The sequence below is a fragment of the Callionymus lyra genome, chromosome 13 (genome assembly GCF_982586985.1).
Source record: "Callionymus lyra chromosome 13, fCalLyr1.hap1.1, whole genome shotgun sequence".
NCBI classification, from domain to species: domain Eukaryota; kingdom Metazoa; phylum Chordata; class Actinopteri; order Syngnathiformes; family Callionymidae; genus Callionymus; species Callionymus lyra.
In genome coordinates this window covers 25,417,556-25,561,734 of record NC_141830.1, presented here as the reverse complement: position 1 = coordinate 25,561,734, position 144,179 = coordinate 25,417,556, and the positions used below count along the sequence as shown (strand labels likewise).

General features: G+C 37.2%; 1 protein-coding gene across 3 annotated transcripts; it reads left to right on the top strand.

Moving 5' to 3' along the window:
- Positions 1 to 78,343: 78,343 nt before the first annotated feature.
- Positions 78,344 to 141,638, top strand: LOC148067916 (nuclear factor of activated T-cells, cytoplasmic 1-like). 3 transcript variants are annotated; one of them, XM_087805887.1, is made up of 10 exons: positions 78,344 to 78,674; positions 82,578 to 83,685; positions 85,252 to 85,411; positions 95,645 to 95,847; positions 99,953 to 100,125; positions 100,709 to 100,849; positions 111,984 to 112,039; positions 114,452 to 114,584; positions 121,479 to 122,006; positions 140,268 to 141,638. In XM_087805887.1, exons 1-10 carry the CDS (start codon positions 78,569 to 78,571, stop codon positions 140,321 to 140,323), a joined length of 2,664 nt encoding a protein of 887 aa, XP_087662013.1. In that variant the 5' UTR covers positions 78,344 to 78,568; the 3' UTR covers positions 140,324 to 141,638. The 3 variants fall into 3 exon arrangements, with proteins under 3 accessions (XP_087662013.1, XP_087662011.1, XP_087662012.1); XM_087805885.1 differs by having other exon boundaries at positions 121,353 to 122,006; XM_087805886.1 differs by lacking the exon at positions 78,344 to 78,674 and adding an exon at positions 80,055 to 80,122 and having other exon boundaries at positions 121,353 to 122,006.
- Positions 141,639 to 144,179: the final 2,541 nt, after the last annotated feature.

Here is a 144,179-nt window from a genome sequence, read left to right as displayed (position 1 = left end):
TGAGAATCGCAGATTACTACTATAGTGACTTTAGGAGTATAACTAAAAGTATTGCGGAGTAATACTACAAGAATTCCGAAGTTATACTAAGAAACCTCGCAGAGTAATACTAAGTGAATTCCCATTTCAATCCAAGATGGACGTTACAGATGAGTAGTATGGAGGTATTTCGATGTTTTTAAGTGTCTTTTTGGAAGAAGATGAAGACGAAGACAACTGGGCTACAGTCGCAACATTAAAATGAACAAACATTTTTTTCTAGAACTCTTGAAAGAACAGATTACTCTGAAAATAATCCAACATTAGTCGACATGAAGGTGAGTAGAAAATTCAAACATATATGAGATTAAAATTAGATTAATTCTACTTCAAAACCTGTATTTAATCAGATTAAATGTTAGAATGGCCTGAAGCACTAAGAATAGTAAACAATATTTGATAAAGTGTGTGTGACTTCCTGAATGTTTGACGACCCGACGATCACAAAGAAGCTGAAAAGACGTCTCCAGGATCTCAAAGCAGCTTTTTTGCAGTGACAACATTGTTTAGACACGCAGGATCACGGAGGCCGAGCGAGCTCGTCTGCAGTTGTATCTTCGAACATGTTCTCTTATGCAAAAAGCCGGATCGAGACGCTGTGTGTGGTCCGCTCGGGTTCGAGGTCTGCCGAGCGGATGGTCCAGTCAGTCGCGTTGTTGTCTTTTTGACTTCATTTTTCAACATCGCCTCGCGTTGCTTATAATAAAACCAGATTATGAAAACACTCTCTGGAAGTCCTGAAGTGCACCGAGCGACTCACACGTCCAACGGGGGGAGATATGACAAAAAAAAGTGCTCGCGGACACACAAACGGTAACCGTGGCGACGATTAACTTCGACGTTAAGCTCTTAATTTATACGTTGTTATGTCGTACCTGCCGTGGAAATGTGGGCAATGAATCGTTTTAACATTCTCTCTCGGTTAGAAAAGGATAGGACGAATGGCTATTTAGGTCAATATAAGAGTTTTTATTGCCGTGATAATCTTTTGTTAGTCCTCAAGCACCTGCTGAGTCATTAAAACATCCTGTTTAATCTTTCCTCATGTGACCACCAACCCTCCCCCCCCGCCGCCGTCCTCGGAGACAAATCTCACCGTCGTCGCCGCTAATCACGTCCAGTCTTTCATAAACAAAGTGTAAAAACGAGGCCTCGACTGATTCGGTAGCGCTCGGCGGATGTTCCTTGCTAGTCCGGATTACGAGCGTCGGTTCAAAGCCGTCGCCCTCTTAATAACTCGTGATATTACAGCTGCTGACAATTAAGCGACTCTTTCCCGCCGGTCGCCGGCAAGTCCCTGCGCAAATAAACCATGTCACCCGGGGAGGTTCGGGGGCGCAGCGAGCGCCGAAACAACATCTGGTAATAGAAAACTTCTCGTTCACGCTTCCACGTAATCAGCGACGATCGGCGAGGACGAAGTGGCTGGAGGGAGGAAAAGCTTCAGGAGGATGAAAAGAAATGACTTGAAAACACAAACAGTTCTTGTAGATCATAGGAAGTCAAAGTAAACACTGTTGTGTTACACTGATATCAAATCATAACCGTTTAGAAAAATCAATAACCGTGAAAAAAAATGTTTTCTCTCCTCGTCCTCTCTCTCTCTTTAAGTCATGTGATGCAGGACTCGTTTTGAGACTTTGACAGTGATAACTAATAAGTATTGCGGAGTAATACTACGAAAATCACAAGGTAATAGTAGGAGAATCGCAGATGAATACAACGAAAATCAAAGAGTAATACTATGAGAATGGCAGAGTAACAAGAATTGTGGGGTAATAATACGAGGATCGCGGAGTAATACTACGTTGACTCACTGGGTAATGAAACGAGAATTGTGGGGTATACTACAAGAGTTGTGAAGTTATATTTCGTTGACTCAAGAAGTAATATTTCGAGAATCGCAGAGTAGTACTACGGTGACTCGAGGAGTAATACTTAGAGAATCGTGGAGTAATACTCAGGTAACTCATAGAGTAATACTGAAAGAATGGTAACGTTATACTACGGTGACACACGGAGTAATACTACGAGAATCGCGGAGTAATACTACGCGAATCACGGACTAATACTACGGTGACTCATGGAGTAATACTACAAGAATCGCACAACGATAATATGAGAATTACAGAGTAATACTATGGTGACTAAAGGAGTAATACAACAAGTATTGGGGAGTAATACTACGAAAATCACAAGGTAATAGTAGGAGAATCGCAGATTAATACAACGAAAATCAAGGAGTAATACTACGAGAATCGCAGAGTAATACTCAGTGACTCGTTGAGTAATACAACAAGAATTGGGGGGTAATAATACGAGGATCGCGGAGTAATACTACGTTGACTCACTGGGTAATACAACGAGAATTGTGGGGTAATACTACAAGAGTCGTTAAGTTATACTATGGTGACTCAAGAAGTAATATTGCGAGAATCACAGAGAAGTACTACGGTGACTCATAGAGTAATACTGAGAGAATGGCGACGTTATACTACGGTGACTCACGGAGTAATACTACGAGAATCGCGGAGTAATACTACGAGAATCACGGACTAATACTACGGTGACTCATGGAGTAATACTACAAGAATCGCACAACGATAATATGAGAATTACAGAGTAATACTATGGTGACTAAAGGAGTAATACAACAAGTATTGGGGAGTAATACTACGAAAATCACAAGGTAATAGTAGGAGAATCGCAGATTAATACAACGAATATCAAGGAGTAATACTACGAGAATCGCAGAGTAATACTCAGTGACTCGTTGAGTAATACAACAATAATTGGGGGGTAATAATACGAGGATCGCGGAGTAATACTACGTTGACTCACTGGGTAATACAACGAGAATTGTCGTGAAGTTATACTACGGTGACACAAGAAGTAATATTGCAAGAATCGCAGAGTAGTACTACGGTGACTCGAGGAGTAATACTGAGAGAATCGTGGAGTAATACTCCGGTATCTCATAGAGTAATACTGAGAGAATGGCGACGTTATACTACAGTGACTCACGGAGTAATACTACGAGAATCGCGGAGTAATACTACGAGAATCACAGACTAATACTTTGGTGACTCATGGAGTAATACTACAAGAATCACAAATTAATACTACGAGAATAGCAGATAAATACAACTAAAATCAAGGAGTTTCCTACGAGAATCGCTAAATTATTAAAGACTCAGAAAAAAAGTGATAAGACAATGAGGTAAAGTGGTAAAAACCCACTGAGTAAAAAAGTGACTAATATGTATTTGCTCAGCCATTCTATGCAATGCACAAGGGGAGTCAAACTCAATCCAGAAGTAACTAAAATCTTTGAACAGTGTGAGTCGTTGGCAGAAAAACATATATTTACCGAAAAGATACAATTTCTATGTCTTCCTTTTCCTTCAGCAACACTTACTTACATACTTTTTATTGGAAGTCACTTCAATAACTCTGTTCCTTATCTTAACTTAAACACTGGCATCATAATAAGTCGTCAATTCCACATTAACAGTACAGTATCTACTTATATTTCACTTTTACGTTTTACCAGTCGGTTTTTGATGTTTTCTTTTTTTAAAAAGACGTGTATGGAAAAGCCCAATCATCCTTCCAATAGACAATGTTTTGGTTAGAACAGATAAAGAGTGATTGGACAGTAGTGAGAACATCCATGATGTACGGTCCGGAGAGAGAGAAACTCTGAAACTAAGCCAAAGAACAAAGTTGCTCGGGTTGTCATTGGGATCTTAGGAACAACTATATTGAGTGTAGACTGAACGTGAAAGTAAAGAGAATTTACTCGATTAAAGTATTGTAACATAATGATGACGCAGAAATCAATTTATGACGCATGAAACCAAGATGAGAAAACAAGGAATGTATCCATCAAAAGTAAAGATTGTTACTGAACTAGTTTAAGAAGCAACAAGAGTTTCTAACCATGTGTTCCACGTCGACCGTGTTTGTTGCCTTTAACTCTGACGTCATAATAGTTCACCTCCTATACAAACCTCTCCCGCCGGCTGACGAACAATCAATCCGCTCAGGTACATAGTTGAATAACCTTGACTTTCAAGATAAAGTTGCACCTCCACGACTAAAGGTCAGGAGCAGATGTTAATTAACCGAGAGGGAAATGGACTAATGGGGTCTTTTTTCCAGTGGCATTTAACAAGACGTCTTATTCCACGGAAGCACATTGTTAATCCCGTGTACAGTTTCAGTCGGACAAGAGATCCTTGTGCTTCAAACTGGACAATAATAATAATAAACATTACAAATGTAAATGTTTAAATCTTGATTTAAACGTTTCATATAAAAAAAAAAGAAGAAAATAGTAATAATTCAAAGTTAAAATATTTTGATCAGCTTAACAAATGAACAGGTGATCCTTAACCACCTGTTGTTTATTAAATGTGATAAAACAATTATCCCCAATAGCTAGTTTTATAGCTACTAGTTGCCTCAGAACTAGTTGGTAAAAAAAACAAAAAAATAACATTTTGGAAACGCAAATAAGTGGAACAAATGGATTGATGTAATAGCAGGTGAAGTGGTTGATACTTTAAATCAAATATAGTTTATATAATTCCATTCTTCTTCAAGTGTAATGAATAATATAACTTTTGTTGACGAAGGACAACCTCTTCAAGGGAAATGAGACAGTTACAGGTAATGTGGTCGACAGATACAGAGTGAAGTTATGAAGAATGTGTGATTTGATCATAAATTATCTTTTAACCACATAAACCAGGAAGCTTCATTAAGTAGTGATGTGTCGATGAAGCTTCATGAAACAGTGTCATTATCTTCAGAGTCCACTAGATGGTAGTGATGTGTTGATGAATCTTCATGAAACAGTGTCATTATCTTCAGAGTCCACTAGATGGTAGTGATGCGTTGATGAAGCTTCATGAAACAGTGTCATTATCTTCAGAGTCCACTAGATGGTAGTGATGCATTGATGAAGCTTCATGAAACAGTGTCATTATCTTCTGAGTCCACTAGATGGTAGTGATGTGTTGATGAAGCTTCATGAAACAGTGTCATTATCTTCAGAGTCCACTAGATGGTAGTGATGTGTTGATGAATCTTCATGAAACAGTGTCATTATCTTCAGAGTCCACTAGATGGTAGTGATGCGTTGATGAAGCTTCATGAAACAGTGTCATTATCTTCAGAGTCCACTAGATGGTAGTGATGCATTGATGAAGCTTCATGAAACAGTGTCATTATCTTCAGAGTCCACTAGATGGTAGTGATGTGTTGATGAAGCTTCATGAAACAGTGTCATTATCTTCAGAGTCCACTAGATGGTAGTGATGTGTTGATGAAGTTTCATGAAACAGTGTCATTATCTTCAGAGTCCACTAGTTCGCGTCTCTGCAATATTTTCCTTTGTTTTGAACAACTGTTCTAATAAGACATCATGGTGCCACCTGTGTTGATAAGCCTCACGATACATGATTCAGTTGTTTGATACTGTATCATGATACATCAACAGTTGTTTGATACTGTATCATGATACACCATCAGTTTTTTGATACAGTATCATGTTACAGCATCAGTTGTTTGATACTGTATCATGATACAGCATCAGTTGTTTGATACTGTATCATGATACAGCATCAGTTGTTTGATACTGTATCATGTTACAGCATCAGTTGATTGATACTGTATCATGATACACCATCAGTTTTTTGATACTGTATCATGTTACAGCATCAGTTGATTGATTGCAGTGTCTAAGTTTTGACAGACCACTTGATGTCACTTTCAGTTTGACTTTACTTTGTCATCAAAGTTTGATGTCAGGTTTCATCGAGTTAGTAGATCACAGACAAATTTCTGAACAATTATAAAAGTATTTAACGAGAATTATTTTGAAAATATTTTAAACATGTAAAGTGCTAAGTTAGTTCCTTTAGAATATTGTATTGTCCTTTAAAATGCTTTCGTGAACTTAAACGAGTGCTAGCGTAATTTTTCGACGATGGCGACAGATTCTGAAAAATGATGATGGAGTTGCTAATACCCAAAAGAAAGTACAAAAAGTTGGAGGACTTGATACTCTTAAAAGGCTGAAACTTGATTAATATTTGAGCTACAGATCTTTAGTTTAAGACCTTCCTTGGAATGATATGATAAAAATAATCATATTTTGTATTCTGGTCAATAAATTTCGCTATTAATAGGGGAGTAGTTAGCACGCAACTATTTTGGGCCTTTTTGGACTTTTCCATGAATAAGGCCAAAAATAAATCTCTGTAGGTTTATTATTTATAGGTCAAAGTATTTCAGCTGCAAATACTTTTGATCATCACAATAGTTTGCGTTATAATCCTGGACTCATACGACGTGAACATTTGTTCAGATTTAGGCTTTTTTTGGCTGTATTTCATCTTTTGTTAACTATAGAAGTCAATGATTTCTCCTGTTGACGTCACACATAATAACCAAACCCATATTTTTTGTCAGTATAGAAGGCGCGTCCGAAAGAAAGTGTTTTTTTTTTTTTTAATTAACAAATTCCAAATAATCTTATATTTACATTTAAACCAACCAACGTAATATAAAATCAAGTAAAATAAAAGCACTTCACCTTTAATTTAAGCTTAACCCTTTTTGTTTACAAATACACACAAGTACACAAAACAATTAAGATGCCTGTATAAAAAAAATGGTCAAAGTCGGCTCTTATAAGGACACGGAACATAAAACTATGGCCAGTGGCGTCGAACCTGCATCCAGTTATCTGCATGACTTGAGTGTATCTTTAACTGTTAATGTTCCGTACCTACACCCATAATTGACTTCAAACAGCGAGTGCCACTTCATGTGGTTTTGTTTGTGCCCGAGTGGACGTGACTGTCGCACGTATGTGTAAGCGATCGCCCTCGCAGTGGAGTTCACACGGCATGTGCGCAGCCTTTTGAGAAACCGCCGTGGCATGCTGGGCAAACGTCCACGACAGGATGCTGGACGACACCTGCGACGCTGGCAGCTTTACAAAGTATCGACTCTAGTTTTTTTTATCCGTGTTTTGACTCCTCACGGGTTCGTAATGAGGCTCTCAGTTCCGCTCTTTGACTCGCGACACAGAAATACTCACCCCCCCGCCCCCACTCGCCCTCCCTGCAACCCGACGTCAATGTTCTATTCATCCTTCTGCTGAACCCTCTACATGCGTGACCCTTGTATCACCATCTGGACCACATTGGGGACGGCCACTGTCATCTGCTAATAATTATTGTCACCTGCACATTTTTGCGGGGAAATAAACACTTGATGATTTTCGAGGCCACGGCACCAAATTGTCAGACTAATCATCTCGGTGCCGGTCGAGGGAACATACCCACGACATTATTGGCAATAATATTAGACCACTGTCCTGTCCAGGGTGTCCCCTGCTTCTCGCCCTATGATACTGGGATAGGCTCGCGACCACGACCCCGGGATAAAGCGGTAAACAAATGAATTAATAAATGAATGTATTTGTTATGTTAATCATGGACATTCCAATTTTTTATATTTTAATTCTGATTTTTCCATTTAAATATTGGATTTTTGACAGGTAGAGTGGATCATTCTTGGACCGTCAGGAAAAATGGAAAGTAAAAGCACATTTTTGCAGGGAAATAAAAAACAGTTGATGATTCGAGGCCGCGGCGACCATCTCGGTGCCGGTCGAGGGAACAAACTCACGACATTAATGGCAACTTTATTATCACGACATTAACTTTGTTATTGTTAAGAGCAGGTAGGACATAGGTACTGTGTCTCATATTTTAGATTCATTGACTTGATGAATGTTGCCCTTGATCCTGTTTGTTATCACGACCCTGGTCGTCATGAGCTCGGAGGGTTTCCCCACTTGTATGTTTACGCATCGGAATGACTAACCTTTACTTATCCAGGAAATCCAGATACAGTACTCCGGTGATAAATACTTCCTCTCGAGTATTTAAAATTGGATCAGGAAGCTACGAGGACAGCAGGACTTAAATCAAAACCAATCAAATGCAAGAGGCCTTTAAGAAAACATTCAAGTTTGGGATCCTTCACGCACTGTGGTGGGTACAAAAAAAAAAAAGGGAAAGAAGAAGAAAAACCTCAGCAGTAAAGAGTCGCAATCATAATGATTTAGTGCCGGTCTTATTTCCGCTTCAGTACAGTGTAAATCCTAGCAGAGCTGGAATATAGTCGTGTCCCCTGCGGTGGTTTATTCTCAGCTGCTCCCGTCTCTTAAATCTGCTCGTGACACTGACAATTATTTGACCCTCGTGAGGAAGTTTGGGAAAAATAACCGGCGAAAACACAACGGTTTCGGGAGTTTAGCAGCAACGACGATTACCTTTTAAATGCATGAGCAGATATTCCTGCGGCTCTTGTCGGTGACTCACCACGTCACATTTAGATCTGATGCTTGTATCTTTGTGGTAAACATTTAGAATACTTTTCTTTTATCTTGGATATAAAACACTTCATCTTATGGGATGGTGTTTTTTAGGCAAGAGAGGTTTACACTTCTTTTAACTTCATTGTGTAGTAAATTTTAATTGCAATCAATTACATTTTATTTGTGGAGAAAATTTCACACAGTGGGATGAAACCAAAAGTGTTTCTCAAATCTAAAACCAACATAAACACTTTTACACATTACAGGAACTATAGTGAGTACTATTTGGATTTTTGTCAAGGTCAGAGCATAGTGGACCGTAAATCAGACGAAATAGAAAGTAACAAATTGTATATGAAATATTAGATCACTGTTTTTGTTTTTTTTACTTCATGGAACAATCCAATTTTTATACATAAATTCAGATTTTTCGGTTAAAAGATTTAAAATATTGGATTTTTGACGGATAATGTGGATCATTCTGGGACTGTCAGGCAAATGGAAAGTAAAAATGTCTTATTAAAAAATAAGATCGCTGTATTTGTGACTAAACTTCTTCGACAATCCAATTTTTTATGTTTAAATTCAGATTTTTCCATTAACAGTTTTAAAATATTGGATTTTTGACGAGTAGAGTGGATGATTCTTGAACTATCAGGCAAATGTAAAGTAAAAGTTGTTAATTAACAAATAAGATCACTGTATTTGTTCCTTTGCTTAATGGACATTACAACTTTTTACATTTAAATTCAGATCTTTCCATTAAATGATTTAAAATATTGGATTTTTGTCAGGTAGAGTGGATCATTGAAAGTAAATGGAAAGTAAAAAAATGTGATTGATGTTTGAATTTGAACCAAAAAATAAAACCTCATATGATCTTCAGTGTTAAAGATAAGAACACTGCTGCTGGAGTCACTGTATCCTCTCATCCTCAGTCATGGCCAGTATTTCAGATAAGATAAGAACACTGTATTTGATACGTTACTTCATGGACAATCCAATTTTTTACATTTGAATTCAGATTTTTCCAATAAAAGTTATAAAATATTGGATTTTTGACGGGTAGAGTTTCTTGAAACGTCAGGTGAAATGGAAATTTAAAAAAAAAAATTACATTTAAATTTGAAGCAAAGAAAAAGCTCATATGATCATTCAGTGTATAAGTTAAGAACACTTTATTTGATACTTCACTTCATGGACAATCCATTTTTGAATATATATGTAAATATTCTATCAACGGTTTGTATTTGTTTTGCACATTTCCAGCTCATAATCCGACATAAGATGATTAAAAAGTGAAAATATATATATATTTTAAAGTCTGACTGATACTGAAATTCTTCTCTTCGTGGACGATTAGAGGTTCTCAAGCGTCCTCTGATTGGAGTTCCTAAACTGTCCCCAGTGTCCCGAGAGCAGCTGATAATTGTGAGTGGGATAGATGTGTATATCAAATAGTTTACAAAATGAAGCCAGCTGTGTTTCCCCTTCATACTGTGGCTTCCTGACACGCACCATTAAACCTTATTAGCTACTTCCTTTAACCGAGATCCTCCTCACCCCATCTTCCAGCCCTCATATTAACGTTTCTCTCCGTTCCCCGGGACTGGAAATGATTTGCTTTATTGTAGACTGTCAAGCTCTCGTCGCAGAATTCTGACGGAGCATAATTAGCACTTGAGAACATAATCATGGGCGGGAGCTCGTGTGATTGTGGTCGTTGATGTACAAATTTCAGCAGATTGTTGATCATTTTCTTCCTTTTTTTTTTCCCACCCCCCCCCGACACCCCCTGGTTCCCCTGCTTACGCGGCTCATCTCTGGTTTCCATGACAGTCTGGGTACCTTCTCCCAAAGGCCCTCTCTGCGACGCAAGCCATTAGCTTTGAAACGACTCATAAAGAATCAATTGAAAATGATCACAATAGGAAGTGAATATTGAAAGGGTTGCGCGGCTCGGGAGCAGATGTCGGCGTACACCAGGCACGCCAGCGACATCATCGCTCCATGCACACATTACCCCGGCAAATGGGGGACAATAATTGCAATGATGTTTATATATGGCAATTACTTCTTTTTTTTTTTTTTTTAAAGAAAGAGACGCAGGAGCCCAAACTGGGTTAGAAAAAACAGGAAAAAAAAGGGACGTGTTGATAGTGGAAGTGTTTACTTTACAGCAGGTCGTAAATCCAGGCACCGGAGAAAAGTGGAATAAATATTATTTACAAGCGGGTTCCATACGCGACTTACACTTGATAAGTCCAGCTATTGAGATGATGGATTCACAGCGGGACTGGAGTGTTGATGCAACTCAAAGTTGTTTCGAGTCGTTACGGTACCTGGGTGGTCCCGATGGAAAGAAAATGAGAAAAATTGAGTGCGAGGTGTTGTCGTTGTTGTCAGTTTTAGTCGCATATAAACTTGACTAGAAAATATCCTGAACTCAATCACCATTTCTTACTTTTTAAAAAGATAGTTTTTTAGTTTAAAGGATGTACAAAAGCTATAAGGATCTGTTGATACGACCCAAATCACGATACAGGGTCAACGATACGATATATTTTGATAGTGTAGTAACAACGATAGATTTGTAGTATTGTCGAGTACTTGACTCTGGTGTTGTGATAGTGTACTAACAAGGATATATGTTTAGTATTGTCAAGTACTTGACCCTAGGGTTGTGATAGTGTAGTAACAAGTATATATGTGTGGTACTGTCAAGTACTTGACTCTGGTGTTGTGATAGTATAGTAACAAGGATATATGTGTAGTATTGTTGAGTACTTGACTCTGGTGTTGTGATAGTGTTGTAACAAGGATATATGTGTAGTATTAACAATATTTGACTCTGGTGTTGTGATAGTGTAGTAACAAGGATATATGGGTAGTATTGTCGAGTACTTGACTCTGGTCTTGTTATAGTGTAGTAACAAGTATTTATGTGTAGTATTGTTGAGTACTTGACTCTGGGGTTTTGATAGTGTAGTAACAAGGATATATGGGTAGTATTGTCCAGTACTTGACTCTGGTGTTGTGATAGTGTAGTAACAAGTATATATGTGTACTATTGTCCAGTACTTGACCCTGGTGTTGTAGAATTTACAGACCACATGACTCTTGACAAAGTCGTAACTGCTTTGATGTTAAAAAAGTGGACTCTTGTGGACTCTGAAGATAATGACACTGTTTCATGAAGCTTTATCAACACATCACTACCATCTAGTGGACTCTGAAGATTATGACACTGTTTCATGAAGCTTCATCAATACATCACTACCATCTAGTGGACTCTGAATATAATGACACTGTTTCATGAAGCTTCATCAACACATCACTATCATCTAGTGGACTCTGAATATAATGACACTGTTTCATGAAGCTTCATCAACACATCACTATCATCTAGTGGACTCTAAAGATAATGACACTGTTTCATGAAGCTTCATCAACACATCACTACCATCTAGTGGACTCTGAAGATAATGACACTGTTTCATGAAGCTTCATCAACACATCACTACCATCTAGTGGACTCTGAAGATAATGACAATGTTTCATGAAGCTTCATCAACACATCACTACCATCTAGTAGACTCTGAAGATAATGACACTGTTTCATGAAGCTTCATCAACACATCACTACCATCTAGTGGACTCTAAAGATAATGACACTGTTTCATGAAGCTTCATCAACACATCACTACCATCTAGTGGACTCTGAAGATAATGACACTGTTTCATGAAGCTTCATCAACACATCACTATCATCTAGTGGACTCTAAAGATAATGACACTGTTTCATGAAGCTTCATCAACACATCACTACCATCTAGTGGACTCTGAAGATAATGACACTGTTTCATGAAGCTTCATCAACACATCACTACCATCTAGTGGACTCTGAAGATAATGACACTGTTTCATGAAGCTTCATCAACACATCACGAAGCTACCGAATGAAACGTGGCAACTGAGGGAGTTGAGTTGATGAGGGTGAGGTCACTGGAACTAGTTGAGATTCCGGGACTGAAGGTGAAACATCGACCAGATTCCCAAACAACTTCTTCATTCTTCGCAGGCTCTACTCTGCGTATCAAGCTGGACGGTCGATCTTATCTCCACGGTGCATCAGGCGGACAAACTTTTTCCACCATTTAAGCCTCGATCACTTATCAAAAACCTGATTCCCATTCATCCTCAAAAGAGGAACAAATGAAGCGGTTCCTCCGCGATGCATCTTGCTGCTCTGCCGCGACAGGCAGACGAATGTGCGACTCCACCATATTGAGAGTCGCAAATAGATATTTTTTCGCTCCTTCCTCAACTCGCCCTTGAAGCCCAAGTGTGATTTGTAAATGAGATAGGCGAGTATTACGGACCCTTGGTATTTCTCTTGGCGTCTGGTGATCAATTAAAGCACGACTATAATAAATGTATACATTTTGGAGGGAGATTCCTCGACCGGTGACAAATGATTTTACCCTTGAGCTATTGACATTGTCTGGGAAGAAGCTGCGTCCGTCCCTGTTGTGTATTCTGTCTGAGGGTCCTGTGCTCGGGGAGTCGAGCGGACGACGCATATTCATCATTAACATGTGAGCGTGGACACACACTCTCACTGTGGCACACACACACACACACACACACACACACACACACACACCCCCACACACACACACACACACGCACACACACACACACGCACACACACGCATACGCACACACCCCCACACTATCATCATCATTCAGATTCTTGTAGAGTTGAATGAAATCGTTCTTACTTATGATGTAGCGAAGTTTTAGAACGAATGTCGGTGACATTTGAAAGTAATATAGAAAAAATATACATTTTTAAATGAATGGTACGATTTAAAAGCATCATAAATGTGACAATGTCTTGTGACTAAGATGGTAAAAATATAATTACTTTGTATGGAAGTATATCAGTGACATCAGAATATTGAACAGTCGAAATGAACATTTCAACGTTGAATTCATTCTTAAAAATAAAATATATATATTTATTTTGAATTCAATTCAATAATTTGAACATTGGATGGTTTAGTTCGTTTTTATTTAATAACTGAATTAAAAAAATCGAATATTTTCAAAATGGATTACATAATTTTTCACACATTCAGGGTTTTTTTTTGTTTTTTTTTCAATAATTCAGAAATTAATTTTCTTGATTCAATATTTTTTAAATCATAGCTTTTAAAATTCAATTACAAAAAAATCGAAACCTTTCAAATGTAATATTAAAAATTCAAAGCATTTAAATTCCTTTTTTTTTTTAAATGAAAGCTTTTTAAATTCAATAGTCAAGAATTTGGAGCCTTTTAAATTTAATATAAAAATGTTTTTTTTAGGATTCAATGTTGAAAATTTTGATGTCACTAGTCGACGTCTTTGAGAAGTAATTGATCGTAACTTGGGATAACTATTGATTTATAGCTTGACATAACTGTCTTCTTTTATAATGAAGAATCATTTTCATAATTTTATAATGGTTTTTATTTTCAATGTTTCTAAAGTTCTATAAACCTTTACTCTATTTTTCTATTTTGCATCTTAAATTGTCATTTTAAATGATTTGAAAAATGATGACTGGGTTATTTTTTATTAACAATGAATAGATATGGTACATAATAACAAAAATAAATAAATGAATAACAAACAAGTATTTAAAAGTACCGAGTATGATTGTGATATTGTCAAACCCAGCTGATTTAATGCTTTTAATTTGAAAGCCCGAAGTATTTTCTCTTATTTTGAATGGCGTAAAATAAGCAAGAAATATTCACGTAAGTGCGGTAATGACTGGAGGAACCTGAACTACGGATGTATTGAAGACTGTACGTGAGTACTGTTGTGTTAAAATACGATGACTCGATTTGTTGTGTATAGTGTTCACGTAATAGATAGACTCTCTTTACGTTGCTTCTGATTGGTTGATATTGTGTGAGTCCACATTCGTTTTCGGGCTTCTGGGTCACCTTGACCCGGACATAATATGAGGGTTAAAATAATGCAATTGTAAGCCTTATGATGCAGAATGAACTTTCATTTTACTAACACGGGTTACAAAATAAGTATCATATTACACGGTTTCGGTCCAATCAGTCCTGTGGCATGCTGTCCAGGGTGTCCACTGCCTCTCGCCCTATAGGAGATAGGCTCCAGTCTCCCTGAGACCCACACAAGGGATAACGCAGTAGAAAATGAATGAATGAAAGAAAAAAAATCATTGTAATGTGATCAGGCAGGAAGTGCCCGGACCCTCCCCTCCTTTTGATGTTTTTGATACAATTTCCAAAAAAGGGATCTGTCGCGAAAATTGGAAAATATATCTTTTAATCCCCTCTTTGATTGTATTCATTGCTTTGATATGCTGCCTAGTTCATATGATTGATTGGTCCAGGCCTCGTAATAGAAGTCATTAGGATCTAATATTACCAATCTGCGAGGCCTTGAAAGATCCATCAATAGGTGAGATATTTTCTCGCCCGATAGGGGGGCGGGTGGGGGGGCGGCAACACATTTAACATATTTCAATAACGTAATTTTCACGTGGCGCAGGTCAGGCGGCGAGCACAAAGGGCAACAGTGCTGCGAGTGTGTGAGTGGAATCAGGGCGTATGCTAAGCAAATCAATACAACATTAAAGGCAGCATGCAGAGAGCAGAACCATTTGGTACCTGTCTGCCAAAGGGCGACGGCGGCGCCGCTCGCAGACGAGAGACGGATTGGAGTTGCTGGGCTCCAGGAATGCTCGGGCACCGACGTAATTGGAAGATAGTTGCCTTATGACTGCAAATTGGAGGTTTTTTGTGCTTCATCAATAGACGTTTTGACGAGTTCATCTCTGAGCGTCTCACTCAGCAGAGTCTCGATAATCACACAAGATCTCTCGCAGCGCCGGCGGCCATGTTGTCGCACCAGAAATGTGCTTTAATTAGGCCTGATTTGGACGACGGCGGTTTGTTTCCGGTTGAGAGTGAACTTAAGTCACCATAGAGACAAAGATTTGAGTCCTGCTGCGCGTTAAACAAAAGTAATGACGTGTGTGATTGACAGGTACGTTCACGTAGAGTATTGTACTCATATATATCAGAATATTATATGGTGGAAATTATGGTTTCAAATTATAACACTTCTGATTTCTATGTTAAAAGGATACATTTGTGATTGTTGTTTTGTTGTTTTTTTATTTAATTTTGAAAACTTGATTATTTTTAATTTACAAATATAATTTGTTAATCTGATTACAATAACTCAAACATTAATGTTAGAAATTCAATATTTTTCAATACATAGTATTTTAAATTCAATATCAAATGTTGGTATAATAGCACTTGACCGCTTCATAGAACTTCGATCCAATCATGACGTCAAAACATGAACTAAAAATGAAGTTAAAAGACTACAAATTAAAACATGTTGAATTTAGACCTTTTTTTTTATTCTTAGAATTACAATATCACATTTAATGTCTTGAAAAAATAAACTTGTCTTTTAAAATATTCGATTTTTCTCAATTACTTAAAAAGAAGAAAAATAAATTAAACATTTCAATAAACAAATTATTAAATTGAAACATCCAATGCATAAAACAATAACGAAATCAAGATTTTAAATGTGAAATATTAAATTAAACCATTCATATATATATATATATATATATATATATATATATATATATATATATATATATATATATATATATATATATATATATATATATATATATATATATATATATAACAATAAGCAAACCAAGACACTGCACAAAGACGCAACAGCATTAGAGACAAACATGGACACTTCAACCAAAATTATATCAAATTAAATCAACAATATTAAGTGCAAACCAACTATTTAATAGAACTAGTTGTGAATGAAACTATCAATATAACTATAATTTTTTTTCTAACTTTTGAAGTAACATTTGATTTGTATTTATTAAGTTATTTTATGGTTTATATTTCAATAGTGTGTGTATGAAAGACAATCATTCCATGTTCTATTTTAAAATTTACTCAAATATTCACAGCGTTTATTCATTTTTGTGCTGCAATTAAACCTCTGGCCACTAGTTGGCAGCTTCAGTTTAGCTTCAACAACTGTTCAAATTAAAATAAAAGTAGTTGAAAAGCAAGAAAATCCATTTTGAATTGAATTGATTTTTTTTTTAAACACAAACGCAAGATTACCACCTGTCACTTAAATGAGAGATAAAAACAACAACTACAAACAAAAATAACCATTATAATAAAAACAGAAACAAAAAAAGTTTACTGGTTGTAAATGTTGAATTTTTAAATCAGGACCTCAAAGTATTTCAACTACGGACATCAGCCTTTAAAAAATACTACAATATGTTAATATGTGTTTAAAAGTATCAAAACTGTGAACTGTAGTATTTTGAAGGAGATAAAGTCTGTTTGAATGTCACACAACGTCATCATTTTTATCAAGGACATAAACACTTTCTCTTGTCTTAAAGTGCCACGTGAGATTATGACCCAATGGATTATTTCAATAATTTACTCCTTTATTTTTTTTTTAAACCATTTTTTCATTCACTACATCATTGAAATAATCTTAATAACATTATGTGCACTTTTCAAAATGTTCAATGAAAATGTCTTTTCTTAGAAACGTTAAACTAAAATCTGGGCAACTAAAATCAAAGTAGATTCATATTGATACAGTGACGTATATTCTCAATTAATCTTTGTGTTATTTTCTTTGAACTTTGCTCTTTTTATTTGCTCTTTGTCATCCCTTGAACTTTGTTCTTTTATTTGCGCTTTGTCATCCCTTGAACTTTGTTATTTTTATTTGCTTGTTGTCATCCCTTGAACTTTGTTCTTTTTACTTGCTCTTTGTCATCCCTTGACTTTGTTCTTTTTATTTTCTTTTTGTCATCCCTTGACTTTGTTCTTTCTATTTGAAATAGTCATCTCATGATCTTTGTTCTATATATTTGAAATAGTCATCCCTTGACCTTTGTTCTTTATATTTGCACTTTGTCCACCTCTCTAACTTTGTTCTTTTGATTTGCGCTTTGTCATCCCTTGACTTTGTTCTTTTTATTTGAAATAGACATCCCTTGATCTTTGTTCTTTATATTTGCACTTTGTCAACCCCTCTAACTTTGTTCTTTTGATTTGCACTTTGTCATCCCTTGATCTTAGTTCTTTTGATTTGCACTTTGTCAGCCCTTGAACTTTGTTCTTTTTATTTGAAATAGTCATCTCTTTCAAACCCATGGAGTTTCACTTAATAATTGCAGCATTTGTCGATCGTTTTTTCTCCACAGTCTCTTACACGAAAAACCTCCTCATCTTTTTGTCTGCCTCCTGTAAACATTCGACTGGACAAACACAACAACAGGAAGCGTATGACAGTGAAGACGTGCTTGGCGTCGGGTTTGATGTGTCATCACATTTGGCTTCGTGGATGGATCTGCTCTTGTTTTTGTTTTGGATTCGTGTAAACTTCATCGCGAGAGACGTACACAGATAAGACCATGTTTGGATTCTGCTGCTTGTTTAGTCATCGCGCTGTTATTGCTGTTATCATGAGATAGAAATATCATATTGTGGGAGCGTTTCTTAAACAGACAGTTCACCCGAAATGTTCTACTCGCCCTCATGTTGAATTAATGTTGGATTATTTTAATCTTTTCTTTTTAGAATTATAGACCAACATTTTTTTTCATTTTAATGTAGCGACTGGAGCTCAGTTGTCTTCGTCTTCACCTTCATCCAAAAAGACACTTAAAAACATACAAATACCTCAGTTTGCCGAGACATTTGTGAATAAATGGCGAGATGAGAGAGACGGCTTGTATCGTGCCAGACGTATTGTCACTTTTAATAATGAAGGTGAATTGAAAACCACGTTTTCTTTTACACCAACATCTCGGGAAGACTATTATTTGAGTATTTCCGGGTCTTATTGGTGAAGGGAAATGTTGTATTTATTTTGTCTGAGGGCGATGAATGAGTCTGAGTCGGATTCACCTTCACCTTGAAAATGAATAAATATATTGTGTCAGTTTTTGGAGAAGTTTCTAATGAATAATACGATAAAGTTTACTTTTTATGACTTACTAAATAAGAGAGAAGTTGAAAATATATATTTTTTTATTATTATATATTAATTATATGTAATATTTAATTTTAATTTTTATATATATATATAAAATTGAGAATTTGTAATCTTTTCTTAGAAAAGTTTTAATGTAGCGACTGGAGTTTAGTTGTCTTCGTCTTTATCTTCGTACAAAAAGACACAGATGATCCTGAAAGAAACTGGCAGCCAGTGAAGAGTTTTAAGGATCGGAGAAATGTGAGTTCACCTACTAGAGCGAGTTAGAATTCTCGTTGCAGAGTTTTGTATTAACTGCAGATAAGACACTTAAAAACATACAAATACCTCCATATACTGCTCGTCTGTAACGTCACTCTTGTGTTGAAGCCTCGACAAGTTCAGAAAAAAACTTAAATAAGTCTATATTTTAAGAGTGTTTTCAGCAGAAGATTCCAGACCATCAGCGTAAATGTTGCACTTTGACATTACAACGTATTTCAATGAGGATAAACTTGCTGGAGCTGAGAGACCTGGAGCTTCTTCTACAAACAACCTTAAAATATATAAATTTATAAATATATTCCTCATGTGGAGCTTCAATCCAAGAGGGATGTTACAGACGAGCAGTATGAAGGTATTTGGATGTTTTTAAGTGTCTTATCTGCAGTTAATACAAAACTCTGCAACGAGAATTCTAACTCGCTCTAGTAGGTGAACTCACATTTCTCCGATCCTTAAAACTCTTCACTGGCTGCCAGTTTCTTTCAGGATCATCTTTAAAATTCTGCTTCTTACTTTCAGATCTATTCATGGTCAGACCTTCCATCAGTGATCTGATCCAGACTTACACCCCAGTTCGGGCTCTGAGGTCTGTGGATCAGAATCTAATGATGGTTCCTGAACACGCTTCAGGACCAGAGGAGAGAAATCCTTCCAGACTGTTGCTCCTAAGCTTTGGAACGATCTCCGTGTTTTATGATCTACTGACTCCTTCAAGAAACATCTCAAGACATTCTTATAAGAGATTTTTCTTGTTTTTCTGAGACTCTTGTGTTTGTCTCATGTGTCTTGATCTTTTAGAATTTTTACATGGCCTAGAAATATTTTTACAAATAACTGTTACTTACTTACATTTCGGACGAAGATGACAACTGAGCTCCAGTCGCTACATTAAAATGAACAAACATTTTTGTCTATAACTCTAAAAGGAACAGATTACTCTGAAGATAATCCAACATCAGTCGACATGAGAGTAGAGAATAACTTCAGGTGAACCATCACTTGAAGACGTACAAGGATTCTCTGGTCATGTGCACTTTTACTTTGAAAGAACTGCACCAGAGTCGAAGTAAAAACAATTATCCAGGTATTTTCAAGGCATATTTCTTTCAAATTGGACAGTCTCGGGATGTGTAATAAAGCTAAGTGCTGGAATGAAGAAAAAGCTCTTTTTAAAGCGCTCCACCTTGGGGAGCGTGTCGCTCGGAATCCTCTGGCTCTTTCTTAACACGTCAAAGGCTGGGATTAATGGTGGACGCGAGCCATGCACAGGCAGGTAAATGAAGACAAAAGCCACAGTGGACCAGGGCTACATGCCGCTTATTACAAGAGCATGATGAACTCCACCTCCAGCTTTACTAATGGTTTATTGGGAGGTGTGGAGGAGAGTTACTCTTAATAAGACTGTCACTTTACAAGGAAGGGGAGGGGGGTCTACGCTGGCCTGGTTTCACGTACTGTATTTCTCCTGCTACAAATCAAACATGGTTATAAATCAATAGTGTGTCTGGATGAAGAAAGCAGAAGATAATGAGTTATTTTAAGTTCACGTACAATAATAAAATAACATGTATCTCTGAGTGATTCTTGTGTTTAATGGGATATGTTGGTTCTAGACATGGAAGGAGTCGCGGACACTAACAGTAATCCAACAATTTTCAACTATAATCAAACGATTTTCAACTATAATCAAACAATTTTAAACTATAATCAAACAATTTTCAACTGTAATCAAACAATTTTCAACTATAATCAAACGATTTTCAACTAAAATCAAACAATTTTAAACTATAATCAAACAATTTTCAACTATAATCAAACAATTTTCAACTATAATCAAACAATTTTCAACTATATTCAAACGATTTTCAACTATAATCAAACAATTTTCCACTTTAATAAAATGGATAATAAATATCAGCTTCTAAATCCAGTTTGATAAACTAATGATTTTAGATTCAATTAGATTAGATTAGATTAGATTAGAGATCTCGTTTGGGAAATAAGGTAAAAGTCTCAATTTAAGTCTAATTTTAGAAAAGTTATTTTTTCTATGAAACTTTATCGTGGAGTTATTTTCAAAATCAAGCCATTCGTCGGTAAAAATAAAAAAATAAAAAATCCTGTAATGTTGATTTATTGAAGCTTTTTTAACGAGTTTATCTAGTAGTTCTTGTCTTTAAATATTCCCTCTTGGTTGGTCATTTATAATGCAGCAGAAGTTCAAGTGAACACAAACATTCCATTTAAAGGGACAGTAACAGTTAAAGGGAGAGCAAACACACTAAAACACTCTACAGCTAAATGTGGACAAAACTGAAACTCTGGTGATTGCTCCTGATGATAAGGTTCCAGGGTTGAGTCAGTACTTGGTGACTTAGGTCAGTCCGTCAAACTGAGCCTGAGAAACCTGGGTGTTGTATTTGATAAAGACATGTCTCTTGTTCGACACTGCAGAAAACTGACCAGAAACTGTTTCCTTCAACTGAGAAAAATCTCTAAACTTAGGAAAATTTTGTCCCAACATGATCTGGAGCTTGTAATCCATGCGTTTGTTTCTTTTCGCCTGGACTATTGTAACAGTTTGTTTTCATGTCTTAACAAGAAGGAGCTGTCTCGCCTGCAGTTGATTCAGAACTCTGCAGCGAGAATTCTGACCCGCTCAAGTAGAAGAACTCACATTTCTCCGATCCTTAAAACTCTTCACTGGCTGCCAGTTTCTTTCAGGATCATCTTTAAAATTCTGGTTCTTACTTTCAGAGCTATTCATGGTCAGACCTTCCATCAGTGATCTGATCCAGCCTTACACCCCAGCTCGGGCTCTGAGGTCTGTGGATCAGAATCTACTTATGGTTCCTGAACACGCTTCAGGACCAGAGGAGAGAAATCCTTCCTGACTGTTGTTCCTAAGCTTTGGAACGATCTTCCTCTCTCTCTGCGCTTGATGGAGTCTACTGACTCCTTTAAGAAACATCTTAAGACGTTTTTATTTGTTCAGGCTTTTCCTTGATTTTCTGGAACTCCTGTTGTGTTATCAGTTTTATCTTGACCTTTAAAGTATATACTTTATTGAATATTGTTTTGATTGTTCAAGCGCTTTGTGACCCTGGTCTGGAAAAGCTCTATATAAATAAAAATTACTTACTTACATACTTACTAATATGATTCAAGAATCATAAGTTCAGGTGAACACAAACATGATTTAAAGCAACAGTAGCAGTTGAAGGAAGAGCAAACACACTAATATGATTTAATCATCTCCGCATCATAAACCACATCATCTCACTCTCTCAAGAGTCGCCGGCGAGTCGACTTCCTCCGAACCCCGAGAGCTTCCTGTCACTTAGGTCTGAAGGCATCGTCACGGCGACCATCGATCCGTCCGGCGTGACTGTGCGTCGCTGAGACGACGGTGGTGTGTGCGCACGTGTCTCCGGTGTGATGCGCGTCTGGGATCCATTATAACACGATTAGATCCGCTCGTCTCCTGGAAGCTCAGCGACAGTTCGCATCATCGTGAACGGAATCTGCGTGAGATTAAATTATACGAGACGTCGATGAACACAAACACGATTGGGCTTCATTTATTGGACCGGGCCGGTCGTAATGGTACTGATGTGTATCACATGATCAAAACGTCAAGGAGACCGAGGGTTCAGATGATCGTGTAGCTCGGTGCTCGTCTGGTGATGTCTGGTGACACTTTTATATTGAATTTAAAAGACCACACGTTACTAAATATTACATTTAGAAAATGTATTTTTGAATTATTTGATTTATTACATCAAACTCTATGTGTAAAATAAATAATTAATATATCTTTTATGATTATTAAAATATATATTATATTCAACCTTTTAATATACAAGGTATTGAATTCAATAACTAAATTAATACTAAATACAATACAGTGAAAAATAAAAATGTTTAGCAGAAAAACCCATTTACAAAATTACTGTTTAACTTGTGAAATATTCTAATGTTACAGATATACTTCCATACATTCCATACATTACTCCCGTCAGCAACTCTTATTTGTGAATTTCAAGATGTTCCCGTGCCAGAGTAAATATGTCTCCAAACTGAAACCATCGTTACACACTCCTTTACACTTAATAATGGTTTTATTAAAGGAAATCATTGTTTTATTACAATTAAAATGTTTGGTTTTTTTTCAAGTTGATACTTGTTTTATTACATTTATTATAGTGAATAACTGTTATATTACAGCTAATGACTTCTTTAATAAAATTAATAATTGTTTTATAAAAGTTAATATTGATTTTATTGATTTAATTATTTCATTACAAATTCATTCTCGTTTTATTTCGGTTATTATTAAAAAAAAAGTTAATAATGGGTTTATTATAGTCAATCATTGTTTTATTACAGTTAATAACTATTCTACTAAGTTATAACTGTTTTATTACAGTTTTTGATTGTCTTATTACAATAAAATGTGTCTTATTAAAGTTTATAACTGTTTTATTAAAGGATATAATTGTTTTATTACATTTAAAATATTAGTTTTTTAAGTTGATAGTTGTTTTATTACAGTTAATAACTGTTTAAGAATTGTTAATAATGGGTTTATAAAAGTTAATAATTGTTAAATTACAGTAAACTAAATTGTTAATAGTTTTAATAAAGTCGATTATTGTTTTATTATAGTTAAAATGTTTTTGAATTAAAGTAAATAATTGTTTCATTTAAGTTAATAACCATTTGTTAATGTAAAATGAACTGTGCATTTTTCAACCAACAGTTATGGGATAAATTTTCCTTTTTTTTGTTTTTAAATTTAAACAATAATTATAATCCAAAACATAAAACTAAGATGCATCTGTTCCTCATACTCTAAAAACTGGTGATAATGAACATGAAACTTTAAATTATTTATAATTAAAGCAAATGTTTTATTTGTTTTCATTCTTGTTGTGTGTCGAGCACAGATTCCAGATCATGCTTTTATTTTGACAACTAAACATATAGCAGACTGTCCGAAAATTTAAACCTCAATTATTTCTTTTTTAAGTCGCATTCATCCTTTAAAATCCTCATTTTCTTAGCTGGCAGTGACTCAGACCAAACCTACGCCTTTGCTCAGAACACAAAACCTCATGATGTGTTGCCGTGAACAACAATGAAACGATGTTTACTCATACGTGCGTATTATAACTTGTGTGTCCATGTGTCACAGCTTCAAGCAAAAGAACTGGGATCAGCAGGAAACCGGCAGATTCCTGGTTCACATGAGTGGGTAAAGAGAGTCCAACCTTTTATTAGAGCAGCCTGTAATTTAACGGAGCTCACGTGGATGTCGAGGACGGAGGAGAAGAAGAAGAAGAAGAAGAAGAAGAAGAAGAAGAAGAAGAAGAAGAAGAAGAAGAAGAAGAAGAAGAAGAAGAAGAAGAAGAAGAAGAAGAAGAAGAAGAAGAAGAAGAAGAAGAAGAAGAAGAAGAAGAAGATTTATGGACAGAAGAAGAGACGACGAGGGATAACAAGAGCAAACGTGTTGCTCGACGGCTCGAGGGAAGTCGATCGTACGCCAACGTCGGACGGGAATAACATCCAGTCGTCATCTCGTGTCTTAACCTTCTTCTTTTCTTTTATTTCCCCCCTCTTTTTTTTTTTTTTTTTTAGAACGGGTGGGAGGTTAATAATCAAAAATGATCTGCTTCACTAGAGCAGATAAATAGTGTCAAACACAGCTGGGACAGAGAGAGGCTGACTGGCCTCCGCTGAGCTAAATTGATGGTTGGAGCTGCAGAGGAGTCGAGGACGAGGAGAGGAGAGGACCACCCCCCCCACACACACTAAAACCCCGACACCCTCTCTATACTGTATGTCATGAATAGACTCGGAAGTGTCGGGTTTTCTTTCTGCTCCATCGTCTTGTGACGAGACGACAGATGTAAAGACATGAAACGTTTCCTGTTTTTTATTTATGTCCAATTTACAATCCAGGAAAACTAAAAAGTCGTACGTACAAAGTACGTAAAGCAAGTTATATTTGTAAAGCGCTCTTCAAGAAAAAGCGCAAATAAAAGTGTCTTAAGATGTTTCTTGAAGGATTCAGTAGATCATCAAACACAGAGATCGTTCCAAAGCTTAGGAGCAACAGTCTGGAAGGATTTCTCTCCTCTGGTCCGGAAGCGTGTTCAGGAACCATCAGTAGATTCTGATCCACAGACCTCAGAGCCCGAGCTGGGGTGTAAGGCTGGATCAGATCAGTGATGGAAGGTCTGACCATGAATAGATCTGAAAGTAAGAACCAGAATTTTAAAATTATCCTGAAAGAAACTGGCAGCCAGTGAAGAGTTTTAAGGATCGGAGAAATGTGAGTTCTTCTACTAGAGCAGCTCATAAAGTCCATATGTATCAATAAGGAAGAGAGTGTTAAAAAGTTTGTATGTCGCATATGTCCTTATTTACTGCTCAGCCTCACTTGTCATGTTGAGATGTTCACATCAAAGTTACATTAACGATGAATATTGATAAAAAAAATGTATACACACGTTTTTGTAGTTACACAAGTGGATATTAAATTATACACAAACTAATAAATATGTTCTCATTCACCCAACGGATGATCTGTATTTATTAAGACGACATCGACCGATTTATAATGAATATTTTAATCCGCCATTTCACGCTATTCAGAAAAAATGTAAATAATCATGAGCTTGTTTTTATAATATAATGAACAAAATGATCAGTGTCTGATGCCGTTTTTTACGAGAGTCACAGACGTTCTTGAGGAACAATATCATGTCAGTATTGATCAAAGTGAAGCTGCAGCTTAAGTTTCACTCATGTGATCACGTGATCGATAGCCTTACAAAAAACACTTATATAAATACACCGTCACATGATTTATTCATTTGTAAACAAAACGCTTTTATTTCATGAATGTAATAAGAATTTCCGCACACATTCATGTGAAGATGCAGACGCTCAGACCATCTTTTTCACCATCATCATCACTACTCACTACTAACGTGTGAAATATTCTAATGGCACAGATATGGAAGTATTTCTGTATATACATTAATGTACATTACTCCCTTCAGCAACTCTTATTCTCGTAAACTTTAAGATGTTCCCACGTCAGAGTAACTATGCCGCCAAACTGATATGAAACCATCGTTACACAATCGTTACACTTTGACTCACTTTACTGATCGAACAAACAACTGAAAAGAAGCAGAAATAAATAAAACAGTGACAAACTGTTGATTAGAGTTGAAAGTTATTTGATAACAGCTTCATTGCTTTATTAAAGTTAATCATTTTTGTTATTAAAGGTAATAATTGTTTTATTAAATGAAATAATTGTTTTTTTTGCAATTACATTTTTTTTTAAGGTGATAGTTGTTTTATTACAGTTAATGACTGCTTTATTAGAATGAATATTTGTTTTATAAAAGTTAATAATGGTTTTATTAAAATTCATACTCGTTTTATTTCAGTTATAATTGTTTTAAAAAGTTAATAATGGGTTTATTATAGTTAATCATTGTTTCATTACAATTAATAAATGTAATATTACAGTTAATAATTGTTCTATAAATGTTTATATGGATTTTATTAAAGTTACCATTGTTTCATTACAGTTAATAACTCTTATTCATTTAAATATGATATAAACATGTAAATGAGGGCACGGAAATGGACGAACAAGTCTGCGATTTCATTCCACATTGATTTTTATGTACAAAAGAAAAGTAAGTTAGCAAGTAATTAATATTTTTGGAGCACTTTTCTAGACCAGGGTCACAAAGCGCTTAAACAATCAAAACAATACTCAATAAAATATATACTTAAAAGGTCAAGATAACAAAATAAAAGTGCTTTTATTTGTGTGCACACGCAGATTCATACGTATGAATATTTTTGTATGTGCACCATTTTCTGGATCTGATTGTTTCACCGTATTAAGTAGAAGATGCACAAACTTCTTTGGATTATTTCCTATTTTCTCCGTGGTGTTGTTTGTTCCAGAGAATCGTTCTGTTGGACTCTCCACGAGAGCTCATCGTCAGGCTGTCGGACACATATGTCACTGTCACGTTTCCTCCCGCTCGTCTCACCGAGAGTGTTTGTTCGAGAAGATATACAGTCGACAAAAGCCTCGTCGTCTTGATCCCATAAATCCGTGTGTGTAGCGGATTAAGACGGAGAGGACGAGGAGACGCTCTATCATCTTTCAACGCTCGCTCCATTAACCTCTTCATGGCAGATTTGTGGCCCGTAATCCAAATATAACGTACAGTATCATCTTCTCTCAGATGAAGTATGAGATCGTAGGTGTGAGGATCAGGTTCGTGAGGAAACACCTTCATGTCGGCGTGAGATTGACTGACCTTTAGATTAACAAAGTAAAAGGAAAATCACATTACGGTAAAAGAAAAACAACCTTAAGTGCATGAAAAATCTTCCTATAAAAACTGAATCATCAAAAGCTCTAGACTTGTGTCGATGCAACAAGATAATTTCTTATCTTATCTTTAAAATGTCTGTACAACGGAGCACGATCGCCTCACAGCGAGAACGTTGAAGGTTCGCTTCCACGTCCAACTTGTGTATGTTGGGTTTACTCCGGGCACTCCGGTTTCCTCCCACAGTCCAAAAACATACAGAGGTTGATTGAACTTCCGGGAAGTGTCCGTAGGTATGAGTGTGTGTATGAATGGTTGTGTGTCTTTGTTTGTCCTGAGACAGACTGGCGTCCTGTCCAGGCTGTCCTCTGCCTCTCGTCCCTAGAAACCGGGAAAGACATTAAATAGGAATAGGATGATCATGTCTTTTGTTTGCCCTTCACTTAATACAAATATATTCGACTTTTATTTCTGTTCCTTAAATTACCTTTAAAATGTTTACATGTCACAACAACATCATTCACCTAAAATGACTTGGTGAATCTTTCGCCCAGGCATTTTGTGTTTATATATCATTTAAAGCTGTCAATCATATATAAAATATATCAAAGTGCTGAGGGAAGCTTAATTGGGAACAAACAGTTTTCTGCATTAATTTTAATTGAATTTAATTGAATTTAATTGAATTTAATTGAATTTAATTGAATTTAATTGAATTTAATTGAATTTAATTGAAATTAATTTTATTTTATTTAATTTAATTTAACAAAATGTAACTAAATGAAATGCAATTTAACAAAATGTAACTAAACGAAATGCAATTTAACAAAATGTAATTAAAGAAAATAATATACATTTTCATTTAATTTAGTTAAACAAAATAGAATTAATTTAAATAAATAAATAATAAAATTAAATGAAACTAAATTAAATGAAACTAAATTAAATGAAACTAAATTAAATGAAACTAAATTAAACTAAATAAAATAAAATAAAATACAATAAAATTAATTAGTAAAAAGTTTTGTTTCCTATTTTTTTCGGCTCATTTTATGCTACAGCTTTTTACCATTTGTTTTTAATTCATAATTTGATTTATATTGTTTCTCTTGTCAAGTGTCTTCGAGTCATAAAATGCTCTTATAAATCAAATACAATATTAATATTAACTTAATTCAGTTCATACCTTTTCATTGATATCATTTTTTTCATCATTTGAAAAAACAGCAGCAGGTGTAACTGTTGTTACTACGATTGTTAACTTGTCGCATTTAATAAACAACTCCAGAGCAAAAGTTTTAACCTTTGAATAATGAAAATGGAGGATCAATTTATTCTATTAAAGAGGAAAAAAAGGTGATAATCGTCGGCTCTGAGCTGATGGATGGGTCTGCATTCGCGGGGATATATCGGCCCATAACACACATCAGGCTTCATTGCCTGGACAAGTGATACAAGAGTATATTTTTTTATTTCCTCTAATACTCTTTCTTTATCTCTTTCATTGTTGGAGCGCCGGAGAGATTGATCAATATTTAATTTTCTGTGAAGAGGTGTGGGCAGGAATCCAGTGACACCGAGGATATTTTCCTGCACACACAAGCTTCTTATTTGCTGCTTCATCCACCGTTCTTCTTTCTTCTTCACAACACCAGCTGAACATCCTCAGAGCTTCTCTTGACTCGTGTTGTCTTTGAACCTGAAAAATGTTTTTATAATCATTTTGTTTTTTGTTTTTTAAACAATATTTCATTTTTGTTATAGTTGTTTCATGGTTTATATTTCAATAAAGTGCTTATAAAATAATATACATATATAATTATTAAAAAATGTTATTTACAATTAAAACGCGGCGCATGTTCGTTTTGGGGCTTCAATTAAACTTCCAGCCTGTAGATGGCAGCAGTCATTACATCCTCTGCAGCTAAATGAAAAATGAAATCCAGTGAGATTCTGGTAATTACTGAGAACGAGAGGATACAGCGATGAATGAGGACAAGAGGATACAGTGATTAATGAGGACAGTTTATATAATAAAGCAGTTAAAATGACTAGAATTAACAAGAAAATCTTACAAAGATTTTAATAATTTGCTGAAATAAGATTTTAGAGGTTTGCTGGATCAACTCAATAAACTCTCAAAGAGAAAAACTCCGTCAAGACACAGAAGCTAATGTGATGATGGCTCGTAAAAGGTTTCTCCTCCGGTGGGTCCTGGCCATGAACCAGGACCCCCTGCTTGACCTCTGACCCCACACTGTCATTGCTCAGTGCTGGCTATGGCTTTTAATGGCCAAGCATGGAATCAATGGATCATTTTTTACCTCTAAACCTGGAGGTTAAGACGAGGTGAGAGCTGGATTCATGTCGTGGAACGACGAAATCAAATATTAGCCTTGTGTGCGACCGCTTTCGGTAAAATGTGTAGAAATAACGGACGATCCATTTGAACGACTCTGGTTTGAAAACAGAGGAAGGACGAAGCAATAAAAGCTGGAGCTCCTGCTTAGTCAGGTTCAACTAATCATGTCTTCTCGTCGATGTATTTGAAACCAGAGGATCACTGTCAATGACCGAAGACATTATTGTTTTGACCTCAGAGCCCTTTTTAATTAACCCATTCATTTCTTACACTGGAGAAAAAAAAACACAGTTTTTACTCTCCTCAAGACAAATACACACAAATATTTATAGTAAATACAATAGACTCTTTCATGCTTAACTTTATAAATAATGACAATTCATTATTATTATCTTTCATTATTATCACGTGAAAATTCGTAAGTAATAAGTTAGGTTGAAAAGTGATTATATTAAAAACCACAAAAAAGGACATTAACACGTACGACGAGCATACGTCACTCAAGTTATTTAATTACGACTGAATGTATTGAATAAACGTGTATATTATTGAACCTGTATGACATCACCTCGGCCCCCAGGCTCAGATGGTGACGTTAATCCTGTTATTCTCGTACGACGTTGATCTCGTTATTAAGTGTTTTGTACGACTTTAATCTTGTTATATATGATTTCCATATGACTTTGATCTTGTAATAAAGTATTTTGTACTTTAATCTGGTACGTATGATGTCATTTTAATCTAGTATTAAATTATGTTGTCACAACTTTAATCTCTTAATAAATGTTTTTGTAAGACTTTAATCTCCTTATTCTGTTTTTTTAAGACTCTAATCTCTATATATGATTTGTGTTAAATTTCAATTTCGTAATAAAGTAAGTCGTACACCTTAATCCTGAAATATATAATTTCCATATGATTTTGATCTTGTTATAAAGTATTTTGTACGACTTTAATCTGGTTTGGTGCCATTTATTCTCGACTGACATCACAGAAAAATCTCATGTTGTCTTAAACTGGAAATAAATGTTTCTATTGTAATATATACCTTTTTTATGACTTTAATATAAGAATAAATGATATGATTTTAATCTCATTATGGAGTATTTCGTAAAAATTTAATTTTTTAATATATGATCCGCATTGGACTTTAATATACAATTCTTTTGTTAATATCTTAAATCATCAATGTTTTTTTTCCGATTTTAATCTGAGAGGAAAATTATTTGTGCATGATTTTAATTTCATAGTAAATTATTTGTGTACAAAGTAAATCTTCTAACAAAGTATTGTGTACGACTTTATTCTCATAATAAATTATTTTAAGAAAAAGTGTTTGATTGATTCTTGTCACTATCTACATACTGTAACTGCTACTTCAATCTTGCAAAAGTTAAAACTAGTGATGTGTTGATGAAGCTTCATGAAACAGTGTCATTATCTTCAGAGTCCACTAGATGGTAGTGATGTGTTGATGAAGCTTCATGAAACAGTGTCATTATCTTCAGAGTCCACTAGATGGTAGTGATGTGTTGATGAAGCTTCATGAAACAGTGTCATTATCTTCAGAGTCCACTAGATGGTAGTGATGTGTTGATGAAGCTTCATGAAACAGTGTCATTATCTTCAGAGTCCACTAGATGGTAGTGATGTGTTGACGAAGCTTCATGAAACAGTGTCATTATCTTCAGAGTCCACTAGATGGTAGTGATGTGTCGATGAATCTTCATGAAACAGTGTCATTATCTTCAGAGTCCACTAGATGGTAGTGATGTGTTGATGAAGCTTCATGAAACAGTGTCATTATGTTCAGAGTCCACTAGATGGTAGTGATGTGTTGATGAAGCTTCATGAAACAGTGTCATGTTGTAAAACCCCCAAAAAGTCCCTTTAAAGACCAAAAACAAGTGACATTTAAAGATTAAAATGCACGTCCTGTTTTAAATACATGAAACTTCTACAGCTTGAGTTTAAATTTTCTGCCTGAAAGTTTCTCGCAGCAGCATCTGAAGGTAAAGACTGTAATTACAGCTGCCAACAAAGAAGAAGAAGCTGTTTTGGCTTCAACGACATAAATTGAATCCGTTTGATGAAGACCATTCTTTTTTCCACGACTGCTAAAGATGAACAAAAGCTGCATTTATAAGCTCATCTGAAACACACACCACCACGCTGCACTTTACACACTGTAACTTTAGCATCAAACAAACAAACAGATGTTTAGAAAATAAGGTTTTTACGCAGGAATGTCGAAGCGCCCGCGGCCACGGAAGGGTCGACTCTTCTCCTCCATCTTCTCCACCATCATGATGCATTCGACGTCAAGTTCTTCCCCAGATGAAGATGCCATCGCTGCCCCCATTATACCCCCCTACACACACACACACACACACTCATAATTGCCACCAGAAGGATGCAGGAATTTCCGAGCACACGCTGGTGGTGTCTGGCTTCGACCTCTGCTTCCCATCGAGCCGCCAGGAATTTGAATTTTTTTTTTTTCTCGTCCAGGAACGAGCGTCGACCGCATGCGTCGAAACATCACCAGAGGAAGTTTTTCTTATACCCGGTGTGTTCTCTGGTCTCTGCTGATCCAGCATGTGGTCTCACAGCCAGGTGTTAAAGCCAGAGCGTCTGCGACACCTGCAAGGGTCACGTCCAGCCTCCACACACACACACACACACACACACACTTCACACACACACTCTCTTCACACACACACTCTCTTCACCGCGTCTTCCCTGCTTAACCAGCCGGAGAAACTCTCTCCGACGCCGGAGCTTTCGAGACCTTGTTCAAACCAGAAGCCGCACCAGTGGTCACGTGATTTATTTGAACTGCGACATCTGAAGGTCGGACCAGGAATAAAATATGAACCGGGCCCCGACACACACACACACACACACACACACACACACACACACACACACACACACACACACACACACAGACACACACACACACACACACACACACACACAAGTCAATGACACACTCATGTGATGACAGCCAGTTAGTTTTGACTAAAACACGTGTGATCAGAACCAGAATTACAGAATATAAAAATAAAATACAACAGTAAAAAGAGACATTGGCATTAAATGGCAAATACATAATTAATCAAAGTAGATTTGTGTTAGATAAATATTTAAAATACTAATTAAAAAAAAAAATGTTATGTTTTTTTTGGTTCGCTTTTACATTTTAAATACTTTTTTTTCGCATTTTAAAATCGAATAGAAATAACTAAAACTGTTTTTTTGTAAAAGTCTTAAATCTTGTAATAAATTATTTTCCTACTATTTTAATTTCATACAAAATTAATTATGTACTTTATGTTATTAAGTAAATCTTCTAACAAAGTATTTTGTACGACTTTATTGTCACAATAAATTATTTTTAACAAGAGGTTTTTGATTGGCCCTGGTTTTTTTTGTCAGTAATAGTTTAAGGCAGTTTTTGTTCAAATAATTAGAGGTAACTCTGTACTTTGTGGAAAATTCCATGTGTAAATGTAATCTGTAAAAAACTGGGATACTTGTGTGTTTAAACAAGTATTAGTATATATTTTCTTATAAATGTGTATTGTTGTTGGTGTATTAAGAATGATTTATAATGTTTCAATAATTTGGTTTATTTAGGTAAATACTACGTCAGTCATTGTTGTTTTTGTTATTATTGCATTTACTAGAGATGTGTTGATGAAGCTTCATGAAACAGTGTCATTATCTTCAGAGTCCACTAGATGGTAGTGATGTGTTGATGAAGCTTCATGAAACAGTGTCATGTTGTTCAGATCAGTTTAAAACTGATGTTTCATTAGAACATTCAATACTTCACTGGTTAAACACATTTATTAAAAGAGATTAGTGAGTCGGAAAAAAAAAAATTTAATTCATGTTCTCATTAATCAGGATTTAGTGTTTGTATTATACATTTATTATATTTCTGAATTACATACATACATTTGTATTGCCGCCTGAATCCGTGTTTTTAGGAATGAATTGTCTCTTATAATTCAAGGAAGTAACATTGGAAATAATAATAATAATAACAATAATAATAAGTTCATAATCAATAAACTTGTCTCAGAAAACTGCTTCAATAAACATCAGTCATTTTTAAACCTAAGAGTTTTGAGAAGTACCTTTAAAAAAAAAAAGGGCATAAACTCATGTTGTAAGAGAAGTAAAACCTTAAAAACCCGACTCAACTGAACTTAGAACTGCTTTCTGGTACGTAACCATGGCGACCCCCCACACGGGCCTCACACTATGGTCCGACCTCTCAAACGGTGGCAAGTGTTGCTCTCGTGCTCGCTGGTCCGTCGAGGCCAAGTTCTTGCCGGGGATTATCAAAGTTAACAGGATTTTAATGGGTCCAGGGAGACCGGTAACAGACCCGACCAGGACCAGGTAGTTCTCTGGACCCCCACACAACCCCCCCTCTCTCTAGCTAAATAACAAACAGATGGTCTCTGTTCCTAGTTTCAACTACAAATGATGGTATTAGACGAGACTCTATAAAGGAGACAATTTGTAGGTCAAACTCTGACGCTGACCTTTAACTGTGCAAATTGAAAATTAACCTTTAGTTCTACACAATCATTTACAGGTGATGCTGTACACGCTCGGCAGGTACTGGCCTGCGCTGCGCTAGAAAAAACTATGATACGTATCAGAAATGTTTGGGATTTGTCTGACGTTTATAGTATGAAGAAGGGGTTACCTCGCATTTTTGGCCACGCCACCTTGTAAACACGGCAAAAACATTGATCAAAACTTACACAAAATACCTTCAATTGTAAGAAAATAGTAATCTTTGAATATTTATGTGTATATTTTCACCATTGTTGGTGAAATATTTACGTTCATTTTCCACTTAGGTGTAATATGTTTTGAAACATGGATCCACCTCAAGGTCACAGCAGATGAGTACAGCAAAAATAAAGTAACATGACATACAAAAGGCTTTATAAGTAAGAACAGTTGAACTTTTACTGCAAAACTAAAACTGCATGAAGAAGAAAAACAAAAAACTACATGAAGAAAAAAACAAAAAACGCGAAAAGAAAAAAACAAAAAACTGCACGAAGTAAATCAAAAACTGCACGAAGAAAAAACAAAACCGCACACAAAAAAAACTGCACGAAGAAAAAACAAAAACTGCACGAAGAAAAAACAAAAACTGCATCAAGTAAAAACAAAACTGCACGAAGATAAAACAAAATCTACATGAAGAAAAAAAACTGCACGAAGAAAAAACAAAAACTGCATGAAGAAAAAACAAAACTGCACGAAGACAAAACAAAAACTGCATGAAGAAAAAAAACTGTACGAAGAAAAAACAAAAACTGCACAAAGAAAGACAAAAACTGTATGAAGAAAACACAAAAAAATCAGCACGAAGAAAACCAAAAAAGCTGCATGGAGAAAAACAAAAAAAACTGCACAAAGAAAAACAAACAAAACTGCACAAAGAAAAAACTAAAAAACTGCAGAAAGAAAAAACTGCATGGATAGGAATAAATACAGAGAGATGCATGAAGACAGACGAGGAAGTGCATGAAATAAACAGGAAGAAGGACCAAGTAATGGAGGAAGAAACAGGAAATAAGACCTTAAAATGCATGAAGAACGCTCACATTCTCGAGCTCCTTCTCTCTGATCAACAGTTTGTGAAAACTATTTCTGTCTCTGATGAATAGAATCAAAGTTTATTTTGCTGCCGGAGCATTAATCCATTTCCTAAAGCTCCTGTGAAAGAAAAGGCTTATGATGCGAACCCTGTCATATCCAGCAGCTGTCAGCGGAATGAGACGTGTACCGGAGCGCGCTGGTAAAGTGGCCTATTCATTATCCTAATCTCATTAGTTAAGATCTGTTAAGTAGAGATCGCTTCCAATGCTTTTCCCCTTTAATCGTTGACCATAAATGCATGGAGTGCATTAGAGGTCGAGGGCGAAGAGCAGAGCGGCTCCTAATAGATTAGAGGACAAGCACATTATCTAAATGTACATATCTCACGACTCGTGCATCCGCCGCGGCTCTGACATCAATTGCAGTTTGACCTCTGACCTCTGCCGCGACCTCTGAGACCCCAGGTCATCCTGGCTGGTGAATGACGTCGCGGTTGTTCGCGTCACTCTTCCGGTAACGATTGTGATTTTTTTTTTTTTTTTTGGTTTATTAACGCCCGGAGATTATTTCTGATTATTTCTTTCGTGGCTAATCGTGTCGGAGATTAAATGGTTTTGGGGGATTTAAGCGACAAATAAACAGCCCTGTGAGGTCAGAGTAGGAGAGAGAGTGAGTTCTGTTTATTTTACTTTCAGTTTTATCACAGTTTTATTGTTTCTGAAGAAAAAACAAAACCTGCCTGAAGAAAAAAACGAAAACTGCATGAAGAAAAACGAAAACTGAATGAAGAAAAACAAAAGCTACATGAAGAAAAAACAAAAACTGAATGAAGAAAAACTAAAACTGCATGAAGAAAAAACAAAAACTGCATGAAGAAAAATGAAAAACTGCATGAAGAAAACGAAAAACTGCATGGAGAAATACAAAAACTGCATGAAGAAAAACTAAAACTGCATGAAGAAAAACTAAAAACTGCATGAAGAAAAACTAAAACTGCATGAAGAAAAACTAAAAACTGCATGAAGAAAAACAAAAACTGCATGAAGAAAAACTAAAACTGCATGAAGAAAAACAAAAACTGCATGAAGAAAAACTAAAACTGCATGAAGAAAAACTAAAAACTGCATGAAGAAAAAAACTAAAACTGCATGAAGAAAAACTAAAACTGCATGAAGAAAAACTAAAAACTGCATGAAGAAAAACTAAAACTGCATGAAGAAAAACAAAAACTGCATGAAGAAAAACTAAAACTGCATGAAGTAAAACTAAAAACTGCATGAAGAAAAACTAAAACTGCATGAAGAAAAACTAAAAACTGCATGAAGAAAAACAAAAACTGCATGAAGAAAAACTAAAAACTGCATGAAGAAAAACTAAAACTGCATGAAGAAAAACTAAAAACTGCATGAAGAAAAACTTAAACTTTAAGAAGAAAAACAAAAACTGCATGATGAAAAACAAAAACTGCATGAAGAAAAACTAAAACTGCATGAAGAAAAACTAAAAACTGCATGAAGAAAAACTGCATGAAGAAAACAAAAAATTGCATGGAGAAATACGAAAACTGCATGAAGAAAAACAAAAACTGCATGAAGAAAAACTAAAAACTGCATGAAGAAAAAACAAAAACTGAATGAAGAAAAACTAAAAACTGCATGAAGAAAAAACAAAAACTGAATGAAGAAAAACTAAAACTGCATGAAGAAAAAACAAAAACTGCATGAAGAAAAACGAAAAACTGCATGAAGAAAACGAAAAACTGCATGGAGAAATACAAAAACTGCATGAAGAAAAACTAAAACTGCATGAAGAAAAACTAAAAACTGCATGAAGAAAAACTAAAACTGCATGAAGAAAAACTAAAAACTGCATGAAGAAAAACAAAAACTGCATGAAGAAAAACTAAAACTGCATGAAGAAAAACTAAAAACTGCATGAAGAAAAACTAAAACTGCATGAAGAAAAACTAAAAACTGCATGAAGAAAAACAAAAACTGCATGAAGAAAAACTAAAAACTGCATGAAGAAAAACAAAAACTGCATGAAGAAAAACTAAAACTGCATGAAGAAAAACTAAAAACTGCATGAAGAAAAACTAAAACTGCATGAAGAAAAACTAAAAACTGCATGAAGAAAAACAAAAACTGCATGAAGAAAAACTAAAAACTGCATGAAGAAAAACTAAAACTGCATGAAGAAAAACTAAAAACTGCATGAAGAAAAACAAAAGCTACATGAAGAAAAAACAAAAACTGAATGAAGAAAAACTAAAACTGCATGAAGAAAAAACAAAAACTGCATGAAGAAAAACGAAAAACTGCATGAAGAAAACGAAAAACTGCATGGAGAAATACAAAAACTGCATGAAGAAAAACTAAAACTGCATGAAGAAAAACTAAAAACTGCATGAAGAAAAACTAAAACTGCATGAAGAAAAACTAAAAACTGCATGAAGAAAAACAAAAACTGCATGAAGAAAAACTAAAACTGCATGAAGAAAAACAAAAACTGCATGAAGAAAAACAAAAACTGCATGAAGAAAAACTAAAACTGCATGAAGAAAAACTAAAAACTGCATGAAGAAAAAAACTAAAACTGCATGAAGAAAAACTAAAACTGCATGAAGAAAAACTAAAAACTGCATGAAGAAAAACTAAAACTGCATGAAGAAAAACAAAAACTGCATGAAGAAAAACTAAAACTGCATGAAGTAAAACTAAAAACTGCATGAAGAAAAACTAAAACTGCATGAAGAAAAACTAAAAACTGCATGAAGAAAAACAAAAACTGCATGAAGAAAAACTAAAAACTGCATGAAGAAAAACTAAAACTGCATGAAGAAAAACTAAAAACTGCATGAAGAAAAACTTAAACTTTAAGAAGAAAAACAAAAACTGCATGATGAAAAACAAAAACTGCATGAAGAAAAACTAAAACTGCATGAAGAAAAACTAAAAACTGCATGAAGAAAAACTGCATGAAGAAAACAAAAAATTGCATGGAGAAATACGAAAACTGCATGAAGAAAAACAAAAACTGCATGAAGAAAAACTAAAAACTGCATGAAGAAAAAACAAAAACTGAATGAAGAAAAACTAAAAACTGCATGAAGAAAAAACAAAAACTGCATGAAGAAAAACTAAAACTGCATGAAGAAAAACTAAAAACTGCATGAAGAAAAACTAAAACTGCATGAAGAAAAACTAAAAACTGCATGAAGAAAAACAAAAACTGCATGAAGAAAAACTAAAAACTGCATGAAGAAAAACTAAAACTGCATGAAGAAAAACTAAAAACTGCATGAAGAAAAACTAAAACTTTAAGAAGAAAAACAAAAACTGCATGATGAAAAACAAAAACTGCATGAAGAAAAACTAAAACTGCATGAAGAAAAACTTAAACTGCATGAAGAAAAACTGCATGAAGAAAACAAAAAATTGCATGGAGAAATACGAAAACTGCATGAAGAAAAACTAAAACTGCATGAAGAAAAACTAAAAACTGCATGAAGAAAAACTAAAAACTGCATGAAGAAAAACTAAAAACTGCATGAAGAAAAACTAAAACTTTCACCAATAAACGAAACAAAATAAAATAAATAAAAGACAATAAAGCACATTCAAGTCTGAAGAACAAACTGCAGCTTCAGCTTCAGGACAATAACGTTCCTCTCCAGACGCAGAAAAAGAGTTGTTGTGTTTCTCTGTCTTAATGAGCAACAACACCGTGTGTCGTCTGCTTGTCTCCGTGAAAATCAAGAGCTGCTTTGTTGGAGGAAGAACGTCAGGATTCACTTTATGAACGTGCAGCTCATCACATTTTATAATCCATGTGTTTGTGTAGTGTAGAATATTGTAACAGTTTATTTTGGTGTCTTAACAAGAAGGAGTTTTCTCGCCTACAGTTAACACAAAACTCTGCAACCAGAATTCTGACCCGCTCTAGTAGAAGAACTCACATTTCTCCGATCCTTAAAACTCTTCACTGTCTGCCAGGTTCTTTCAGGATCATCTTTAAAATTCTGGTTCTTACTTTCAGATCTATTCATGGTCAGACCTTCCATCAGTGATCTGATCCAGACTTACACCCCAGCTCGGGCTCTTAGGTCTGTGGATCAGAATCTTCTGATGGTTCCTGAACACGCTTCCGGACCAGAGGAAAAAAATCCTTCCAGACCGTTGACCACCTCCTGAGTCTGAATCTATCTAGGTTTCTGCCAGAGTTTCTCTCCTTGGGATTTTAAGAGTTAAAGACAATAATTTAACTAATATTATTTAAATTACAGTTAATTTATTATTGTTGAAAATTTTTGTTGAAAAAATTGTTTGATTACAGATGAAAATTGTTTGATTATAGTTGAAAATTGTTTGATTATAGTTAAAATTGTTTGATTATAGTTGAAAATTGTTTGATTATAGTTGAAAATTGTTTGTTTACAGTTGAAAACTGTTTAATTATAGTTAAAATTGTTTGATTAAAGTTGAAAATTGTTTGATTACAGTTGAAAATTGTTTGATTATAGTTGAACATTGTTTGATTACAGTTAAAAATTGTTTGATTATAGTTAAAATTGTTTGATTATAGTTGAAAATTGTTTTATTATAGTTAAAATTGTTTGATTATAGTTGAAAATTGTTTGATTACAGTTGAAATTGTTAGATTAAAGTTGAAAATTGTTTGATTATAGTTGAAAATTGTTTGATTATAGTTGAACATTGTTTGATTACAGTTGAAAATTGTTTGATTATAGTTGAAAATTGTTTGATTACAGTTGAAAATTGTTTGATTATAGTTGAAAATTGTTTGATTATAGTTGAAAATTGTTTGATTTTAGTTGAAAATTGTTTGATTTTAGTTGAAAATTGTTTGATTATAGTTGAAAATTGTTTGATTATAGTTGAAAATTGTGTGATTACAGTTGAAAATTGTTTGATTATAGTTGAAAATTGTTTGATTATAGTTGAAAATTGTTTGATTACAGTTGAAAATTGTTTGATTATAGTTGAAAATTGTTTGATTATAGTTGAAAACTGTTTGTTTACAGTTGAAAATTGTTTGATTATAGTTGAAAATTGTTTGATTATAGTTGAAAATTGTTTGTTTATAGTTGAAAACTGTTTAATTATAGTTGAACATTGTTTTATTATAGTTAAAATTGTTTGATTATAGTTGAAAATTGTTTGATTACAGTTGAAAATTGTTTGATTATAGTTGAAAATTGTTTGATTACAGTTGAAAATTGTTTGATTACAGTTGAAAACTGTTTGATTATAGTTGAAAATAGTTTGATTATAGTTGAAAATTGTTTGATTACAGTTGAAAATTGTTTGATTATAGTTGAAAATTGTTTGATTATAGTTGAAAATTGTTTGATTATAGTTGAAAATTGTTTGATTATAGTTAAAATTGTTTGATTATAGTTGAAAATTGTTTGATTACAGTTGAAAATTGTTTGATTATAGTTGAAAATTGTTTGATTACAGTTGAAAATTGTTTGATTATAGTTGAAAATTGTTTGATTACAGATGAAAATTGTTTGATTATAGTTGAAAATTGTTTGATTATAGTTAAAGTTGTTTGATTATAGTTGAAAATTGTTTGATTATAGTTGAAAATTGTTTGTTTACAGTTGAAAACTGTTTAATTATAGTTAAAATTGTTTGATTAAAGTTGAAAATTGTTTGATTACAGTTGAAAATTGTTTGATTATAGTTGAACATTGTTTGATTACAGTTAAAAATTGTTTGATTATAGTTAAAATTGTTTGATTATAGTTGAAAATTGTTTTATTATAGTTAAAATTGTTTGATTATAGTTGAAAATTGTTTGATTACAGTTGAAATTGTTTGATTAAAGTTGAAAATTGTTTTATAATAGTTAAAATTGTTTGATTATAGTTGAAAATTGTTTGATTACAGTTGAAAATTGTTTGATTATAGTTGAAAATTGTTTGATTATAGTTGAAAATTGTTTGATTACAGTTGAAAATTGTTTGATTTTAGTTGAAAATTGTTTGATTATAGTTGAAAATTGTTTGATTATAGTTGAAAATTGTGTGATTTTAGTTGAAAATTGTTTGATTATAGTTGAAAACTGTTTGTTTACAGTTGAAAATTGTTTGATTATAGTTGAAAATTGTTTGATTATAGTTGAAAATTGTTTGATTATAGTTGAAAATTGTTTGATTACAGTTGAAAACTGTTTAATTATAGTTAAAATTGTTTGATTAAAGTTGAAAATTGTTTGATTACAGTTGAAAATTGTTTGATTATAGTTGAACATTGTTTGATTACAGTTAAAAATGGTTTGATTATAGTTAAAATTGTTTGATTATAGTTGAAAATTGTTTTATTATAGTTAAAATTGTTTGATTATAGTTGAAAATTGTTTGATTACAGTTGAAATTGTTAGATTAAAGTTGAAAATTGTTTGATTACAGTTTAAAATTGTTTGATTATAGTTGAAAATTGTTTGATTACAGTTGAAAATTGTTTGATTATAGTTGAAAATTGTTTGATTATAGTTGAAAATTGTTTGATTACAGTTGAAAATTGTTTGATTTTAGTTGAAAATTGTTTGATTATAGTTGAAAATTGTTTGATTATAGTTGAAAATTGTGTGATTACAGTTGAAAATTGTTTGATTATAGTTGAAAATTGTTTGATTACAGTTGAAAATTGTTTGATTATAGTTGAAAATTGTTTGATTATAGTTGAAAACTGTTTGTTTACAGTTGAAAATTGTTTGATTATAGTTGAAAATTGTTTGATTATAGTTGAAAATTGTTTGTTTACAGTTGAAAACTGTTTGTTTACAGTTGAAAATTGTTTGATTACAGTTAAAAATTGTTTGATTATAGGTAAAATTGTTTGATTACAGTTAAAAATTGTTTGATTATAGTTTAAATTGTTTGATTATAGTTGAAAATTGTTTTATTATAGTTAAAATTGTTTGATTATAGTTGAAAATTGTTTGATTACAGTTGAAATTGTTTGATTAAAGTTGAAAATTGTTTGATTATAGTTGAAAATTGTTTGATTATAGTAAAAAATTGTTTGATTATAGTTGAACATTGTTTTATTATAGTTAAAATTGTTTGATTAAAGTTGAACATTGTTTGATTACAGTTAAAAATTGTTTGATCATAGTTGAACATTGTTTTATTATAGTTAAAATTGTTTGATTATAGTTGAAAATTGTTTGATTACAGTTGAAAATTGTTTGATTATAGTTGAAAATTGTTTGATTACAGTTGAAAATTGTTTGATTACAGTTGAAAACTGTTTGATTATAGTTGAAAATAGTTTGATTATAGTTGAAAATTGTTTGATTACAGTTGAAAATTGTTTGATTATAGTTGAAAACTGTTTGTTTACAGTTGAAAATTGTTTGATTATAGTTGAAAATTGTTTGATTATAGTTGAAAATTGTTTGATTATAGTTAAAATTGTTTGATTATAGTTGAAAATTGTTTGATTACAGTTGAAAATTGTTTGATTATAGTTAAAAATTGTTTGATTATAGTTGAAAATTGTTTGATTACAGTTGAAAATTGTTTTATTATAGTTGAAAATTGTTTGATTACAGATGAAAATTGTTTGATTATAGTTGAAAATTGTTTGATTATAGTTAAAATTGTTTGATTATAGTTGAAAATTGTTTGATTATAGTTGAGAAGTGTTTGTTTACAGTTGAAAACTGTTTAATTATAGTTAAAATTGTTTGATTAAAGTTGAAAATTGTTTGATTACAGTTGAAAATTGTTTGATTATAGTTGAACATTGTTTGATTACAGTTAAAAATTGTTTGATTATAGTTAAAATTGTTTGATTATAGTTGAAAATTGTTTTATTATAGTTAAAATTGTTTGATTATAGTTGAAAATTATTTGATTACAGTTGAAATTGTTTGATTAAAGTTGAAAATTGTTTTATAATAGTTAAAATTGTTTGATTATAGTTGAAAATTGTTTGATTACAGTTAAAAATTGTTTGATTATAGTTAAAATTGTTTGATTATAGTTGAAAATTGTTTTATTATAGTTAAAATTGTTTGATTATAGTTGAAAATTGTTTGATTACAGTTGAAATTGTTTGATTAAAGTTGAAAATTGTTTGATTATAGTTGAAAATTGTTTGATTATAGTTGAAAATTGTTTGATTACAGTTGAAAATTGTTTGATTATAGTTGAAAATTGTTTGATTATAGTTGAAAATTGTTTGATTATAGTTGAAAATTGTTTGTTTACAGTTGAAAACTGTTTAATTATAGTTAAAATTGTTTGATTAAAGTTGAAAATTGTTTGATTACAGTTGAAAATTGTTTGATTATAGTTGAAAATTGTTTGATTACAGTTAAAAATTGTTTGATTATAGGTAAAATTGTTTGATTACAGTTAAAAATTGTTTGATTATAGTTAAAATTGTTTGATTACAGTTGAAAATTGTTTTATTATAGTTAAAATTGTTTGATTACAGTTGAAAATTGTTTGATTATAGAAGCAGAAAATGATATGGAGCAGAAAATTGTTCTTTAAATCTTCTTTAAACGACACCTGGATATCAATATCTCCTTCCTTTCTCTCTCCGTGTCATGTTCAACAAGTTCATTAACGAAGCATCACAATCAATGCCAACTTGACATTTACTTCTTTTCTTCCGATGAGTCAATAAACAAGATCTTTTTCTCCTCCCGACAAGGAATTAGACGCCAAACTGAGCCATAATTAATTTGTAAATGTTATTTCCATATAAATGTGTTTGTGGAGTTGTGATGTATAAAAGGCAAGAATACACCGCGGTGATAAATATCAGCGTCGAAACCAACATTTACAATTCAAATGCTGATTTTTTTCCAGCCGTGTTTTCCTCTTGACCTTCATTTCTGCTGCTTCCACTGAGACGTCAGGATAACATGGTTTTAAACACTTCTTTCTTCCTGACGGAGAGGTTAGAGGTCAACGAAACATCTCTGTTGCAACGCAAGTCACAGTAACAGTTCTGTTAGCGATGCTAACTTGTGTGCGCGAGAGAAACTATTAGTAAATATTTAATGAAATATTTAATTTTAATACTTTTTCTGTTGATTCACAATTTTTTTTTTTTTTACTTTTCATTGTATTATTATTCCTGATGTCATCATTTCTTTTTTTTTTTTTTACTGTTATTATTATTTCACCGTTATTGTTATTATTAATTGGCTTTTATTGTCATTACTGTTATTTGACTATTATTTTTGTAATGTTATTTTTATTTATATTATTTAATTGGTTTTACTGTTATTGTTTCAATACATGTATTGTTCATGTACTCGTATTTTTATGACTTTTGTTTTTATTAAAATACTTTTATTACTGTTATTACATGGTCTGGTATTGTTATTATTAATGGACTGTTATTATATTTACTCTTAATTAAATTTCTACTTAATTTTTTTTTGTTTTACTGTTATTTTTATTTTCATTTTTACAATTATTGTTATTTCTATTTTTTTTAAATACATCTGCTGTTGTTGTTATAAATTATTGTTATGTTTCTACTATTGTTATTATTAATCTATCTGCAGTTATTGTAATTTCTACGTATTATTGTTATTTTTATTTATTGTTATAATTATTGTTATAACTGTTATTATTTTCCATTTTTTTGTTGAAATTACGGTTCTAATTACATTTGTGGGTTCTTTTATTGGTATTATTACTGTTTTTTAATGTTATTTGTATTATTTTAATAGTGATTGTTATTATAAGATCTTTGTCATTGTTATTGATGTCATTATTTTGACAAATAAAATCACAAATAAAATAAAAACAAACATTTTAAAACCAAAATAATTAAATATAAAATAATAGCATGAAAAAAGACCAAATCTAGTTTTATTTTTTGGGGATCATTTTAGAAAATTATAAGAAAGAAGCTTGTGTTGTGTCCACATTTAAATTTGCGTAAAAGAGCGACCTGGATAAAATGTTCTTTAAATCTTTTTTTTAACTGTAAATCAATGGTTCTGAAGCTCGACTAGTTATGCCTGATATAAGAGGATTAACCTGGAGCTTCTACTTTTGGCCATAAGTGGAAAAAAAAATATCTCAGACGACAAAATAATCTGAATAAACTGAGAAAACTGACTTTAAAGTAAGAATTCCTTCAGTTCAAATGTTTGATCCTCTTCCGTGCTCGACCACACGGTGGCAGCAGACACTCTTGTGTTGGCGCCGCACGTGTGTTCCATCAAACGTCTGACGACGACAACCTGGACCGGAGGTAATGAACGGTGTCGTGGCTGACATGTGCGGACGAGAAAAAGACCCTCATCCCTCCCTTCGTCTCCGAAAGCCCCCAAAAATAGCCGACAACATGTTTACTGGTCGTGAATCGCAGCCGCCGCTGACGGACAAGGACGATCATTAGCCGTTAGCTTGCGCTCCGGCGGAGACGAGGGTCGTCACTCACGAGGACAAAGGCGCTTCTGATGAGACCGATCCTTTCGGCGACCTCTTGCCTTGGGTTTTTTTATATTCACCCAGATATTTGATCGTTTGAGTGACCCCCGACCTCGGGAATCCTTGCCGCCAAATTTTCTCTTCCCGTCCACGCATGACATCACCGAGTCTGACTTTAATTAAAGAAAAAAAAACAAAAGCGGGAAATATGAGGAAAATATTTGAATTTCAATAACTATCAAGTTTCAGCGTCTGTTCACAGCGGCTGCCTCCGTGGAATGTTGAGCTCAGTGGCTGGGAATATTCTGGGAATATTGTGAACACACTCCACCACTGCAGGTGCTTTTCAACACTCTCTGCCACACACACACACGCCGGAGGGATTCGCACTCGCACCCCGGACTGAGATCACGTCTGTTATTCTGGGGGAAACTTTGTTCTCCAAAGACAACAAGATGAGATGCTTTTGGATTCAAACAAGGTTTGAGTGAACAGATTGACCACGAGGTGGTGCTAGAGTCTCGTTTGTGACAGAAACTGTTCTTGACTTGATTGCAATGATCAGGACGTTGAAGAAGAAAATGATTTTCACTCACTTATTCATTAATTATATATTTTTTATAAATAATTAATTGTGTTTTCTTGTATTTGAGGCCAAACCTGAAGTAAAACTCAACAATACAATCCAGTGTTGATTTTTAAACATTTGTGTTGTGATTATCTTACGCCATAATATAAAAAAAAACAAAAGAATTGCATTTCCAGAAGAAAGTGCAACATGAATGCTGAATCTGCTGAATCTGTAATGTGAAATATTTGAAAGTATTTTATTAGTATTCAGAGTAAAATGTGTGGAAACAGTTGAAATGATGGAACAAAGAAGAAAGACTGATGTGAAAAAACATTGAAATGAAGTGGAAAAGGTTGAGAAGAAAAACAAACAGAAGAAAAGGAAGAAGAATACCAAGAAGGTGAAAAAGAAATAGAAGAGTTAGTAGGTGTACAATAAGTAGTAGACCTTGGCTCCTTTTGAGTAAAGTTTTTCTTTTATTTTTTAACGAAACAGTGTGTTCGCAAGAGCCAGAACACATGAGAGGTCATGTACCATTTTCTATTTATAATTTATATTTTAAAGAGTTGTGTTTATATTGGAAATAAATGACAGATTATTTAAATGTTATATATGAACTAATAATAATTGATCCGTACATGTTTGTGTCTGGATCCGAAAAACATTGACATTTGAAAAACAACGCAGGATTATTTTGTATCTGTGGTTTAGTTACACTATAGAATATAACGAATTAAATTAAATTAAATTAAAGAAGTTACTTGCCATAGAAATATTAAATAAATAATACATTAAAAGTCAATATTAAGTATACAATGATCCACTAGACACCATTCATCATCACTCACATTAAAAATGCGACAATTAAATGTAGTATAATGTAAAATATAACTATTAACACAATATTACATCAGAATTTAAACTGTTATTATGTGTTGCTCCAAACTAATCCTCGCTATGTTTCAGTATTTGACCAGCAGGTGGCAGAAAATACAAACGAATCACCGAACGATAAGTTTATTCATCTCAGATATAAATAATAATAAGATTTACGTGTTCGTATAAATACATAAATAAAAGTGTTTACGCTTAATTAATAACTTGCACATATAAATACAATTGAAATAGTTGAACTCAGGATCAACTTTTAAGTGGATTCCAAACACTCGCTGACCTTTCATGGTCAAGTTTAGTATCTTCAGGTTCGGTTACATGTGGCGGGAAAAGGTCAACATGTTATCAACGGTATGTTAGATTTTTTCAACAAATTAAACTGCCACATTATTATGACCACCTGTGTATGAAGGACGATAAATGGCTTTTGTATAAAACAAAGGATAGATGTATAAATACGTAACAAAATGTATAAATAAATGTATTAGTGTATAAATAAATGTTTGGATAAATAATATGTCAAAATGTCAAAATAAATAAATGACTTCTGATTTTTATTTGTTTTTAAAGAATGGAGCTTTTTACATATAAATACAGATTTGTCATTTATACATTTTGACATTTCTTTATACATTTTTTTTTCTATTTATTTAGGTATTTATACATTTTGACATTTTGTCATTTTAACATTTCGTTGTATAAACTAAATTAAATTAATATATTTATTTATACATGTATCTATACATTTATTTATACATTTATTTATACAATTAATTATACATTTAACTATACATTTATACATGTATTTATACATTTATTTATACATTAATTTAAACATTTATTTGTACATTTAATTATACATTTATAAATAAGTCATTTATCGTCCTTCATAACTGTGTGAGATTGTTTTTTCTCAGCTGTCAAAACCTAACTTTTCTCACGTTGAACCTCGACGATCATTGAATTCTTCTTTGGACTGAGTGACGTCAGACGTGCGTGTGCGCGAGTCAGACAGCAGGTGGAGACGTTTTACTCGACGAGAACCAACGAGATCTCGTCAGGACTTTACGTTCTTTGGATGGAGGTTTTCATTCTGAGACGAACACAGAGCTCGACAAAGATTGTATGAACACTTCTTAACTCAGTGAAAAATATTTTGTATCAGGGTTTAAGTTAAATTCAATACTTATTAAAAATAATAAAAAATAACACTGCATAAATTAATGATGCAAGAACTATTTTGAAAAAAATATTTATCTTTCCAAAAAATTGCTACATGAATTGTGATGAAGTGAAACCACGTCGACTGTAACCATTTACATGTTTTAATTATTTAAAATTAAATTAGATTTGTTAACCAAAAATCAAACAAGAAAATCTTTGACAATGAAGGCCTAATTTTTGGATCTATAGACCTTGGTAGATTGAAGGCAATTTAATTTTCTCAGGGGCCACATTATTCTCTGTGATTGTTAGGGGCCGCCAAGCCAAAAAAGAAAAAAAAAACAAAGACCCCAAAAATATCATGCACAAACTTAAAAAAAGGAAGTAATTAAGAAAAGATCAACACAAAATGAACCTCAATATCAATAAAACAATCTAAATACATTGGAAACAAAAATAAATCTAAAGAAATATTTTTCTAGTGTCTTTTTATTTATAAAGAAATTAAAAAGTTGTCATCAAACTTCAAAAAGTTATATTTACATTTGGTATGATGGTAATTACAAAATAAAATTGTAATAAAATATCTACATGATTCAATCCAACCTCAGCACGGCCACATAAATACAGTCAAAACAAATAATGTCAGTGTCAACATTTGGCCGCCACTCACGCTCACATGATCAGTGATACTGGAGAGAAAACTGTACCTTGTCCATGATTCTGTTATACGTCTGTCATTGATTGACAGCTCGGTGAAAGCGTGCTCCCTCTCGGGCGATGTGTATAACACGATTACGGCCTGGCAAGCGTCTTCCTGAACTCAGCCAGGTTTCATGCGTCAGGAAACGACGTCTTTCTGCAGAATCTGAGCTTCAGCGATATTTCAAGGTTTTATCTGAGAGTCGTTGACAGGACGAGGAAAATGATATCAGGAGCTGAGTCGTCACGACAACGTGTTGTTCTGATCCACACTTGAGAACCTGATAGTTTTACATGAAGATGTTCTTTTCTGTTGCATAAACATAGATGATACTTTACTTCTTAAGGCTCATGGTTTCACTCATGTTTTTTAATTTTTTTATTTGTGGCGATCCAGCTCGACGCCGGCAATATACTCATGCAACGATGTTCAAATAATGAAAAATCTAAATATGAAAATAGCATAACGGCCAAAAAAAGCTCAAATAAAGTCCATGAAAAATACATCTCACCAAAATGCTGAGTTAAGAGCTCTGGACTGGTTGTTTATTTATAATAGAAGTCAATTATTTAAAATAAAAGAATAGTTTTGAGGCATTTTTTCTTAAACCATTTAATTGAATAATTTGTATTTTTAAAAGCTTGAACTCTTTTTATTTTAATAATTGAAATAAAAAAACGTTTTCAAAAACAATTATTAATTTTTCAACTGCAAGATTGTGATATTCTAATTCCAAAAATGAACTTAAAAAACACAAATACGTTTATTAAATGTAGTTTTTAATCACGTGCATCTGAATTTGATTGTATGCTTGTATGTTTGATGGTGTTCTATACGTTTGTGAGTGAGTTTATGTTTGAGCATCAATTATATGATATGAAGACACTTTTAATACTTTTTACTAGTGAACAGGGTCATTTTTTGTAAATTTCACCAAAAACATGTTTGTTGACTTCTCAACACTGTGGTTATTAAGTTAAAAAAACGTTCTTTTTCAAAATAAAACACATTTCAGACATTAATAACAGAATTTTAATTTGTGTGTTGCCCAGTAATGAAAGCCCCAAGGGCCGGTACCGATCCTCAGACTTGGATTTAACTGGTTTAACTGATGAATCTTGAAGACATGCGTTGAAAAGTGGAACTGAGCAAGAAATCAAATTATAATTATATATTAAAATCAAGTTTTTTATCAATTCAAACTAATGAAAGTTCTTGAAAAGTTCTGTGATTCTTCTGGTGCTGTAGGGAGCAGTGAGCAAACCCTATGATTTGTCACCATAAGGCAGTAGAATAAAACAGAACAATCGAGTCTATTAATAAGAAAAGTAGACAGAACAAAAAAAAAAACACATTTTTCACGGTGACAGGACAAAAAAAGTAATCACTATAATATCCAGGAGAAGTTTGTGCATTTGTGTCCAAAGTCAATGACTTCAGCAGACACTTTTCTAATGGCAATGTGTGTGTGTAGTTTATCTCCTCTTATTTTATTTTACACACACAAGATACATTTTTATGATACAACCTTTCTCGTTGGCATCACTAAAGAAAGTATATGTGTCAATATAGGTGCCGTAAAGTAGCTTGATAAAGTAGCTTGAATTACACTCATCATTATAGAAAAAGTTGAAAAATAAATAATGTCAAATGCTACAAGGTGCTGCTTTAAAAGTGTGAAAGCACTAGAAATATAATTCAAATTTCTGTTAACAACAATGTTAATACGATTAAAGAAAATATGGTTAAGAGTTTTGTTAGAGAATAAAGAAGGTGTTCATCGTATTTATTTTCTGATTCCATTCGTTAAAGGTTTATTCAACCAAAAAACAAACTTCACCCATTTTCTACTCTCCCTTGTGTCTAACTAATGTAACTAATGTTGTGATTGTTTTCAGAGTAATCTGTTTTTAAGAGTTCTAGACAAAAATGTTTGTTCATTTTAATGTAGCGACTGGAGCTCAAAAATCAGGAAATACTCCTAAATATCCTGAGCGAACTGTCTACTGTAAGCGCTCGCAATATTTACCCAGAGAACTTCCTGTTGTTGTAGCATGTTAGCTTTTAAGCTTCTGCTTTAAACAAGTTTGAAATATAAACTTGTTGAAGTTTTCCCACAACGATTCCTCCTGTCAAGGTGCAACAACAAGATGGACGTTACAGACGAGCAGTATGAAGGTATTTGGATGTTTTTAAATGTCTTTTTGGACGAAGATGAAGACGAAGACAACTGAGCTCCAGTCGCTACATTAAAATGAACAGACATTTTTGTCTTTAACTCTAAAACGAACACATTACTCTGAAAATAATCCCAACCTTTAGTCCCCGTTCAGGGTTAACTAACCTTGTATAGTAATAGTTATTGTCATTCAATGTCATTAGAGTGGACGTGATCAGGTGCTATTCAACATACATGTCACTAGAGGGCGCATATCCTCCAGGTGATAAAGGGAGTTGTCAGGTACACAGAAGAAAAAAAAGCTTCTTCTTGTAACATAAACATCATTCAGGATGTCGACACGTTGGTTGTCCACGTCACAGCAAGTAGGCTTAACGCTAGCGCAGGTTTAGATGTTTTACATGTACTTTACAAGTATTTGAGGAGCCCTGGAGTAACTGTTTCAGAGGTATGGACGGTGGTAGAATCAACTCATCATGTAATCCAATGTAAGGTTATGAATTATTCTGTGATTTATTTGACAGAGACAATTCTTTATCAACTGCAATGAAAAAATGTGTTTTACAGGACGTGGTCTTTTTTCTTTCTTCTGCGGAACTGCTCTTGTTCTTCAGGGACTTCCGAAGCCGGATCCCTCTAAAACCACATAATGGAAGAAGAACTTAGGTGTAATAACATATTCGGTCAAAGAAGCTTTAAAAAACCATATGGATGTTGGTTGTTTTTTTTTTTCTTTCTTAAGAACCGCTCTCGGTACCCACCGTGAAACTTGGACCCCGACCTGATCCACGTGATTGTGGGATGGATTTTCCATCCCGGACAGATCACTGAAGGACACGGAGACGCTAATATATTCCAACAAGGAATCCTGACCAGCGGAGTGAGTGGGAAACCTCCGCCAGTCTGGGGGTCTCCTTTACTTTTGGCCGTTCTTTCTGGGAAGTGCGGGAAAAGCGAGGCATTGAGTCACTCTTAATGTTGGGTCAGCGTGGTTCCAGACAGTTGGAGGAGAATTATGTCTGAGGGGCCGGTGGGGAGTGTGTATTCTCAGCACAGCTAGCAGGGATTCCCTCTGACAAGACCTGAGCTTTATTTTCATGTGGGCAGAAGAGAGAGGTGGGGGGGCGGGAGCGTGGGTGTGGGGAGGTGACGATGTGTGAAATTATACTGTCCAGATGTATTTATACACAAAACCACAATCGCTTGAGAATAGAACTTTGTTATATTGAGCAACAATCTTGACTTTTTTTTCTTCAATTCCCCGAATGCTAATTGATTATCACTTGGCAGCTTCTCCACATCTGACCCGGATTCTTACCGGACCAGGTCCAGATGCTTTCCCAGAAGCGGCGACGTGGTTTGTGAGTGGCACGGCCGTGACACATGGGATCGTCTGAGTAACCGCCTCCTGCCGCCCTGGACTGCTCGGCTAACAGACCATGAAGACGTTTTTTCGCAATTCATCCAGTAACAGTCGGGCTGCGTCACGAGCCTCCGGAAACCCATCACGCAAGGCATTATGGGACGTATGTGCCGATGGATGTGGAAGCATGTACTGTGAGTGTTCAACCATCAAAAAAGAAGGTGTTTCCTCAAAACAAACAGTGGATTAAATTTTCTTTGTAACTCAGCGGATTAAATAAAAGAAACATGAATAGATCATCTCAATGAACTGTACCACGGCCATGCCCACTTAGACAACACCTCAGTATGCATAGTATTAGCACAACCCGAACACACAACTGTGGGTTATTAAACGCCCTGCCCACCAAAAGCCAGCGCTAATCCTGGACCGACCTGCTCGCACAAGATAGTGAAAAAGAAAACATGATCTCTTTGAATGATCTAATTGGTGTTTGAATCATGAGGACAGCAGAGTATGGCTGATGTTTCAGACACAGTCCAGAAATGGTTTTGCAATGTGTAATAAAGAAGAACAGATGTTAATATCATTTGTTTGTTTAGGTATTTAGATTTAGATAGACTTTATAAATCCCTCTAGGGCACACCTCCGGTGCAGCCCGAGGGCCACGTGCGGCCTTTGACTGTATTCATGTGGCCCTCAAGAGGGTAGAGTAGAACAGCCTTTTCATTTTGTGTTTATTATTTTATTAAAATCTAAATAAAACTTTCTTGTGTTTTTCGTTTCAGATTTTTTAAGAACAAAGAGCAAATTAAACGAACAAAGGGCAAAGGATGACGAAGTGCAAATATAAAGAACATAGATCAATGAAAATAACACAAAGAAAAGGAAACAAAGATTAACAAAGAACAACATGATCTTTTCACTCCTGCCCCCAAACTCGGAATTATACACTCCAATAGCACGAGGAGTCCCTGAGTCTATTAGTGTTGTGGTGTTTATCATGGGAGGAGCATTTGTTGACCCACGAATGATAAATAAGTTTAAATGTTTGGAAACTGCGCAAGACAAAAAGTTCAAATCAAATGTAAAGGCTTTGCTGATGCTTTGTGTACCTCAAGCCGAACACCTACCTTTGAAATGGGGGGAACGTGAAGTTTATAAGAACAATTTTAAATTCCATTAACTGCTGGCTTCAAAGGAAGTGCTCAAAAAGGTGGACTGCAAAAGGGTGGTCAAGGACTACAATATGAAGAAACCCTTCAAGATGAAGATTCCAATCAAAGGTGATGTCAAGTGATTTTACAGAGGCTTCCTCGCAACATTTTTTTTTCAAACATTGTATATCTTTAAATTCAGGATAAAACCTGGTTTTAACCAACTCCAAGTGGAATCATGGAGAGATCAAGACCAATGAGCTCAAGATGGTAAATTAAGTACCTTAAAATGTGGTACCTTAAACTTCTTTCAGACAACATTGGTAGCATCAGATTGATTAGATAGACTTTATTAATCCCTCTGGAGAATCTCCTTCAGGAAATTAGGTTAACAGTTCACAGCAGACGATAGAAGCTCCAGGAACACTCTGTTCTAGCTATTCTGGTGGATGCTCAGTCCTTTAAACCTGAGCATCAGCACCTACAGACGACCCACCATTACTCTGGATTGGGTGTTCAAAAAGACACAAACAAGCCAAGTCCGTGAGGAAGGCTTGTTATCTTGGAGAATCATCTATCGCCACAGTCGACCCAGTCGCTCATGGAAAAGACCATTAGATGTTCGGACACGAGAACTTACCAGATGCCTGACCAGGCGGCCCACTAGGGGATTCATCGGAAGACTTCTGTTTGCTTTCAGAACAAGGAATGGATTGTGTGACTCATCCTTTTTAGGAATGTCTGCAAAGAAATTATGACAACGCTTTGACCGAAAATTCTCTTAAAGGGCACCCGCAGGAAAGCTGAGAAAATGAAAACCAGATTCGCTGGAATAAAACAGCCAATTTGTAAATTGATACAATTCCTTACTTAAGTCATGCTTTTAAAAATAAACCATGTAAGTTATCGGCGTGAGCCGGAGCCAGTTTTCCTACTTGTGTGTGTTTCCTGGAGAGGGATCCCTCATGACACTATTATGCTATTTGGTTTCAGCAAAGAGGGTCTAAACTTGCAGCATCAGGGTATTCCTCCTGATTGGGATCACTGTCTGAGGTCAGGAACACCACGGTAGGATTCGAGTGAAAAGCACACCGAGAGATCGGATTTCCACGGGCTTGGAAGAGGCTTAAGGCTTTGGAGCACTTCAGAGCAGGACGGCACGTTCCCTCCCTTTCGCTGTGACGCTCTGTTATGTCTGGTTGCATTTCTAATCCGTCTTGATGCTGAAATCAACAGTTTCTTTTCCTTTCCCACTCGATTTGTGTATGATATTCGCTCGTGGAGTTCAGCCACCTGTGAGTCATTCTGACCTGATGCGTTTTGAATCCAACCTTGGTCGCCCCCCGAGTCTTCCAGGAACGATGATGCATGGTGTCAAACCTCCATGCTTGTCCAATCACAGCAGAGTGAGTGTGGCGATGGTCAACAAGATTTCATCTCCAGAAAAATTGTAATTAATTTCATAGAAAGTTTCAAATGATTACAAACTTATCTGAAGTAACTTTATAGGTTAGTCCATAGGCAACACAAGGGATACCTCAAACACATTTGTTTTCAGGCCGCCGGGTCCCCTTGACCCTGAGATAACACATGGGTTGAATTGCATTATATAAAAGAAGAGAAAAATACATCCCAGCTAATCACAACGAGCGACAGTGAAAAGAAAAAAAAACAAGCAGAAACCTTGAGCAGAACCAGACACAGTGTGAACAGTCTTCTTCTGTGAGCAGCGAGACAGAGGGATGAGGGATCTGTCTTGATGCTGAAACCAACAGTTTCTTTTCCTTTCCCGCTTGATTTGTGTATGATATTCGCTTGTGGAGTTCAGCCACCTGTGAGTCATTCTGACCTGATGGGTTTTGCGTCCGGTCCTCGCAGTCAAGTCTGGACCGTCTGCCTCAACGCTTATGGTCGTCGCTGTTAAACAACGGGGAAGCCTTGAGAGGCAGAACACAAGCCTGGCGTAAACAGGACATCTGGGCCGTCGCAGGTGTCGAGAGAAAAAACTTTATTGCACGACTTTCACTGGGCTTTTCTTCAGGTGTTACACTCTCACCCTCGGCAGCACCAGATGGAGAGAATCAAATGAAGACTGATGATGCGTCGAAGTATAACAGCCCTCATTCTTAAGCTTAGTCCATATAAAATATTTTTAATTTTGATTAAACATATCTGAACTTGTAGAATACTGACCTATCAGTGAAGGTTTTTTAGGGAGAAGGGACACTTCTTAGGTCAAAGGGAAGGGTGCACATTTACCCCCCATGAAAATTCTAATACATCCAGTTTTTCTATCATTTTTTGAATTAAAACAGTGATTGCGAAGGTATCGCAAGTGGGCCCCAAAATTGTTTCCAAAATGGTATAATTTTTTTTGTGGGACTCTGGATATAACTATATATAAATAAATAACATGTTACAGATGCTGTTTAAGTGACTGTGGAGCTTTCAATTTGTGTCACCTTTATTGATTTCAGTCCTTTATGTTCATCTTCAATTAAAGAAAAGTGCTCTGAGAAAGCATTTTAATGCCTTCGTATTTATGAGGTCGGAGGTGGGCCGCAAAGGTTTTTGAGACATAAAAGTGGGCCCTGAGTTGGAAAAGGTTGGGGACCACTGATTTAAACCACATTTTAAAAATATTTCAAATAATGATGATTATTTCAGCTCCTTTTTTATTAAACTCCACCATATATACCATTATAATCCACCAGAACTCAGTCGAGTCTCTCCAGAGATTTCCGCTTGTTTGGTTTTCAAATTTATTTACTATGCAAGGGAAACACACGGTATTTCAGCTGGTGTATGTATATTTTAATACAGTGTATTAGTCAATCTCTGTCCATTAAAATCCGTACATTTAGCAGACGATCAATAAAGTCACAGATAAATGCTAATATTCAAACTATAGAGGTTTTTATATATATATATATATATACAGTATATATATATATATATATATATTTTTTTTTTTTTTTGCTGTAGGAAAACTCATTTAATATTCAATAGTTAATCATTGATTTTGTTGAAGTTGATCTAATTTACACATGTGTTTATGCTCAACTGTGACAATTAGTAATTGTACAATAAGGAAAATAACAATAGATTACAGATTATAAATCAACAACAGTATTTTTTTTAAAGTTAATTATGTTGCTAATAAACCCTGAAATCAAGGTGTAATGCTGGTAAAAAAAAAATATTTTTTATTATTTTTTTGACACAAAAAAGAAAAGAAAACGTTTTTTTGAGAATATTTAATACATTTTTACATTTTGTAGGAAGTAAAACAAGCCATTTTTATTCCTAATTTAAAAAAAAAGCAAGTAAACAAGTAAAAGATAAGACTAACTAGCCAGATTACGTTATTCTGAGATAACCTTCAAATAGTTTTTTGAAAATCTATCATATTTTTTCAAAATATTCAAGTCGATTAAAAGTTCCAAATAATTTTCTTGTGATGGTTATTATTATTATTATTTTTTATTTAAATATTTTTTCCAATTTTCCAGTTGTGTATTAAAAATTAATTAAAATAAAAACACATATAGTTTTGTATACAGAACTTAAAATAAAGTACTTCAGTAGATTATTTAAAAAAAATAATAATAATAATAAAAAATAAAAAATCAACCTCACGTTGCTTCATGTCTTTAATAACATATGATATATATCATATGCGTCAGAATGCACTTATAAAAACCTCTGAGCATTCATTTGCTGACCTTGTAAACCTCCAGCCCAGTGGTCACACCAGTAAAGATAATTTAAAAAATGCCCACCACTGGATCGTTGCCATGGTTTCCAGGTAACCCAAACAAACAGCAGGAAACAGACGAGGGGGGTCCTCGCACCGGGGTCCCTGAAAAAAAGAACACGTTGACGGAACAGATGAGAGAAAACAAGAGGAAAGACGAAACAGATTTGATCCCCCAACTGACCCCTGTCACATAAACGTCCAGTGGGGGTGTGTGGCTGGGGGGTGGGGGGGTTGTTTTCTAGAGTCAGGATATCTGTGGAGTCAATCTAAGACCACCGGCGCAATGCTACGAAGCTAAGCCTAGCGTCAGGCTATTTATTATCATTTTACGAGATATCAATACCGATCGAGGACGGGTCAGAAGAGCTTCTCATTGTTGCTATAATCACTTGACAATCCACGTCCGTGACTCTGTTGATCGTCCAGAATCGAACAATAATCCGGTAAACTGAGAATGTGGAGGACGGATGGCAGTGAAGTATGTGGACAAGATACCTTTTTTTTTTTTTTTTTTTCAGATTAAGAGCATTTAATCAGCCGCGTCTTCCTTGTAATCCTTTTTACTTTTTTTATTAGCATACCTTCACCAGTTGCAAACAGATATAAGAAAAACAACAATAACAAATACAGGGTATAATAGTATTGTGTTCATCCTGTGGTGAGGTATCTATTCACAGTTTTTCATAGATAGCTGGTTTAAGCTTAGTTGTTGTTGTGGCTCATTAAATATTGGACCTGATAGGACCAGAGCTGCACATCCTACATTTATCTGTGTATAAGTGAATAATCTTTTTTTTTTTTTTTTTTTAAGATTTAATCCGTGGATTCATGGTTTACTATTTACATTGTTGGTTTAAACTTGCTTTGTGCTACAAGTGCAGCTCTAGTTCCCTGCCAAGACATACCTTAATCTTGATAACTCATTTTATTAGTAGTTGAAATCATAGCGACAAGTTAAAAGACCCCCCAAAAAAAGAAACAATTAATCATAAGCAGGCGTTTCAGTAGCGTTTCGCTGCCATTACTCAAAATGTTTGCTCAAGCATGAAACTGCAGCTCCGGCTCCTCTGATGGATCGCGGCGCTTCATTTATCATTGGCTGAAAAAAAAAAACAAGGCCAGAAAACCTTCTCTATATCTACGACTGTCGACTTCATTTCTAGAGGCGCTGATCCTCGTTTGTCCTTTTGTACATCAGACACAACAGTAGCAGCTCAAAGATAGTTTCATTCATGAAATATTGTATCTTAAGGTGAAATACTATGAAACCTCAACTCTCCTGACATGTAGTAAATGTTCTTCTCTCCAAGATGCAGTAAGTTCCTCATCATGACCATGTTTTACACTTATTACTTTATAAAGTTGCTCTTAAATCTGGGCGAACGAGAGGTTACAAGAGCCATTATGACATAATAATTCACTCCTACTCCAGGCAGCTGTATTCACGCCTGCTTTGTTTATACAACAAGTCCCTTGGAGGTGAAGACGATTGATGACGCACATTGGCAAACATCCATGCTTGACCAATCACAGCAAAGTGGGTGTGGCTATGGTCAACAAGATTTAATCTCAAGAAATTATTAGCAAAATAAAATTAATTTCATTGTTATCTCAAGTAATTTTATAGCTTAACCCTTGTGTTGCCTGCGGGTCACCTTGACCCAGAGAAAACAAAAGGGATGCCTCAAACACATTTTGTTTTTGGGGCTGCCGGGTCACCTTGACCCTGATAGAAGATAAAACACATAGCTAGACAGCCAGCTGTAATCACGCCCCACTCAGTCGCCCCCCGAGTCCCTTGGAGGTGTAGACTTCCAGGATTGATGATACGTGGTGACAAACCTCCATGCTTGTCCAATCACAGCAGAGTGTGTGTGGTGATGGTCAACAAGATTTCATCTCCAGAAAAAATTGCAAATTAAAATGAATTTCAGAGAAAGTGTCAAATTATAATTAATTTATCTGAAGTAACTTTAAAAGTTCATCCATAGACAACACAAGGGATGCCTTAAACACATTTGTTTTCAGTGCCGCTGGGTCACCTTGACCCTGAGGTAACTCAAGGGTTGAATAGCATTATATAAAAGAAGAGAAAAATACATCCCAGCGAATCACAACGAGCGACAGTGACGAGCACAAAAAACATTCAGAAACTTGGAGCAGAACCAGACACACTTCTTCTGCGAGCAGCGAGACAGAGGGATGGAGAGAAGAAAGAAGAGAGTAGCAACGTGGTGCCGTGGCGCTGCGGAGGTGTCGGGAATCTACAGATGTTTAATCCATTCTGATCCCAAACGTTAAGCTTCATTCCCGGTTCAGCGATATATCTCCGCGCGACGACACTTCTCACTTCACTTCTTCACAACCATTTCATGAGTTTAAATCAAGTTCATGACAGACACAAGTGGACCGTTGGTTCTTTTTTCCAACTCCTGGAGGTCTGGTCCAATGAGCTTCAGGAACATGGCTGCCGTGGCAGTGTAGTGTCCGTGAAGTTGTCAATGTATTTTCATGCTAACGGCAAAAAATGTTTTGATTGAAAAGAATAAAGTAAACTGATGACGTGTGACGTCTCTGGACAGCTATCAGTGGTTGTCGCCACGATACGAGGTGTTGTGTGATGTTGTTGTCAGTCCATCACAAGGTGATCATTTCACTTTTGGACTCTGCGAACTGACTACACTCACTACGCTTCAAAAAAATTGTCTGGGATCGCTTGACCCGCTTCCGTTGGGAATTCGAAATCAGGTAATGAAGGCATAATGTTGTACACACTGTGCGGGGCCTCTTCCGATTGGATGACCCCTGGATGACCCTTCCATACCGCGATCCAATCAGATCAGCTTATAATTCACGTGACCGTGTTGTTGTTTTGGGCTTAGAAATCTCCGGCGAGGGTGAGAATGTCTTTCTCGGTAAAAAAACTTTTTAGTGCCTCATATTGCACGCATGTAGCAAGAACAGACAATATGTTCGATCAAGCTACATCAGATTCCTGTTCGATCAAGCTACTATTATCGCTAGCGTCAGCTTCCTGTTCGATCAAGCTACTAGTATCGCTAGCGTCGGTTTTCTGTTCGATCAAGCTACTAGTATCGCTAGCGTCGGCTTCCTGTTCGGTCAAGTTACTAGTTTCGCTAGCATCGGCTTCCTGTTCGATCAAACTACTAGTATCGCTAATGTCGGCTTCCTGTTTGATCAAGATACTAGGATCGCTAGCATCGGCTTTCTGTTCGATCAAGCTACTAGTATCACTAGCGTCAGCTTCCTGTTCGATCAAGATACTAGTATTGCTAGCGTCAGCTTCCTGTTCGATCAAGCTACTAGTATCGCTAGCGTCAGCTTCCTGTTCGATCAAGCTACTAGTATCGCTAGCGTCAGCTTCCTGTTTCGATCAAGCTACTAGTATCGCTAGTGTCAGCTTCCCGTTCGTTCAAGCTACTAGTATCGCTAGCGTCAGCTTCCTGTTTCGATCAAGCTACTAGTATCGCTAGCGTCAGCTTCCTGTTCGTTCAAGCTACTAGTATCGTTAGCGTCAGCTTCCTGTTTCGATCAAGCTACTAGTATCGCTAGCCTCGGCTTTCGTGTCGGCCATGTTGACGATGAAGTGAAGCCGGGTCGATGGGGTGGAGATAGCAGGGACCAATCAGCGCGCTTCGTCCACAGTTGGGACGAATTTTCGTATACCAACTGAGTGGGTCAAGAGATCCCAGACTATTTTTTTAGGGAAGCGAGTGTAGGAGCCCCCGGTAGAAATAGGGTGAGACTAGCTAGTTTTTATTATTTTTAATATTTGACTTGTTATACTGGCTCATTTCATGACTTGAAAGAAATAATTCAACATCTTTCCTGATATGAAACCATCAGCGTCAGTGAATGAGTCTGTAGTTCCAAGATAACTGTGACTTTCATTTAGTAGATTTTTTATTTTCATAAAGTTTGACATGTATAGCAGTTAAAACATTCAAACTCCAACACCAACAATTCTCAGTCCAACTCACGGGCCAGGAAATGTATATAAGTATAATATTTAAAAGCAAATTAAAGCTTAAATAAATAACTTATTAGAGGTATTTAACACAATTATATTGTCTTAGTCTTGGAAGTACTGGTTTATTAACATTATTATTTTTTATTATTATTATTTCTGTCACTATAAGACACACCTTGTTTTTTTCTTTTTAGGCACAAATATCTTGTTTTCCTGATTTATTCTTGACATTTATATTCTCTTTTTAAACAGCTTTGAGTGGACGTTAAACAAATAGGGAATTTAATATGATTAAATTAATATGTTGTTAATTATAAAAAATTAAATTAAAAGAAGATTATAAAAAATAGGTTTTAATTTGATTGTATATACTTTGCTTTTTTGGTAATGTATTTGATTAAAATGCTATTAAAATAACGTTGTGTATTTAGTACATTTTACAATTTAAAATAAAACAAATAAAATGCAAAAATTATGACTTCACGTACATTTTTTTATATTTAATTTGATATACGATTTATATAGAAAATATGATGTAAAAGCAAAAAGAAAGATACCAAAACGAATAAAATGTTGAAAATAAATAAATACTTAAATAAATAGAAAAAGTTATATGTGGAGTTGAACTACAACGACCCGGATCTGGTCTAAGAACCAACTTCAACATCTTTAACATGGAAGAACTTCCAGCAAAGAGCAGAAAAAAAGAATAACTTTGACATTTTAATGCATTTAAATACATGTCAATGTTGACATGTATTGTTCGACCAGCTCACAGCTTTCCTCTCCCCCTTGAAAACAGCCAATAACAGCCACTAATGTCAAATCCGATCTTAGGAAACGGTGACAAACAAGATTGATCACATTAGTGGACGTCGATGAGCTGCGGCTGCTGGATGACACCAGCGTGATGTCATGTGGATAGAAGAGCTTTGGCACATGAACTGGGATCCAGATCACGGTGATGGAACAAGATGTGACAATAGAAAAATGGAACCATCCGTCCCTCTTGATCCTGCAACAGTCGGCCTGGTTTACGACCGGACGGAAAGGACGCAAAAACTCAAGTCCGGGGAGGAGGTCACGATCCACTTAAATCACATCGTTTGGCCTCGAAGCGACGGCACGCGGCTCTTCAGGCGTCTCGTCGGTGCAATCGCCGATCATGGAAGTCGGAAAAGTTGTCTCGCGGGTCACATGCCGTTGACCTATAGAAACGGTTATCGTCCGGTTGTGAATTAGCTGCACGTGCGGGTGAGTTGCAGAATCCATGGAGGGGCTCTTATCACGAACCTACAGTGTCAGCAACAACAACAAGAGCGGGAGCCGGCGAGCGCCCTAATAGGTCATTAGTTACACAAACAGAGCGTCTATGCCCCGCGGAGCCATATTTAACCTAGACAATAACAAAGTCAACTTTATCACACTTTTTATGATGCATATTGTGCACCCTGCAACTCTTTTCCGGGTTTTCTCTGATGGGTAAAAAATGGGTTGTTTCTCGAGGGGGCAACACATATTTGGCCTATTTTTAGACCCACATGATGGTTCTTTCCGTTATTTTTCAAACATTAACTTCATGGCTAAAGGGAAGTTTCTTTTTTCATGCCAATGGTAAATGGTAAATGGTACTTCTATAAATATATATACAGTGTTCCCTCGTTTATCACGGGGATACATTGAAAAAAATAGATGAAGCTTCATGAAACAGTGTCATTATGTTCAGAGTCCACTAGATGGTAGTGAGGTGTTGATGAAGCTTCATGAAACAGTGTCATTATCTTCAGAGTCCACTAGATGGTAGTGATGTGTTGATGAAGCTTCATGAAACAGTGTCATTATCTTCAGAGTCCACTAGATGGTAGTGATGTGTTGATGAAGCTTCATGAAACGGTGTCATTATCTTCAGAGTCCACTAGATGGTAGTGATGTGTTGATGAAGCTTCATGAAACAGTGTCATTATCTTCAGAGTCCACTAGATGGTAGTGATGTGTTGATGAAGCTTCATGAAACAGTGTCATTATCTTCAGAGTCCACTAGATGGTAGTGATGTGTTGATGAAGCTTCATGAAACAGTGTCATTATCTTCAGAGTCCACTAGATGGTAAGGTAAGGTAAGGTAAGGTAAGGTAAAACTTTATTGATCCCTCAGTGATGTGTTGATGAAGCTTCATGAAACAGTGTAATTATCTTCAGAGTCCACTCTGCACTATTTTCCTTTGTTTTGAACAACTGTTCTAATGAAACATCATTTTTAAACTGATGGTGCCACCTACTGACCTCTGAACAACATTACACCGTTTCATGAAACTTCATCAACACATCACTAGAAAAATATAAAAAGGGAAATGTTCAAAAATGTAAGTAAAATTAGTGTTTAAGACCCAACAAGATTTTCAAAACAGGCAGTAAATGTGTTTTTTGATGTTGTCAAAGTTATATTTTTGGGGTGGGTGTGTGCATGACTTCCACTCTTTCTGCAGCGAGAGACTTAAGTGGACACTCAATGAACACTTGAACTGATTTTGCTTCACTTAAAACCGGATGTTGCCCTTTTAGTTAAACCTCCAGCAAAGAGCCATTCAGGATCGTTAGCCTTACAAATACAAATTACTCACTTACTAACTTACAGTAAAACTACCTCAGAGAAAATGTTTGTCTCTTATCTCTAGTCTTTTATCTCACAGTATCTTCCCTTACAAGTCTAGTTCTGCTCGAGGTTTCTGCCTCGCCACTGCCACGCTGTCATTCACTCATTGTCGAGTTCCTGGGACCGTTTTTCTTTTCTCCAATATAATCTTACTTAAACTTAAACTTGTAAAGTGTCTTGAGATAACTTTTTTATAATAAGACGCTTTAAATAAAATTTGAATTTGAATTTGTCTGAGGAAGGTTTTACTCCTTAATCTAAAGAAACAACCAAAAATAAAGAGAAAATCGGTTTGGTTTAAATGTGAGAAGAACTCTTATTATTTTATAACTATTATTATTTTCTCTAAATCATTTCACTGCACGAGTCACATCAAGAGTGTGTAGAAGGCGCAGACATTAAAAGTAAAAATAAACATTGTTTCACTTACTAACACAATAAGTTCAGGCTCAAGTTCACGTTATTTTTATTGTCAAATATGCATGTATGAAGACATACAGCATAAATTAATAAACATTAAAATAGTATGTGACTTTAATTTCAATATGATCAGTCGAATAAAAGAATGAATTTATTCTTTTTTAAATATATGTGTTACTGCCATAGTAGAACTTGTAGCCACTGGGAGGCTCAGAAGATCCAGTAGCTTCTATGAAAGAATGGAAAATAAGTCACTGCTGGATGGAAATGCAGAAATAATAAAAAGGAATGTTGCGAAGCCTCATAAAAAAAAACATATTTTGGCAAAAGGTTTGTTCGCAAACTTCTGGCTGGACATCAGTGCTCTTCGTGTCAAGGCAAAACAGTAAATACTCGTGTCACAAAAATATCAAAATCCAGACCCTCTTCTGAAATGATATCATGTAAACAAGTGTTTTCTGCGTCTGCACAACCTTAAAATGTGGATGTGACAGCGACTCTACGCACATGAACCAGACATGTACGCTACTTCCTGTACATAAGAGGAATCTCTTGAAAAAAAACCCCAAGTTTCTAAACATACAGTGGTGTCCAGACATGCCCAAGATAGCTGCGAGCAGTTCTCCATTGTCAAGTACTGAGGTATTCATCTTCATGAGGAGGAGGAAAAGAAGAAGTAGAAAATATTACTACAGTCGTGACTAAGTGGATTTCCACAGACGACTCATTCACCTTTTGATATTCATGATGTTATTGAACATAGGAGCAAGTACACAAGATATTTTATTATACATGTTCAAGTACTTTATCTTATGATTAGCATTAGCATAAGCTCACTTTATTATATAGTCTCTGTATTATACATGTTTAAGTACTTTATCTTATGTTAGCATTAGCATTAGCTCACTTAATCATATAGTCTCTGTACTATACATGTTTAAGAACTTTATCTTATGTTATCATTAGCATTAGCTCACTTTATCATATAGTCTCTGTATTATACATGTTAAGGAACTTTATCATATGTTAGCATTAGCATTAGCTCACGTTATCATATACTCTATGTATTATACATGTTTAAAAACTTTATCTTAGGTTATCATTCGCATTAGCTCACTTTATCATATACTCCTTGTAGCTATGTTTAATATTAAAGATAAGGAGCAGAATTTATTACTTCCTTCCACACACGTAAAGATAATTTGTTTACTGTTTACTCCTTCAATACCCAAAACATTAACCCTTTAATAACTTCTCAATTATTGCAAATACTATAGATTAAAAAATAAATAAATACAATTATTATTATTTTATTTTTTTAGACTCTGGTGTTGTGTTACTACACTATCACAACACCAGAGTCAAGGACTCGACAATACTACACATATATACTTGTTACTACACTATCACAACACCAGAGTCAAGTACTCGACAATACTACACATATATCCTTGCTACTACACTATCACAACACCAGAGTCAAGTACTCGACAATACTACACATATATCCTTGTCAGTATATATCGTATCGTTGACCCTGTATCGTGATTCTTGTACACACATCTACTGAGAAATACACAAACTAATATTTTATTTGTACATTCATGACTAAGTGTGTTTCCACTGATGACTTATTGACCTTTTAAAATATTAATGATGTTAATTGTTGACCATGAACACAGGAGCAAGTACAACAATCCAGGCTGTGGCTTCGACAAAAATGGTTAATAACAGTTCAGGGACCTCAGAATGCCAGCGCACACATTCCCCGGAAATGTCGGAGAAGAATTATATGTTGTATTAAGAGGCGCATTAACTTAGAGGGGAGATTGTGGTTTGTAGCTTCAGAAATCTCCTCATGTTTTCGGTCCCTTCAGAGATATCAACATCGTGCTTTTCCTCCACCAAAAATTGCCAAACAGCATGACAAGGCTAAGCACAAATTTTGAGGGAAAGCCTTAGGCGTTATTTATGAATGTCAAATTTGATGTTTTATCGATGAGCGTAAATCTTTTTATTTCTCCTTCTAAATACCAGTTCCTGTCCGTGTTGCGACGATGGCCAAACCACGGGTAGTGAGAAAAGCTGGCGTTAAACCCAGACGTCAGACTGAGAAGAAACCCACGGTTGTCGTTCATCATTCCATCAACAGCGGTTGGCAAAAACATTCCTGATCCATCAAAAGCCCACAAGAGAGACGTCGTAGAAAATAGAGATACAAAAGATTCTCCACAAAAAAAACAAAAAAAACAAACAAACGTTGCACACACACACATTCTGGAGCTGGCGCGGTACGAGGGTGCCTTCCTGTGAATTCCCCGACTTCCTCAAATGACTTAAAAAGAAAGAAGCTGGACAACAAAACAAGGACCTAATCAGTGGAAATGCGAATGCAGCATGTTTCTGTTTACAAGACGAGAGCGAGGACGAGCGGCTGCCAAACACACCAGCGAGGAGCAGGCCTCTCGTAAATCTGAGCGTGTCTCTAATGCTCTCCACAGACATGTTGTGGCTGCTGAGTACGTGCAATGTCACCAGGCCAGATGTAGTAATGCTATAATTTATAATCCGACGTTTTCGAGAGATGAACGGCAAAGCCAATTGCTTCCAGACTTTTGATTCGTCGATTTTGGTGTTTTGTCATAACACGGACTCTGGAGGGGGAAACAATAGAGGAAACTAAACGATGGGATGATTGACTGTTGACGGAAGATAATGCAAGAAGTTTTTTGTTTTTTTTAAAGAAATGTTGGTGCTATAGAGAGTCTGTAAGACACACGTTTTAAATATATTTTTTATCATATCAACAACAATAAAAGATGTCAAATGACACTAATAATCAAAACTATATCTTCACACATTAATTCTCATCTCAGTCTGATTCAAGCAACAATATCAAACATTTTTATTTTTATTTTATTTTACTATACAAACAATATAAAATGAACTGTGCTGTGAATATTTGTGTGTTAATTATACCTTTAATTAAGCTGTAAACCGCAGAAGAACTATAGTTTAAAACATAAAGTATGATTTGAAGAAAACCATAATAAGTTAAGAAATAAAATTGTATTTATTTATTTTATTCTGCTCCCTATCTTTAATAGTAAACATGGATACAGAGACTATATGATGAAGTGAGCTAATGCTCACCTAAGATAAAGTTCTTAAACATGTATAATACAGAGAATATATGATGAAGTGAGCTAATGCTAACCTAAGATAAAGTACTTAAACATGTATTATACAGAGACTAGATGATAAAGTAAGTTAACGCTAATCCTAACCTAAGATAAAGTACTTAAACATGTATAATACAGAGACTATATGATAAACTGAGCTAATGCTAATGCTAACCTAAGATAAAATACTTAAACATGTATAATACAGAGACTAAATGATAAAGTGAGTTAATGCTAATGCTAACCTAAGATAAAGTACTTAAACATGTATAATATAGAGACTAGATGATAAAGTGAGCTAATGCTAATGCTAACCTCAGATAAAGTACTTAAACATGTATAATACAGATACTAGATGATAAAGTGAGCTAATGCTAATGCTAACCTAAGATGAAGTACTTAAACCTGTATTATAAAATATCTGACATGAGGTTAAAATAAGATAAAAACACACGTCATCATCCAAACCATATTTTAAATTGTAGCTAAAATCACGTCTTTGTTTGATAAAAGACACATTTATAGGAGCTAATGATAACGCTAACCGAAGATAAAGTACTTAAACATGTGATATAAAATATCTATGACTTGACATTATGAGGTTGAAATAAGATAAAAAACACACGTCATCATCCAAACCATATTTTAAATTGTAGCTAAAATCACGTCTTTGTTTGATAAAAGACACATTTATATTCATAAAGTTTTGCACTTTCTTCATGCAGAACCCTGTCGTTGACCTTCTGCCGTTGAAAGATGTAAAAACATCAACTGAGTCCAGCTGCTTTTTTTTTGGAGACACACTTTAGCAGTTTCAACTTTTTATTAAGTTATGATTGGTCGTCTCCAACTGTACGCCGTCCAACACTGGATGGTTTACCTTGGCGCGGCAACAGTCCCAGTATGGATGTTGTTTCACGGAGAAATTTTAACTCATTTATAGCTCGGAACACTCAAAGGAAGAGTGACAGTGACTAGTGTACTCATTAAGTGTGCTTTAAATGTGTCCACACTTATACTTGTTTTAGTTTTATTTCCCAAAAGAATCGTAACTAAAACATAACAAATGTGTCCAAAGTACAAATGCAGTGAAATCCATCGCATTTCTTTATCATTTTAAGACATTACACAACAAGAAAAAACTTTTTAAATTACAACATTTAAACAATGTTTTTTTTTATGTCCCACAAACAAATTAAAAACATATTTCTTTTGCATGTAATCAAGAAGATATTAAATCTTGAAAATCCATAAAACGTGTCACCAATAGTTAAATGCATAGTAAAGTTAAAGGGGAAGTTCTTTGTTTGATTCAAAATCTATTTTTGTTTTTTTTAGGAAGTACACAAACCGTCTGTTGGTGCTGACAGGTATGAGTAAGATCTTAGCACAGTGATTATTATTATTTTATTATCTATTATATTTTACAAAAATCTACTTATCAGTTTAAGAATCAACTGATGATACCAAAGGTTTTTTAACGAGGACTTAAAGGGAGAATATGATAACGCAGGACAAGATTTAAAATCATTTGAATGTAAAAATTATATATTAAATATATAATATTTAAATGATCTGGAGCGAATAAAAACTTTATATAATATATTATTATTATTGTTCTACATTTTATTTAAAGCCATTTTCTGATGGTTTACAGCCAATAAATAGATTAAAAATAATAATTTCAATAACATGTTATTTTACAGTAAATTATTAAAACATAATAATGATAATAAAAGACAAAATAATTAATTAATTAATTAAAGAATTTGAACATTAGAGTGAAGAGTTTCTATCATGACTTTTATTATTCCACCTGAGAATCATCCCAGACAAGAAAGTCTAAATTTAATGCACATTTTTCTGCCTGTATTTTGTCTAAAAATAAGGATTTTTAATAATCTAGTATGTAAAACTTATGTCTATTAGAGGGAGAACTTGTTTATATATAAAACACAAAAAAAAACAAAATACATCCGTTAGTTTCTACAGAGCTCTGTTCAATTTCACAACAAAAGTAAATGTATATTTAAATATATGAAGAAATAAAGAAGAAATAGAAATAGAAATAAACAAGGAAACTTGATTTATATTGACCAGCAGTTGGTGTAGAAAATGCCATCCTTCACCTCCTGCATCGGACCTACTCCTACCTGGATAAAGGAAGCGGGTCAGTGAGGATCCTGTTCCTGGACTTTTCTAGTGCCTTCAACACCATCCAGCCCACTCTGCTCCAGGACAAATTAAAACAGATGCATGTGGACCCTGGTCTGGTCTCCTGGATTTCGGATTATCTTACTCATCAACCACAGTATGTCAGGCTGAAGGACATCACGTCTGACACTGTGGTGTGCAGTACAGGAGCACCTCAGGGGACAGTACTGGCCCCTCTCCTCTTCACCATCTATACTTCAGACTTCTGATACAACTCAGAGCTGGGTCTCGTTGTTGTTATATTGTTATATTATTTGGATCAAGTATAGTGAATAATTGAGTTAATTTTATATTAATTATATAAATAATAACATTGTTGCGAGATGTAGTCAAAAAATATAAACCTTTACATTTTCAACACATTGTCAAATAGACCAAATATAAATCACAGAACTTATTTGAATGCCCTAATTAACACACCCATATTACCTACGGTGCCACCAAAACAGTGAACTCCCATGATGCCTTTTATAGCACAACTGCTCTCCTGAATAGTCGCTACAAAATTAAATATTCGATTCTTACCATTTATCAACACCTTCTCAGTCAGTAAAGTTTATCAATGTTCCTGATGAATATCATTAAATAATCACAGTTGATTTTTTATAATAAAAATAAAAAAAACATTATTTCAGCTCATTGTGATTCTAAACTGCACACAATTGTCATGTATAGTTTAAAGTTATTCATCTAATAATTAATATTTAATAAGATCAAAGTTTTTAAGGGTTGGTTTTGATCTGTGATTAATGAAGCCGGTTTTGGTGAAATGAAGTTACATTTATCAAACAATAATACAACCAGATGCAACGTATTAAGTCAACATAAGTGTATAAGCTGTGCTGCTCCGAGAGGCCACACAACATCAGTTTCTGGAATTAAGTAGAAGTTGTTGTTTTTGTTTTCAAGCTCCAATGAAGAATAGACTGTGTCGTGACCTCCAACCGTCTGCTGCTCCGAGGATGGTCTGAAGTTCTGCGAGGGTCGTTGACAGATGCTGGAGCTAATGGTACTTTACTCAGTAGCACAGAATCCATCAAGATAAGCCGCCGAAAAAACCCAAAGCTCTGAAAGAAACTAGTGAGTGCTCATCCCGCTGACAGTGCCACAAAGAGTCGCGCAGCTACTTTTTTCCTACCACAGGTTGGTATCGTAATTCATCTGAAGTACGTGACGCCGCCTCTTCATCTCCGGGCGCTCGCACGTGCACGCCGGCCAAGCCGCAGCCGACGCCAGAGCGCTACTGTAGGCAAAGAAAACAGCGACTCCCGTTTGCTCGCGCCTGCCCCCGCGGAAGGGAATCTGCTTTTGATTATATGTGATCACTCTCCAGGGTTTGCCATGCGCTCCTCAGACTCGCAGGAGTCACTTATTTTTCCTCCGGATTCTGGCGCTTTCTCAAAGGGAATTACGGCCGTCGCTCGTCTAAGCTGTCGTTAATTGAACCAGCTGCCGGCGTGATCCCCGACTCTATACGTTACACTTTTTTTTTTAAACCGGCGTGATCGTCGCCGCACAATTTGTAACCATCAAATGGAGACTTTGTTTCATGGTGGCGGCCCCCGCGGCTCAGGTTAGCGTTAGCATCCGATCGTGTTACGGTGATTCACCCCTTGTTTTATCACTATAAACTCCAATAATATTAAGAAGGTTTTGGGTGTCAAGTCAAAACATAAAGTAATGCTTATAATCCTTAAATTATTCAGGAGTAAATCTTTACTAATGCTACTTTAAATCCACGGGGCATAGTTTTTCATCCATCAAAAATATACCCATGGTACACCAGACAACTTATAGCTCTTCGTAATCCTTTGCTACAGCTTTACAAATGTACACAACTGCACTTAAAATACGGTTTGATCCTCGAAAAAGAATCTCCTTTTTTTTATTTAAAGCTCAACTACTCACATGTAGTAAATGTTCTTCTCTCCAAAAATGCAGTAAGTTCCTCATCATGACCATGTTTTACACTTGCTTAAATTGCTTTATAAAGTTGTTCTGAAATCTGGACGAACGAGAGGTTACGAGAGTCCATTATGATGTAATAATGGCTTCACTCCTCCTCCAGCTGTAATCACGCTTTGTTTATACAACGATTTCCTCGGAGGTGGAGACTTCCGGGATCGATGAAGCCCGGTGACAAACCTCCATTCAATTCAATTCAATTCAATTTTATTTAAAGTGTCTTATCATAACAAAGTTATCTCAGGACACTATACAGTTGAAATAAGACTACAGTTGATTAAGGAAAAATAGATCCCAGCAATTCAACAAAGAGCAAGAAACAAAACACTGTACAGTGAGCTGTTCAGTGAGCTATGGCGAGGAAAAACTTCCTTTTAGAAGGCAGAAACCTCGAGCGGAACCAGACTCATTGTTGACGGCCTGCCGCTTTGACCGGCTGGGAGGAAGGATGGGGGGGTAGACAGATGGATAAGGAGAGGAGTGAGGGAGGATATAGTGAGAGAAATAAGGAGAGTGTAGGAGAGTCCATGGAGGTGCTGGAGAGAACTCGGGAATCTGATGACGTGGTGAAGATCCTGGATCAGCAGCAGCTCTGGAGGTGGATCCCTGGATCAGCAGCAGCTCTGGAGGTGGATCGCTGGGGCTCCGGGAGAGAAATAAAAAGGTGTGGGTTTGGGACAAATGTATACAATACACAGGTATACAGACTCCGGTGACGGGTGAAGATATATAGACGGGAGAGGGGGGAGGGGAGGTTGAAATGTTAGAGTGTGGTTTTGTGTGTGTGTGTGTGTGTGGTTTTGTGTGTGTGTGTGTGGTTTTGTGTGTGTGTGTGAGTGTGGTTTTGTGTGTGTGTGTGTGTGTGGTTTTGTGTGTGTGTGTGTGAGTGTGGTTGTGTGTGTGTGTGAGGTTACTCCATGCTTGACCAATCGCAGCAGAGTTGGTGTGGTTATGGACAACAAGATTTCAACTCCAGAACAACAAAGTGTTTTCAGTGGGCGGGGTTTAAGATCATTTTCTAATGTCAATATTTCAATGAAAATAGAGTTTTGTACAAACACACACTGATGATACAGTAGAGTCACACATCACAACAACACACACTGATGATACAATAGAGTCACACATCACAACAACACACATACACTGATGATACAATAGAGTCACATATCACAACAACACACACACTGATGATACAATAGAGTCACATATCACAACAACACACACACACTGATGATACAATAGAGTCACACATCACAACAACACACACACACTGATGATACAATAGAGTCACACATCACAACAACACACACACACTGATGATACAATAGAGTCACACATCACAACAACACACACACACTGATGATACAATAGAGTCACATATCACAAAAACACACACACTGATGATACAATAGAGTCACATATCACAACAACACACACACTGATGAAACAATAGAGTCACATATCACAACAACACACACACACTGATGATACAATAGAGTCACATATCACAACAACACACACACTGGTGATACAATAGAGTCACATATCACAACAACACACACACTGATGATACAATAGAGTCACACATCACAACAACACACACACAGTTGTGATTGTTCGAGAAATATTACACATGAAATATTGGCGAGATATTTACGCCGGTATCAGCATCGAAGAAGTGTCATCCTCCTACTGCTGCTGAAAATGCACCTGTAAGTATATATATATATATATATGTATATATATATATATATATATATATATACTGTATATATATATATATATATATATATATATATATATATATATATATATATATATATATAACTTTTGTTAACGTCATATGACGTCTATAACGTCAACGTCACTAAGATGGAGTCGTTTAGTGTAGAAAGTGTCCATCAATCCATACTCAGTTTTGCGGGCGTTTTATTGACAATTTAGTGTGTATGGAGCACTACATCTCACATACTTAGAATTGAGACCCACTTATGCACTAAAAATAGTTTCTAAAAAAGTTTAAGTACGCAAGTATGTGATTTGAGACACAGCTCTGCAGGTACTTGCTTTGTTGCTAATTTATTCAACATTTTTCATTATCATCTTCCTTTCTTTTAAAAGAACATCATACTCTTGCTTTCTATCTTCTCATAACAATATAATATTCAATGAATACGTGTCTTGAAGTAAAGATAGATCTCTGAAGACATTTCTTGGTTCAAAACCCATCGTAACAAGCATTTAGAGAAGACGGTTCAGAAGTACTGCATATTCGAAACGTTTGTTTTTATCTCAATAACTTGTTTTTCTAATGCGAACAGAAGTTGTAACACAAAACTCACCACTCAGGAGTTGAACAAAAGCACCAGAGCAGATATTAGGAACAATTATTCAACAGTTCTTGCTGTTGCTTCTTTATTTTAATTGCTATAACGAGAAGTAAAACACATGTCATGGTTGAACTGTATCTGAACTTTTTGTTTGAACATGAGTTGAGATTTAGTAAATCTAGTTAAAGAGAATTGACTATCAAGTGCTCATGATGGAGGACGTGTTCTAGAACTGTAGTGACACTTTTAATTTCCACAATTATTATATTCTTTACGTCACCTTTGGAATACTTTGTTTGATATTTCACGTATTCACATTTGAAACCATCGCATTATACCAAGAAGTTCTTGTGCATATTAAATGTTTTGTAAAAATTTGGCTTTTTTAAAAACTTGGAAAAAGGATGGATTTTCTTTCGTCTGTACACAACAAACCACTACTTTTTTGAAAACATCATGGACGACCCTTGGCTCCGGCCCTCATAATTGGACGAGGGGCCCCCAGAGCTTAGGTCTGTGGTCTTCATAATCTTCAATACTACTGTGTAACCAGTGTTTACCTTCTTTACAACACCATGACAACGACATCATGTTTGCTACACAAAATCAACTTCCTGGAGTCTCCCATGACATAACTGACCAGTACAAGTTACAAGTACTAGTTCATCCATGAAAATTAGTTTTTTTCTTTTGTGAAAAAAAGAAAAGAAAATCAAAAATGTCATTTTCATACCAACTTAAGATAATGTGCGTTACCCTCTTAAAAGACTGAATGTTTGAGTAGTAATAAGTTAATTATTTACAGTAGTACTTATTCTACTACTACTTCTACCTGTACAACTGCTTATACTACTAATTCTACTACTACTTAGACTATGAATTCTACTAAAGCTTCTACAACTTATACTTATACTACTAATTCTACTATAGACTTTTCTAATTATACTTGTACTATTACTAGTAAATCTACTTTTATTATTATTATAATTATTAAGTATACTACTGCCTTTGCTACTTATTCTTATTCTACTACTACTTGTGCAACTCATACTTTTACTACTAATTCTACCAGTAATTCTATTACTGCTTCTACAACTTATACTTATACTACTAACTCTACTACCAATTCTACTACTACCTTACACTACTTCTTATACTTTTATCACTATCATCTCTTATTTAACGATCATTTAATATCTCCAGGAAGCTCCTCTGCATGTTCTACCAGTCTGTGGTGGCCAGTGTCCTGTTCTATGCTGTGGTGTGTTGGGGTGGGAATGTGTCCAAGAGGAGGGTCAACGTCAGGTTGATCAGGAGGGCTGGCTCTGTGGTTGAAGCTGGACTCACTGGTGACAGTTGCTGAGAGGAGATCACTGAACAAGCTACTGTAAGTAAGTAAGTCATTTTTATTTGTATAGCGCTTTTCCAGACCAGGGTCACAAAGCGCTTAAACAATCAAAACAATATTCAATAATGACATCATCCTCTGAACACTGTTATCAGTGAGCAGAGAAGCAGAATGAGTGCACAAATGCTCCTACCCAGGTGCAAAACAAATAGACTCAGGGACTCATTCATTCCTTGTGCTATTAAATTGTACAATTCTGAGTTCAGGGGCAGGAGTGGAGTAAAATTATCATGATGTTCTATTCTATGTTAGTCTTTGTATCCTTTGTCTTTGTTATTTGTCTTTGATCTATGTTTTTTATCTTTAGACTTAGATTGTATCATCTTGTTCTTACTCTTTATTTCTCTTTGCTCTTGTTCTTGTTTTTATTTTTATGAATAATTGCTGTATTGCTGTGTCTAATTGGAAAAAACAATTTCCCGAGGAGACCTCCTGAGGGATCAATAAAGTTCTACCTAACCTAACTAATTCTACTACTTATTCTGTTTCTACTACTACTTATGCTGCTACTTATTCTGTTTCTACTACTACTACTACTACTACTTAATTCTACTTCTTAATTCTTGTCATCTTCTTCTTCACCATCATAATCTTCATCATTTGTGTGAATATGTTCTTGTTTATTTCAGTGAGAATCGAGGCAGGTGAGGCAGTTTTTCCTCTAGTGTCAGATTTGTAGGAGTGAAAAGAGCATCTTGGGTGAACATTCATCCAACAACTAGTAATTCTTCTTGTCAAAACTGCTAAATGAGAGAAAATCCAGTCTTCGTTTTTGACATCAGTTGGATTATCTTCTTCTACCACAACAAATGGCGTAAATCATCTCCTTTATAAGATCCTTTCAGATCACAAAAGCAACACCTTGAATTAAATCATTTTGTTTCCTGTTTGACAAGCCAGAAAACACTGTGTACTTTTCTAAATCTCTATCTTTTCTGTCTTTGAATGAGCTTCAAGTTTGAGGAAGCTTCAGGTCACAGAGTGAGTCCAGGTCTCAAGAGAGGCACAGCTGTGGCGTGCCTCGCCTCGGACGTTTCCGCTCTTGATTCGATCGCCAAATACTCAAATTCAGCACTTTTTACTTAAAACATCAACATGTGCAGAATCATGGCCAGTATCTTTAACCCTTGTGTTATCTCAGGTTCACGGTGACCCAAGGACCCGAAAACAATGTGTTTTTTTAATACATATGCATTGGTGGAGGTCGTTGACTACAAGGGATACCACAAACACTTCTTTTTTTTGGGCCACCTTTACCCAGAGATAGCGCAAGGGTTAACACAGATCAGTGTGATATTAATCATTTATTTATTTAATGTGATGTTTTTACGGTTTTGTATCATTTGTGATTGATTGATAAATTGATTGATATTTCTTTATTTTTCTAACATTGGTGAAATTAAAGTTGTTGAAACAGTTCACGAGACAAATATTATACATTCATAAACATTATATCAAGAAACAAAGTACACACGCTATAAATAATAACAAAATCAATAATACATCAAAATAAAAAATACAATAATAATACTTTAAATTAAAAACCGTTTCATTAAAAGAAAAATAATGTCAAATATACATAATAATAAATATAATAATGACAAATATATACAAAAATGAACATTATTACAAAATGTTAAACACTAGTACAATAATAAGTTTCACACACTACAGAAATATAGAAGTCTGTGTGTTTTTAATAGGGGTGTGAAGAGAAGTTAAAAACAATATTTAAACAAACATATTTATTATTAAATACTCATTACCATTAAGAGTAGAAAGAAGCAGCAGAATCTCTCCTTCCTGCAGCGCAAGTGAAATAGGCTTAACATTTATTAAACAGCGAAGGAACCTTTTTATATTGTACTTTTTCTATATATAACTAAACTTTAGTTTAGGGCAGCTTTGTTTTTGTATATATATATTATTTCATCCATTTGGTAAATAAAATGAATAACATTCTGTTTTTTTGAAAAATAGAATGTTTTTAATAGTTATTAGACATAATATAAGTAAAGATTATAGATATATTATATTATATAGATATAATAATCCGCTTCATAACTTTAAGTGTCGCTCAGACAGTCCATGTGCTCAGTTAAAAAACACAGATTTATACAAATCCAGAACATCACGGTTCAAGAATACTTTCTCTACTTCTGCTGTGCGTTTAATAAAAGGTAATGTAATAAAAACTTTTTTATTTTTATTATTTATTTATATGCCATTTTATATGCCTCTTATTTCATTTTAATGTATTGTATTCTATTTAATTCATCCATTCATTCATTTTTATATTCTGTAATGCCACCACTGTGTTGTGTTTACAACGCTGGCAATAGAAAGTTTTCAGATTCTAGTACTTTTTTAACTCTTCACTTTGTATCCAATTTAATCCATTTTAAAAACTAGTCATTTAGTTCCTCACCTGTCCATCAACCGTCAACTATTATCACAATTCTGACTGACAAGGAAGTGTGAAAAGGAAAAATCTATGGGTCGATGCTTTTTCTCGCTTAATCACAAAACGCGCCCGCGCGCACGTGCACGCACCCTTCCTTTTCCCTGGTGGAATCCCGGGCGTAGAAAAAAACATCACCGGGACCGGTCCAGGCTTTGGGGAGCCGCGGAAAAGCGTCATCCTCGGAGGGGGCGGGTCTCCGGCGGAGCTGGCGGAGGGTGTTTCCAAGTTTAAAAGCACGGGAGCCAGCCGGCCCCTCAGACAAACCCACGCTGCGTCATCGACCGAGGGGAGACTCCTGAAATCATTCTTTGAAAAAAAAAGAAAAAAAAGAACCTGAACTCGCACTTTTTTTTTACCTGCGCACAGTCTTAAGAGTCCGCGAGGAGAGATCCTGTAGTGACGCGTGTTTTCTTTCTTTTTTTAACTTTTCCCCTCGAATGATGCGCTAGTTTGTGAGTCGCTGCTCGTCATTCATTCAGACTCTCTCCTCCCCGCTTGTTGAATGCAGCAGACCTTGAGTCCCGGCGACTATTCCAAGTTGAGATTTGGAGCAGCAGCCGAGGAGCGGGGACTGCACTTGTGCGCCGAGATGAAGTCAGCCGAGGAAGGTGAGCTTTATGACCGCGTTACTACTCTCACAATCAAAGTATCAACTCATGTCAAGACTTTAGGTACTTTTTTTAGGTTGTTTGAGCTTCACCCAATATATTTATAATAATAAAAATCCAATTATTTCTCAACTAAACCAGCATTTCTATGACAAGATTTATACGTATGCACGTTTATAATAACTCATTTGAAACTTTGATTTATTCAAACTTTTCTAAGGCTGATGTCGTTTCTCTGAGGTTACAGACATGGGTTATGATATTGTCCACTTCACTCTCGAAATTGTTAACGTGTGTTGTGAGACAGTCTGTTGTGAGACAGTGTGTGTGTAGATGTGTGTGTGTGTTTAGGGATGCTGGGTAGCTTACTTGGCAAGAAGACATACTTAACCACTTGAGCGATGTGCCAGAGGCGGCTTCATTATAAACTCAACACACACACACATACACACACACACACACACACACACACACACACACACACACACACACACACACACACACCCACACACACACACACACACACACACACAGACAGCCTGCATCTAGTCGTGTGCAGCAAGTGGCCCCGGGGCTCCTCCTAGGGTTCGACCACCGATCTCCCCCTGAGGTCCTGTCACTTTGAAAAGTGGCCCTGAAGATAAACTCGTCTACGTTCTTCAGTCACGCCGGTTTTGTTTGTGTGGTCAGAGGTTCTTTCATGGTGATGCTATAATCCTGGGGAAATTATTGAAGAGAAAAAAAAACCTCAAATCTTTGTGACTCTGGATGTGAACCAGTCGTAGGCATTTAAACTTTCTCAGGGGCCACAATTTATACAACGTCAGGCAAAAATTAGAGAGTGAAAAGTTAAAATACAATGATTGTATTTTATTGTATAATATTTTATTTAAAATCATGTCATAAAAATAATCGTTTTTAATCACTTAACTATCTACAAGGGCCAAAAAAATGAGAAAAGACCAGAAACAAAAACACTTTAGTCATATTTAAAGACTAATAGTGGTTAATATTTATATTTTAAAGTAAGTTCCACATAATCTTATCTTTGAACCATTAGGGCTTAATCTATACAGTCAAATGGTGCGGGTTGACCCCTGGGGCCACACTAAGGTCGGTCTTAATGTTTAAGTCGAGCTCAACAGGAATCAGTAACTGTTGTGATCCAGAGGCTTCAGTGATTCAACCCGGAAACGTTTCAGTATCGTGCAGCGAGAGTGTCGAGTGGGTGTCAGATGTTCGAGCGCACCAGAATGCAAGTGGAAAGTGGGGGAGAGAAAAGACAAGTGGTGTAATAAGTCAGTCAGGTCCGTAGTAAGGAGGTGGGTTCGCCCCGCGTCGACTGTCATGAGTTCAAGCCCGAAGCATCAGAAAAAGTCCACCAACAGTCGAGATGAGTTCCCAGCGCGAGGAGTTTGATTTCAGCTACTTGTTCGAGTTCGACCGAGGTGGGTGAACCAACAGTTGGATTTTTGTTAAACTTAAAAAACTTGTTTCCAATAAGAGGATCACGCTCTTCTACTTGTTGACGTATGGTTTGATTGTCGTGGACCACCTATGCATGGCTGCCTTTGATGAAGCCCTGGCACGTCGAGTCGGACTCTCAGAAACCAATTTTCACTGAGAAACCCACGCATTATGTGGTGCGTGTGGCGCAGTCATCATTTCGTGTAATGCAGACCAGGAGTGTGCGAACTGAAAAAAAGGGTTCACATCGTGCCCACGATAATCCTCAGTGATCACTGATGGGCAGAAATATTAAGTCTGTGATTCATCTGGAGAAAGACTCCGAAGGATTTTTGTTGAAGGTTCTGTTTGCATGTGAAAGATTTTGTTTTTCAAATCTTGTTGTCGAGATACAAGAAATGACGATCGAATCAACACAGTAGCCATTTTTTTTAATAGATGAACACGGTTACGTCCAATAGTATCTAAGCTTTCCGGTATTTACCATCCAGGGTTGCCGTAGAAACTCAACCTTCTCAACGCTAACCTACGCTATTTCAAATCCATGAACCTCAAGGTTGTTTTAACTCTTGTTGTTTTACTCCGTACTTCCAATCCGACTGTCCTTTGAGTCTTTCTTTTCATTTCACTCATTTTCTGACCTCATTCTTTCCCGTCTCTCTCAATACCAACCTTAGCCACTCTTTTTGCTGTCTTTCTGTCAAAGCTACCATCTCTAAAGCAGAGGCCACGAAACTATTGTGGGCTAAAGTCTAACTTTATGGACACTTATGAAGAGCTACCAGTACCTGTTTGATAAAAACTTCTTTAAAAAATACCTGGACTAGCTTTTTATTGGTAATATTATTCACAATAAGCGATATAATTACAACATTTATTTATGTTTATTTATTTATTATCTCCAAAATGTGAAAGTCAAGAACCAAACTGGCTGCAGTTCTCGTGCCAAATATCCATTCAAGTAGTTTTAAATTAAATTAAAAAACTCCATCGCATCCAATTCTATTTTTAGAATATGCCATGGTGGTCACAGTGTTGGTGAACGCTGCTCTCAAGTATTCTAGTATCATAGCTTTCTAACACATATCAACTAGTGATGTGTTGATGAAGCTTCAGGAAAAAGTGTCATTATCTTCAGAGTCCACTAGATGGTAGTGATGTGTTGATGAAGCTTCATGAAACAGTGTCATTATCTTCAGAGTCCACTAGATGGAAGTGATGTGTTGATGAAGCTTCATGAAACAGTGTCATTATCTTTAGATGTGTTGATGAAGCTTCATGAAACAGTGTCATTATCTTCAGAGTCCACTAGATGGTAGTGATGTATTGATGAAGCTTCATGAAACAGTGTCATTATCTTTAGAGTCCACTAGATGGAAGTGATGTGTTGATGAAGCTTCAGGAAAAAGTGTCATTATATTCCGAGTCCACTAGATGGTAGTGATGTGTTGATGAAGCTTCATGAAACAGGGTCATTATCTTCAGAGTCCACTAGATGGTAGTGATGTGTTGATGAAGCTTCATGAAACAGTGTCATTATCTTCAGAGTCGACTAGATGGTAGTGATGTGTTGATGAAGCTTCATGAAACAGTGTCATTATCTTCAGAGTCGACTAGATGGTAGTGATGTGTTGATGAAGCTTCATGAAACAGGGTCATTATCTTCAGAGTCCACTAGATGGCTTCTCTGCACTATTTTCTTTTTGAAACATAATTTTTAAACTGATGGCGCCACCTAATGACCCCTGAACAACATTACACTGGTTCATGAAGCTTCATCAGCACATCACCAATATCACCCCTGTCACTCCAGCCTTTACTTCCCTTTCTCCTCAAAAACTATTAAAAAAAAACAGTTCAAGATCATCTCTTCCTCCCATTTCTGTTGTCAAATTTAACCGGTTTATAAACCGCCTTTTCTTCCCCGACATAAAGCAGCCACAGTAATGTTTAATTTATTTGTTACATCCCAAGTCCTTCTTGTATGTTTTCTTGTATTGTCTACGAGTGTTGAGCAGTCCGTCTTTGAGCACAGTCCTGAAAGTTTTCCAGGGCATAATTCACTCATCGAGTGATGCAATCAATCTTAAAAAAAAAAAAAAAAAAGCAGTGCCGCAGCAGGAATTCCTGTAGAGTACATATGACAGCGACGAGTGCCAAATAGAGTCGTATACGACCTGATCAAACAAACGGAGTAACCGTGCAACTAAACAGCAACCGCACACGGTTGCTGCTGCTAGATGATTGCTAAGCTTCTCCAGATGTTGAACTGGAATGGAGGCAGCTGCTCATATTGGTGAGATTTGTGAAGGACCATTGTTCTAAAACATAATTATAGATGCACAGAAGAATGCTCATATGTTTCTATTGTATCATGTGTTCTTGTTCTCTATACAACGACAAATTGAATTAAAAAGTTGTCTTAATTTTTTTCAGATGCTTACAGCTACACACCAAATGTGAGCTTGTCTCTTCCACTTGGAATGGGGAATCCTTGTTTGGCCACTCAGTACCACACCCTACAGACCAGCCCGGTCATCTCAGTAACTTCCTGCCACCAGACGGGCTACAATCTCCAAAATGAAAACCATGCCGCACCAGGTTATTACCTGCCACATGGTCTTAGACCCAACGGCGCTCCAGCCCTAGAGAGCCCTCGGATCGAAATCACCGCCTATAGCCAGTATCCAGAAGACGAGGTGGAAGAAAGTAACAGCGAGGACCACATCATCAAGCGTGGGGTCAACTCTGTTGTGACCCTGACGCTTCCCAATGCAGATGGCTATCGCGATCCCAGCTGCCTCAGTCCGGCCAGTAGCATCTCCTCGCGTAGCTGTAACTCAGAGGCATCCTCCTACGAGTCGGGCTTCTACAACTACGACAACTCCCCGCAGAATTCGCCCTGGCAGTCTCCCTGTGTTTCCCCCAAAGGCTCCTCTTCGCTCATGGCTTTCGCCCATGCCATCGGCCCAGCAGGCTCCCCACGCCACTCGCCATCAACCTCCCCACAGATTGGTGCAATGGCAGAAGAAGGATGGCCGGCACAACCCCGTGGCTCTAGGCCGAACTCCCCTTCATGCAGCGGAGGCTTGGTCGGCACTAATGGAAGCACCAACGTCGGGAAGAGAAAATACAGCTTGAATGGCAGCACCTACCGTCAGACGTCATCCTCACCAAACCAATCACCCCCCACACCCTCGCCCCATGGATCCCCAAGGGTCAGCGTTACAGATGATAACTGGCACACCAACGCAAACCAGTACACAAACTCCGCCATCGTAGCTGCGATAAATGCTCTGACCACAGATGGCCTGGTTGACATGGGAGAGGGAATCCCCATCAAGACAAGGAAGACCATGATTGAACATTCTTCCAACATGAGCCTCAAGGTGGAGCCGGGTATCGACGACTTGGGACATGATATCGACCTCGGCCATGAGGACTACCCTTCTCGCCTCACACTTAAGAAAGAGAATTACTCCTCAGGGTTCCTTGATGTTCCCCAGCACCCATATTCTTGGTCCAAACCCAAGACTTACCTCAGGTATGATTATAATGTGATGTATTGTATTGAAATATCTCTTTCCTTAAATGTTTTTTAGGGTTTAACCATTATTTAGAAGTACACAATTAAAAATGTTTGGTTGCATTAATATGCCAGAAGTGCTCCTTTGACATCACAAGGGCCTCATAAATACAGTCAAAATGTAGCCCCTGGGCCGCACTTTCCCAGGGTCTTTTGTAGACTGACAACAGCCTCTGGACCAAGCAAGTGGTGCTAAACTTTATAACTCAAAAGTAAGTAGACTACCTGAGCAAAAACACAAAATAATAATACAGATGTATTTCTTAGTTATCTCTTTTGTGTACATCTGCTGTTGTTTTTGTGCAATTATACACATAAATTGTCCATCAAATCAGCTGAGTTTGTGTGTGTGCGCATGTGTGTGTCACTGTTGCTACAACAACCATGCGACAAACACAAGGCACCCGCTGACACACACTCACTTGGATTCAACTATGATTGATTTGGCAACTTCAGGCAAGGTTTCCCCCGCCATTCCATTTGTGTACCTCATTGCATCTTTGTCTGAACCAATAACACACTTTCCTGTCGGAAATCAAGTGTTTGATATAGATAGTGGGAAACAGGAAGCCACGGTGACAGGCCAGGCTGGAAGGGAAAGCAGTCTGTAGGTTAATCAGGCGGCTCGCTGCCGCGCTCCGTCGCGCCGGCGGCCCATCTCTGCCTGTGGCCAACATGATGTCATGCTCTGACTGAGCAGATAAAGCTGCGTGGGGGGAAATCGGTTCGTTTTGGGTCAACAAACAGCCAGCAATTTCCACAAATAACTCAGAGCACGGTTTAAATCTTGCCACCCGTTTAGGACAGTGGTATTGCCTCGACAAATAAATAAATGTTAAATGTTTGTTTTGGTTAAGACTTCAACAACAAGCTGTCTCTTGCTAACAGTTGGAAGCGACTCCAGAGAACTCAACTCTTCTGACTCAATGTCTAACAATAACATCTTTATAAGTGTGAAGACGTTATAAATTCATGTTATAAATCCTTTTAAACCATAAATAATGGATGTTTACCAAAAAGACTTCTGGACTTTTATGAAACTTTGCATCACTTTTCGCAAACGCGGCTTTTTTTTAGCGACGAATGGACAGAAAAATGTCCACCCAAAGCAAACAGAACCCATGAGCTTTTTCTGTCTGCGCCGAACAATTTCAATACATGGGTGTTACATTTTTCTCAAAATTGTGTATTTATTTTTCACCTTTTTGCTCATCATTCAACAGGAAATGGTAGTAGAGAGGTCTACCGGCCAACACAGGCTGGAGTTCCTACACAAATATCTGGTCCTCGGGAAGTTTAATTTGAAAATCCCTGGTCTGATGAATATACAGTAGACGACCGATCTATTCACCATTGATTTCATCATCACCAATTTCCAATGCCAGAAAAACAATGGACTACAAATTAACTGCACAATTTCAGTCTCTTTGAATTGTATAGTGTTTGGAAAGGAAATGAAGCATGAATTTGTTGCCAGTGTTTTTATTATTGAGCCATTGATAAGGAATTGTGTTGTGTTTACAGCCCTTCGATGCCAGCTCTCGACTGGCAGCTTCCCTCCTGCTCCGGTCCGTACACCCTACAGATCGAGTTACAGCCCAAATCCCACCACAGGGCCCATTATGAGACCGAAGGAAGCCGCGGAGCTGTCAAGGCGTTATCTGGAGGACACCCCGTTGTACAGGTATAACCTTCACCGATGATACAAGAAACAAATTCAAACACCTTCTTCAAACCAAAGTATATAGAAGATAAAAAGTTGATAAAATGGACAGGAGATTTATTTCAAATTCATCGCCCTGTTTTCTTTTGGCGTTACAGTGTTATGAAAACAACTGAATCGAAAGGTTTACTGTCAGTATTGACTTATGAATGCTGAATGAATTTTATGTTGGCTTTGCTGAGCGTTTCCAAATACATGCAAACTGATTATTTTTCAGTCGTTGAAATCCAGGTTGATTTAGTACCAGCACTAGAATAGCTTCGAGTCATTTAATTTTGATTGATGGCAGGACATCGATGTGTTGAGAATATTTCAGGTTGTAAGGTATTTACCTATATTTTTGAAATTGTATTTATTTATTTTTGTACTCAGACCAAACCCACATATATGGATATTTTATAAAAAGTGTAATTTTTTATCATTCGGTCGTGAAGAATAAGCCATTTTTAGAGATATTTGTATTATTTAAGACTCATTTATTTTAATTATACTACCCCATAACAAACAATATGCGCCCCATTTGAGACATAAGCTTGTATTTATTTTATTTATTTATTCCTCTTTAAAAAATTATCTTTAATATTACTTAGATATTACAGGTGTTTCGTTTCATCAGATTTTTATGGAATTTATTTTAGTATCAATGGCACAATTTGGTCTATATATGGCTATTTTTAACTCTTTTTTTCCCCATTAAATTAAGAGTAATATAAGTTTTTAATTTTCCAATACTGGGGACTTGTGTTTTTAGTGCAGCCAGTTCACGGAAGAAACAGGAATATTAAAAGATGAAAGATAAATAGATGTTACAGTTCATGTAAAATAGTAAGTAAAATTGGAAAAATATAAAAAGATTGAGCATTGATATAAATTATTCATTACATTGGAAAGCTCAGACCAGACATGGAACCATTTTGACAAATCTCTCGGGAGCTGATGAAACGGATTAGACAGAAAATAGTTTCGTAGAAATGACCTGTAATATTGACGATCGAAAACTTCCTTCGGAACACTAATTCAATATTTAAAAATAATGTTTTCATGACCTTTTTTGTTTTGATACAAACTTAAAAACCCATTTCATCTTTCGCTCCAAGACTTCCTTGACTGTTTTGACAGAAAGTCAAATTCCTTTCATTTAGCTTTAAAGAGTTCGGGGGTTATATAAACAGTCAATCCAGCGCTATAGTGCTTCACTTGTACCAGCAGCAGTGCAGTTTAACTCAATTAGTACGGAGTATAATCGCTGCCTCTCGCTGTCGTGCTCAGGCCAACACTTTAAAAGCTCACGTCCGTCTCAGCAGCAGCTTGTCTTTCTTCTCTGCGGTTCAATTCCAGCGTGACAAAACGCTGGTTTGCTCAAGGTGGGGATGTCGCTTGCAGGTTATTAACAATCGAGACTCAATCGTCCTCAACGTCACGTGTAAACTACATCAACTCATTTTATGCCAAAGTGCATTTTTCAAGCGATGACGCGAGCGAGACACAAGCCAACGAGTGTGTGAGAAGCGTTACACTAGAGGCGGCCTCGCTTCACAGGCTACACCTTAATGTTAACACAACATATTTTTTTCGGTAAATAGATGTTGTCAGCACATATTGGTCTACTCAACGCCACATTCACTCGACAGCTGTCCGGGCCAACGTGGTGTTATGAGCCGGCCCCTTTCAGCCCCTGGGTTCTCCTCTGTAAATACAGATCATTATCCCGCCTTCGTTTGCGAGCGTTGTGTATATCAACACGTGAGCGAATAAACAGCCGATCGTCACACTTTCACGTGAGGCGAGCCAGGCCTCAGGGACTCTTGTGGCAGGTGGGACTTGTTTTGATTTAGTGTTGGAGTAAAAATAACAGGAGTAGGCAGACTTTGCCCATATTCAGATTTAGCGAAATAAGGGATAAAGATCCATCAGATTATACGCATGTAGAAAATTATGTTGAGAGTTTTAAAAAGTGAAGGTAAAAGTGTAATGGCTCGTCTTCATTTATACATTTCAGTAGCTACGTCTGAGCTGCCGTTTGTTCAGTTTAACAAACATACAAAGTGAATATATTTTGGTGGTTAACTCCATCCATAAACCATTATACAATCGAATCAACCCAAGAAGAATCAGAGTGGTTAACTATTTATTCTCTTTTTAATAATCGTTTCTTTCATTTTATTTATTTTTAAATTATTTATTATGTTTGTTATTTTTTTTTTTAATTAATGTGATAATGTAATGTGGTAATAAGGCTAATTAAAAAGACTGTTCTAAATATATACAGTACATACAAAAACTTTATAGTTCACAAAATTATATATATATTTTTTACTTTTGCTTATTGTTGGAAGTCAAACCATAAAGAAATGTAGTAAAAATGTCAACTATATTTGCTGAAAATGGAAACATATCCTATTCATTCTGAATTTTACTATTTTAATTGTATACTACATTTTTATAAAGTAATGTAAAAATAATCTCCTTGGCAGATGTATGCACAAACAGAATGTTTTTCTTTCAGTTTACATTGTTTTTTAGATTTACCCAAAAAGGACAATTTCGATATTTTTTCATTCTTTGAGGCTCGAATCATCTTAAATATCTAAGTATTTGTTGTACTTTCCAACATTTTTTTTATTGTTGACATCCATTATCTCGGTCCTTCATCTTATCTTAAACCTAAGCATCTTAGTCAGTCTTTTTATTAACATGAACATTAATCTACTGACTGAATATAGGAGGAAACATACTCTTCAAACAATATACATCAATTATTATCACTCCATTTTACCATTTGTTTAACATCACTCAAAATGAAAAGTTTCCAAAATAAAATTGCAAATCCTCAACTTACAATCACTCTCTTTGGGCAGTAACTGTTTACAGTGCAGATGATTTAATTTAACGACTAAAGGAACAAAACAAAAAAAAGGAAAAGCTTTCGACAGCACAGTAGAAAAGGTGAAAACCCCCCAAGGTAGCATCGTAGTGTTGTGATCTTAAAAGTCAAGCCAGGTGAGTCCCGGGAGCCCGGAATAATGAGTGGCACTCGCTGAATGGTTAAGGCGCATTCAAGTAGAATGAGACAATAATGACACAGGGCCACGGGTGGAGGAAGCAGCAAAGTGTGTGTGTTGATGAAGAGTCAAAACAGGGAAGGGGCAGAGGGAGCAGCTAGGCAGCTGGGGCTTGGCTTCGCTGCCCCTCGAGATCTTCTGCATCCTGCTGATTAGAGCCGCCGCACTCCAAGGGAAGGCCAAGCGTGAGGGTGTTTTGGTGGAGGCTGCCGTTGGAAAGCAGTCAGAAATCTCAGGCACCCTTCGGTCACCTCCCTTCTTCGCATGCACCAGTGCGTCCCGCGGTCCCCGGCGGGAGCAGAAGATGTCGCATCTCGTGAATTGTTGATCCGTCAAACATCTCCTGGGCCGATCCCAGCAGGCCTCCCACAATTGAAGCCCAATCTTCCGTGGACGTTTTTTTTTTGTGTTTTTTTTTTTTAACTCATGGCTGATCGGACACATGTGCTTTGAATGATGATGACACGTGTATCGGAGAGAGCGGTGTGGGGAGGTACATTGTATCCACAGCCAACAACGTCCTCCGGAGAGACGAACACTGCTGGTTTGTTTTACCAACAAAAAAAAAAACCCAGCTGCTCATTTACTGTCGTCGGTGTGTTGCAGTTCTTGCTACACAGTCCAACAGAACAAATTATCTATTTCGCAGACCTCCAGATAAAAATCTAGCATTACTGTCAGCTAAATCCATTGCCTCGCCGCTCTTTCCATTCCAAACTTGACTAATTCACTCAGGAACCACAGTCCGACCTTCCCTCGGTTCCTACTCATCCCTCTCTTTGAACCTCCCCCCGTTATGATTGATCCTTCTTCTGACCCCCACGGCTGCATTTTCGCTTTATTTACTGCCCCAAAACCACAGCTCTATTAAGTGGCTCTACGTCTCTCAATCGGATCTTCTCACACTGTTCCAGACAAACCGTCGCCTCACCTCAACTATGCTAGCGTTCCACAGCAAGACTTCCTGAAGGAGGAAAAAAAACAACTAAGTCAACTCGCTAGAAAACACTGTTGAGACTTTAGTTTTTCTGCTACTTTCTTCAGCTAAAAAGTTAGTATAAAAAGTATAGGTTTTACTCTGGGCACTCCGGTTTCCTCCCACAGTCCAAAAACATACAGAGGTTGATTGAGAACTTGGAGAAATTGTCCGTAGATTTGAGTGTGTGTGTGAATGGTTGTCTGTCTTTGTGTGCCCTGCGACAGACTGGCGTCCTGTCCAGGGTGTCCCCTGCCTCTCGCCCTATGATACTGGGATAGGCTCCAGTCACCCGGTGACCCCGGTAAGGGATAAAGCGGTAGAATTGAACGAATGAACTTTGATGAGGGGAAGACGTTGCACAGGTTCGAGCTCAAACAGAAAACATCCGGTCGGCCTCGGTTACAGGAGACGGCCACACCTGTTGGGAATTAAACCTATCACCCGGCATAAAGCACATTCCTGCATATGGCTAGTTCATATGGGATAATGACGAGCCTATAGGGCTTTTTTTTCACTGTTTTCTAATAAGTCTGCAGCAGCGGCAGACACGCTGTAATTAAAACAGGATGCGACCATCATCCCTATTAGCATGTACGTGACTTAAACCCTGTCTCTCTTCCTCCTTCACCGGGTGTCGAGCGGATCAAATTCGCCTCATGGATCGTCCACGACTACATTAAAGACGGAGGAAACGTTTGCTCTAGTATCGCCACGCGTTGGATCTGCAGATAGAAACATCATGGTGGTGCTGGTCACTGCGACGTAGAAGCTAATTGGTCTTTAAATCCACTGCCCGGTCTGACGTTCATTAGTCGTGGTGTTCTAATGCTCTATGTGAGTCCACAGAGCTATTAATCATTGCCCGAAGGGGCATTTACGCCACCATTTAATTGTGACTCTCCATTAGACGGGTCTCCCTTTACGCTGGTACAGGGATACCACCACTAATTGTCTGGTTTGCAACAAGTAGGAAAGATTGAATCATTTTCGCTGTTTTCTTTTTAGCCAATCGCAGCCAGCCCGCAGATTTACGAGTCAGTGACAGTGAGAGTGGTAGTTAATGGAAAGTGTTGGATGTATTTTCTCAAGCACTTGATGGGCTTCGATGGAACAAGAGGTTGAGGGGGAACCATTGTAATGAATGTTGCTTTTTTTTTTTTCACATATATCAAATTTGGTACTTCAAACAAAATTAAAAATGTAGTTTTTCAACTATAGGTTGGGATTCTTTTCAGAATAATCTTTTCCTTTTTAGAGTTATGGTCAATAATGTATGTTCATGTGAGCAAAGCTCACGTTTAAAAACATCCAAATACCTCCATACTGCTCGTCTGTGACGCCCCTCTTGAATTGAAGCCACGACAAGAGGGAATTGTTGGGAGAATAAATAAGTCTATATATATTAAAAGTTTGTTTGTAGCAGAAGCTAATACATGCTCCACAAATAGGAAACCGACAGGTAAATACCACACAAGCTCTCCCTGTCTTCTGTCCACACTGGGAGCTTTTTGTCGAACAATTCCTAATGTCAAGGCTTCAATCTAAGAGGGATGTTACAGACGAGCAGTATGGAGGTATTTGGATGTTTTTAAGTGTCTTTTTGGACGCGGAGGACGAACGAGCACTGTTCGCGACCATCATGTGGATTACTGATATTTGAATTTTTCGGTAAACTACTGCTTAATACTACTGCTCATAAAAATGGGAATAACAGACAGATTTCCCAAAGCTAAAACCTATGAATTTACAAATATGTGTTCCACAATTGTTTTTTTATAAAAAAGAAAGCCAATTAAATTGAGGAAAACTACTGTTTACATTCAAGTTAACTACCTTTTCTATTAAGTAAGTAAGTAAGTAATATTTATAGAGCGCCTTTCCAGACCAGGGTCACAAAGCGCTTAAACAATCAAAGCAATACTCAATAAAATATATACTTTAAAAGATCAAGATAATACTGAGAACAGCACAGGAGTCTCAGAGAATCAAGGAAAAGCCTGCACGAATAAAAGTGTCTTAAGATGTTTCTTGAAGGAGTCAGTAGATCCATCGAAAGTGCATTTTTGAGCCGAAACGGTTTTTGAGAAAATCATTTCAGATCCATACGTGTCGCCGATGAAGGGGGAGACACCGGCTAGACTTGAGGGTGATGGAGTCATGTCTGGAAAAGAGAAGACATTTTTGAGGAGTGTACGTTTATTTGGATTCAGCAAATGCTGGTTTTGTGGCTGTCAGCACTTGACAGAGGTCGGCGAGCGTGATCATAGTGAGAAGCCAGAACCAGCGGTTGTATTTTTCCTCCCCTCGTCTGCCTCTGGTCGTCTTTCGCTGCTCCTTCTAATACTCTGCCACGTGGCTTTCTACGAGTCATGACATTTCTCCAGGCGGCGATGAAGTCACTGCAGGAGGACAGAACTCGGCGCGCGGAGCGTATTCACACTCCATTTCTACTCACACCAGACACTTCTAATTAACCGGAACGTCGTTATTGCTCACTAAATGTCCAAATTCCCAACTTTGGTCCAGCGAAACGTTGTTAAAGTTATGATGGAAGGTAACGGAGGTCTGAGTCACTGCTCGAAAAGATTGAGTTTCTCTTTATGGCGACGTATTAAATCATCATATTGGACTTCGACGTCTTGATTTGGGCTTCTTGCAGTGGAATAATTGAGGGAAATGAGATGGCGTGCACCTACGTGTGCGGCGCGACGCTCTTCCACATCATCAGAAAAATGACCTAGACAATACATCTGTAGTCAATTACACAATTATCAGCTGCCAAAATACGAAATGTCTTATTTACGTAAGTGCTCATGACAGGAGGTGTCGAGCGCGTGTCGACGCAGCGACAGACGTTGGCACCGGAGGAAAAAAACAGCTGAGGATTCTAACTCAATTTAAATTATTTAAACAGTGAATATTCGTTGCCAGATGAGCCGCAGTTTGTAAATATCATCTGTTACAGATTAGCTGAGGTCACAGGTGTGTGAAGAGCCTCTCGCCCTGTGCCCCACTTTCTTAATGGTATCACCGCTCTTTCATTTAAAAAAAAAGAAAAAAAGTTTGTTTTGCTGCCTGCTTGTCATCGCTGAGCATCGTAGACGGAGCGGTCGGATGGGGGTCGGGGGGTTTTTGCGGCACACAGGGAGGGGTCAGGGGAGCACATATGGTAAAGAAATCGTGGTGAGTTCACCGAGGGGGGACTTGACCGCCATTATTTTGCTGCTGGGAAGAGCAGCGTCACAGAGGGGGCTACCTGACCTCATTAATCACTTCCTCTCCTCCATGAGGTCATGAGTGAAGAAGCCACCGGCATCGGGAGCTACCGCAAGAAGAGTGAAGGGATAAACACCCCCCGATCACCCCTCAAGTCCCGTCCAGTCCGCCACATGGCAGCTGAGGTAATGGTCGACCATGATCCCCCCTCGAGGCGACAGCGACGAGCACTTTGTAGTCTGAGGTCGCGCGTGTTTTTATTGAAGTTCACGTCATGCAATTTTAACAGTCAGATTTGTACCTCCAGATTTAAGGGTCCCCCCTCGTGTCAAGTAACTAGTAGCATGTGCCGTGCGCGGATAATTGCATCTGATGACACCGTGAGCGAAATATAACAAGCGGCGCTTGGGTCTGCAGATGAGATCACCACGCCGATGAAGTGGTCCCTCGGGACGGCCAGACTTCAAGAAGCTCCTGACCTCGGTCTAACTCGCTGATGACTTTTATGTGTGACTAACTCTCGGGTCAAAACAGCTGCTCCGAAAAAAAAAAAAAAGTACGGATGGAGATTGAGATAAACGAGGAACTGGAGCGTCTTCGTCGAATTGAAAAACCACTGGCGTTTAGATCATCGATACATATGGAAAGACGTTCAACCGGACATCCATATTTTACTGTTTTCAGAGCGAAAACACACTGTATTGTATCAAATCAAAAGCAATTTGATACAAGATTATTCTTCAACACACTTTCCAGACAATTTTTTTTTCTCCGCCGAAGTCAAATGACATCATTCTCCTCTGCGCTCCCGTCTCCACGACCGCTCACATCAAGGTTATTATAAAGCCATTAATCAGATTATGTCATAGGTTACACGTGGTCTTCATTTTTGTTACGTGGCTCAGGCCCCGCAGGATAAACAACAGGGGGGGGTCCGTCAATCCACTCCGGAGAAACAATGTTTTCACTCCAGTCCTCCTCAAAGAAAATTGGCCAGAAGTGATGTGCTGCTGCCGTAATTGAGCAATTTGTGGGATTTTCTTTTTTTTTTCAGTCGACCACGTCTTGCCTTCTGTCTTGAGTAAGTGATCCGTCACGGTGGACGTCACACGCCGTAACGCCACCTGAGCGTCGAGACCACCACGTGGGGGGGGGGGATAAGTTGTTTGGGCTTCACTCGTCGTTACTCTCTTTTATTTTGAAAAGGGATCGCGAGCTGATCCTCTTGGTGTGACGCACGGCTGAGTGAAAACGTTGCATGGTAATGAGCTGGTGCATTCTGGGAGGTCTGAGCGAAGAAGAAAACCCACTTTTGGTTGGCAATTATTATGATGAGAAAAAATTCCCTTCAAAGTATCAGTTATCTTTTATTGTTCAGCCAATGTACACTTTGTCAGATCCTCCAATTATAGAACGATAGACGAGAATCTAAAATTAAATTCTTAAGTTGGCACTTGGTTCATTTTCTTTTAGGACTCTTGGCCCACATGATACTTTGAGAAGTGTTCAAATGATACGTGGGAGTGGAGTGTGCCTTCTTTCTGTGTTTAATATTTGATTTTTTTCTTTTACGAGTCAAACAGCAGCCGCTAACGACGGCGTGCTGGAGGAAGTCCTGCATGTTTGAAGTGGTTCTTCTGATATATGAAGACTTTTATCACAGTAGGACGCCGGGCCCGAGTCTCAGGCTTTAATAGGAATCATAATGTAATGTTGAGAATCGCCCGAAGGCAGCACGTCTGCGTTCCGAACTGAAGATGTTGTGCACTCGCTATAGTGTTGGGATTCATGAGGTCATGAACTAGGAAAAGCACCGAGACAGTGCATACCTCCTCCATGAAGATCATTTACTCCTTTTTTGTGATTCAATAATCTTTATCTTTTGTCAGTTTTAAACTGGTCTGGTACGAACACTAAAAAAAAGGTTCAATGAGAGGTATTTGACAAGACTTGACTTAAAGTTAAAAAAAACTTTAATATGTACGATTTTCAATGGTTTGTCATTATTTCAAATACTATGTGTTTTTTCATCTTAATTTTTTGTTGACATTATATACTGCTGAATGTTAAATAAATACATACCAGAAATACTCTGTGTAAACAAAAAAAAACATCCATATGTACGACTTTAAAATATTTACCACTTGAAAACTATGTTGACAAATTATTTTCTTAGATACTAGTATTGGATTACGTTTTTTATTTTTTATTGAGATTAATTTACTTTGTTTCTGAACTCTTGAATACTCACAGATTGATTTTGTGTAAACAGAAATTCATGGATATGTATGAATGCAAAATATTTACTCATACTTAAACATATTAAAACTAGGTTACCACTGACAATCCAATACTTGTATCTAAGAAAATACAAGAAGTTTTTGTTTTTAAATGTCTTTATTGACATTAATATATCTCTTAAATACGTACCAATTGACTTTGTGTAAACAAAACTTCATCGAGACCAGTAGTTATGCAACGAGAAGAGAGCTCGCCAAGATGGTTTTGAGTCGTTCGAGTCTCTTGATTTAAATTTCCATTTCATCTCCAAGTTTGACCCGAGTCTTCATCTGGATTCTTCGCTGTTGACACCATTAAAAATAGCATCACTGGGAATTTAATCAACCCAGAAGTGACGGGAGCAGGAAGTCCATGTGTTCAACACATTTAGAGCCCAGACAGAAATCAATTTGTAAAAGAAAAAAAAAAGGTGATGTAGGTCAAAGAGAAGAACGTATGGACCAATTTAAAATGGTCTCCAGAACAACCGAAATAACAAACAAAGTAAGGGTTTAATGAGCCGAGCCGGGCCGTCATTTAAGGCCTCTTAAAGCATCAGTAGCCGATTTCATCCATTTCCTAAACCAAGGCTTCCCTGCGATCGGCTGTTAAAGGCTGATGTCGGTTCTCACCTGGGTTCCTTTGTTCTCCTGCCAGCTTTACGGCTACATGGAAAGCGAGCCGCTCACCCTGCAGCTGTTCATCGGCACCGCAGACGACCGCCTCCTGCGACCACATGCCTTCTACCAGGTTCACCGCATCACAGGCAAGACCGTCTCCACCGCCAGCCATGAAGTCATGCAGACCAACACCAAGATCCTGGAGATCCCGCTCCTGCCTGAGAACAACATGCGAGCCATGTGAGTGAGAAACATCCATCTTTGCTTTTTTTTCCACTATTTCACCAGACTCTGCGCTTGGTTTAGAAAATACACACAAATCACCTTTCGCGTCGCTCAACACTTTGCAAATGACACACGTGATGAAAGGCAGTAAACATGGCGACACATTTCTGTGAAAGTCATTACAACAAAAAAATGAAAGTATGACTGAGAGTTGGTTATTGAACCCTCACAGGTAAGAAAACCTTTTCTTCTTCCATGAAGAACCTTCTTTATTCCATCCTACAACGGAGTAGAATGTTTTTGAGTATTTGTGTTTAAAATCCAGGAAATCAAACTTATTCCCTTCTGAACCCTAAACGTTTAGCCAAGTTTGTACTAGGTGTTAGCATCGGCAAGAATCTGGTTCACGATAGGTGCAACGATGAAATATATTGAGATATATTGCGATACTGTAGTAACAGGGATATATATGTAGTATTGTCCAGTACTTGACTCTGGTGTTGTAGAATTTACAGACCACATGACTCTTGACGAAGTCGTACCTGCTTTCATATTTTTTCAAACCAAAATGTGTCCAAACATCAACTTTAAAAGCAGCTGTATCTTCTCGTCCTCAGTCATTGTCCGGATCTCGCATGATTTTAAGTTTCCTTTAGCCGCAGAGCGGAAGTTTCATTTCAACACCAAATTGAACACTGTGAATATTTGCAAGTTAATTCTAAATTAGAATAAAAAAAAATAAAAAAAAGTTTTATGAAACTATGAATTATAAACAATCTATGGTAACACATAAATTATGACTTACAAGCGAAAAATGAAAACATAATTTTTAATTATAGTTTTGTCATATATCGATACATTATCGTGAAAAGAATAATCAATCAATCAATCCTTTCTATCAGCTCTCGTTTGGACAAACTCTCACGTTAGAATCATGTATTTTTTGATGGCAACAGAAGGAAAAATATAATAAATAATGTACTTCAATTTACAAAATGTGTTGCTCATGCTTTTGTGCTCAATTAATCTTAATAATTGTACTGTCTTTTCAAACCTTTCCCAGATGAAAAGGTGAAGCAAAGTTATTTTCGTAGAGATTAAGTTATTTAAAAACTGCTTTTATTTACTGCAGTATTTTTTGGGTTAAAAACAATGAAATGTATCAATAAATATTAAAATAAAATTGAAGAAAACTTGGATCTAAGGCCAATTTTTCTAGGCCGAATGCAAGATCGAGCCTGGGCCGTCCCGACATTCCCCCTTCAGACGTGCGCTGATCCAAAGGGGTTGCACTCAGCAGCAGGTCCAGGCAGCAGCTCCCGTCCTGGGGCTTTTTTTTCAGAAACTGTGGTCAAGAATATATTGGACTCTGGCCCAGGACAGAGTTTTATGGCTATAACTGCTGTAGCCGTAAACTGGTTACATAAGCCACTGCATCTCACATCTCCATCTTCACAACTTTAAAAAACGCTTTTATCATGAACAATAATTAATTTGACTCAGAAGGTGGAGTTCTATACAAACTCTGATTAATAAATTTTGTTTTTTTTTAAACTTGTCTTCTCATTCTGCTTTTGTGTTTCTGTTTAACTTCAGAATCTTTAACAAAAGTTTTGCGAAACTGCATAATACTGCTAATAATATTTGATGTGCTACTAAAGCTCTTTTATGGTTTATAGTTCAACAAAATTGGTAAATTTGTAAAAAAAAAAAAAAAAGTTTTTTAATTTTATTCACAATTAACATGCAAATATACACAGCGTTTGTTCATGTTTTTGTTGCAATTCAATTTCTGACCGTTAGATGGCAGCAGTCATTACAACCTCCGCAGCTAATGGAACATTGACCCCGCAAGATTTCGGTGATGATTGAGGACTAGAGGATACAGTGACTCCAGCAGCTTTTAAAGCTGATGTCTGGACATATTTTGGTTTGAAACTTTGTCAAGAGTCATGTGGTCTGTAAATACTGCAACACCAGAGTCAAGTACTGGACAATAGTATACATATATACTTGTTACTACACTATCACAACACCAAAGTCAAGTACTGGACAATACTACACATATATACTTGTTACTACACTATCACAACACCAGAGTCAAGTAGTCGACAATACTACACATATATCCTTGGTACTACACTATCACAACACCAGAGTCAAGTACTCGACAATACAATACATATATTCCCGTTACTGCAGTATCACTATATTTCGCATAATTGCCCCCTGTATCGTATCAACACATTCTTACTAATAGACGCCTCTAGTTATGACGACGATGTATCGTTAAAGTGTATTCCGGCAACAACCAACCAGAGCCAAGACAAAATTAGTTGCAGCTTTGGCTAAGTGTGAACTTTTGTCTTTGATAAAAAGTTGACATATTGGGTAGATAAAAAAAACTGCTTCCATTTCTCTGTCATGCTGGGAATCATTTGTTCACTGTGTGCGACGCTGGAAGTCATGAAGCGACAGTTTTCGGTCTGTATTTCTTCTTCCGAAAATCAGTTTCAGACGCGCAGAGCAATTATATTCCAATCATGTTATTCCGTGGAACATTTGAAACATATTAAAGTCATTTTAGAATACTTTGAAGATGCGGAGGACAATTGAACGTGACATTTCTATGGTAGAGCCCGAACAGCCACACGCAACATGAATATGAATGGATGAGTGAATAAAATAAATCTTCAACTTATCGTGCAAAGCTATTAAGAAGTGTTATTACAGGCCAGACATCATTTTTCTCCTACAGTTGCACGGAGCAGATTCAAAGGGAAAAAGTGACTCAAATAAAAGTTGACATTTGCCATGTTCCAGGAACCGTGCCCAAAAATCTACCATGCTAAATAGTTTAAATGCCAAATCATTCTCACATTTAACTCTCCTTGAGCTCTACCCGTCCAGTTTTATTTCAAATCATAAAATGCCAAAATGTAAATTTTTCTCAATTGCAAAGAAAGAAAAAAAACCTTGTACCTCACCTTCCATATGGTAAAATAAATGGACAAAGTGGGTCGTCATGTGGCAACAATTAGCCGTTTTAATAATGAGTGAAATGAAGTAACTATAGTTTGGTGAGCTCTCTGGGGTTGAGACAAGAAGCTTTCCCGGTAAAACCACGTAAGATTTAATCATAGTTTTTTTGGACCATAGCAATTTTTACCACACAATTTATTTTTTTGTGTGTGTATTTTAATGAGTAACTCTGTCCACAGACATCATTGCTAAAGGTTTCTCAAGATAATTGGATCACGTAGTATATGATTAAATGTGCCTCCTGTCCCGGAATCCCTCAACTGATGCTGTATCTACAATGAAATCAGATTTTGAAAAATTAATCTGTTTCACTGTTTCATGAAGCTTCATCAACACATCACTAACATTTAGTGGACTCTGAAGATAATGACACTGTTTCATGAAGCTTCATCAACACATCACTACCATCTAGTGGACTCTGAAGATAATGACACTGTTTCATGAAGCTTCATCAACACATCACTAACATTTAGTGGACTCTGAAGATAATGACACTGTTTCATGAAGCTTCATCAACACATCACTACCATCTAGTGGACTCTGAAGATAATGACACTGTTTCATGAAGCTTCATCAAAACATCACTACCATCTAGTGGACTCTGAAGATAATGACACTGTTTCATGAAGCTTCTTCAGACCATGACTAATGATGAGGTTAAATTCTACTGCAGTGTTATTCCACTATTTCACATTCTACTCTAATAATACCATTGGTCAATTTATCTTCCCAGACAAGTTTGTGGTCACAATATTTAAATATTCTTCTTTCAATTACACACTTCATCATGCTAACTTGTAACCCAAAGATCAGGAGCCCACACTTGCTAGTAGCCTGGTCCTTCAAGTGGACCTCAAAAAAATCGTTTCGTTCAAGATTACTACAGGGAATACTGGCAGGAGTCAGAGCCGAGCTCATGAATTGATGTATAAAATGAAACATTTTAAATTAACCATTAATTACTTGGTTTAGAAGACTAATGCTTTTCGAATCTATCTAATCCACATCAGTCCGTCACAAATTCCTGAACTAAAAAGAGCATCTTATCTGATACTTGTGCCGTTTCTCTCTGTCACAGAATCGATTGCGCGGGTATCCTAAAGCTCCGCAACTCCGACATCGAGCTTCGCAAAGGAGAGACGGACATCGGTCGTAAGAACACGAGGGTCAGGCTGGTGTTCCGGGTTCACATCAACCAACCCAACGGCAGAACGGTGTCGCTACAGGCCGCTTCCAACCCCATCGAATGCTGTAAGTGTCGCACTAACTGACGCAAAACCTTCTCCAAAGATCATTGAATCCATTGTTGTCCAATAATACCAGCCGTGAACGTGCACGAAAACTCAACCAAGCTAACCTTGTCATCATGCTTAATCCAATGCCAGGTACACATGTTATCTATTTTACTTCATGTTTTATGACCGGTTGCACGAGTTATTGTGGTAAGCCTGCTCCATTAGCACAGTTTTCCCTACCGAAGATCTTTTGCCAGTTGAACTGAATGAGTACATTGAAAGAAACTCAGGTGTTGTTTACAGCCATGGAAGCCAATTTAGTGAGTTTTTTTATGACCCAGGGTAGGTGTTAATCCAGAACATCATTATCTGGAAGGCTAATGCTTAAAATGGATAATAAGGTCTTTCCTGTGATTAAAGATTTAAGATTCGCTTGTTTTTTTCACTCAAGTTCTAAGATGTTTGTCACTCTCTTGAGGTCTTTTAAAATAATATATACAGTATATACTGTGAGCATCATGGACCTGCTCTGTGTGTGTGTCCAGCCCGAGCACGACTCTTTGTGCTTTGTATTAAACTGTATCTGTTTTCACTCATAGCCCAGCGCTCGGCCCAGGAGCTCCCCTTGGTAGAGAAGCAGAGCATGGACAGTTATTCCACCACAGGAGGCAAGATGATGCTCTTGAGTGGACTCAACTTCCTCCCGGACTCAAAGGTGGTGTTTGTGGAGAAGGCCCAGGGTAAGGACTTGACCCTAATCACACGCTCTCAATTTACTTCCTTCAAATTGGTCCCCCCTCTACCCCGGCGCATGACATTTCCTCTCCCCGTCCTCCCGTCAAAACACAAGCGGCTCTTGCCAGAGAAGAACATGTGTTGTGCATTAGTTTAACTATATTTTTAACCGAAGCTTATTTACATTTGCAGAAGTTTCCATTGCCCGTCCACTTGCCACAAGTTAAGGAATGAATCACAACAAGGCTGTGTGTAACGTCTTTTCACTCTTGACATTTAACCCTCCTGCCTCACTCTGCTACCTTCTTTTCAACACGTCCTAGTAGATTCATCTGTGGCTGTGAGTCATGGTGCTGAGCTGGTTTCATTTATGTTCTTTTGAGTGTATTTGTTTCCGTTTTATGATGAAAAATACAAGTGAGCTTATGCTTGTAGTGCAGCCATACATGCTTGACATTTTGGAATAACTTTTTTACTTTTGTAATTTTTATTAATGAACTGATCAACTTACTGTAGACAGAGGCGAAGCTAGCGGGAGTAGGATTTCAAAGTATTTAGCTTAGGCCTCCAGAAAAATGGACACCGTATTTTTCAGAATACAACGCACACTTAACTCTATCAGGCTCTGTAGTATTACTCAGTGAGACTCTGTAGTATTACTCTGTGAGGCTCTGTAGTATTACTCTATGAGGCTCAGTAGTATTACTCAGTGGGGCTCTGTATTATTACTCTGTGGGGCTCTGTATTATTGCTCTGTGAGGCTCTGTAGTATTACTCAGGGAGGCTCTGTAGTATTAATGAGGAAGGCTCTGTAGTATTGCTTAGTGAGGCTCAGTAGTTTTACTCTGTGGTGCTCTGTAGTATTACTCTGTGAGGCTCTGTAGTATTACTCTGTGAGGCTCAGTAGTATTACTCTGTGCGGCTCTGTAGTATTACTCTGTGAGGCTCTGTAGTATTACTCTGTGAGGCTCCGTAGTATTACTCTGTGCGGCTCTGTAGTATTACTCTGTGAGGCTCTGTAGTATTACTCTGTGAAGCTCTGTAGTATTACTCTGTGAGGCTCAGTAGTATTACTCTGCGGGGCTCTGTAGTATTACTCCGTGAGAGTCTGTAGTATTACTCTGTGAGGCTCAGTAGTATTACTCTGTGAGGCTCGGTAGTATATATATAATAAAATCTAAATTCTTCATTGAACAAATATCCAGTCATTATCGGCTCCAGGTCCTTCACTTAAGTAAATGCAGTGAGATATAATGGAAAAGATAGAATCTCTCGACCCTGCATGACAGCTGAGTGTGTGTGGAGGTGAAGGATGGCGTGAAGGAGGCAGATGAACTTGGTTAGAGGGGGTCTCCCCCTGTCTTAACGGAAAGAGGGTTCCCCCTCGAGAGGAAAGCCCATACGCAACACCCTGCATGTCATCTGAGCCGCGTGACCCCACACAAGTTTTATTTCCTCTCTTCCACTGGCGCTCTCTCTTCCTTTTTCAATCCTTCCTCCGATTCTCATTTTTCATCGCTGACCTCTTACTCTGTTTTACTTCTGTGTGGAGTACCTGTAAAAGACATTATCTCCACGAGTGAGATTCCTAAGGTTAGCCTGCCTTGCGTTTCTATCTCCTTGGTGGTCGAGAAGATCTGCCCAGTACTTTGTGTGCTTTTATATCCACTTTAATGACCCAAGGATTCTTGGTACTAGAAAATATTGATACAGCGATATATCACAATCTTTCTTCCACAATTCCAATTAAATCATTATCATAGTTCCTTTATGGTTTACAGTTTACACGTGAATATTCACTGCATTTGTTCATGTTTGTGTTGCAATTAAACTTCTTACCTCTAGATGGCAGCAGTCATTATGCCCTCTGCAGCTAAAGAAACAGTGAGATCCTGGCGATGACTGAATGAAATCATATTTTGCTTTGAAAACAAATGAAAGCAGTTACTACTTCGTCAAGAGTCATGTGGTAAATTCTACAACACCAGAGTCAAGTACTGGACAATACTACACAAATATCCTTGTTACGACACTATCACAACACCAGAGTCAAGTACTCGACAATACTACACATGCATCCTTGTTCCTACAGTATCACAATATATTTTATCGTTGCCCCTATTTCGTGATACGTATAGTGTCTCCAGAATCCTGCCAATACACACACCTAAATACAGCAGTTTGTTAAAGTATTTATACTTTCAAATATAGTTCCTTGGCTGATTTTTATCCTTGTCCTTTGGTTATATATTGAACTATAGACTAAAAAATGTATTTCATTATTGAGGTATAAAAATCATTTACATTATAATCACAGGGCTATTTTAAAAGGTATTTTTCTTGGAGGACATGAAATTAAACTCCACTGTTGCTGCCATGAAAAGTTACAGTGCCATCATCTTTTTTAATAAACGTCTACTTCGTTACATAAACACGAGTTATATAAACATAATGTCCTCCCTGCCTGTCTTTCGCAGCCTCATTTCTTCTTCACACTCCATGTTGTTTTACTTGTCTCTACGCCCATGAGATTTCTCCGGTATCAAATGAACCCGGCACTGAAGCTACCGTTGGAGACCTTGTTGTGCCTTGAAAAATAATTACTCGTGCTTTCCAAGTGCCACGTTCGTCCTCGCCGCTCCACTCCGCCAGACACAGGATAAACTGATGCAAACTCACGGCGCGTGTGTTTGATGTTGTGTACTTGTGTGCGCTCACTATTGCCGCACGCCTCGGGCCCTGTTTGCCTTATTCAAGGAGGAAGTGTTTTTAGTGAGTCATCCATGAGGGATTCCCTGTAGACGAGCGAAGCACAAAAGACAAGAGGCTTGATGGAGACAAGAGGGAAATGGGAGGAAGATGAGAGGCATTAAGGACTGGGCTTCCTTCAAAAACCCTTCTTAATATCTTTAGTAATGAGACATCAAAATCATTTCCGCCCTGATGTTGATGCTCGTTTCATTATCGAACAAACCCCATTATTTGTCTTTCATGGCTCTACCTGACGGGGGTCCCAGCGGGACCGATTCATTTAAGGACACACTGCAAGATTGAACAGAAACTCTCAAATCTCTTTTTGAATCCACTGCCTCGAGGGGAGTTTGTGTGCTCGTTAGTGAATTCATGACAACTTTCTTCAAACTTTCCTTTTAAAAAAGGTCCAGGATTTCCCTCTACGTTACAGGCTGTAGGTGAAATTAGATGACGTGATGTTCAATGCAAAGACAAAGGAATTAAACTGACATAACAATGTTAAAATAACCTGAAATATTCACATTCTTATTGTGACTGAAAGCTTTGAACAGGGAACAATCCAAGCGATATGTCTCAAACTCAACCCTACTGTTAATGAAATAAGGTTTAATTAAGATCAACAATGTCAATGACAGCGTCAAAACAGAATCCAACCACTTCCTCCAGTTCATTTTCTAAAGGCTAATTCTAGCTTCTCATAACCATAAATATGATATATTCTTGGCCAATCAAGCTGTTTGAGTCATCCTTAGCAATTTATCTTTTTTCATACAGTAGATAAAAATCTGAAAAAAAGCTTGAACTAAAAATATATATAGAAACTGTTTCCTTCAACTGAGAAAAATCTCTAAACTTAGGAAAATGTTGTCGGAACATGATCTGGAGCTTGTAATCCATGCGTTTGTTTCTTCTCGTCTGGACTAGTGTAACAGTTTGTTTTCATGTCTTAACAAGAAGGATCTGTCTCGTCTGCAGTTGATTCAGAACTCTGCAGCGAGAATTCTGACCCGCTCAAGTAGAAGAACTCACATTTCTCCGATCCTTAAAACTCTTCACTGGCTTCCAGTTTCTTTCAGGATCAACTTTAAAATTCTGGTTCTTACTTTCAGATCTATTCACGGTCAGGCTCCTCCTTACATCACTGATCTGATCCAGCCTTACACCCCAGCTCGGGCTCTGAGGTCTGTGGATCAGAATCTACTTATGGTTCCACGCACACGGCTCAGGACCAGAGGAGAGAAATCTTTTCAGGCTGTTGCTCCTAAGCTTTGGAACGATCTTCCTCTCTCTTTGCGTTTGATGGATCTACTGACTCCTTTAAGAAACATCTTAAGACGTTTCTATTTGTTCAGGCTTTTCCTTGAATTTCTCGAACTCCTGTGTTGTTCTCAGTATTATCTTGATCTTTAAAGTATGTACTTTTTTGAGTATTATTTTGATTGTTTAAGCGCTTTGTGACCCTGGTCTCGAAAAGCGCTATATAAATAAATATATAAATATATAGTGGCAGGTTATGTAGTTTCATGACATTTATAAAATCTGTTTAATTTGCAAAACAAAGATTTTATATTGTGATCTATTTTTTTTGGGCTTTAAACATGCATATCAGTTTGTCTGCAGGACACATAATATTACTTTGTAGAGGCAACATTTGGTTACTGAATCTTGATTTAACAACATTTCTTGGCTATGAATATGTCAGAGTACAGCTTGGAATCCTGCTACTGAACTGGGATCTCTGATATGGGAATATTGATATGGGTTGGGTTAGGGTTTTGATTACATTAAAAATAAAAATTTTATGTCAAAATCAAAATAACATTTTTATGTCAAAATCAAAATAACATTTTTATGTCAAAATCAAAATGACATTTTGATGTAATCCGAATAGAATTAGAATTAGAGATTGTCCTGGTAGAATTTCCATTTGTCCTAGTAGAGATTGTAATTCACTAGTAGAATCTGGAATCCTCCTAGGACATATTGGAATTCCAATATTCAGATCCCAGTTCAGTAGTCCAATCTCTACTCTCTACTAGTACTAGCAGGATTCCAGTAGGAATCCTGTAGGATCTGAAATCTTACTAGTACTAGTAGAGAGTAGGATTCCAATCTGTACTGTGACAAATGTATTTAGTGAAGCTGTTAAGTATCTCCGATTTACTCTAAAAGATATCGACACTTGTTCGTGGTAAAGATTTTTTTTAATAGTTTTTTGATCAAATATCTATGAATATATTGTATACAGTTCAATGGAAACCAACTCAACAATTGCATTGTTGTCTGTTCTGAGAGAACTCCATGTGCCAACGCTTCAGTCGAATTTCCAATTGGAAAATATGTGCCGATCGTTCAAGTCAATCCCAAGCCAGTCCCTTGGCTCGCGAAAAGAAAGAAATGCCGGGCACACCTATTGCCGTTTGTGCCCTGGCTTGCCCTGGCGTCCGTGGATCCATGCGAGTGGCAGGCGCTGGAGAAACAGACCCAGACGAGGGAAGCTGACGCTTCTTGTCTGGAGGGAGGAGAGGGAATTCCCTGGTGAGCGGGATGGCTTCTACATCTGGTCGAACTTGGAGCAGTGCCCACGAGCAACACTAGGCTGGACTGCAGCTCAGAGATGTTTGGTCTGATCACAATTGTCATCTGGATGAGTTGAAACGATGGGACAGTGAGAGGCAACAATACTCTTCAGGTACTTTAACGGTTAAAAAAATAGGATATTTTTTCACTGCAAGGAATTCAGGCAGCTGGACTTCATTGTTTAATTTAATCCTAGTTTTTTTTCTTTTGGTTAATAACTCAGACAAGTCTAAACGTCAGATGAATTGGCTGACACATTTTCCTTTGGGGGGAAAGTCTAGACTGCCCTTGAGCTTTGTGGACGACATTAAAGTGCTTCGCAAACTTGTAGAAACAGAGGTCAGAACACACTCCCCGTGCTTGAAGACACAATCTCATGCTGGATGATGAGTAAACGCGGATCATCTTTCACATCCTAACCAGCCGTCCTCCCAATAACACATTTAAAACCCATTGAAAAGAATCCTTTCGCCGTCACTTTCAATTGCCAGAGCTTGCACAGAGACAACACCACACAGGTTTGATAAAAGGATAGATTCCAAGTCTGCTGGAACCTCAACAGATCTCAGCCACGGGTCAAGTCACGCACTCACACTCACTCCAGTACACACCAACTATTACCACTTTCTTTGCTGTAGAGAGAATTGACAGGATAACGAGTGCATTAAAACTTCTTTGTAAGTATATTTCAATTTCATGTGTCGGAAATTAGTAAGTATTATGAATTATCAGCATTGGGAAAAGTAGTTCTCAATTTGCTCAAATGGAAAGATATCGGTAGCATCAGAATATTGAATTTGCTTTAAATTTGTTTATATTGAAATTTTTTTTTTTCTTAGTATTTAAATTTCTTTTGGTTGAAACATTTAATGAAATACCTTCTTGATATAAAGGTTGAATGTGTTTTTGTTGAATACCTAAATTGAGTAATTTGTAAAATAAATGGTTTAATTGAATTGAATTTTTTAAAAAATCAAAGATTTCCAATTGAATGGGTGGTATATTTTACATAGAGTTTGATATTCAATAAAATATATTAAAATCAATTAAAAAAAAAAAAAAAGTTTTGATCCAGGAGCTTGGTACTCTTTTGGTATTGTCAGTTTTTTAGCATCTAATTTTGTTTTTGTCGAATAATTTATTTAAATAACTTCTTTATTAAAAGGTTGAAATGTTTAATGAAAATGTTAATCCAATACTTAAAGTAAATTATTTGCAATATTTAAATAAACCTATTCAAAATGAATAGGTTTATTTTATAATTAGAGTTTGATGTTAAAGAAAATGTTTAATAAATAATACATTTAAAAACTTCTATATTAAAGGTTGATTTTGTTTTAATGCAATACTCAAAGTCCATTATTTGTATATTCAACGGTTTAATCAAATGTTGAAAAAATTAAAAACCTATTCAAAATTAATGGATTTTTATTTTATATATAGAGTTTGATGTTAAAAAAGATTTAAACATTTTTGATCAAGCAGCTCAGTATTCGTTTGGTATTGTCAGGTGGGAAAGTCTCAATATTTGAAATAATCTATTCAACCTTCAATATTCTGATGGCACTGATCCACTTCCATACTCCGGCAGCATCATCAAAGTCTATTGAACAGAGTTAAAGTAGCAAAATAAACCTTTAATACTGGTAGATGAGAAATATTAAATGGTATCTTCAGCAACATTCAGGTCATTCTCACTTAAGAGCTCCATCGTTTCATTATTCTTTGTAGTTGTCGCTTGATTTGAAGTATTTGTACATTTCTTATTCAATTTGTCCAAAGATAGAAAACTGAAGCGTGGCTTGAGTCGTGTGTTTGGGTGGATGCTGCTTGATGAAGCTGGTGTTGTGGAAAAAGCAGATGGAAGATAAATTAAAAAACGAGATCATCAGTCGTACATAATCATCGCTCAAATACGATGAAACTATCAAAGTTCGTATCAAGCGAAGCGAGGACTGAAGTTTGAAAAACATGTTTACTAGTGGAAGGATTGAAGTGTTAGGTTTCCCTGTTGGACCTCCTCCCAGAGCGTAGGAGGGTGAGATTCCCTCTTGGATCCGGAGACGTAACACAAGGAATGCTCATCTCTGGCTCGCTGACCTGATCCCTCCGTGCTCACTTTAATTACAGCAGCATATTATCATCATCATCATCGTTTGCATCATGAGATCTCTCTGTCGTTTCATCATCCTTCCATACTTGAGAGACGACAGAAACCAAGGTATTCTCTCTGTACATTTCTCATATGTCACTCTTATTTCCCTCAGTCCACGTCAACTCTCTTATCTGATGATTTCCACGTCTGCTTTTCTCCCTTCACTTTGAGGAAAAGAATATCCGGCGACGTATTTTTCGACCACAAACTCCCATTTACACAGAATAATCTGCCGGCCTGACGTGGTTTTTTTCCCCCCTGACGTAAAAAACATACTTTACTATAAATACGTGGGAAAAGATACGATTAAGGTTACATGTAAAAATGTTTTTTGTTCTGTACGGAACTAATGAGTGACAAAGGCAATGAACTGGAAATTATTTTTTTGGTTTTATTTCCTGTAAGAAGCTCGGAGCGTAAATTTACCAAAGCTTAAAAAAACATATGATTCGTTCTATGTCCAATTTTTATTTTGTTAGAATTAAAATAAAAATTGGTGTAGTTCATGAACCGGTATTGGAGTAAAGGTATCTCAGTATCAGTACCATTATCGAAAATGTTCGAACAATACCCAGCCCCTGATACACTATATAGTGATACTGTAGTATTGTGGAGTACTTGACTCTGGTGTTGTGATAGTGTGGTAACAAGGATATATGTGTAGTATTGTGGAGTACTTGACTCTGGTGTTGTGATAGTGTAGTAACAAGGATATACAGGTATGTGTAGTATTGTGGAGTACTTGACTCTTGTGTTGTGATAGTGTAGTAACAAGTATATATGTGTAGTATTGTCCAGTACTTGACTCTGGTGTTGTGATAGTGTAGTAACAAGTATATATGTGTAGTATTGTCGAGTACTTGACTCTGGTGTTGTGATAGTGTAGTAACAAGGATATATGTGTAGTATTGTCGAGTACTTGACTCTTGTGTTGTGATAGTGTAGTAACAAGTATATATGTGTAGTATTGTCGAGTACTTGACTCTGGTGTTGTGATAGTGTAGTAACAAGGATATACAGGTATGTGTAGTATTGTCGAGTACTTGACTCTTGTGTTGTGATAGTGTAGTAACAAGTATATATGTGTAGTATTGTCGAGTACTTGACTCTTGTGTTGTGATAGTGTAGTAACAAGTATATATGTGTAGTATTGTCCAGTACTTGACTCTGGTGTTGTGATAGTGTAGTAACAAGTATCTATGTGTAGTATTGTCGAGTACTTGACTCTGGTGTTGTGATAGTGTAGTAACAAGTATTTATGTGTAGTATTGTCCAGTACTTGACTCTGGTGTTGTGATAGTGTAGTAACAAGTATATATGTGTAGTATTGTCGAGTACTTGACTCTGGTGTTGTGATAGTGTAGTAACAAGTATATATGTGTAGTATTGTCGAGTACTTGACTCTGGTGTTGTGATAGTGTAGTAACAAGTATATATGTGTAGTATTGTTGAGTACTTGACTCTGGTGTTGTAGAATTTACAGACCACATGACTCTTGACAAAGTCGTATCTGATTTCATTTGTTTTCAAACCAAAATATGTCCAAACATCAGCTTTAAAAGCTGCTGGACTCACTGTATCCTCTGGTACTCATCATCACCCAATTCTTCCTTTAGCTGCTGAGGCCGAAAGTTTATTTAAAGTTGAATTCATCTATATGTGCACGTTACTTGTAAATAACAAATTCCATTATTGATAGACTTTAAGAATAAACAACAAACCAATAATTGCAATAAAACATTAATTTTGAAAGCCAAAAAGAAAAATGTATATGTATATATATATATATATATATATATACATAATGTATATATTTTATTTTATATTATATTCAATATATATATATATATATATACTGTGCTATTGAATATCCATAAGGTATCGTAATAAATGAAAACATTTGCATCTTTAGGTGTTTTGATATTTCCTTACATCTAATATATAATAAAGTATTTTCCATCAAATGATCCATGAATTAAGGATTATTCCAAATATATTCCAGAGTAAACAACGAAACAGTATCTTCGCCTGAAAGCCTTCGCTTCACAAGCTACTTCTCAGCATCACCTTCTATTTCTGGAGCAGCTTTAATGACTCACTTAATGAACAAATAAAAGAAGAAAGAAAACTGTGGTCATAACGGATGGCCCTCAGAGTCACCAGTCTGTTGGTGAAGGTGTGGCAGGAGCTCACGAAGCTCAAGCAGAAGAATGCGACGGAGCTTCTGCAGGCGAGGAACAGCTGTGGAATCTCACTGGCCTTTTATTGCGAGGGAACCCTCAGCACGAGCAGATGAAAGGCACCTGTTGAAAACGTCAGGGAGCTGTTTGTGCAAACATATTACTTTGAAAAATAATGTATTTGCAAATGATTAAACACGGTTTAATGCTAATGTTTTTAAAGCTCTTCTTCCTACAATAATTCTGGGGAGATATGATCTCGAACACTGCTTCTATTTTTGGTTTTCCACTGGATGAACCACTTTGTTTGTCACACAAGAATAGTTCAATAATACTAGTTTAATCTAGTTACGAAACACAGACAAGAAGCTGAAGGTGTCAAAGGTATAAAAACACATTATTATTGTGAGCTCTGATCTAAGTCATTGTGAAACGTTTCAACTCCTTCCACGTTGACCTTCAGGTTCATTCATCAACTCACACCTAGAAACTTCATTCAACTTTAAAACCACTTTTGTCTACTTACTACTAGTAATACTACTCCTTCTGTTAGTTATTCTACTTCTACTTCTACTAGTTTTTCTACTATTACTTCTACTACTAATTCCACTTATACTTGTACTACTAATTATTAATAATCCTACTAATGCTTTTACTAATTATACTTCTACTACTACTTGTAGGACGACTTCTACTACTTATTATTCTACTGGGTACTACCACTTCTTCTACTACTTCTACTATTAATTCTACTACTTCTTCTACTCCCACTACTAATTCTAATACTTCTACTACTACTTCTACTACTTATTATTGTACTAGGTACTACTAATTCTACTTCTACTACTACTTCTTATCTACTGCTACTTCTATTTCTACTGCTACTTCTATTTCTACTACTATTTCTACTTTTAATTCTACTACTACTTCTACTCCAACTGCTAATTCTACTTCTACTCCCAATACTTCTTCTACTGCTCCTACTTTCTCTACTACTACTACTACTACTTCTACTCCAACTACTAATTCTACTACTTCCTCTATTACTTCTACTCACACTTCTTGTACTTATACTACTAATTATTCTACAACTTCTACTTCTTCTAGTTCTACTACAAATTCTACGAATACTACTTTTTTCTCCTTCTTTCTTCTTTTTCTTCTTCTCAACCTTTTTCATTTTATTTCTACATTTTCACAACAGTCTTTTTCTTTTATTCCATCATTTCAAATGTTTCCACACATTTTCACTTTGAATACTAATTCAATACTTTCAAGAATATCAGTTTATAGATTCAGCAGATTCAACATTCACACTGCATTTTCGTCTGAAAATGCACATTTTCTGGTTAACATCTATTTGTTCTTTGCCTGTATAGGGATCACAAATAAATAGACATAGATGATGATCCTCAGTTGAGCTGTAGACAAAACTTAAGGTTAATTTTCTGCTGTGTTTTGTCTTTCCAGACGGTCATCATCTGTGGGAGACGGAAGCCAAAGTGGACAAGGACTCCGTCAAATGTGTAAGTGCACGTCTGTCGCTCGTCTTCGCTCCCTCGACGCTTGAACGTCACCTGAAATGATGTAACCTCTGCTAAGACGTTGCAGATTGCAAAATAGGAAAATTACGATTAGCACACGCAATCCTGAACGGAATTTTCTCATAATCTTTTTTTTTTTTTTTTTTCTACGGAAGATACGCATGAGCGGCTAGATTAAGAAATAAGCAGGAGCACATGTGGTCGGCGTCGCACTCTCACGCCACGGCAAGCATGATGTCGCGGCGTGGTGGCGACTTGAAAAACACCTCGTCCGGGCCGAGAGCCAGCGAGTCCCGGATTAGTGGCTCGTACCTGTCGCTATGAAGAGCGTGTATAATGAGAAAATAAACGAGGCCGCCTTCAGACGCTCGCTCACACGTCCACGTCATGAGAAGCACAGCAACAGGCGTTTTTTCATCAGGAGAAGAAAAGAGAATGTTGTTCTACATGTCACGCTCCAGCTCTGGAGTTCATCGGCTTCTCCTCGAGCTTGGTTGCACTCAGGTATTGGACTTGCGAGGACCTGCTCTCGATGCGTGATGACAGTATGTTTTGAATTGCGGATGCCTTTCATCAGCAGTGGCTCATCCCCCTAAAACTCCCCCCTTTATTTTTGGGTAAACTACTCAAGACAATCTTAAATAAACAGCTGTATTTGCAGACGTGGGCTGGTGTTTTTCCTCCTGCTGCTGCTGTTATTTCAATCAGCTTCAATGAGTCGCTTGCATCATGAGAGTCGACGTGGACCCGGGCGTCTAATTGGTCTGGAGGGCTGGCTCGTGTGTCGCGAACGCTGGAAAAACTAGCGAGCAAGTGTTGGCCTGGGGTGTGGTGGCCGGGGTTAGAGCTTGGATGATAAACAAACACTCTCAGGTGTTTATTTGTGGACCCGAGTATTAAGGAGCCAATCAGTGTCGTTTTTTTTGGGCTGGTGTTCTTTCGACTCTCCTGGCAGTTGCCCGCCAGACTCGAACCCAGAACCACCCTGGGGCTGCTGCTCGTCTGCATCTGTATTTATTGCTGCTTAGACTTTGTTAGCTTTCACTGGAGAGAACCATGTGATTTCACACACACCGTTTGCATGCTCGACCACCTGCATACCTGGTCTTCATCTGGACAGCAGACCCGCACTGAGCACCTTCAACCACAGAGCAGAGAACAGCTTCTGTTTTTAAAAACACACACAAGGGTTCAAGAACATCAGGCAGTTTTACTTGGTGTCATTGTCTGGATTCAGATGAAATCTATAAAACTATATAATATAAATTATAAAGATCTCTTGAGTCTTCTCTCGCAGTGCTACAGGAGTCCTTCAGAGATGTTCTTGGACACTAAATGAACTGATCCATTGTAGGCTCATTTTCTTAGTCTCATTTAAAGGATAGTTTTTTAACCAATTTAGAGCTCTGAAGCTCAAATAATAATACAGTTACAACCCTTTAAGAGTCTCAAATCCTCCAACATTTTTGGCTTTCTTTGAGCACTTAGATCCGAATTCTATGGCGGAAGCTGCTGTCGTGGTCGGTCGGAAAATTCTAGTAATTCTACTTCTACAACTAATTCCATTTATACTTGTACTACTAATTACTACTAACTAACAACTACTGCTTTTACCAATTATACTTCTACTACAACTTCTACAACTAAATCTACTAGTTATTTTACTTCTACTACTAATTATTCTACTACTTTTACAACAAATTCTACTTTTTTATTCTTTTTCATTTTCTTCTTTTTCTTCTTCTCAACCTTTTTCACTTTATTTCGACATCAGTTTTTCTTCTTTATGCCATCATTTCAACCCTTAGATTACGAAATCTATGGCGGAAGCTGCTGTTGTGGTCGGCTAAAAAAACAACGCTAACTCCCATTTAAGTCCATGCAAGCATGTTAAAAGGATAATAAAAAAAATGTTAAACTAAATTTTAAAATTAATAAAAAAATGATTTTAGAACATTTCTCACGGCTTTGTATCTTTTAAAAAGACCTGGGGCTACACAGGATACTTAAGCCAGTAAAATATATTAAAATTCATGAACAGAAAAGCTGTAAATTCAAATCACCTGAAATTCTAGATTTTTCTGCCCCTCAGCTCTATCGACAAATATTGATTATTATAATGATCATTTTAAAATGTTTCACTTAGTTTAAAGGTCTCATCTGTATTAAATAAATATTACAAAATACTCAATAATTAAATACTTGAATTAATAAGTAAAATAAAACCTCATTGATTATCACATTTTCAATTTAAAAGAGCTTTTACTGCCAATTTCAGAATTTAATGTTTTTGAAGAATTGTTCAGGATCCACAGAAACCTTGAAGTGATTAACAAACGTCTCAATACGGTAAGAGATGTGTTTTAAAATAACATATATTGCCTCACTTTTCAGAATTCCATTTTCGTGGAGATCCCGCCGTACCGGAACCAGAGAATATCCAGCCCGGTCCACGTCAACTTCTACGTCTGCAACGGCAAGAGGAAGAGGAGCCAGTACCAGCGCTTCACCTTCCTGCCTCTCAATGGTAACTATATACTTTAATATCACCTAAAAACAACCGTTACACTGGACGCATCACATCGTCGGCCACGACCTGTCGACAAAGCGAGGCTCACGCGTCGGTTATTGACGGCAGCGTCGCTGAAGCGAGTGAGCGAGAGCAGAAGATGTGAGGTGTGTTTATTCAGCGCTGAGGCCACGTTCCCCAGCGATGAGGTCTTACCATCTGAGTGACAAGAGCCTCCGAGCGCTGTTGACGTAGAGAAGTGCACCCCCCCCCCCCCCACCGACCCCCCCCCACCGACCCTGATGACCTGGTTCCTCCCCCCCACCCCCTCCTCGATCACACAATGCTCACACCTTGATTCAGGCGCACAAACACTCTCTCGCTCCGTCATGTATCAACCTGAAAATCCCAGGAATACTTTCTCCGAGCCTGACGTGCCCCCCCCCCCCCCCCCCCCGGCCCTCGTGTTTGGAGATAGCTTTCATGTTGGAATTGTAAGAATGCGTCGTGGAGGTTAAGAGAAGCGTTCAAGCTAAGAAACGACGTTCTGTGCCGTCGACTTTCCACAAAAGACCCTCTGTGTGAGCTAATGTACAGTAGGTTTGCATCAGGCGTCTGTAAACAGTTTCAGCAACAACATTTTTTTTTTGGTTGTGGCTCTTAATTGGTCGTCTTACATCTCAGAGTGAGTTCATAAAGATGGCCGCCGCTGTGTAGTTTGACCCAGTGATGATCCAGTGCTGTGTCTCAAATCACATACTTCTCTGGTTAGTATGCATCAGGATAGTGTACGTACTAACTAGTAACTAATTCTCCACAGATAGTATGTCTCTAATCAAACACTGCTGCTATGCACTAACAGGAAATGACGCGACACCTGCTTCTTCTACTACTATTTAACGATGATTTCATCCAGCTGTAGGAACACTATCGCCACCCGCTAGCAGCACATTTGGTTTGGATCAAGAAATATGACAAATTAAATATTCACAAGATATTTACGTCGGTATCAGCAGCGAAGACATGTCACAATATCTAATAAGGGGCCACATCATACACTGGGACTGTTGTGAGGGGCCAAAATAAAGAAACAATGAATATGACAGGAGAAAAGAAAGAATGTTGTAAGCAGGTGTAATGTCAGTTTAAAATAGCTAAAATGGATATTTGACTTGGTATAAAAAAAACCTTGTATAAAGGGAAAATATGGTTTAGTAGTGAAGTTAAAATAAATAATTGTTAATTTGCCAGTTATATATATATCTTTTTAGTGAAAACTATTCGTTAAAATTTTCTTTCAATTCATGCTGAATGATGAGAAATACTCACAAAAGTGACATATGAAAAGTAGAAAGTGAAGTCCTAAAACTAAGTTAAATAAGTTGAAAAAAGAAAAAGGTCATGTGTCTGAAAAGATTCTACAGTTTCTACAGATTTGCTCTGACATCATAAGATCAGTCAGAGTCTCCTCGTGTCATCCCGAAACTTTGTTCTCGATCCTTTGAAACAAACTTGGAAACGAACGTGATTCTTTCAAACTCTTGATCGTGAAGCCTGATGTTCAGCCAGTTCCTCGACTTCCACAGCCTGCAACTCCATCTTATCACGTTTATATTTACAGCGCAGCAAGATTTCAGATGATGCTCTTCTAGGAAATAGAGCAAGGCCCTATTTGGAAATCTCAGGTGCATTGTGGGTAAAGAGAAGAAAACAGTGGCCTTATATAGCTGATTCTTTTTACACAGTGCCGTGTACTGACATAGAAATCACACAATCACAATGCATTTCCTTGAGCATAAAGAGTCAAATTAAAAGTAATTTTATTCCTTGTTTTGCTGCCAAGTCGTTGCTTCATGGACCACACGAGCAGGACCGACTTAATGGAGCATAATTAACCGTCAACAGATATCGTGCTCAGGACTATCAGAGGTCAAGTATGGTTTCAAAGACACAGACACATCTATGAAACTCTCGCTAGTTCTCATTTGTATGCCTTGAAAATAAAATGAAAATAACCATCATTTCTTAAAGACTTCCACTTATAATATGACCTGCTAAACATACTTTCCAACCTCATATATATATAAATATATATTGAAGAATTATGAAGAGCCACTGTATATTTACACTGAAACATTCTGTAAAAACACTTAAATACACATTTAATAGTTTGGTCTTTTAAAATACTTATTTTAAATAAAATAAAATAAATTATTATAGCAAATGTTGGTCATTAAATTGGACAAAAACAAAAGCAAATTTGGGGAAAAGTGTTGATACAACTTGAATGTATTTCTGGTTCTTCCAAAAATAAAAAAAATAGTTGAGTCAAGCTGTTGCCGACTTTTATCTACAACTACTTATTTAGTTTACTTGCTTAATAAATTTAGCGCAAAATATAATTTAAAGATGAACCAGTAGAATACAAAGACAACCAGTAAAGACAAGCTCAATTTAACGATATTGAAAAATCAAACTGTTGGAAGTCAAGCATCGTAAGTTAATCCACAGGAATTCAGAGACACTTGAAGCCGATAATGAGCGTCAACAGGCCGCGGTGCTGATGCATGCTGGGCGACCGTGTTTCAATAGAGAGTACAAAGAATGAGGAAATCCTCGTGAAGCTGTTTGCTCTTGAGGGTTTCAAGTTGTCAACACACTTTCTTTCCTGTATGAAAAGAGCTCTTCCGGCCTGCTGTCCCACTTAAAGCACAGTTGTGGTCTCTGACGTTCTTTAGAAAGAACATTTCTTTCACACTCTGGTGTCTGCTCGTCTAAAAAAAGAACCAGAGCTTTAAAATAGGTTGGAGGGATGAGACAAACACACTCTGGGCCACAGATGTTAGTCAAAACCACTTTTACTTTCCATTCAGGTCGTCTGCACACCTTGTTTTCTTTCACTGCCGACTCATCGCAGCTGTTGTGTCTTAGTGTAATTCTTGAAACATTCCATTGTTCATCACATTTTTTCCTCACTCAGAGGTGAGTGAGGATGTTTATTAGTTGATGAAGCTTCGTGAAACAGTGTCATGTTGTTCAGAGGTCAGTAGGTGGCACTATCACTTTTAAAATTATGTTTCATTAGAACATGTGTTGTTCAAAACAAAGGAAAATAGTGCAGAGATGCCATCTATTGGACTCTGAAGATAATGACACTGTTTCATGAAGCTTCATCAACACATCACTACCATCCAGTGGACTCTGAAGATAATGACACTTTTTCATGAAGCTTCAACAACACATGACTACCATCTAGTGGACTCCGAAGATAATGACACTGTTTCATGAGCTTCATCAACACATCACTACCATCCAGTGGACTCTGAAGATAATGACACTGTTTCATGAAGCTTCATCAACACATTACTACCATCTAGTGGACTCTGAACATAATGACACTGTTTCATGTAGCTTCATCAACACATCAGTACCATCTAGTGGACTCTGAAGATAATGACACTGTTTCATGAAGCTTCATCAACACATCACTACTATTTAGAGGAAACTTTCTAGATAAGACAATTTTATTGTTCTTGCTGTACTTGATTCCCCTGGTCTAGAAATGCACTCACAAATATAACTTACTTACAGTCCAGCTCAGACTTTGGCAATTTTATTTGTATGCATTACTGTATGTAAAATACAACTTGCTTAAGTTATGTTTTAAGTACTTTTTGTCTTTTCCATTCTCTTGCCTCTCAATATGCGTGAATAAATTATTATAATCAGAAAGTTATTTTATATCCGTTTTATGAAAGGTTTATAAATATTTCATTGGCATAGTAAGGTTTGTTTGTTTTCTACTCATTTCTTTATGCCTTGTTTTTCCATCATATTTTGGCTTGACGGCCCCTAACAAAAGTCACAGCATATAATGTGGCCCCTGAGGAAATGTAATGGTCTAGCTAGAGTCCAAGTATCAAGGGACGGTTCTAGCTCTCCTGTATAATTTTTTTAATAATTTGATTGAAAAAAGTCGATGTGGTCCGGTTTAAATTATCAGCAGAAGTTCAAGTGTATTGGATTCCCAGAATGGGCAAGGAATAGAACCGTATACTTTATGCTGACTTTGCAATAAAACAATCGACAGCATGAATTCCAGATTGACTTTTCCCCAAACTTAATCGAGCTTACTGGATATTTTTATCAACCACATTACAGAGAAAACAACAACAGAAATGTGTTGGCCTTGACCAAGTTTAGCACTTCTTAGAAGCTCGTATTTTTACAGGCAGTTTGGAGATTCTTTTGTTACATCAAAGCTATTTTTATCCCAAACCAGTGGCGGCCCATGCGTTGGTTTGTGGTTTAAGTTGGAGAGAAGCGAGTCAGAAACACGTTCTGTGACACATCGGGGAAAGTTAATGAAGCACACATTGTTCTTTTTCCTCAATGTTTATACGTTCACGTCTTTTCCCGAAATGATTCGTCAAAAGACCAGACGCTCTCTATCATGTCTCAACACCGAAAGGCCACAAAACGCACCCAGACGTCGTCCGCTGTGGGATATGATGATACACCAGGTGCCACCATATGCTCTATGTTTAAAGAAACAGGTTTCATAAAAAAAACACAGATATTCAGACACGAAGAACACTAATGGCTGAAGACAAGACACTAATGATCCTTTTCCAGTAACCACCATCCTACATGTTCTCATCCTTACTCAGCTGCTACCCAGACAAAGTTGCACTCCGACGGTCATTCCTTTTTTTTTTCTGGAAACAAGCTCAATAAAATACCCAGATCATGCTTGATCAGTTTAATACACAGAGACAGAGCGAATCTGCCAAAGACTGAGACAAAACCATGTGCATGGCATCAACCGTCTGTGGTTTGAAGGAAATATTAGCCGGCGAGATTCAGCACAGCTTGAAGAGTCTGGTTTCGTAGAAAAGATACTGCTCTTAAGATTGATACGTTTGTACCACTTTAGTTTTATTTGTTTTAATGTTCACTTCTCCAATATTTTACTTGGCTTTTTGTAGCTTGAAATTGGTCTTTTCTTTGTCAGGAAACATTTCTTATTCCAAAGTAATGTGATTGTTATTCACATTATTAAGTCATTTAAGTTCATCAAGAATATTAGCCTTTTTTTGGTGCATCACTTTCAACGAGTCACATCTACGGTATATGCTAGAATCATTATGGTAGTAGTAGTACATGAATATTAGTTAAAGAATACTGTTGGTTTCTTTATTGTTCAGCAAATGCTTACACAAGAAAAAATGACTTACTTACTTACTTACTTACATGTGTAGCGGGATGCAAGACCAATCATTTTTGAGCCACAACCACACGTTTTATTCAGAAAATTATTCTTAAATAGTTCCACAGTTTACTGGATTATGGGTGTTAGCCTTGCTAGTCCTATCCTGAATGATATCTCTTAACATCTAACACTGTCCACATATAAAGGTTCAGTGGTGGGTAAAAATGAATTAAATGACTACTTATCATAGTCATGCATTTGTTTTTGGGATATGACGTCCATCCGTGAAGACTTTCAGGACAAGAAAGCGATTTGTTGATTGACTCTAGAAGAAGACTGCAGCATATATTTTATGGTTGCTCCCCAGGCTGGGACGAGGCCATCATAGAGTCTCACTAGAAGAGTTCCCCAGATGCAGGCTCTGGTCCCGGGGCGCTAATGGCAGACACCGTTGACGTAAATGCTATTACCCTCAGCGCAAACAAACTCGTAATGTAAATGACAATCAGTATGTGACACACTTTGGTTTCGTGCATTAGCCTTTTACTGTTGCTGAAAGGTTGTATTGTGTAACAGCATGGATTTTACACACACTTCATTTTTATACCAACATCTGTGTGCCTTTGGGTAAATGTCACTGGGCGAGTTGGGCCAAAAGCTCTAAATGGTTGGCATCGTACGCTCACCACACCCATAAACACATATTAACAATGGTTAGAAATAGAAACAGGGAGTCCATTGTGACGAAAAATGTTGGCAAAGCTTTTGGGTATCTTAAGACAACCCTGTTAGTTACTCGCTGGCACAGTTTGTATGAATCACCATATGTTATAACCCACCAGTGAGCGTTTTAACAGGACTCGCTCCACATCTTCCAACCCACGACTAGAACAGATATTTTCTGAAGTTCCAGGGTGAATAATAAAATGGTTTGTCAGTAAAAAAAAAAAAAAGGGTGAGATATTTGTTAGAACTAATCAGGAAAACCGTGGAGACCGTTAAAGGTTCCACTGCTCCCTCCTGTGTTAGGTCTGACACTCCTGAAACCACAGGCGCAGCACTGCACACTCCTTAGAAACAGGGGTGGCGAGTCAAAATAAAATGATCTCCTGTCTTCACTCACTCTTCCTTTCTTCTGGTACTGCAAAGATTATTGTTGAGAGGAGGAAGGGAACCTCGGGATCCGGGGTTTCTTGAGGAGCAGCAGCAGAAACGGCAGCCATGTGCTTTAAAGTAGCGTTTTATTGAATATCAGAGTGGGAGGAGAGTCCAAAGAAAATAGGCCTTATTCATTATTAGAGCCAGCTGTGGTTTTCCACTCTGATGACTCATCCATTTTTCTTTCCCCCCTATTCTTTTGCTTTTTTCATGGTGCGGTAAAAAGGGGTTGCGGGTGAGAGGAGGGAGGGATTCTCTCTCAGTCCAAATTCACTGGTTGTTTGTTTGGATTGTCAGGCGCACTGCTACCGCAAGTGTGCCTGCCTATTGTGTACTCATCCTACCCCTGCAGTCTATGCCACGTGGATTCCCTGCACGTTTATTCCATCTTTTTTTTTTTTTTTTCCCCCCCTCAGTGCCCATAATAAAGACAGAACCCAGCGATGAATATGATTCTCTGGAGACACCAGGGTTAACCCTACACTCACAGCCCTACTACGGTCAGCCGAGGCTAACTCCAATCATGCCTGTTGCCGATCCAGATTCCTGTGTTGTCGGCGGTTATGGTTCCTGCCCGACTCATCATGCTGCCATGCCATCATCGCCCTCCAGTTCCAGTCCTACTCTGCATGACCTATCCCCTGTGGCATATCCCAAGTGCCTACCTAACAGCCCAGGCAATTCAGCACCACCGGGTCAGATGGTGACCAACATCCAGGAGACAAGACCAAACCATCCAATATCTCCAGATCATAGCTCCTCTCTAGCTTTGTTCCATTCCCAGGGAAGTCCTAACCATCTTAACAGCCCAGGACCACATGGCTTTCACCCAGTCTACGCAAATAGCAGCCCCTCATCCTCCCCAGTCTCCAACCCTTCTACTCCTGGCGGGCCTGTCGAGAGTCCATTTGTACAGGCATACAGTCCAAGCCCAGCTGAAGCAGCAGCAACATCGGTCCAGATTGGAGGGAATTCACCAAGCCTGGTCCACGAGGAGTCCAGCCCTCCAACGATTGCTGTCATTGTCAAACAAGAGCCACAGGAGCTGGACCAGATGTACCTGGATGACGGTGAGCTTTATTGAACAATTGCATTCTGGTTAATGTATTTCCAGATGTACCTTTGTAAACTAAACACATTATTCTACATATACTCAACACCGTCAAGTTATCGCGACACAACATCTGTATGCACTTTGGCCTACTGTATTTCCTGATGACATTTTACAGATGTCATGACAGATAAAGGTAGTATTAGATAATTTTAGAACAAGCCGTTGAACTTGCGTATGAAATAACACAGAGTCCAGCCAATGGGATCCGGTCTATAGCCGACATCAAAACCACAAACGGTGTCGAAGGGATTTTGAAACAATCTGTCAAAACATCATAGCGCAGAGGTCAGCCTGGCTGCTGGCACACGCGCAGCAAGCTAAACTGTTTACCTAGCGACTAATGAAGGAAGCAAAACAATGGGTAGGGGTTTCCTGAACTAAGCCATTTCCCCATCATCTTTTTGGGAGTGATATTTAGAGCTGTGAGGCAGAGGCTTTGTTTTCTCACGTTTTCCCAACGGGGACCAGGCCATGTAGCCTTCGTCATCAAGGGAGTCACTGCTGGGACTGGTTTCACCCCCCTCCCCCCGGGCCTTTTTGTATCAGTCACACCCTTAAGAGAGCATATGGTCAAGTTTATTACACCCAGAGTCCATTTCACAAAGTCTGTCTATTGTTTTTGCATTGGCTCATTTTATTCTTGTTATAAATATGATGACTTTGTCATTGTAAGTAAGTAATATTTGTACTACATTAACAATGTAGGCCGTCAGTTTATTCAATTAAACAAGTTTCTTTCTGATTATATAAACACGATAAAACTCCATAACGCCTTGTCGTTGATCAATACGATCAAGGCACAAGATGATCTGTAATGTACACTAAAAGTACTCTAAAAAAGTAAACTTAGAGTAGAGTTGTATAAATTTGATTGTCTGATTGTCAAAGAGTGTGTGTGTGAGCACAAGAGTTCTGGAAGCTGATGGAGCAACCGGGCGAGTTTGGTCACTGACTGTAATTGAGGTGAAATGTAGCTGTCAGCACATCTGTCTGTATCGATGATCCACATCATGGTCCACCTCAATATCAGAGCAAATAAATATGTTTGCCTTTTGACGAATTTATGGAGAAGACGTTGATCAAATGCTGCTCCTAGTTGGTCGCCAGCGTTTCTGCTTTCTGTAGCACGTGCAAGCTTTCAGATCAGCATTAATCAACTTAAGTGAAACTGTACCTTCATTTTGTTGTCAGGGAGTCCATTTACAGAGACTGACTGGAGATGTAGAGAATGTCCATTGCAGTGCTACCGTGAAATTGTGTAACCTTATTTACCTTGCCCACTAGTCCATCCGCTGTCACTTTAGTAGACCCACTCTTTCTCTGAAGCAGTAGCCAAATGTATTCAGTCAGTGATTACAGTTGCATTAAGAACACGCAGGAATGCATATTGATTGATCCCGAGGAGTGAAGTTGCTCAGTGAAAAACCTCAGTGTAACATCTCTGCTTCGCCTATCATCTGGCAGCGCGCCTGTGGTGAGCTCCTGAAGTCCCGGTAAGTATGTGGTGGTAATAGCATACTCCGAAAGGCATCTTTCAAGCCCTGCCTGACCCAAACCCCTGAAATGCGTTCCAAGCTTGAACAAATAAGATCCGAACGGCACCTCACAGGGCGTCCCGCATGCCGTCCGCACCCATTACCGCCGTATGTTAGTGAGCCGAGCCCTCCATTAGAGAGGCAAGACAAGCGAATGACCTCACCTCGGTGGCCATGATTTAACGCCAACCTTATAGGAACCGTGTTTGCTCTACAGCAATTGGGGAACGGTGATTTGAAGTCTGGAGAAGCATGCTTGATCTTCCCCATGAGTGGTGCACCACCCACGTTTAAATGCTGAGGCCTCCCGCTCTCATCAGGCAGAGGAAGTGTGTATTCCTCTAGTGGGGCCTAGATTCAGGACAGCCCGGGAGAAATCACTCAACTTATCAACAGTGAGCTACTGTACCGTATCAGGACTGCTGTGGCCGGGTTTAAAACCACTAAGCGGGCAGAAATCCTATCAACATACCACTTTGTTTTTGGGTAAGAACTCAATCGCTCTCATGTCGCATCAGGATACTCACGTCTTTGCCAAGCTATAGGAAGACTTTAAGGCAAGTACCAAACATCTACAGTAAGGTTAATTCCGAGGAGGGTTAAAAAACGACAACAAAACAACGATTACATTTTCACTTTCGCATTATTTCATTCACACATGACCACCTTTTTTATTTTGCCTACCTCTGAAATAAATGCCTTCTAATCCTCCTTTAAATTGTGACCCACTTTTTTTTTTTTCATAAAACAGATTCAATAAGCTAAAGTAAAATATCCAAAGACAGAGTTGAAGGGTTGTGGCTTAAAGAAACTGTTTCAGAGTAGTCAGATGGTGTAAGTGTTCTGAATTGTATTTAAAAAGTATATGGTATAGTATGAGTTTCATATGTATGATGAAGAAACATGTGAAATTTTGGTTGTAATAGATTTTGACTGGCTTTTACAATTTCAAGAGCTGATAAAATGTCCCAGACATGGAACGACACAGGGGGATACGTTTGCAGTTAAGGCTTTGACATGTATATGCTTAGCTAGCACTGATGGTTCTCACATGATGAAGCGAGAGAACCTGCCAAATACGAGTCAGTCAATGCAAGTTCTTAAAAGATCTTAGATATGCGCAATGAGCCAAACTAAAACCGTTTACCTAGCTCAGGAGCAAAAGTGATGTCGGAGGAAAAAGAACGACGATGATGAAAGAACCGCTGTATGTTGTGTGAGTGACTAATAAATATGAGTCATGGTGGAGCTCATATAAACTATTTTAGACATTCCCTGCCCTCACACAGACCAATATCTTGACTTTACAAGCCAGCCATATGCTGGTGAGTAGGACCTTGGTTAGATGACATCAGTGTGTACAACAATAAACAAGGGATACCGCAATTACAGTTTTCACGTTAGCCTTACTGTTGTAGCCAGGAAAAGAATGTATGGAGTGACAAAGCCATGGACACGTCAACAGACAGATGTACAAAAGGGGAATCTTGAGCCTCGGGATGGTTTCTTTTTGCTTCCATATGGGGACTGGAAGTGGACATCTAGGTGTTCGGCCTGCCATGTGTCCTGTCGCATTAGTCGCTGCAGTGATGGGTGATATCATGAAATTTAGCGCACAGTGAATAAACTAATGCTAATCAGCGAGCTAGATTTCTACCAGCTGCCTCTCTGGAAAACAGAGAGCCCTTATTCCTTCAAAATAAGAAAAACACAGAGCGAGGCAGCCTCTGTCAATTTCTGACAGTTAACATATGTGCACTGATTGCTTCTTGTTATTGGGTAGAGGGTTTTTCTTGTGATTGTTTCCCCCTTAAATCCAGGGTTTGTGCATTAAGAAACCCAACCAGGCTTGTTTTCTCAAACATAAACCATAATATTGTTGGTCACCAATTATAGGGACATAAAGAATAACCATTTTACGCTTCCTGAGGATCTCCGTTCCCATCTGATGTTTCTTGAAAGAGGCTCGAGGCTTCCCTCATGGAAACTTTTACACAGCCGGGCAAGTTGCCCAAAACCCCAGAAAAAAAAAACACCCTAATGATGATTGAAAAGGCGTCCACACTATTTTGAAAACGTGCTGAATCGTCAACATTGAAGTGGGCTGCGTTGCTGATGGTGGGCCGACAGGAAAAGAAGCATGATTTAGGAACTGGGTTCATTAAAGTGGAAGTTAATGTGTCCAATGGGACTCAGTGGGGCATAAACGCTGCAGCTTGTGTGTGATGTTTGTGGTTCGGCAAGACTAATGCCATGTGATAGTCAACCTTCTTAACCTTTGGTCTGTTTGATAAAGGTCAGCTCAGCAGCGAGGAGGAACTAGAAGAAAAGAAGTGTGGTTAAGTGCAATGTCAAGAACGCAGTCTCCAGCTTGACAATGGTATTGACAGATACCATGAGAAAGCCTTGATGGCCGTTCAATTATTAATGACTCGCAAACAGGATGCGACTTTTCTACGGTTGTTCTAACTCCTCCTCCTGAAAGAAAAAAATCTGGATATCCTAGAATCAGTTGCAAGATGTGGTAGACTGATCTCGCCGGTGGAGATTTATAGTCGGAGAAAGACAAATATGTGAGGATGCACTCTCATAATAGTCGTTGACTGACTCCCTCTTTTTGGATATACGACCTTATTTTTGAGATCATCGCAGAGTTTTATTCAATTTCCCTGCATTAGAAACACAAATTCATACTTTTGTCTTCCAAATCGAGTTGCTCTTTGACGGCCCTTTATTGTATTTGAAAGGCTTTGCTGGGATTGAAGGAGTGCTCTTAATGGTGAAAGGGAGGATCTATAGAGGAGTGGCAAGTCCATTATAGTGAATCAAGCAGTACATACTAAAACATTCACAAAAACAACATCACTTATAGATCCAAACAGCGCACATCTGTTGCTTTTGTGATTGATTACTTGTGTTCTAAAGCAGTCCGACGCTGAGTGCTCTTTACTTAAGAGCTGCCCCCGGTGGCCAAATGTGAAGGTGCACATGAAAAAGGCTACACATTTAAACCTTTTTCATGAAGATAACAATGCATTTAGGTCATCTGATCTAATAAGTCACTTGTCAAAAAGTCCTGAATTCTTGAATATATATACTTTATATATGTAGGGTTTAAATATTAAATATTTCAGCGAAACTATGTTATAACCAATGAAAAAAAACCATAAGCATGTAGGAATAAAGAAAACATATTCCTGCTGAACGGTCTAAAGTGTTTGCACAATAATCATTTTACAAATTTGAGACAACAATCTGTGCTTTGTAGGCTTTGCTTTGATGTCTACAGTAGGAATGGGTATCAAACTTTAGTTCTTTTGTGGCACCAGATGAAATGCTTTGATAGTACCGAGTATCAAAACTTCGTTTTTCGGTGCCAAGTTCCAGATACTGATTTTCCTGATGAAAAACGTATATTTTCAAAAGCTGAATATTTTAACTCAAGGTTTGTACGATGTGTGACGTCATTTTCCCTTTGTTCGAATTGAAATAGTAGTTGAATAAAATCAGTATCGAAAAAATAATTGTTCAGGAACTGGTGTCGAAATGAAGGTATCAGTATCGAAAATCTTCGACCGATGAGCAGCCATAGTCTACAGGATATAAAAGTATTTCTTGTAGAAGTTTGACTTCTTTTATCACATGAATATGTGTCGTTGTTATATCAATAGATGTGGAAGATAAGAACCTGAGGTTTCTTCCGCAGAAGTGAATCGAACATACGACTTGACTCAAGCTCTTCCCTTCGACCCCTGCTTTCCCTCCAGAACCTCATCTAACCACGCACACATGTTTCCAGACGACTGGACATGATGACTTCTTACCGATGTGGGAAGTCGACCTAGTTGACCAACGTTCAATTCTGATCACGGCATCATCGCTGGTTTTGACTTTTTAGCATGGAACGTTGTGGCTGAAATTACATTGGTCTTGATCAGTAAGACATTAACCTATTTATTACATCATTGTCTGCGAGTCTGCGTGCACCCCAGATTCCAGCGGTCGAGCCAAGGAATCTGCTTTGGTTTCTGTCCCTCCGTCATAATATCCAGTGAGGAAAAAAGAATGTGTCTGCTGAAACACTGTAGCTAAATTATCCAAACAAATTGAGTTTCTCTTAAGTCTGGGACACTATATTCACAGATGGGACACTTAAATATAGAGTCGGTTGGATTTATTTTTGCCAGAAGTGTCAAAGTTATGCAATAGGGATTTGCTTGTGTACACATTATTTAATTTCCTCCAAATAGCAAATGCTGATATGAAGACATTTGGACTAAATAAATAAAAGTGTTTTTATTCAGACTTTACATCACATGGTTTTCCTGACATAGCTGTTTAGAGCCCATGGTTTGTGTAGCTCACATTCTGAAGTTAAAGGAACATTTGCTGGAAAAGCCACAGAGACACACATCAGTGTAGGCCAGGACGGAGACGAGGCCTGTGGCTTGGACACATGAAAGACAACGATTAACTACATTTTATTTAAGTACATAAAAAGTGGGTCACCCGATCGCTGTCTTAATTATTACCGTACGACGTAAGTTATTTTTAATTACTTTTTTAAAATCAGGATTTAAAAGTCATGTTATCATGTGACTTTTTACATGTCAAGAGTCCATTTTCATGAAGTGAACTTAATAAAGTAAGTAATTAAGTAGAGGAAAAGAGCAAAAAAATGAACTCTTCATGAAATTTGATCAGGTTTTGCAGGTCGTGCCTTTGTAATTGATGTTTTTATCTGTAGGTCAGTCTATAAAAATAATGCTGAAAAAGGTTGAGGATATTTGAAATAAAGCAATCAATTTAAATTGATAATTTTCAAGAGTATAAAAAGTAAAATATATTTGATTAATCATACCAATAATTAACAATTAATTACTGCACTTTTTCGTAGTTTTTATTTCATTGATTTTTATTTTTATTTTTATTTCAAACACAATGTATGTTATCTTAGCTAGCTAGCAGTGGAAATCCTAGAAAAGTATTATCCATTAAAATATGATTGATTAAGAATTGTAATATTTGAAATAACATAATTTTTCCTAGTTTATTAAAACCAGCTTTACACCAATAATTACCATCACCACTTCAATTTTGCCGACTCATTGTTCGTCATTAATCCAAATAATTAAAAAAAACCTCAGAGTATAAGTAATTGATCGGTAAATCTCCCCCAGATCAATTCTGTAATTGAAAGTATTGCTTTTTTGTTTATAGAATAACTGAAAAATGGAAGGTTTAGCAATAAAACTCTTAGGATTGGTTAGAACCTGGGAGAAAGTTTTTATCAGTACTTTAAAATAGTAATTTAGTTACAGTTACTTGTAGTTATTGTTACTTAAAAGTAACTAGTTACTACGGAAATTACTTTTTGTAAGAATGGGGAAATTTGCCAAGTACATGTGAATAAACATAAATTGCACTAAATGTATGAATGTTTTATGTTTTTATTCGTATGGCCTCACTGCGCTGCTGCTTAAAGAGTATTCTCAATTCATAATGAGTAATATGTAGAAATAGAAAAACTTGATGAATCTCGGATAATAATTATCCTTTCTAATCTTGTCTATAGTTCTGAACAAAAAGAGTAGTTTCTGAGGTGAAGGCGGAGAGCAGATAAAAAAAAAAAGGGATACGACCTCAATATTTCCTCACATGACTGTAACCCAATGCAGATGTCTGGTTTATTGTCACAGTCCATTAAGATATTCCGCACCACGCTCTGAACACAGTGAAGATTATCAACTGTCACAGCGAGAAGTCCGTCAAAACGATAGCGATCGTTTTATTTCTGATCCAAAAGATTGTCCCGAATGCACATTTTCTAGACACAAAAAAGGTTTGTGTTGTACATGTCGTCATAGTCTAAAGCTCATGGGACCAAATTAGTGGACAGCCATTAGCTGCACGACATATATATATATATAATAGGGCGCTTTGATATCTCGTGGTCACAAGATTCCCATCATGGCCTTTTCGTCCAAGAATATTCAGCGAGCATGAGAAGAAGCAGTTCAGCCATAGAAAGATGGGAGACACAGACAGACTTCAGGGGAGGAGGGGGAAAATCTGAGGTGGAAGAAAGTAGCATGCAATCTTGGTGATTTTCCCTGGCAGCTTCTCCCACTGACTGCACACACACACACACACACACACACACACACACACACACACACACACACACGCACACACACGACACTCCGGGCTCCTTTCACAGCTGAAGCTATTGAAAACCCAAACATAAAAAGTCAAAGGAAGACAAACACAGCTGAAGTTAAAAGAGGACTTTTTCCTCCACTCCCACCAGTGGCAGCGAGCACTGGCGGAGGAGTGGGTGAGCGGGTTTATGTCAGAGGTGGGAATGATCATAACCGATGAACTGTGAGCGTTCCTATCGTTGACATACGACCCACGGCGGCGATCAAACCTTTTATCGTTCCCCGGGACTCTGAAGATCGTGCACTGATGAGCTCCAGTTCTTAACAAAAACAACATTCTTACATTTTTCTAAATGCTTCTGAGCCTGGAGAGCCTTTTTTTTTTATAGCAAGAGGATTAAAGTAATTAAATCATTTGTTGGCTCCTCAAGCGCCCACAAACTACTTCAAACTTTAACACACAAAGATATTTACCTGCAGACTCGACTTTTCTCCCACTACCTGTGACAAGTACAGTAGTACCTCGTTTATCGTTGGGGTTGATAAATGACCATTAAACTTGTCTTTGTTTAAATGAATAACATTTAATTGAACTTAGAGACTCAACACATAAGGTGTCATCCCTCCTCTCTCCGACCCTCTCTGTAACGCTGACCTGAACAGATCCGGTTAAGCTTTGCCGCCCAGCCGACCAATCACAGATGGTACTCACTTGTCTGCTGTTAGTATAAACACTTTTTAGTAAACCCTTGATATGACGGTGGACCCTTTTTAACTATTTTTAAGTACATACATGAACAGGTTTCTTTCAGGAGATTTGGAGGTTCAAGGTTTTAATTTTCCTTTTTTACAGATAATAGTATTTTCTTTTTTTGCTAACATTCTTTCAATTGTGATTCCACTGAAAAAGTAAGTCTGATATAATGCTAAAGTAAAAATAATAAATGGGAAAAAAAAATATATGTATTAAAGTGCTGTAATTTTCCTAGGACAAAGCATATAAAATGTATTATATGTATCATTTTATCAAACGTTGTAACTGTTTTGTTTTTTAAAGCTGGGAAAACGTTGTTACTCTCATGATTTAACAGTAGATTCCACACAAATCTGGTATTAATTCCACATGTATATGAAAACGTAACACGTGGCTCTTGACACGTCCTCATCAACAACAGTGCTCTACCATTAAAAGTCATTTAAACATAAAAAAAAAAGTCGAAAAGTTCCAGCAGCTATTTTAGATGTGAAGCAACAGCTTCCACCTTCCACACATACAGCGTCTCAGCTCCAGATGGATAATATTTTTTCTGCATCTTACAGAAATCAAAGCAGACAAAAGCGATAAGTCCGACCTTTGCCAAGACGGCTTCACTTGAAAAGCGGCTCCTAAATAACCCTGTGATGTTGCCCTTATGCAACCTTCCAGCGCGACTCCCCTTGAGCTCAGAAGATTTAAGGTTCCTCGGGCCACTCTCGAGGTCGGCGGATGGATTATTAATCATATCATTCAGTTGGGGGTTAGATCACCGGAGCACGGCGGGGATGATGAAAATAAAGAGCGAGATCTCTTTCAGGATTCTGTTACCTCCAGATCCATGTCTTCTCTGGGTCACGATGGAATGACGTGTTTTCTCGCAGGTTATCCAGAGGAATAAGAGGGAAGTGTTGCCAATTTGGAACCGGGCGGGGAGTCTGTATTATGTAGTAGCGCCTTTTTATAGTTGAAAACAGACGTATCTGGAAGTGTGTGTTAAATCTTAACATCCAGTGTAATGGAGTGCATACGACACGTCAAACTTATCTTGCTGTTTGTTTGAAAAGTTGAAAGTCGTGGAATATAAATTCATTCTTTGCTCCATATTTTACAACTTTAAACGACTCTCTGACGTCAACAACACATTATCTGTCTATGTAAATATACAAAAGTGTTTTTTTTTTCTTGCGAGCCCGACAACACGACTGACAGGCCAGCGGGTGATTTAAAGAAGCAACAGCACAAACACTGGTTATAAATCACGGTCTGTGCAAGTGGACAGCCAAGTTTCTGCTCACATGGCTGCAAATCCGCCGTCGTGAGATTGTTTCAATATGCTCTCATATTTTTTGTCCTCGGTGCCATTTTAGTGAAAGTGGCGAGATCTCGAGGGCCGTCTGCACGAGCCGCCACAGCAGCAGACGGTTCTTATTCTGAATCAATCGGCGTGGCTTTATCAGATGGTCGAGTTATTTTACCATAAACTGTGAGGTAATGAGCCGTTCAAAGACTTTGAGTCTGTCCACTTTCATATCTCATTCAACGAAGATGTGGACTCGACTTTTCTTTATAGAGTTTTTTTTTACTTCTTTTTAAAAGACTCTTCATGAATTGTGGAAAAGGAAACTTAGATAATAACTAAATAAATAAAGGAGGGAAAGTTTTAATGGGAAAATTATACAAAAAAACAAACAACTTTAATTTTAACTTTGAATTCTTGTTAATAGTTTAATTAAAATATTTTAATATTGATATTTTTTCTGTCTCTATCCTGCCTAGTTTGCACAACTTTTACCTATCTATCTATCTATCTATCTATCATCTATTTGTCTATCTGTCTATCCATACACGCATCCATCCATCCATTCATCCATCCATCCATCCATCCATCCATCCATCCATCCATCCATCCATCCATCCATCCATCCATCCATCCATCCATCCATCAATCCATCCATCCATCCACCCAAAAATATGATATCTATAACTTTCTGATGTGAAAGCATTTTTTCCCAAATACTTATTTACAATTTCTTGAATTTCATATGCAGAAATAAATACTCCTGAAGAAACACGGGTCCTTCAAATTACTCTATAATAATACAGTTACATCGTACAGAACTAGTAACAAAAAATAAAACATAAAAAATAAAGAGTTTCTCTTGAAAAGACCAGACCAATAAAACCGTCACACATCTGACCTACATATGGCTCTGTGTTGCGGGGCAAAGGTTTCATAGCCAGTGATGTAAACACCCTCTGTAGCCAGACCCCGAACCCCCACAGCAAGCCTACCTCGTGGTCCCCCGAGACGAGGAGGAAATGAGGGGCCGGGGAGGTGGCGAGGGAGGTGGCGGGCGCACAAAGGGAGGCAGAGCGAGGTGAGATAGGGAGAGGATCAACACCGCGCCTCATCAAAGTTAGAGGTTTCGCACCAGCAGCCAAGACAAGCACGCGACACTGGTGGGTCTCTCGTCTAATTTTAAATACTCTGTTTTTATTGCTGGATCGCAGAATGTATTTGTGTTGTTTTAGCCACGGGAGTTTCAACGTCGCCCAATCAACACCTTGGTTCTCTTGGCTCGCGTCGTTTTGGCTCCGGGTCCGATTAATCTGAACAGAGCGTCCTGTGGTGCACACGCCGCGGACTCAAAAGTATGGCTTGGATTCTCAAAGAAGATCTTGTTTTTCAAAAATCCTGCTCCTGTCTTAGTTCGGCAAAGGAGCCTGAGACCAGAACCAGCAGCAGACATATTGATTGGACTCCTTGACACGAGAGCACTTTGTTGTTGAGACCTTCCCTCGCTCAAGATCCAGTCTCACCAAAACACTTCATGAAGGCCATAACTCAAGGTCTGGTCTTGTCCGTTATCATTAAAGTATTTCTCTAATACTGTCTTTTCTCTGATTATGGTTAAACTTTGCTAAAAAAAAAGAAAGTTTGACGCTTCCGTGATCGCTTTGCCGACCAGCCAACCAATCACAACTGTCAATCACTTTGACATTGCAACGTTGACTGAGGAATTAAAAAAATAATTTCATCAACCAGCCTTTCATTAAATAGAGCAGTGTGTAGAAAGGCATCATGGGAGTTCACTGTTTTGTTGGCACCATAAGTAAAGTTGAATGTGGCAATCAATGCTTCGCACTTAGTTCTGTGGTTGTGTTGAAATGTATCTGGTTAGCTTGATACGATATAATAAAGTTTACAAAGCAAAATATCCAACAGAAGGTGATGCCCGATATGGACTTTTTTTTTTCTTACAACCCATCCTGACTTCATATTAATATAGTTACCGATATGAATATGCATCTTTTCATCTTTTTACGACTCGAGTCTATTTCATTCATCAAGTCAACTAAAATGTTGAAATGATTCCCTTGAAAATACTGTACATTTTGAAAAAGATGCATTTTATCCCAACTTTAAATGTATATTCAAGCTGCTATTCTTGGCCCCCGAATTTATCCCTGTAGTGTTTGGTTTCCAAAAAAAAAAAAAATCTGACGTCTCTGTCAAGGTACCAGTTCTTCATTCTGACTGCCTTAAATCGTGTAAGTATCCGCTGTCATCATCAGTCACAGTCACCAGGAGGCGATGACTGGCTGCCGCCCGCGGCCCTTCACCGTCCACAGCTGCTGAAGGGAAGCGGTAGAACTTGAGCTCCTGCTTTTTAGTATAAATCCAGCTTTGTTTTCAGCCTTTTTTTCTTCACTTGATACGGTGTTTCACTTGTGGAGCTTGAGTGCTTCCACATGGGATAGCCCAGCGTTCACACATCCGTGTAGCCGCGGGGATGAAATATGCGTCCGTACGCATCATCACATCATTAGGCCCCGAAGGGATCCCGGCTATGGATTAGAGTCTGTCTACCTGCAGATGAATTTATGAAGCACTTTATCATGATGAGGCATTAGTGGAACACTTTGTCTCTTCCATTTATGTTTATCTGCAGGAGCGATGACAGGAACCACCGTCCTTTTCTCGCTCGTATATTCCTGCCGCGCATCCATCTTTATTCCTTTGGCCGTTTCGCATGTTGGCTCGTGATCTTCCCCGTCATTATAAGATGGAGATAAGTGACGTTGTCCGAAAAGCCGCTTGGTCCAGCCGTGTGTGGGAGGCGGCAAATTGTCCATTAAGTGTTTCTGCTGAGGCCGAGATTTGATCTAGTGGGGGAAACAAAAGTAATATGTAGCAGGAAATTCAATTGTCTCTCTCCGACAAGTTTCAGCTTTAGTTTGGCCGTTGAATCAATTGTGTTTGATGGGAGTTCAACCCAGGTTTATCCCTCGGAGGAACCGGCGGAGAGACTTCATTTACTCTTTAAAAGCAAACATTTGTGTTGGTTCGGCCTCGGCTTCTATGACTCAGACAGACTTCCCCACATGAAGCGGAGACCGACGAGCTACAATAGGTGGAAGTCGCAAAGGCTGCTGCTGCGCTAGAGTTACAGGCCGGCAGAGGAAATATCAGAGCTCGCAGGAGTATGTAGGTCCTTGACCCCCCGGCACAGCTGCAGGTGATTCACGCAGTGAAAGTGAGAGACGCTCAGGAAGGTGACCTTCGGTGTCAGGAGACTGAAAAAAACAGGAGTTTGTTTGGGTTCAGGGGGTCGTGTTTAGGATGGCCGGCTTCAGAGCATCCGAAGCGGGGCCGAGTCACTCTCGGCAAACTCATTACCAGTCGGGGCCGATCTGGACGTGGCTCGGGTTACGGCGGCAGGAACCTCGGAGCGACTCGCCTGCTCTCAAGGCACCGCATTCAGCAGACCACAGGGCATCCTCTGTTCCTGGAGGAAGCCGGGGTGTTATCAAACACCAGGGCTTCTCAGGAGCCGCTAGCACTCCCATCTAAAGAATAGATTACTGAGGAAAACAAGCTGTTCTCATCATCGCACTTAGAAATGCTCAACCTTTTTATAGACAGTGTGACAACGAAGATCTGCTATGACAAATTTGTTATGCTATATAATCCAAATCACAATTCCTTTTATTGTCAAAGTGCAGTGGTGACAAATTCATTTATTATACTACTGCTTTATGGGGGTCGCGGGGAGACTGGAGCCTATCCCAGTTTCATTGAGCGAGAGTCAGGGGACACCCTGGACAGGACGCCAGTCTGTCGCAGGGCGAAATTCCGTTGAGTGGGTCTTCATGGCTGGCAACACAAAGTACAAAAATCTAGATTAAAAAATAAATAAACCAAAAAAAGGACTCAATATACTTTTTAATAAAATAACATAATACAAACTATTCTAAATAAATATATGAAATTAGAATAGAAATGAATGAAAATGAAAGAAGTAAAATGTAATAGTACTGCTTTTACACAAAATATATGCAGTTTCACTAAGATGCATTTCATGCAAACATTTTTGTATCTTATTTTTTTGTTTGAAAACTTAAGACAAATTTAAAAATAAATAATATTAACCTTGAATTGGACACTAATTACTCTGATTTTATATGTATTATACCCATTGTTTAGAAAAAAGGTTTATAGTCTATATTCATTTTTGTTAACACACACTATATACCAAAGACAACAACCAACTGTTGCACTTCCTAAAATATCTAAACATGAAGTTAATGGTCAAGTTGGCTTTGGTTTTGTCAGAAACTCCACAGAAGAAAAGGAAAACATTGAGTCAGACTAACATTTAAATGCATCACATGTTGAGTCATGACACAGGTTGATGCATATGGGGGGGTTCTCTGTAAATGTTACACACGACCCCATCACAGTTGATACCAACCAAGTATTTACTAAGCACTTTTCATTCAAGCCGACAGCAGATTGAGTCTTGAAACAACACGCACATGAGCTCAGTGGTCAGTTAACAACTTCAACGTGACGTTCGAAACCGTGATGCGTTTGTGAGTCTTACACACAAGTTGTGTTTAGTGCGTCGTTGCAGTCACTATCACTAACTTCTCGCCTCTCGCCAAATTGCACGACGGCTAATACACCTTGTCACACGGGTTTGGCTTGCGCGGTGTGTTTTTCACCAGGGGAATATTTTGGACATGACTTTTCCATTGTTCATGTTTATATTCATGAGAGGACGTCGTCCGTAAAAATAGCAAAACAAAACTTTCCAAACCTGTCAGGACAGACTTTTGGACACGACTTGCTTCATAAAGACTCAATTGTGTTGTGCCACGTGTATCTATTTATGAGCGAGAATTGTAGTTTTGAAAAATAGTCAGGGTGTCTTTATTTATTGAAGATTTTATTTAAAAGGACTCTTCTTTTTCTTTAAAAGCCAAATTCCCGAACACTATGTTCTCCAGACTGTCCGAACTAATGCTGCATTTTTGTGGTGGTGAGTCATTTGAGGAAAGGTGAGAGCAGTGTTTTCACCTTAGTACTGTGTTAACTTGTATAAAGGAAAACATAAATCATACTATGAAATGGACAAAAAAATTGCATATTTTCCATTAGCATGAACACTAATACTCTTTTAAATATCTTAAAAATTACATTTCACTAGTTTGATAAATTATTCTTCCCTTTACCAACATTTAAAATACTTATACCCATTAAATTGCAAATCTGATATACACTCATTTATTTATTGCACACATTAATAATAAAATTACATCCAAATATTACATGCAAGTAAGATCCTAACCATTTATTACCAACTCTGACAAAACAAATTAATCACCTTAAGGAGTTGTCTCGCCTGAAGTTCATACAAAACTCTGTAGCCAGAATTCTGAGCAGCTCTAGTAGAAGAACTTACATTTCTCAGATCCTTAAAACTCTTCGCTGGCTGCCAGTTTCTTTCAGGATCATTTTAAAATTCTGGTTCTTACTTTCAGATCTATTCATGGTCAGACCTTCCATCAGTGATCTGATCCAGCCTTACACCCCAGCTCGGGCTCTGAGGTCTGTGGATCAGAATCTACTGATGGTTCCTGAACACGCTTCCGGACCAGAGGAGAGAAATCCTTCCAGTCTGTTGCTGCTAAGCTTTGGAACGATCTCTGTGTTTGATGATCTACTGACTCCTTCAAGAAACATATTAAGACATTTTTATTCGTGCTGGCTTTTCCTTGATTATCTGAGGCTCCTGTGTATGTCTCTGTGTTGTCTTGACCTTTTAAAGTTTTTACATTTGTTCAAGCACTTTGTGACCCTTGTCTAAAGGCACTTTACAAATAACTATTACTTACTTATTTACTTACTTACTTACCATGAAAGCATTTTCCTAACCATTTATTACCAACTCTGAACTCTGACTCCAACATCGAAATCGCTTCTTGATCAAAAACGGTTATAAATAGCATTCTGGTGGTTTTGTTTGTGGTTTGAAGGTCTGTTTCCGATAGTTCTGACAGAAAGCAAAAGGGCATCTTTTCACCTTCCTTTCGTGTTATCACCAGTTTCCTGCTGCACGGAACGCCTTCGTGCATGCCAATGGAAAGTCTCGACTGCGTCAAAATTACACCACAGTTAGGCGTAGGACTTGTCATTATTTTTTAAGAGTGACTGCAAAGAAGAAAGGAAGTCATTGCTTTTCCTATGAGAAAAAAAAAAAAGATTATGTTTGCGGCTTCTCGCAGCAAAGCTCTTGGGTTTCCCCCTCGCCTCTCGCGTAAACGCCGGAGGGCTGTTTCTCGCCTCGGTGAACAAGATACACAATTTGATTCTGCTCGGTTAATTGTTACGTGTACCTGCACTTCCTATAGGTGGAGCTGCTTGGTCGAGCTAAAAATAACAGCGACGTGTAAATGCCTGTCGGCGTTAACGACTTGAAAACAGCCAGCAGTTTTTGGCACAGGTTGGAACTTTCCGATGGGAGTTCCTTCTGTTTTGGGAGGTGAGTCCCAGCCAGCGTGTTTGTGTTTGTATACGGATGTTTGACGGTGCATGGGAAAAAAAAGGAATCATTTGTGTGTGGCCTGCTCCCAAACACCGGGCATTTTATTTTTGCACATTAAAACTCCAATAAAAGGTCACACATGTGTTTTTATAAAAGAGCTCTGTGTTTATTTGCATTAAATCGTGCATTGTAAATTGTAACAAGATATTTTACGACCCAAATGCAATTTGATTTGTTTAAACTAGACACCTCACTATTGCTTTTACTCAATTTAAAATAAATTATTGAGTCTCAATGCTTATGTCGAGCCATGTTGATACTTTTTATTATTTTATTACTTTTTGTTTTGCAGATAATGAACAGATGCCCAATAGCCCTAATTATAGAAATATAAAAATAAACTAACAGTAACATCAGGCTTCATTTTGGGAATTTAAACAAGTTCTTCAGTTAATAAAGTGGAAAACTAAATTTCAAATGTTTTAGCATTGTAAAAAACGCTATTGCTAGGCTACCTGAAATGAAAATGATGAGCCAGGTGGTGTTCCTGAACTACACAATCCATCCAATCCAAAAATGTCAATCAATTCTTACTGTTCTAGTCCCCAAAATACAGATACGCGCTAACAAAATAACAGAGGTTTCTGGTGGACGTGTGAAAAAATGTAAACGTTGAAAAAATAAAGATACATTAGTAAAACTCCTTTGTTTGTTTGTTAATAAATATTCATAGAGTAAAAAAGAATACAATGAAAGTAGCTTTAGAACAGTGTTTTTCAACCTTTTTTCAAGCCAAGGTACACTTTTTCCATTGAAAAAAATGAGTGTAAATGTAAAAAAAAAGGTAAATGTAGATTTTTAGGACTACACATCAACAAATTGGTCCAACCATTTGATTGACATATAGAGCAGCCAATCTCAGCTCTCTTGTCTTTTATTTGCAGATAAATAATGGTTTTTTACTACTTAAGTAAAATGTAATATTTTCCCGCATTCATCCGACGCTCTCTCAAGGCATAGTGATTGAAAAACATTGCTTCAGCTGCTCTGCCAGTCTGCATCAGTTCGTGTTATCACTCCCGGCGTCACTGAGGGTCTTCAGTTGACCAGGCTCACAGATCCTCCTAATCGCCTCATTCGCTTCCTTTTGTTTTGCCAAAGAACACAAGGTTGATAATGACCACGGTCACTGTCTGCTGCAACTGTGGGAAAGGCGCGGGCACAGGAAAGACAAGACTTCACAAAGCAAAAAAAAAAAAGTGTGTTTGGGTCCGATACGAGTTTGAGGAGATTTGTAATGACATTGATATGTTTGGATTGCAGCAACTGTTTTTCAGCATCAGAGCCAAGTATTCAGTGATGTCCGGCTGACCAGATGGCATCGTGTGCTTCCAGCGACTTAAGAACCTTTTGACTCGTTGAATTTAAAATATTCCGTCGAGGTTCAATCGCCATTTAGTTTGAAATTAATAGAGCGATTTGAAAGTATATGATTAGAGGCAACTTGTGAAATTTCTGTGTGAAGTTTGTATGTTCTCCCCGTGTTGCGTGAGTTTACTCCGGGCACTCCAGTTTCCTCCCACAGTCCAAAAACATACAGAGGTTGATTGAGAACTTGGGGAAATTGTCCGTAGGTATGAGTGTGTGTGTGAATGGTTGTTTGTCTTTGTGTGCCCTGAGACAGACTGGCGTTCTGTCCAGGGTGTCCCCTGACTCTCGCTCTATGAAACTGGGCTAGACTCCAGTCTCTCTGTGACCTCCACCAGGGATAAAGTGTTAGAAAATGAATGAATGTATGGACTAATAAGTGATTATTACACCCCTAAATTAGACAATACCCAGTTCAGGTGGAGATTCTAATGCTGTAAGTGTCTTCTTAGAAAACATGTTTTGTTCATTTGGATTAACAACATTGTATTTTTGTCTCCACAGTTAACGAAATCATCAGGAACGACCTCTCCAGCATTTCCGTGCACACTCATGCATAGCCGCTCGTGGGACAATGGCATCAACCACACACACACACACATCCACACTGACTGGAACATCATGAAAGATCTAGAGGATGAAGAAGGAACTTACGACCGGGACCTTCCGCATGGATCTTCCACATCAGCTCCTGCTTTTTAAACCGACAACCGAAACTATATATTTCAAAACTCAAAAGGGGAAAAAAGAGGCAAAGTATCTAAACTTCAGCAGGTCTGTGGGGACCAGGACGACAATCTACCGTGACATGGACAAGCTCCAAAAATCATCAGTTTATTTACTCGTATTGACAGTCAACACCAAACAGGTGCCTTATGGGAATGATACACGAAACGCCGACTACACAAACACCTAACATAGCAGGACAGACTTTTTTTTTATTATAATTATTATTATAATTTAACATGTTTATTTTGTTGTCTATTTACGAGAAGCCGAATTATAGGTTGGGGTCGATTTGGCGAGTCTGTTAATATGTCCTCTTCTCTTTCATTTGTCATTTAAATGATCTAATATTTTGTTTAACACGTGTATTTGAGATTGTATGCCTTATGCTTATATCATGCGTTACATTATGCTTCTTTCACCTCTGTGCCTACTTTTGCATCCACCGGTCCAGTCTTCCAGTCAGTGACCATTAGAGAACGATGCACGGGACAATCGAAATATTTCGCACATATCTAAAGACGACCTGAATCGTGTTTTTTGGAGGCATTTGAAGGGAGTTTTCTCCGTCTTTCCGAGGCTATAAATATGAACAACGGTATGCTTACCTGCTGAATCGTAAAGCTCCAGGACAATGTTTGTTACTTCTTGCACTGCAGGTGTAAATATGCACAGGGATAATCTTGCAGCCGACTGTTGCGTACAGCTGGCAATAATTGACTCTTGTAAACCAAAGGATTTTATCTTTGGTGAAATTATTGTCAAAACCCCGCGTTACAGATGAGAAGCACCTTAGATCTCTTGATTCCTGACCAAAAAAAACAAACAATGAATTCATTTTACATGCGTCAACATCGTTTCCTCCACACAGCTGCTGTCAGTCTTTTTTTAAAGCATGAACTGTTCCCACCTTGAGAATGATCAAGCTGACAAAAGCCGTCTATATAGCTTCCTTTTATAAATATTCTATAATAGCATGATTGAAAATGTATGGACTTATGGTCTCTCTTTCGTGCCTTATTCGCGTTCCTGACTGATGCTTTCTCCACCTCTGTCTTTAATAAGAAATATTTATGAAAAGTTAAATGTGTTTTAAGTACATTTAATGTGTTCTCATCAGTGAATAAATAAATGACAATAGTGCCGTCTTCTTGTGTTTTCTTCTACATTAACAAGCTCGGACAACCAAAGATTTTTTTTTTTTTTAAAGATCCACCATAGATTTCTCACTTTTGTTCTTAACTGAGGTTTATTTTACTTTTTATATAATTCAAACACAGATATACTGATATTGATAAAAGTATAAAATGACATGAGAAAACCTACATCCCAATCCACAATACGGGTGTGTATTGGCAAGAATCTGGCGATGCGATACATATCACGATACAGGACCAACGATACAATGATTTACGATATATAGTGATAAATAACAAGGATATATGTGTAGTATTGTTGAGTACTTGATTCTGGTGTTGTGATAGTGTAGTAACAAGTATATATATGTAGTATTGTCCAGTACTTGACTCTGGTGTTGTGATAGTGTAGTAACAAGTATATATGTGTAGTATTGTTGAGTACTTGACTCTGGTGTTGTGATAGTGTAGTAACAAGGATATATGTGTAGTATTGTCCAGTACTTGACTGTGGTGTTGTGATAGTGTAGTAACAAGTATATATGTGTAGTATTGTTGAGTACTTGACTCTGGTGTTGTGATAGTGTAGTAACAAGGATATATGTGTAGTATTGTCCAGTACTTGACTCTGGTGTTGTGATAGTGTAGTAACAAGTATATATGTGTAGTATTGTTGAGTACTTGACTCTGGTGTTGTGATAGTGTAGTAACAAGGATATATGTGTAGTATTGTCCAGTACTTGACTGTGGTGTTGTGATAGTGTAGTAACAAGTATATATGTGTAGTATTGTTGAGTACTTGACTCTGGTGTTGTGATAGTGTAGTAACAAGGATATATGTGTAGTATTGTCCAGTACTTGACTCTGGTGTTGTGATAGTGTAGTAACAAGTATATATGTGTAGTATTGTTGAGTACTTGACTCTGGTGTTGTGATAGTGTAGTAACAAGGATATATGTGTAGTATTGTCCAGTACTTGACTGTGGTGTTGCAGGATTTACAGACCACATGACTCTTGACGAAGTTGTTACTGCTTTCATTTGATTTCAAACCAAAAATATGTCAAAACATCAGCTTTAAAAGCTGCCGGAGTCACTGTATCCTCTTGTCCTCAAACATCACCGAGATCCCACAAGATTTTATTGTTTCTTCAGCCGCGGAGAACGTAACGACTGCTGCTAACTAGCGGTCGGAAGTTTAATTGCAACACAAAAATAAACAAACGCTGTGACAATTTCCTTGGAGATTGTAAATAAAGAAATTGATTTTTTTTTTAAACACACTGTTGAACTGTAAACCATAAAAAAAAATCAATAAAGTGCTGTCAAATATCGATACGGAGAAGAATATATATATATATATATATATATATATATATATATATACAGTATATATACTGTATATATATATCGAATCCAAAATCAAGCTCTGCTCAATCTAACTACTGTTAAACATTATGAGACTCCATCAATGTATCCAGTGTTTCTTTGATTTCCCAGCGGAGGGCTAGAGTATATCCCAGCTCCCCGGGGTCAGAGGCAGGGGGACACCCTGAACAGATCATCAGCTTACGTCATTGCACACAAATATATTTGAATTAAATAAAAATAGCAAGCCTACGCAAACATCTATCAATTTTGAATTTTTTATTTTGCATTATTTATTTACCTCTGTATGTCGCTGTGGGAGGAAACCAGAGTTCCCGGAGGAGACCCACGTAAGCAGAGGCAGATTTTAAATATTTTGGGACCTGAGTCTTTAATCCATTGCATGTATACTTAATATGCAGTAATTAGACGTATCTATGTACACTGCATCGATCGACTCTGTTGTGTACGTGCACGTTGGTGTGCGTCTGTGTCGGAGTGAGGAGTCAACTGCAAGATAAAGACCTTTCCCTGAAACGTTGGATTTATTCCCACTCGACTGTCAGTGAAAAGGAACCACTTAAATCAATCACCAACAGGATTGCTCCGGTCTTAAACACAGCTTCACCACGTTCTTCATCAGAGTAAAATGGTGATATTCCAGACACATGCCGAGGCCTGTGTGTTTTCCGCAGGGAATTGTCGGAGGTGGGTATTTATGATTGAGGCAGCTCCCCGCCATGGGAGCTCTGCCACACTCCTGTGTACCACCTGCCAGTCCTGCAGACTTTTTCCACCGGGGCAAAGTTATGAAGCGCCCATCCCAGGAGTGACAGAAGGCAGGCCTGGGCAGTGCTCCCCTGGACGGAGAACCTAAAATAGCCGCAATATTTACAGTCCTGGCCACGCCCTTTTTTCCTGGCACCCTCTGCTCACCTTGGTCGCACCTTCTGACAGGGATGACCTGGGGCTGTTGTTTCAAATGTGGTTTGGACTCTCCCCAAATCTGACGTGCGTCGTAAAATCAGGTGGCGCGTCTAAATGTGTAGTTAGTGGATAAGAGACATCCATGTTCAGTCAGGCAGATCCTTGAATCACACGTTTATATTTCAGAGATAATCAAGGCAACAGAAAAACTTAATTCAATCGCATGACATTTGTGTATCGACTCCTTTATTTCCGTTATA

Bases quoted from the DNA above. Each gene is read 5' to 3' on its own strand.
- LOC148067916 (XM_087805885.1), top strand. From the start codon at position 78,569: ATGCAGCAGACCTTGAGTCCCGGCGACTATTCCAAGTTGAGATTTGGA. The intron at 85,412-95,644 runs GTATAACCTTCA...TTCTCCTGCCAG, and splicing joins GAGGACACCCCGTTGTACAG to CTTTACGGCTACATGGAAAG. The intron at 114,585-121,352 runs GTAACTATATAC...TCCCCCCCTCAG, and splicing joins CACCTTCCTGCCTCTCAATG to TGCCCATAATAAAGACAGAA.